The sequence below is a fragment of the Epinephelus fuscoguttatus genome, linkage group LG20 (genome assembly GCF_011397635.1).
Source record: "Epinephelus fuscoguttatus linkage group LG20, E.fuscoguttatus.final_Chr_v1".
Classification (NCBI taxonomy): domain Eukaryota; kingdom Metazoa; phylum Chordata; class Actinopteri; order Perciformes; family Serranidae; genus Epinephelus; species Epinephelus fuscoguttatus.
The window spans coordinates 9,192,582-9,314,477 of NC_064771.1; the positions used below are offsets into that span (position 1 = coordinate 9,192,582).

The 121,896-nt window shown below is 41.0% G+C and overlaps 4 protein-coding genes and 3 non-coding genes across 12 annotated transcripts; 2 read left to right on the forward strand and 5 right to left on the reverse strand.

Moving 5' to 3' along the window:
* Positions 1–24,558: 24,558 nt before the first annotated feature.
* spag9b (sperm associated antigen 9b) lies at positions 24,559–70,802 on the reverse strand. 6 transcript variants are annotated; one of them, XM_049563522.1, is made up of 30 exons: positions 69,901–70,802; positions 60,652–60,772; positions 57,334–57,404; positions 55,715–55,812; positions 46,999–47,146; positions 45,325–45,408; positions 43,961–44,423; positions 43,751–43,844; positions 42,912–43,036; positions 42,305–42,362; positions 40,307–40,459; positions 40,122–40,179; positions 39,383–39,516; positions 39,101–39,158; positions 37,768–37,949; positions 36,785–36,914; positions 36,550–36,639; positions 36,302–36,463; positions 36,007–36,178; positions 35,619–35,828; positions 32,631–32,787; positions 32,128–32,256; positions 31,957–32,037; positions 31,798–31,865; positions 31,337–31,485; positions 30,059–30,230; positions 29,841–29,954; positions 29,376–29,552; positions 28,698–28,829; positions 24,559–28,600 (listed from the first exon to the last, which is right to left on the reverse strand). In XM_049563522.1, the coding sequence occupies exons 1-30, from the start codon at positions 70,198–70,200 to the stop codon at positions 28,482–28,484; spliced, it is 4,209 nt and encodes a 1,402-aa protein (XP_049419479.1). In that variant the 5' UTR covers positions 70,201–70,802; the 3' UTR covers positions 24,559–28,481. The 6 variants fall into 6 exon arrangements, with proteins under 6 accessions (XP_049419479.1, XP_049419480.1, XP_049419481.1 ...); XM_049563523.1 differs by having other exon boundaries at positions 29,376–29,555; positions 37,768–37,947; positions 39,102–39,158; positions 39,383–39,513; positions 69,901–70,801; XM_049563524.1 differs by having other exon boundaries at positions 29,376–29,555; positions 37,768–37,947; positions 39,105–39,158; positions 69,901–70,800.
* A 751-nt stretch (positions 70,803–71,553) lies between these two features.
* Positions 71,554–84,744, reverse strand: daglb (diacylglycerol lipase, beta). Its single transcript, XM_049563528.1, has 15 exons — positions 83,986–84,744; positions 83,713–83,864; positions 82,557–82,731; positions 82,197–82,464; positions 81,914–82,036; positions 81,641–81,768; positions 80,344–80,470; positions 80,117–80,200; positions 77,399–77,476; positions 77,232–77,312; positions 75,986–76,113; positions 75,594–75,662; positions 75,099–75,171; positions 74,763–75,016; positions 71,554–72,753 (listed from the first exon to the last, which is right to left on the reverse strand). Exons 1-15 carry the CDS (start codon positions 84,078–84,080, stop codon positions 72,558–72,560), a joined length of 2,031 nt encoding a protein of 676 aa, XP_049419485.1. The 5' UTR covers positions 84,081–84,744; the 3' UTR covers positions 71,554–72,557.
* Positions 84,745–86,707: 1,963 nt separating this feature from the next.
* Positions 86,708–86,779, forward strand: trnaq-cug (transfer RNA glutamine (anticodon CUG)). Its single transcript has one exon. It is a non-coding gene; the product is annotated as a tRNA-Gln (tRNA).
* Positions 86,780–86,788: 9 nt separating this feature from the next.
* Positions 86,789–89,907, forward strand: mrpl58 (mitochondrial ribosomal protein L58). The gene is made up of 6 exons (XM_049563199.1): positions 86,789–87,110; positions 87,723–87,747; positions 87,849–87,908; positions 88,581–88,663; positions 88,918–89,087; positions 89,182–89,907. Exons 1-6 carry the CDS (start codon positions 86,949–86,951, stop codon positions 89,264–89,266), a joined length of 585 nt encoding a protein of 194 aa, XP_049419156.1. The 5' UTR covers positions 86,789–86,948; the 3' UTR covers positions 89,267–89,907.
* A 327-nt stretch (positions 89,908–90,234) lies between these two features.
* trnam-cau (transfer RNA methionine (anticodon CAU)) lies at positions 90,235–90,306 on the reverse strand. The gene has a single exon. It is a non-coding gene; the product is annotated as a tRNA-Met (tRNA).
* Positions 90,307–90,811: 505 nt separating this feature from the next.
* trnar-ucg (transfer RNA arginine (anticodon UCG)) lies at positions 90,812–90,884 on the reverse strand. The gene has a single exon. It is a non-coding gene; the product is annotated as a tRNA-Arg (tRNA).
* A 7,280-nt stretch (positions 90,885–98,164) lies between these two features.
* On the reverse strand, positions 98,165–116,508 carry LOC125880710 (cerebellar degeneration-related protein 2-like). Its single transcript, XM_049563415.1, has 6 exons — positions 116,088–116,508; positions 106,693–106,805; positions 105,104–105,252; positions 104,852–105,016; positions 104,525–104,732; positions 98,165–103,054 (listed from the first exon to the last, which is right to left on the reverse strand). The coding sequence occupies exons 1-6, from the start codon at positions 116,164–116,166 to the stop codon at positions 102,287–102,289; spliced, it is 1,482 nt and encodes a 493-aa protein (XP_049419372.1). The 5' UTR covers positions 116,167–116,508; the 3' UTR covers positions 98,165–102,286.
* Between the last annotated feature and the right edge of the window lie 5,388 nt (positions 116,509–121,896).

Consider the following 121,896-nt stretch of genomic DNA (forward strand, 5'->3'; position numbering starts at 1 on the left):
CCCTATGGGGTGGCTGGGTCCAACAAGCACTGGACACTCACCCAGGAGCCCGTTGTTTGTTTCCCATGGGAAACCAAAAATCATTTTAAGCTAAGCCATAATGTTTTTTTCCCCGTGCTTTTGTTGTGTTTTACCTATGCTGCAAGTATATTTTGAAAAAGGCTATGCATGTAACAAGCAGAAACTGTCCACTTCCTGTGAAAATGGAAGTGTATTTTGAAAAGACACACTACATGTAACAAGTATAAATTGACATGCCAACCTGTAACATCAACAGCAGACGCAGGAGGTTACGTCACATGTTATATGTAGATATGAAAGTCCACTGACTAAGCAGCCGTATTTGACGAATTGGGATAAGAATGCATTGGTTTAACAGAATTTTCCTGCTGAATACAGCTGCCTGCTGCTAAAAATAGTGTTGCGAGGTGTTGATGAGGGCAGACTTTGTGGACTGCAAAAACCACAGCGAGCTAAAATCGGAGGGGAACTGCAAAGTTGGGTGATAATTCTGTGTGGGTTATTCACTGCAAGCTGCACTCTTCCCATTAGACATAAGCTGTGTTCGAAACCGTCCACTCACTCACTCACTCACTATTCCCTATTCCCTATTTCGTGTTTACTATATAGTGCACTACATGGGTAACGACTGAACAAGATTTCGGACATTAACTGAAATTTTTTCTTCTTCTTCTCCTCTGGCAAAAGACGACCGCATTGCATTGTGGTATATGTGAGTAAAATGTAGGGTACATCGTTTGTTCACTCACATTTGCTGTGCATTGTGGGTATTTTATAGTCCACTATATAGTGAATGAAATTAACCGCAGAGAATTCGAACAACACTACAAAATGGCAAACACACTATATAGTGCACTATATCCGTGATAGGGAGTGATTTCGAATACAGCTCTGGTCATCTGATGCATTGTTAATGTAAAAAACATTGATTATTGCCGCTTTAAATAAAACTTTAAGTTGTGATCAAGGCACATTAAATAATGAGCAGCAAATTTTATAATTCTAAGTACAGAGCTGACTAAACTGTGTGAGTGAAAATAAATAAGTAAAATAAAAAGTAATGTGTAATTCACTTACATGTTGATAAAAAAAAGAAATGAAAACTCCTTTTCAGCTTTTTGAAGTTTCAAGAACCAACATAGATTACTAATGGCTTAGCTGAAAGCTGAAAGTAATACATCATGCAACTGTGTGGGAAAACTTGAAATCACTCCCCTAACATGCTTGGCAGGAAAGTGCACATGGGACGTAGCACACATTCATAAGAGGCTTACAGCCCGGAGCTCTCTGTACACTGCAGCCCCAGTATTGCTTAATATAAGGTGATTGGCCCATTGCCCGATCAGTTAAGTAAGGCATCACTGTGACTCAGCAGGCAAACATACAACTGAACCATCTGAATCTACTGTCTGAACTCTGCATGGATAATAATCTATCCTCAGCTTATTTACAGATTCAGATACACACCCATTCTCAGCTGCCTTCAGCCAGCCATACTAGAAAACATCATATTTTAAACACAGTTCTGCATTGTAGTATCTACACTATATAATACCTTATCTTACAGAAAACATCCATACAATCTTTCAAATATCTTCATCTGATAACACACACAGAAGATTCGTCTTGAAGTTGCATATTGTTTTCTTAACAGAATGTATTGTTTTTGACCTTGAGACTGCAGCTTAAAAGGGAACCAGGAGAAACTGCTGCTGTCACAGTTATCCTGATGTCACAGAGCTCACAGAGCACCTACAGGGCTCATCGCAATAGTGACAGAACTTCTGTCACACAAGTGACAGTGACAGAAAATGCATGCAGCTGGATGGATGTGATTAAAACAAATACACAGGGAGATACAGGCAACATACTGTACATGGATATTGTTTTCATCTCAGCTAATAATTGACAGCTCCGCCCCATTAGTTACCATTGCTACACCTGTCAAGTTTTAAGTTCTCACACTGCCGATAATGCCCTTTACAATGATTACAGAGGCAGATTTTACACATGAAGTTCTTCATCATTTTTCAAAGAATGGATCATTGATTTCAGACTGATTTTATTAGCTGGCTAGCTCATTATGCTAATAGAAGTCTCTTTTTAATGTTTTCAGCTGCCTCATATTAATACAAAACCCTGTTAAGAAGATATTGATATTGTAGTTAAAACTGAGCATAGAGCTGTATGTCCCAGGCAAAAAGTCAACATCCTTACCAGGTGATAATCCATGTAACAGACACGGAAATAAAAGACATTAGTCTCACTCTGCAGTTTAGAGCTAGTTGGTATTATTAGTATGATTAGAAAAATTAAAGATCAGACTGTTGTGTGTGTTTTAAACATTACCCTGTGCATTTGGCTGCCTATCGTATACACTTATTCATATTTTTTTTAAGTGTACTGAAAAGACACCACCTCAGTCCTGAGCATAACAGTTTAAATAAAGAATAGAAGTAGCCACTGTGATGTCATCCACTGATGTGTGGATTCCTATTTTGAAGTCTCACGCTGTCGCCATCTTGGATTTTTGAAGCCAGGAGTGTCTATATTTTAACGACAGCTAGCTGCTAGCTTGGTTAGCATGGTGCATTTACAGCAATGGTTAACTGCTCACAAAAAAACACAAATATGAGAAGTTTGCTTAGGGGGCTCTCTGACTGTAAGAACTTTCTGGTAGAAATCTAGTCATTTCAACCCAAACCATTATTTTCTCCAAACCCTAACCAAGAAATTCCTTTCTGGCTGGCAGAAAGCACTCAAGGCAAACATCCCCTAACAGTGTGAAAACCAGGCTTCAAACTATTAAAACAAAATGTACTTTGTCTTTCAGTAAATCCAAATGCTGAGTTTTAAGGTGACTGAAACAACACAACTAACTTAACTTTAATGAACTGGTCGTGACTTGTCAACGGACGGCACCAACCTGTCACTCAGAGCGGCTTCACCCTTATTTATGCATAACTTTAAGCTTCAATAGCTTTTTAATAGGTGAGTTTTATGAAAAAGTACCCCCTGTACAGTTATCATGAATGGGGAAATTAGCCCTAGAGACCCAAACTGTTTTTGTCTCAGGCTATAAACATGTTAATTTCTGCTCTAAATTTGGGCATTTTAACACGGGGGTCTATGAGGACTGATTCTGTTTTGGCATCACTCTTAGGTGGTCATTCAGGGCTCTTGACTGTGACCATTTTTTTGTGAGTGTTGGGCCAGTAATATACTTGCTGCAAACAACGCGACTGCATCATGGCTGCTGTGCGTGATCTGCGTTCGGAATCGCAGACGGAATCGCTGTCGGAACAATGGCGGAAACTTTTGAAGACAGGCAGACAGACCTGGTGCAGAATTACACACATCTCTGTTTCCACGCCGTTACATAGTAACATAGTTCTTTTTCTTCATCAAGCATATCTAGGGCATCCATATTTGTTTACAACACCCAGCATGCACTACCCAGTTTCCAGGTTATATTTCTGTTGTATGCCCCAAGCGGAGACTGCCAGTATTGTGCGTTTTGGCTGCGTTGTGCTGCAGCAAGTATATACACAGACACGGCACATTGTGTACGTGTACATTCGATCAAGCCGCAAGTCTGTTACGGCCCTTAGAGTTAAAATTTCACCTGGTCGCATTCATGCCACTGCATGATGCAGACTTAAGTCTCTACAGTGACAAACACAGTGATGGCTCACTCATATAAATATGTCTTATTATCTAACATCTGGCGTATCAGTTGGTCACATATTTTACCTGCACCGTCTCACTCCTTGCAGTTTGCATTACATCCATTAGACGATCAGCAGAATGTTACCAGCAGAAATACTGGGTATTTTTGCAGCTTCAGTATGAGAGATTTTGATTTTGTTTAGGCTATAACTTCTGGCCCATGTGCAGCACAACAGCCTTCAGTGTTAATTGGCTAATTCTTGTGATGTGTAACCAATCAGATCGTGCTGTGGGCGGGATATTGAGCAGGGCTACAGAGTGGAGACGGCAGACACTGACACATGGATGCATCAGGGACAAAGCACTGCATTTTCATTTAATTTATTTAATCAGCTATATTATATAGTTTTTTTGAATATTTAAATGCTCATAATACCGAAAAAAAGTGGGACCAAATCATCAGGAATCCAAACTTGCAGGCCTGCTGTGCCTACAACAGTTAAACTATTATTGGACAGTTGCTGTTTGGGGGAGGGGTTCAGCAATCAGTCAGGTTCTGAAGTTTTCCTGTAATCTATAGATCCTCTGACTGATTGATCAAATATCTACCACAATAGTCTCTGACCCAGAAAAGGAGATTTAATAAGGACGCAGAAAGTTGAAGCGCTGGGCAGGAGGATGGAGGGCAAAGAGCCAGGGAGGAAGACCAGGTACACACAGACACACACACTCCCAGTATTTGGACAGTATTTGGCTGGGAGAGTGTCTCCAGGCTCTGCAGGACTGAGGTAAAGGGAGAGCTTGTTTTCGTCTCAACTTCCAACACAGTAGTGCTCCCTGCAGGCCGCAGCTACACCTCAGTGTGAAAGCAAAGACCATAAAACCCCACACCATCCTCAGTGAGGCCTCGAAGGCACCGAAAACCAAACAAAGCAGGAAGTAGAGTGCAGATTTCACTTTTTCACCCTGAACCATAACTGCATCAAAACCAGGCGTAATGAAGGGCATCCGTTGCGGGTCGCTGCGCAGCCTCCGACCAGTCTGCTGTCTCCGCTGTGTGTATCTTTGACAGCGTACAGCGCCGTAGGACAGGTCAGAGAACAGCTCAACACGGTGACGGCATCCAGGGTTCAAATGAGTGGATACATTAGTGACTGTGCTGAACTCCAGTCAGCCTGGGGACCGGCAGTGTTCAGCACATCCATCGCCGTACCTCGACGGCTTCCTCGTGAGGACACACAGAACTGCATGTGATGTGATGCTACTGTGTGTGATAGGTTTATAGAGAAAAAAATAGAGGGATGATTGTGCTTGCCCTCTATGTGTGTGTTACATAACTCGGAGCGAAAAATTCTCCCCGAGGATTAGACTCAATAGAATGATATTCACGGTTTAATGTGGCTGAAAATGAAAGCTACAAGAGTGGGAGAGGCTCATTTTGGCTAATCAAAGGGACTTGGGCAGATGTAATATTTTGTGCTTCATGGTCATGTGGTGCATCATTAGATTACATTTGGTCACACTGCAGATGATGACTCAGGGAGAGCACCACAATAGCACTTTGTGCAGTTGACAGGTTGAGTGCAGCCCTTGTGCGTTCAAGTGTGTGCACCCGTGCGTGGATGAAAGTTGGAGAGTGGGGCAGAGCAAGAGCAGTGTGTGGGAGAGGCTGAACAGATATGTGTGTGTGTGTGTGTGTGTGTGTGTGTGTGTGTGTCTGCAGGTTGTGTGAGACCCCAGTGCATTTGGGAGGGCGGGGTGACTCATCTCACCCTCGGGCTCTGCTTCTCAAAATACTTTTCTTTCCCTTTCTCACCTTTTTCCCCCTGTCTGTTCATCCCATCAGCTCACTTCACATGACGTTAACACGAAAACAATCTAGAATTATCTTTCCGCCTCACAATGTCAAGTATGCATCTTTATTTATTTATTGAAGGAAGAAAGAGGAGGAGGAGGGGTGAGGGCTGAGGGCTGAGGATGACGGAGAGTAAGAGAGACGGGCAGACGGGCTGACAGACGAGCAGCAGCGAGGGCAGAGAATAGAGCAAATGCTAAGGCTCATTCATCCTGACAGTGTTCATAGCACCAGTCAGGGGATCCAAAAGACAGAAGGAGGACAGATTCCACCACTGACACACAGACAGTGTGCACTCGCTGACCGTCTTCACCTCCTCTTTGCAGGCAGCAGGGGACTTTTGCCTCTTGGTCATCTTACCCAGTATATGAAATGAGGATTGGTACTGAAATCTTCTGTCTCCAGCGGATAGCAGTGTGAAAGTTATTCAGTGTATGACTACCCTGTGCATTTTCACTTTGCTCTTTGTATCCTATCAACAAAACTTACAACTCAACACCATGCACAGTTTCTTTAAGCAGGATTATGCAGGATTTTCCTAAAAAAAACCAAAAAAAAACAGCAACAACATATAGACTCAAACAGTAGTAAATCCTCTGATTCACTGGTCAAATCATCAGTTAATGTATTTATCCCTCCCTCTGCCTTTATGTTCTTATTTTGCTGTGGTTGAGATGTTTATAGGTGTATAGCCCACAGTTGATTACTACATGCAGGTATGGTCAGGACTTTGTAAAAAAGTAGTGACCAGCTCTGAAAATCACAGACACAGTGGCAAAAAAATGCAAATATAGTGTGGTGATCCCATTAACTGTGTAAAATAATGGACGTTGCCACTATAATATCACACATTGGTTTGTAGACGCCTTTGAAACCTCGAGTTTGGCATTTTGGCGGTTGCCATCTTGGATTTTTGGAGCCAGAAGTGACCATATTTGGACGAGCAGGTGGAGATAACCCTAATGCTAGCTGCTAGCTTGGTTATTATGTTTTATTTACAGCTAAGGTTAACTGTGATAATGCTAATGCTAATATTTGCTTGTAAAAAACAGGCTTAAACCATTTAAACAAAATTTACTACTGGAAAAACTAAATATTGACTTCTTATTGACTTTCTTTTTGGGTGACCAAAACAGTTAACTTTCATGAGCTGAAAACACACTGAAATAACAATAGCTACATCTACGCCTATACTCTGTGAATCTAGGGTTACACCATGCTACGTTACCTAAAAACCACTGTGACTGTGATGGCCACGTATCACTCAAAGTGGCCACACCCTTAATTATGCATAACTTGAAGTCATACTAACATGTAAAAATCAATCAATTCTCGGGGACTCGCTCGTGAGAAACGTCCGTTTTTTCAGTGCGGTCACCCACTGTATGCCCGGGACCACAACCGTGAATATCCTCGAAAAACTTCCCAGCCTCTTAACTTCCCTTCCATCGTCCATCACAAAAATAATTGTTCATGTTGGCACATGTGACGTAACTCGCCGGCAGTCTGAGTTTACAAAGGCCAATTTTATTGGTCTTTTTGATCTCCTCATCAACAGCGGAAAATCCATATTCATTTCCGGCCCCATCCCCACGCTGGGCCGTGGATCAGAGCTTTTCAGTCGCCTTCTCTACCTTCACGCCCGGCTGGAATCTATGTGCGGCTCCCACAAGATTAACTTTATCCACAACTTCAGCTCCTTTTGGTCCCGCCCCTCTCTGTTTGTGCCAGACAGCCTCCATCTAAACAGGTCCGGTAGCTGCCTGCTTGCAACTAACATACAGCAAGCTGTAGCATCTCACCTGTCCCCTGGTGTGTGACTAACATCATCATCATCATCATCATCATCATCACCTCCTGACCTCCCCGTGCCCCTACCGCCGTCCACTCAATATGAACAAGCATCTTCAATTAGTGCTGGCTCCCTCTCGCAGAAGGATGTCCAAACCACTAGTTGCTGTTCCTCGTCTTCCTCTTTTTGTGAGCAAGCAGTTATTTCCAGTCTCACTAGCTCCCCCTCCAGGAATTCACGTTGTATTACATTCCCCATCCGCACCATTTTATCCTCTTGCAGGCCTGCTTTGCACCCGCTTAGATGAAATTCTATTAACCCAAATAATCTTATGAATATTAAATGCAACTCAGTGCAGCCTCTGCATCCCCCCTGTAATGTTAGCCCCTGACCTGCTAACCCCCCCACAATCTCTGCCTCTGCTGGAACATTTAATCCCTCACAATCTAGTGAAGTCAGGTCACTGCAGGAGTTTCGGTCTTGTGACAGGCTGAAATTTTTATACTTGAATGTTAGAAGTCTACTGGCGAAACTTGATTACATTAACGTGTTAATAATTGAGACTGCCCCAGACATATTTGTCATCACTGAATACTGGCTCTCTGGAAAAATCTCTGACTCTTACGTGGCCATTGATGGTTTTAATTTGTTTAGAGTAGACAGGAAGTCAAAAGGGGGTGGGGTAATTATCTATGTTAGAGAACATTTGGCTGCATGTATAGTCTTAACCTCTTCTATGCCCAAAAGCTTTGAATGTATTGTCCTGGATGTCTGTGTTGGGGGTGACATTTATATCAAAGTCAGTGGGATTTATCGTCCCCCCTCTGCTCCTAACTCGGTTCTAGATGAGTTAGGCAAATTACTGTCAGTATACATTTCTTCAGAGCTAATTGTCCGGGGTGATTTGAACTTGGATTAGCTGTCTATAAATTCATCTAAATTAAAAGATGTATGCCTGGAATTAAATTTATGCCAACTGACCTCCTCCCCCACAAGACCTAATAACATAGGTAACTCCAAATCTACTCTGATCAATCTTATTCTGACAAACAGACCCCTTAAATATCCACGGTCAAAGGTCAGACATCTAGAGGACGCATTATCAGGAAGTGAAATTTTAAAGATTTTAATGAGCAAGCATTTCTTTATGACTATATCATGCTGATTTACAAAGGGTTGGCCTAATTCCAGATTCTGAGCTGGCATTTAGGCATTTTTCACATGCAGATAAACATGCCCCCTATAAGAATTTTAGAATAAAAAGTCGATCTAATCCCTGGTTCACTACAGACATTACTGAAGCTCTTCAACTTAGAGACTTAGCCTGGTCGAAGGCCAGACTCTCGAACAACCCTTCAAACTGGCTTCATTTCAGGAGATTGCGCAATAATTGTACCAAAATGATAAGAAAGGCTGAATCTGACTACTATTTATCTTCCCTTACAACCACTCAAGACAATACTGCCAGCTTTTGGAATACTATTAATTCTCTAAAATCTAAGCCTAGCTCCACTCTCCCTGCGCAAATTATCAGTGAAAATGCCTGCATTTTAAACAAAACAGATATGTGTGATACCTTCAATCGGCACTTTATAGCCTCTGGACACCTATTTGACAGTTTGCCTAATAATATGGTTCCAGTTGACTTTGTTCCTGGTTCTGCATCTGGAAATGCACCAAATCTTTCGTCTCCTTCTGGCAGTTTTTCACTTAGTCGTATAAGCAATGCTGAAGTCTTGAATGCTCTTACACATCTAAATCATAAGAAATCAAAAGGTGAGGATGATCTTGACCCATATCTCCTGAGTCTGAGTGCCCGCATTATCGCTTCACCGTTAGCTCATATTTTTAACTGAACTTTCACCTCTGGGAAAATCCCAGCAGTGTGGAAAGCCACACAGGTTGTTCCATTACTTAAGGGTGGTAGCTCAAGTGACCTAAATAACTACTGTCCAATATCAAAGCTGTGCTGCTTGCCCAAAGTTTTAGAATCCTTTGTAAATGATCAGCTGCGGGTTTTCCTGGACTCACACAATATACTTCAACCACAACAATCAGGATTCAGGCCAGGTCACAGCACTGCCACAGCTACAACAATTGTTGTTAATAATATTATAAACAGCCTTGATATTCACCAGCACTGTGCAGCTCTTTTCATCGATCTGTCTAAGGCATTCGATACGGTGGACCATAATATTTTATTAGGCAAACTATCATCCATTGGCCTAGACAGTCTCTGTATCAGCTGGTTCTCTGACTATCTTTCAGGTAGAACACAAGCGATAGTTGCAGATTGTGCTAGATCCAGCTCTCTTTCTTTGGGCAAAGGTGTTCCACAAGGATCCATCTTGGGCCCACTTTTATTAAGTCTTTATATTAACAACATTTTACTCCTCTCACCACTTTGTGATGCTCATTTCTATGCGGACGACACAATTTTATACAGTTTTGGCCCCACTCTTAAAACAGCTGTTGCAAGCCTGCAATCTGCTTTTAACTGTTTTCAATTGTCTCTTATTTCCCACAAGCTTGTCCTGAATCCCAGTAAAACTAAAGCTATGTGGTTCACAAGGTCACAACTAAATGACTCCTGTCTCAGTATTCAGACCCTGTATGGTGAGTCAGTTGAAACTGTTGAGTCTTATAAATACTTAGGCATTTGGTTGGACACCAAGCTTTCTTTTCAAACCCATGTGGAACACCTTTCAAAGAAATTTAGAGTAAGAATTGTTTTTTTATACAGAAATAAGTCATGTTTCACCTCAACGAGCAGGAAGACCATCGTACAATCCACAATAATGTCTGTTTTTGATTTTGGTGATGTCATATCAGCCTCAGCTTCAACATTGAAACCTCTTAATGCAGTTTTTCACAGTGTTTTACGTTTTATCACTGGGGATCGGTATCTTACCCGCCACTGCATTTTATATGAAAAAGTGGGCTGGCCCTCTCTCAAAGTTCGCAGAGAACAGCACTGTCTTTTATTCATTTATAAAGCCTTGTGTGGAAAGCTTCCCTTACATTTAACCTCACTTTTAAAACTTTGTACCCCTGGTTATAAGACACGTTCACAGACACAGCTTAGACTTCACATCCCACGTATGAAAAGTGAACTAGGAAAGACTGCCTTCAGTTTTTATGCCCCTGACAGATGGAATAGACTCCAGGAGTCACTTAAATTAGATAATCTGGTGTCCATCGAGTCCTTCAAGGTGCTACTTGATGAGGCTTTATTTAGAGATCAGTCTTGCTCCTGTTATTTTTAGTCTTGTCTGTATCTACTATGTTTAGTTTTTTTCACTTTTACATTGTAAAGACTGTATTTTTTTGTATTCTGTACTCTCATGTTTATGTACCTTGTAATTTTGTAATTGTGTGTGACAACCCCAAGTGGGGTGGGGTTGTTTGGATCTGGATGTGTGCGTATGTGGTGTCTTGCTCGCCCTCTCTCCTTTCTGTTTCAGAGCATGATTGATCATGGGCCTCCGGTGTGTGCCTTAGTGGGCAGGGCTGCGGCTATGAACACCTGTGGAATCCGCCCGGCCTCGCTCTGGGCTGCTCATTCCCGGCTTGACCCTGCAGCTCACCTGTTGTCCCTTTTCATTTTAGCTTGCATCCAACACACACCCACAGCCATGCACCCGCAGTCACTGCTGACATTCCACATTACAGATATAGATTGTTGTGTTTTGTTAGCCTTAGTTTCTGTTGATTACGTTTGTTAAATAAATATCATTTGCAGTTACATTCCCTCTTGCGTTTGTTTGTCAGAGAATTGAGCCAGCTCTGACATGTGTGTGTTATGTATTGCATGCAGGGCGTCCTTGAAAAAGACAGCTCGCTCTCAATGGATCTCCCTGTTGAAATAAAGGTTAAATGAAATAAACGGGTGAATTATGTATAAATTTACCCCCTGTGCAGTTGTCATGGATGTTGAAGTAGATTCAACAAGGACGCGGGAAGTTTATGTGGTGGGCAGGAGGATGGCAAAGGGCCAAACAGGAAGGCCAGGTGCTCACACACACACACACACACACACACACACACACACACACACACACAGTATTTGGCTGAAAAGACTTGCTTGCAAGTGTACATACAAGCAGTGTAGGGAGGCAGAGCCAAGTTTAAAGTTTACAAACAGTAACCAACCATTCCTACATTGTGGACCTTTAATATGATAACATTAATATAATGCATTTAACCATGTTCTAAAATATTTACCATAGTCCCCTACATCATAATGGAGACCACCAGATACTGTGGGTCAGCAGTCTTCAACCAGCGGCTCACAGGCCACACCCGGTCCACCAAAGCTTTCCATCTGGCCTACAGAATACTAATTAATTCAGAAAATGAAAAAATGTTATTGAAATAATGTTATGATTTACCAACCCCCAAATATGTGCACTTGACCTGCAGGTACTAAAGACATTATAAATCCATCTGTCAGCTCATTATTAGCAGTAGTGATGCAACAGGTTCAGTAGGTTTGCTAGAAAAATATCAAATACCAAAAAGTGAAAAAGCAGAACCCCCAAAATTGTGTTGTACTGCTGTGCAATGACAATAAAGGCATTGAATTGAATTGAGTAAGTTATTAATAACTTACAGAAACTTTGCCTGCAGTCCACCTTCCACCCTCTGTCTTCCTCTCTCTTCCATATGAACACAAAACACTAAATGAATTCCCCATCTTTAATAAATGTGATGCAAATTTTTTCCCTACACACTCTTATTTAACAGGGTTTTTTTAACCACATGATCTTATTGAACATTTCATTGTATTTATTTATTTTTATTTAATTAATTGTATGATATTATAGTAGCCTAATAACTTAGCAAGATTCTTGACTTTGGACAGATCTGGTTGATGACCCCTGCTGTAGATATTCACCCTTAAGATTTCACCTGTTGTTCTAACAGGAGATTTTCCCAGTGTAAATTTATCAGTTAATGGCAAATATAACCTAAATCACATACAGGATAATAAAGCTGTTGCTCAGTGCAGTTACTAAATTTCTAAGTTGTGCATTGCTGAGGCATAAAACTGAAAACTCAAGTTATCTTTGGATAGCTTACAGCTCTCATTTTATGTCTGGAAGAATTATAACTTTTTGTACTATCTTTTTAGAAATCAAGTAAAGACATAAAGAAATGACAGCACAGGATAGCATCATGATAGCATGAAGAAAAGGTATCATTTCAAAAGTGAAGCTTAGATTAATAATAACAAACATGCCCACAGCAGGCAAAACTGTTTATGTCAGAGAGAGAGGCAGTGATGGGGGTCACCAAGAGACCTGTGGACACAAAAGGACTGACAGGGTTCAATGGCTGAGACTGAAAATGTGAACAATAAATGGCGATTCATCATTTGTAGTCTCATGACAGCTCAAAAAAGTTCCCTGATATCGGTTGTCAGAGCACATGTGGGAGACATGGAAACAAAAGTAGAGGAGGTTTTAATTTTGACCCTACACACCAACAACACAGCTGTATTTCACTTGTCTGATTAGGCTCTTATGAGGATGTGGGTGTGTACACGTGTGCCTGATTAGCATCTCCTAAACTTTGATGACATCATTTAAAAATGTCAGCACAGCCCTCTATGTTCAACCTGAGCAGTCAGACAGAACTTGTGCAGGGCCAAGCCTGTAATTATTGGGCTTTGCAGGATACATGCCTCATTTGTTAAATTAAAAAACTGCCATGAGCTTAGATTGAATTGTCTTTTGAATGGCTTCTAATGAAATTAATTATATCGTAATTCTTTTTCTAACAATTCTTAATTTTACCTCTCAATTTTCTGTCTTTTTTTCTGGCTTATTATCACATCTGTACAATTTCAGCAATTTGTAGTCACCAATGTTCTTTATTTCAATCCTTTGAAGCTTTAAAGGAAATTTTGTATTCACAGAATTCATTTGTTATTATTACATATAGCCAGAGGTGGAAAGAGTACTGGGATATTGTGTTCAAGCAAAAGTACTGTTACTTAGACGTTTTGGAGGCACTTAAATAAATTAAAAGTCAAAAGTGGCCACACTACAATGAACCAGAAAAGAGACAAAACTCAGACAATTAAACAAAATGACTGACAATAAATAAAAAGACTTGTGGACACTGCAGCAGGTGCAACAAGTTAGTAAGTACATTAGTAAGCCATGCTGTGTATAACCAATATTAACTTCACAGTGGCTGCAGCTACAAACACACAGTTTTTATACATTTTGTAGGGCACACACGCAGCACCATGTGGCTACACAACACAGTGGTTTTTAGTGTTCTCATCTTAAGAGTGAGTTGAAAGAGTTTGTTGTACTCGCCTCAGGTTCAACTTCTCTGCTCATTTACTCTCTAAGCAGAATATAACGATTCCCCCGAGCCTCTCTGGCCCAGTGTAACCAGTCCACTCAGTTTCTCTGTTCCACTATAATCAGTCCACTCAGCCTCTCTGTCACACTGCGCTCCTCAAATTGAAAAGTTTTGTGCTAAATGAGGCTCTGCAGTCACATCAGGAATTATTGTCACAAACAGCAAAAAGTCCTGACACACCTCAGTGAACGTTAAAGTTCCTCAGTGAATGCAGAAGTCCCAGCTGGAGGATCCACCACGAGCATTATAGCCAGACCAGTGTGCACACCTGGTGATGCATTCAAATTTTCATTAAATCAATTTAATGATGATTTGAATCAGTCAATAAAGGTAGATGCCATTTTTTAACTATGTCAAGCGACAATAAGGTTAACCCTAACCCATAGGGACATGATCCTTAACTTGTTTGCATTATTGTTCAATTTGGTACTGTTAACACTAAGCCAGTGAATGTAAACATTTAGAACAGTAGACTATCTCCTCCAGGGAATCACATGAGTGCGGAGCATCACCGCTGTGGAGCTCAGCCCTCCTGCAGCTGGAGAGAAATCAGCAGCTTCATCTCTGCTGCAGGTGCTGATTTATCACCTTTCTTCTGTTCCATTCTCACAAAGTTTATCTGGACTTTGTGATTTTTGTTTTTACTCTGCTACCAATGCCACTATAAAAATACTTGAGTAAAAGCTACTTTATCTTGTCATCTTTATAGTTTTTTTCTGGTAATTCCTTACACTTTCACTAAATATTTTAAAATTCATCCTACTTTGGAAACTCACCACTCTAATATGGTACCTCACTATCCATATTTTCTCTATTACGACTATTGCATTTTGGGATTGCTGCACACTTCTTTCTACTTAACTTAGAACTGTTGTCCTCATTTGTGGACACTTTTTTTGTGCCATCTGTTGGTTGCAAAAGCACAATACACTAACCCATGTAAAACAAAATGGCGGCCATCTCTGCCAAGTCAGTCTACAGCTGATCTCGGCACAAAGGTGAACAAGGTAAAAAAATCTGATCAAACAACTTGTTTATTATATGCTTAATATTTTGATGTGGAATACAAATTTGACCAATTTCAGCAACAGTTACAAGCTAAGATGCTGTTAATTGGAAAGTACTTATTTGAGGACATTAGGACTATTATCGCAGTATTTCACACAGGCCAATTAGGTGTCAAAGACTGTTCCTACAGAGAAAAAAGTACATTCCTAGCTTGAAGTAGACCAACAAACAAATCACAAGGCTTTTAGATATGTTGCTTTTTTTTTTTCCAATTTTGCTTTTGTACAGCCATGGTCAGGGATTAAATGAAGCATTTTGAATAGTTTTAGACTCGAATAGTGACCCCCAACCCTTAGAGCTACAAAGCACTGAATAAATATTGCACTGTTTGCAATTCTCTTTTTGCACAACAGTGTTCAGGCACTGATATAATCAGTTGTATTCTTTAGTATACACTTGTGACTAGTTCTTCTGTCACTTTCTTGATGAGAGCTGTGTCACTTTCGTATCTGTCTAATATGAAGCTAGAGCCAGGAGACAACAGCATAACATAAAGACTGGAAACAGAGAAACAGCTAGTCTGGCTCTTTCCAGAGATAACAAAACCTACATACCAGCACCTCTAATACTCTCTAAATAACATATAGGCTGCCTTGTTTGTTTAAACTGTACAAATATATATATATATATATATATATGTATGTATAAAATGATATATATACACACTTCCACTCTGTTTATTGCACTAAGCTAACCATCTCATTAGCAGTTTGCTGATAGGCCTCTGATGTGGCTGTGAGGCAATATGGTCTATGGATATCAGTAAGAAATGGAAATACAAAATAAATGTAACTGTAACAGTAAATGTGCTAAAACATGACCTACTTGAAATACATGCAGCTCGTGTTTAAGATGTAATTAATGGCTTAATGGTTAATAAAACATTTTAATACTTTGTAGATCAGTTATATTACATCTAGAGGAGTCACTGCTGGGTTGCCAGGTTGTGCAAAAATCCCTTTGCTACTATGTATCTTCCTCCAGCAGCATCATCCTTTGTCTTTTTATGCAGCTCTTAAATCCATCAGGACTCCTCCAATGGGCAGTTCCAGTACTTACCTTGTGGAAAAAAGCTGCAGGCCATCCAGACCAAAATCCATTTATTGACATCTTATTAACATTTACAGCTCTAGACTTACATGCTCAGCAGCTGGAAGGATCCAGGGAGATGAAATACAATATAAGTTTGCCTGTACAGGTTATTCATTTATTTTTATGAATTAAAAGACAATTCTGGAATGTATTGCTTAGTCCTTATTTTACAGTTTGACACCACTGTAGATTACTTTTTTGTGCTTTCAAAGCAATAGTTGATCATTTTGGGAACCATACTTATTTGGTTTCTTTGTGAGGATGAGACAGTTGATTCCACTCTCATATGTGTATGGTACATATAAAGTTACAGCTGGGGGCCAGTTAATTTAGTACGAAGGCTGGAAATATGGAAACAGCTAACCTAGTTAACTTCTAAAGATGTTTTAATACTTATTTTGTAGGGACAAAATAAACTTAAAATAAATGAACCACCATTCAAGGTGCCGTTAGCTGGATTTTGATATCGTTGGACAAAGCTAGGCTTGCTGTTTCCCCATTTCCAGTCTTTGTGCTAAGCTAAGCTAACCGGCTGCTGGTAGGGTTGCTAACTTCCTGAAATGGAAATAAGGAACAGTGGTGGGGGGGACTGTATGACTATGTATCTCCCACTGCATGTTGTTTGATATCACAAATTCCTTTGTGACTAATGGAGAAAATCCAGTGGCAGTCAGTGTAGTTGACCTTGTACACATTCCTACTCACGCATTCCAGTCATTGGTTCAAATTTTCTCATTCTCCTCTGTATTTCTGGACTCTTCCCTTTTGTTGCTGGCGGACTACGTTCATAGGTTGCCACTCAAGTGACAGCGTCGCTAGGACTGACAGTGGCTTCTCATTGGTCGTGAGTCAAAACCAAGGAGGGGCGCATTCTCTGAGCAATGGAGCATAACATAACATGACAGACAGGTGACGATGGTTTCCTTCTATCTCATACAAATCGTAGTCTGACCCATAATATTTCTCTGCCATAGATTTACACTGAATTGCTTTTCAAAAACATGGAACAAAGTGTGTCTTCTATTAGTTCAATAAGGATCACGTCTTTTAGTTTCAAATTATGGGCTGATTTGTTATTTTACAGGACAGTTGGCAACCCTAGTAAGGTTGGGACTTTACAAAAAGCAACCAGCTGCGAGGCCATAAGCAGCCAGGATCGAAGAGGAAGCTACAAAAATTGCAGATACAGCACCACATAGACTTTAAGACAGTAACAGTGATAGTAATAGATTATCTATTGTCAAAAACTATATTTGTCATATTTGTTATTATTAAATAAAGCTGGTACAATATCAAAATTCCACCTCATGATTATCGTGACCAGAAGAGTACCGCTTATCCTCTGGACCTTATCCCAGCTGACATTGGGCGAGGCGACCCTGGCTGGGTTGCCAGACTTTCACAGGGCTGACACATAGAGACAGACAGCCATCACATTCACATCTACGGCCAATTTAGAGTCACCAGTTAACCTATCTCCAACCTGCATGTCTTTGGACTGTGGGAGGAAGCTGGAGTACCCAGAGAAAACTCTGCACAGAAGGGCTCCCTCCTGGGATTGAACTAGTTACCCTCTTGCTTTGAGGCAACAGTGCTGACTACTACACACCGTGCCCATGTTAACAATTTATATTATTGCAATGTCTATAGAATTTTTAAAAAAAAAAAATGCAACAGTCAAGAGTTCATAGTCAAGAATTTGTTTATTGTGTGTTGTCTCTCTTTTTTAGCAAATGAATTATAGTCAAAATATGCAATGTATCTTCATATGAGGGTTCATATGATATTTTAGGAATAAGTGCCCCATGGATGATGTGTGGTCCTCAATGTAAGATTACGTAATCAACGTAAAGTTACATAGGTTAGGTTTAGGCAAGTATAGTTAGTGTGCTTAGGTGTAGGAAAAGATAGATGGTGAGGACGTACCTTAGAATGACTCAAAGATCACTCAAAGTTGACATGGTTCCAAATACGAGTCTCCTGGGGAAAGTCCTGTGTTTTGTGACCCATCCACCTCCAAAACCTGCCCCCTTATGGATCGCTCAGGACTGCTTCCTTCTTTTCTCCCGTCAGTGCATTGGTCACAATCCATGTCAAGAATACATGGGTTATGCACAATTACTGACGCATTAGTAGGTGGTATATGTACAAATATTGGTCCATTACTTTTGTAGGAAAACACATGAACAGTGCATGACAACAGCCTGAAATATAAGTGTGGGGAAGTGGAGAGTGTCTGTAACCATAATTATAAAAAATCATAAAAGCTTAATACACTTAATGGATAGTGAAAAGGCAACCAGATGGCACTGAGAAGGGAAACAAAGGGAGAACGGAAAGACATGGAAATTATTTAAGAGACGATGGATTATTTACACAGTATTATCATATGTGTATTATTAACGTGATATAAATATTTCCCTTTAAATCATGGTTGTCATCAATATGGGTTTGTTGCAACACCCCTAATATGACATTTTGTCATTTAAATTTTTACATGATTATGTTAAAAGGGAGTTTAGTAAAATGACTGCATCCTGCTATCACACAGGTCTAACATGACTAATATAAGCACTTACAACGCAGAAATATAACAGCTAAAGTTTAAAGCTTATACCAAACAAAATGCTGCAAAACACCATGACACGAAAGGATGAGAATAATAGATGTAAAAATGATACCAAGTAGTGGGGAGACTCTCTCCTTTGTCTTTGCCTCAGGCCCTCGGCTGATAAAAAACAAATGAGTGTGTATAATGAATGTCCCCATACATTATAAGCAGTGCTCAGTGTGTGTGTGTGTGTGTGTGTGTGTGTGTGTGAGTGTGTGTTTAGCCCTGACAAAGTAGATCAAAGTGTCGGGGTGACTGGAGGTGTGGAGCAGAAAATATGCACTCACACTTAGACTTCATTTGTTTAATATTGGAGGTTAATGAAAGCAAAAAGAACGAGGTGTGCTGCAGCTGGAGTTTGACGACTCTTGAAAGCTTCACATGCACTGTCAGCTCAGCTCTAAATGATCTAAGAGTCACACACACACAAAGGGAGAGAAAAAGCCTTTGGTGACAGAGATGATTGTCAAAGAACGGGAGTCCTCACATCATATCTGGAAAAAAAAACAGAAGGGCTGACAAAGAGGGTAGAGCAGAGTTCGAGAGGAGTGATGAGAAATGATGAGAAGACAGAAATAGATTGTGTGTGTGAATCGGAGGGGACTCCAGCTGTGTGTTTATCCTGCACCAGGGAAGACTGTGTCGAGCCAGCTGAGATGACAAAGCAGACGAGGGCTGTGACATGCGGTACAGATGACAGGCTGCACAAACACACACTCGCTCAAAAGGTTTGTGCTGTTCCTCTTCTGGAGTGTGTGTGCATTTGTGAGTTACCCATGATTCATGCTGAATAGATGCACAACAGCAGATTTGTATTGAGGAGAGGGTGAATATCTGCGAGCAGCGATTTCTACTATATGCCTTCTCCTGGTGAAAATGTGGCATTCAGCAAAGTCAGCATCCACCTCATTACACCCGTGTGACCTTCTGTGAATTATACAAGACCACACACACACTCTAAGCCTCATTTTACAGCATGTTCTTCGCAGGATTTTACCTCAGAGCAACTTTGTGTTACTGTAAACAGACATTTGCAGTGGTATTAGTAGGTTGGTTCACCTGGAGCATCCTAGGCAACAGTTACCACAACAGGGACAAGAGGTTATGGCTGTGATGGACCCTGGATAACCCCCCTTGTACAGCCCCGGAGTCACCATCTGGCTATCTTATATAACTGCAGAGTGGACTGTGAAATGGTACTGTCTGGTTATGCAAACTGGAAGAATGGATTTTTCTCATGTTAGCGGGGCTTTTATAAATGTCTCCGACCTTTTCTACACACAGTGGTATTAAGTGTCAAAAGGATGCAAGTTATTGTTAGAAATTTCAGAAAGCATAGCCTTGGTGTTTTCAGCAGTATTTACAGCCTTGAATTTTATAATGCGGGCAGCTGAGTCCCAAAGGTATGGAAGCTTTTATTCTGGAAAGTTTGGAAAATTAAGAGCCTGACCCTTTACAGTTGTTTGACAAAATAAACTTGAAGAATGACTATAACTTTTTAGAGATGACATAACTTCTTCTTTTGCAGTTTAACTTAGTCTGGTATGACCAGTATCTTACCTTAGCAAACATTGGATATAGCTGGGTAACTGTGTGGTGACAGTGGGCCTCATTCACAAACAGTGTGTACGCACAAATCTGTGCTTAAACTGGATTCATCAATATTTTCTTACCCGAATTTGTTCTTACTCTGCGAACAAATTTAGAACTGCCTCAGACCATGCGTACGCACAAATGAGGAAGGCCGAACTGACTTAGAAAATGCAAACATAACTTTTAACATAAAAAGAGATTTAATTAACATTTTTTAAAATAGGGACAGCATCATCACAGAAGTGTAGCGCCCAGCCTCTGGTTTCCTCCCAGGTTAACAACGTTAGCCCTGTTAGCAACAGCGCCGGAAGCAAGGGGGCCAGGGGGCCATTGGCCCCTCCCACTTTTACCCTCCTGCCACATTATTTTTAAGCTGAATCAAAGGTCCCTATATTACATTACTTATGGTAAAAAAGACTTTCACTCTTCACTTCCACTCATATGGTAGGTAAAATACAGAGAGAGGCCATAGAGAGAAAGATACAGCCTCCAGCAGGCACTCAATTGTGCGCACCTGTTACTGCCTCACCAGCCCGGTAAAGCCTTGAGCATCCTCGGCAGGCTTCGGGTAGACTCTCAGCCGCCTGGCTCTATCCAACAGCACCTAGCAGTAATCCCCACTAACCCTGGCACCGTATTGTAAGAACTCCCTAGTTATAAAAAATAGAAATAAATCAAAAAGCAAGCCAAATTGTAGGCCTATCTGGTTCGCAATCAAACATTTCTAGCGCTGGTGTGTTTTAGCTATTTTTTCTCAATGCCCCTCCGCGGCTCCGTAGTACACAAACATAAAACAAAAAATAAAGAATCTGAAATTAAACTCAATTTGTCTGACTTACATGTATCTCTTTCATATCATGAATGCATAGATCTATGCTTGTGATGTGATATGCAGCCTGCCTGACAACACAGGCTACAGAAGCCCTGGACCTGCTGCGCTCAGAGGTGGAGCGGCGTTTTGATCAGGAGGGACTCCGCGTAGCTGCAGGGCGAGAGCAGGCACTTCTTGAGGCGGCTCAGGGGAAACGAGAGCGGCGAAAAGAGCTTAGATCGGGCCCAAAAAATCCAGCTCGAGCCCGTGCACGTTATGTCTGGGACGGGATTTTAATTATGACAGGATTTTAATTATGATTTAAACCCGTCATTTTTCAATAAGTTGGCTGTTATAATTAAGAGTATTAAACCACAATTCTTGTTATTTGAATGACAGAAATAGGCTATAGGATCTTAATGAATGGCGCAACATGGAAGCATGATTATGTAATAAGACAGGTGTTTATTTCAGGATCCAGGTGGTGAAGGGCTGTGTGCACACAATGTTCCAACAGGGGACAGCCCTCCATTCTGAAACACCACCATTCTGAACCATCCACACTCCGAAATTGATTTTCAATCAAGTTTGAGAAATGTATTGCGGAGTTTTGCACAGCGGTGACCGGATCTTTGCTCTCAAACCACAAAAAAATGTGATGACACAACAGTCTCCTTCAGTACATTATTCTATGCTTTCTTTTGATTTTCACATTGGCTAGTCATCCTATTTAATTTGTCTTCTGATTAAATCGGAACCGTTGAAACAAGTTGTAGGAAGCCTCTGCAAGTAATTGGTTGCTGGCAGACACTGTGCTGCAATAAAATGGTTAATCAGCAGTGTTGTGCACTGTAGAGCTGATGCGCTGCTGGTTCTGCCGGCCTGAATAGAATATAATGTCTATAGCCTTACTGTTGTGTACAGCATTTATAGACTGAGCTGAGTAGTGATGCGCGGGTCGACCCGTAACCCGCGGGACCCGCAAATGGACCTGCGGGTCGGGCAGGTACTGATGCGTTGAGCAGGTGACAGTCCGCGGTCATTTTCAAAACACACTTGTGTCACGCACTCCAAAAGAAACTTGTTGAAACTTTAAACAGTAATTAATTGTACAAAACGGGGGAAACAAACGTTGACAAAAACAGTTCCATAATTCATATTAAATTCAAAAGATAACGAAAAACAGCTATATAAAAATATGTAAAAAAAAAAAAAAAAAAAAAAAAAAAAGAATATTGAATACCAAATTTTCATAACAAATACCTACCCATAGAAACGAATATTCGAATATCCAAATATTTGGGTACAGCCCTATCCATAAAGGGTTCAAAGTGTTCAGGTTTCATGCAAACACTGTTAAGAAATAAACTGTTTGCTTTTTTCCTCCCAAGATAAAGTTCGTGATTAAATACATTATCTGACTCTTTGTCTTCCTTCACCATCTTTTTAATGAGAGAGGACGAGCTGTAACTTGCTGGAAGATACTGCTGCTTTCACTAAAACACACTGTTGCCGCTGTTGCGCAAGCTCACACTCAACTCAGGCTGTACTTCAATCCCTGATCACTATGCACCTTTAACTAGTCCCTATTATTAACTGGACATTACACAGGTAGCCACGCCCACACGGTGACAAGCCCCAGATGCACAGCACTTTTTGCCCCCCCCCACCCCCCCACCCCCACCCCACACTTCTGAAATGAATCCGGCATACCTGCCTGTTAGCACTATAGCCGTTGTTTTTTTTTTCTAATTTTGTGTCACTCTTAAAAAAAAAAAAAAAAAAAAAAAAAAATCTCTTTGTTTTAACTTAAAAAGGTGAGTGTCTGGGCTACTTTAAAAGTTTAAGTTGACTGAATTTGAAAAGAAAAGTTGAATCATGACAAAATTAACTGAACTTGTCCTCCTAAACTCAGTCAACTTAAAATTTTAAGGTAGCCCAGACAAATTTCTCTAAGTCCAAACAGTTTCTTTAGCACCGTTAGCTGCTAGCTCAGCCATGTTATATCTAGATAACCCCAGATCCGTGAAAACTCCAGTTTCAAGTGATCATTTTAAACCAAACCATTATCTTTCCCTAACCCTAACCAGGTGCTTTTGATGCCTAAACCTAACCAGATCACTACAGTGTTCTCACACCATGAAACAGCAAGACAAGAACATTTTAAAGCTGCTCACCAAAGTTTTGCAAATCTAGGGTTACCATGTAGTCATGACCCTCAGCCACCTCCATGTGGAAAACTGTGTACAAACTGTCCCGCCCCACACTCAGAGTCATAGTTATGCTTTCCATGTCATATACGGCTCCTATGACATCATTAAAACAGCAAAACAAAAAGTAAACAAACTGCATTGTTGTTCATTGGTGACATACTCTTACAACCGCACCACAGTCACTAGGTACACTGTACTGTTCTGTATATCTATTACTTAACCTGCTACTCCACTATCATGACTGTGATCCATGACAGCCAGGTGTTCTCCTAAGAGCTTGGAAAGAGATTAAAGCTTCTCTATCTGTCTCTCAGCTTACTAAGCACCAGTTCAGCCTCATTCAACTGGCTGAAACTAAGGCCTTGAATAGAACAGTGGTGGACCAATCACAGGCAGGGGAGGGGTGCTTCTTCTGTCCTTCCAGTAAAGTCACTGGGACAACAGTATTACAGTGTGGTTCAAGCACGCCACCCAGTGTTGGTAAAGTGTGCAGGTTCTCTAAGGTGATGTGAACAGGAATGAGCAAGTATAGAACCCACTGTGCATGATGTAGAGATTTATTTTAACATTGGGTGGTATTGTGGGTGTGATAGACTATACCTGCACACAGTTTTCTTAATATGGTACGTGCTGTATAATATGAAACACCACATTAAAGGGACAGTTCACCCCAAAATAAAAAGTACAGAATTTTCCTCTTACTTGTAGTGCTGTTTGTCAGTCTAGATAGTTTTGGTGTGACTTGCCGAGTGTTGGAGATATCAGCCATAGAGATGTCTGCCTTCTCTCCAGCATAATTAAACTAGATGGCACTCGGCTTGTGGTGCTCAAAGCACCAAGAAAATACATTTGAAAAACTCAAAAGCAACGTTTCTTTACAGAAATCAAGTTTTTCAAATGTATTTCTACATTTTTTCTTCTTTCTGTTTAAACATCTTTCAAGTACCAAAGAAAACCCCAGACAGACCTTTAATTTCATAACAACAGAAAGGGGGAAAAATGGCATGGAATTTTCTTCTTGCTTGATCACAAGCGGCATGACAGCCTCAATATGGCAAAAACATTGTTTAAACACCTTCAGATTGGCTGTTAATGGGGGTTAGTCTCTTTAATTTTTATTTAACTGATGTTTAAAGAGAGAAAATAGAATTAAAAAATGCTTACCATGAAGCTGAGCCATGGAACAAAGTTTTACTACCTTACTTTGATGCTAAGAAAAAAGTTGTTTTAACCTATTTATGAAACCGAGTGAAGTAAGTCTGGTTTATTGAAGTAAGCCTGGTTTAACTGGTGTTATTTTTGTCTTAGGTTGTTCAGATATTGTTTGTTTACAGTGGCAATGCAAGGTCAAAGTCAAAGAGTGAGACGAACTTCAACAAAGCTTCGGCTCTAAATCTTTGAGTAGCTGTGAAGAATTTCTGATGAAGACAAATAAACATTACAAGCAGACAAAACTTGCCCACAAAAATTGCTTTAATTGACTGTTAAAAATAAGTAAGGCTAGAGATGCTGTCAAAGTACAGATGGTGTGCGTACTGCTAACTTGGAAGAGAGGAAGTCCCTGCCAAGTTAATGACACGAGTATGCAGATGAGAGGGATGACAGACCTGTGGAAGAGGGCGAGACGCTCCATCATGCTGTGGTGGGATGAAGTCGCTCGCTCATTGACTTTAGTTTGACTTTTATTTTCCTGCATTAGCTGAGAACTGATTGTGTCAGGGATTGTGGACAGGCTGCAGGGTTTCTATTTCAAAAATAAAAATAAAAACAGGCCTGAAACAAACCCCCTCTCACCTCTCCCCTCACAGACATAGTGCATAGCTGAGTAAGGTTACCACCTACAACACAAATTCATATCATTTCAACAGCAACAAGTGTTGTCAAAACAATAAACCCAAGCCATTTTCATGTTTCATACATATATAATCATATATATATATATATATATTCATATTCAATGTACAAAGATACATTCTGAATTGCAAAGGCTCAATCATTGTAAATAAATACTGAAATGGCTAAACTGCAATAATATTTGACTCCTCTCCTGGAGAGGAGACACACACACACACACACACACACACACACACACACACACACACACACACACACTCTGATACTGTTCAATACAAAGAGGACAAAACAAAGAACATACCAGTGCAGTGTACTGGTACACAGAGGCCAGAAATAGTCTTATATTACACCCAAACGAACATCTTGTGCACTGTACTCAGAGAGAGTACAGCCTAAAAGACAAACGTAAAAAAAAAAAAAAAAAGTTCAAAAATAAAACATAAAACAGGAGTTGCCATCAGGAGGGGATATCACTGAGTAGTTCAGATTAAGAGAAAGGGGACAGAGCAGTGCCGCAAAACCAAAATGTCAATGTTAGAATTCTGACCTCTAAATGTCTAAAGGGGCGGGGGGGGGATGTAATCCTCAGTGTGGCTGCTTGTTTTATCCTCTCATAGTAACAGCTCCGGCACATTCTCCTCTCTCACACCCTGAAAATATGTCAATTTCCAAATATGAAAGTCTAAAAATATATCTTATCTACACACCAGGACATCTGTTACAAACTCTTTCGTGTTATCTACATGGAGGCAGACTCAAACATGCTGCTCACTGTTAGACGAGACACTATTATTGTTTCAGCAGGTGGCTAACTATCTGTGTTTAATTCTTTATCCTTTGGTAGCAAGCGCAACATTCTTTCAAGAGAAAAATAAATACTTTGTCACACTTGAAAAGCCAAATAGCTTAGTCCTTTCAACCCTTGATACCTAAGGCATATTTTTATGTGTCTACTAGCGGGAGCTGGTAGGTAGACTGAGAGCTGACAGACGCTGACAGCGTCCTCACGTTATATTGGATTAAATACAAGTCTGGTCTACTAATCTTACAGCATTGCAACCAAAACTAACTTAAAGGACGGGCGGACTTACAGTATATGTAGTAGTAGATGTAACAGCAGCTGCTGCTTTTCAGTTAATAATTAAGGGTTTTGTAAATGGAATTTTTGTCAGTCCCTGGGTTATTCAGGCTCCAGTTTGTGCATCTAATGTTTTATCATTACATTCAAGTCACAGAGCTACGCATCCGATTGTCTGAAAACTAATTACAATCTCTGAACAAGACTAAGGACCCTCTCTAACACCCAGCGCAAAGCAGCACACAATGCAGCGCAACTGTCATTGCTAGTTTCCAACTGATTTTCACGGCCAGCACCCATGTTGCGTAAGTAGCTTGCACCAATCTGTGCGCCCATGGGGGTGTAGGGCATAAAATGAGGTGTGGTTAGGCGCGTTGTTGGCATATTGCTATTTTAAGGGAAGCAGAAAGTGATTGTGCTGCAGTTTGCGCAGTATTAAACTGCTGCTTAAAGGGCGCATTACTTAGAAAATAAGATGGGTGTTTATGACACGCGTACACTCTGCTTGTTGCACACAGGTACGCATAGATGGGTTGTGGGTGGGTAGAATAATTCATTATTAATGAAGAAAATATTAATGGCGTGTAAAATATGAACATAGCAGAGATCACAGCAGAGCTGTTGTCCGACTCCACATTAAGGGAGATGCTGTGTGCATTTACACATGAGGAGCAGCATAACTTCACTGATTATTTCAGAAGCTAAAAGTTTGGCTCTGTTTCCTCTGTCAAAATTTGCTGCAGTGACATTATGATGACAGCAGAAAACTGCTGCTTCTCCAATTTGCAGAATTTGCCATGGCACCTGGCTTTTAAAGGGAATTAAAGGTACAACTCCTTCACCCTTGATCCTTACTTTGCACCCAGACTTTGCTCTTTTTAACTAGCAGCAGTAGTTGGACATGTCCTAAATGCGCATGTGCCATGCACTGTAGGCCATGAGCTATAGATTGTTTAAATCTGGGCTCTTGCAGTCTACAGAGATGCTAGCAGCTCTGTGAGACTGAACTTGCTTTGTGCTGACGCCAGCATGCTAACATGATCACACTGATGATGTTTACCATCTTCATTTAGCATGTCAGCATGCTAACATTTGCTTAATAGCACCAAACACAGATGAGGTTGATGGGAATGTCCTTAGCTTTGCAGGTATTTTGTCACAAAACAAAGGTATTGGACAATAGGTTCTAACCCAATGACGGGGATAGATAATAACTCAGAGGATCACCAAAGTTAATCCACTTCATCCTGAGGGGGACATGAATTCTGCACCAAAAACCATGACAATCCATCCAATAGCTGTTGAGATATTTTAGTGTGGATCAAAGTGCTGGACTGAGCGAGACAAATTGCCATCCAAAGAGCCATGCTGCTAGCGTGACAACACTTAACGCTGTTCTGAAGGCATTTCAAGACTCGGAAATGGGTTAAAAATCTTTTTTATCATGCAGCAGATGGAATATTATTTCCATTCAGATGGTTAGAGGACTCTTTGAGGATTCTGGAAACATCTTCAAAACACTTTAAAGTGTAACTAAACAACCCTCTAGGTTTTATCAAAACATTGCTGGTTGAATTTATTTTTCAGATTATTGGATGCTTAGCTGTGTGACTGGAATGTAACGGTAAGGCACACATGAGAGGCATAAACTGGGGCTACCACTATTACGTATTAACAGTATTAAGATAAATACAGGGCTATTTTCTGCTCAAACAGGTACTAACTGCAAGAGGCTGATGTATTGCATTTGACTTAAACAAATCCTGACCTAGAGACAAGTGGCAATCAATTCAATTTGTCTTGCATACAATCAAAAGCCAAGTTCTCAAAGGACGAAAAACAAAAAACAACATGAAATCGGATTTGGGATTCATCGACAATCCCACATGATTTGCTCTGACACATGATTGCCCAAGTCTTACATTATTAGAGGGCAACAGGGGAGCTCACAGGTGATTATTTTCTGTTTGACCAACTGATTTAGCATCTAGTCGAGTCCAGCATGAGCACATGACAACTGAACTGAGTGAAGGTAACCTGGAAATGTCAGGAGGAAAGTTCATTGAATCTGCTGAGCAAATGTAACAAAAGTTCTGTATCCAATAACAGCTTTACCTCATATAATATTAGAAGAAAAAGAGGCATTATAACAGATTGAAATTCATAAAATAACATTTTTAAAAAAGGAACAAACAAGAGAAAACAACTAAAATAATAAAACATGCAGTTTATGTGAATCTGTTTGCACTGCTCCAGTTCAGTTCACCACTGAGGACACTCTCAGAGCAGTTTCTGCTTGTTTCACTCTTATTGTTCAGGTCTGAGGAAGAAAAAAGTGCTGATTAAACTCGTGCCTGTAGAGGGGAGTCGTCCACCTGAGCTCCTCCTCCCTGGCAGCGGGTTTGAGAGAAAAGGCAAACAGGCCTCAGGGGTCCGAGGTCACAGTTCAGTCCTCATTGGCGAGGATCTGCCAGACGATGAGGTGGCTGCGCTCGGCTTTAGCCAGAGAGGGCTCCAGTTTCATGGTAAGCTCCTCGCCCTCCTCTGCCTCACCATCCTCATCACCTAAACACACACAGAGAGACACCACATTTGTCTTTGGATCTCCAGCAGTGGTTACAGCGATGGTTTTAGTCATTACATGTAAACAAAGCACTCTCACCCATCCTAAAGTCGATGTAGCCTTCTCCTCCACTCATCACCAGCATGGACTTGGTTCCTTCCTGAGTTGCTGCATCTGTCGTCTTGTCACCTGCTGCCTCGACTCCACAGGACGCAGATGGAACTGCATGACCTGAAAGCACAGAGACACAAACTGTAAATAACACCAAACAAGTCCAGATTGTGTTTTTCTGGAACAGACCTTCTTATCTCTATACTGGATATGAAAGAGATCTCAGCTCCCTGACTTTAATTTGCACCCAATTATATGAGAAGCTCTGTAGGGTTAGCAAACTGTTCTTACACTTCATACTCAGCTGCTGGTTAAAAGCATATGGCAGCAGCACCTAAAAGGACAACTTTGACTTTTTTAGATAGAAAATAGTATTTAATAGTTAATGGGTGGCTCCCCCCCTTTTTTTTTCCTTCGACCTCCAAGCTCAAATCTTCCAAGCTAACACTTTCCTCACTCTCCATGCTTACACTGCCAGCAAACGCTGTGTGGAGGCTGAGGGAGAGGAGGGCACCAACGCTGTGACCTACATCACCGCTTTTAGCTTGTCTCAGTTGAGTGGGCATTTCCGTTTGAAAAACCAAGAAGAGAACGCAGATGGACCCGCCCTTTAGGAAATAACAGTTATCTTTAGAAATAAAAAGTCAAACAGGCTGCTTTGTTTACCTGGGACAGCGGTGAAGAACTTGACAGCGTCTCTGTGACCATGGAAACAGAGCTGAGCGTGAGCCATGGAGCAGTATGGAACAAATGTCCCTGCTGTCACTTTGTCACCGCTGTCGTCACCATAGACACGAACCACACTTCCTGGATGGTTACTTGTTGCCTTGGTTACCTTGTTGGCTGCTAATGGAATGGTGGAGGTGAGAGAGAGAACAGGAGAGGTACATTGAAGTGTTCAGTCAGTAAAATCTACCTTCAAGACAAAGTTTGTATGTAACATATGTGTTAGCCTTGTTGCACCAATCTTAAATCACAACTTGTGCAAACATAGGTTAAGTATTTAAGACATTTAGTGGACTACAAAATGTGGAATGCCTAAGTGTAATGAGGATCCGCAAGTATATGGGCAGCAGCAGGCGAAGTGTGTAGTGTGAATGTGTGTGTCCACCAGACGTAAAAATAACTCACTATCTGTCAGAGGGATGGAGATGATGACTCCATTTCCGGTGCCGATCCACAGGCGATTACATGACACCATGAGAGCTGTGATCCTTACAAATGAGAATCCCAGTTTCCCCGTACCTGAAGAAAACCCCCCCACAAATTTAGATTATTTAAAGTGTCAGAGCCTGACAGGTGTCTTATGTGTTTCATGAAGGAGATTTTGTAAGAAAGAGTGAACTGACCCAGCATCTTGCTGACGTAGGGCTCGATGTCGACGTCCTGAAGGTGCTGGAAGGTGTGAGCGTGGAACAGCCTGAGAGTGGAGTCCAGTCTGATGGACACCCAGATGCCATCACCATCCCAGGCCAGCTGACGTACCTGGCTGTCCTTACGAGGGTGGGCGTCAAATGACTTCTGCAGAGGACACAAAATAGTTTGTAAAAGCACATTTATACTTCTTTTACAAACAAAAATATAAATTTATTTTTCAAATGTTGTAACCATCACTGCTCACATACTTTCATGCATCCTTTATGTCCACACACACACACACATCCATAAGACATCCATAAAATAATTGGTCTTGCATGGACCACTTTTCCATTACTACTGTCCAACTCATATTTAATGTGTCCCTGTGCCTGGGCAAAGTGACATATAGATGTTTAAAATTCCTGACCAACTCACATAACCTCTCCTCAAAAAGTTCCACCATTTTTAAAAGGTCTTTGTCGTGTCCTTTGGTCGTGTCTTGCATTGGACCAGCTGGTTACACTGCCTCCACAATTTCCAGTGGTGGAACACAGTGTATGGACAGAAGCAAGCTCATGTTTTATTTTCTTCTGACAGATGTGTCTGGTCCCCCTCCTGTCATTCAGACAGATTTCCAGCCAGCCTGGTCCACATCAGTCAATCACAATTACACAAAAATATGTCATGGCGTCACTGACAGCACCTTTGTGCAGGGGACACAACAGCGACCATAAACCTATCTTAGTAAAGAGAAGCCCTGTTAAGGCATTTTCAAAAACTACAAAGATGGCTGCAGCTGATGTGGAACTGTCTGTTAAAGTACTATTTTCAAATTCTGATGGCAAAAATGGCAACACTTGTTCACACACACACACACACACACACACATACACACACACACACACATTGATGCTACACCATCACAGCTCATCTCTGCACGCTTGTTTCGTTGCTCTGATTGGTTGAGGGTCTATCTAATTGTGTCCAGACGCATTTTGATTTATCGCCATTGATAAGTTAGACACTGAAAAATTTACTAGGAGGTTCCAGATTAACTCACAATTGCAATTTGATCTGGAGATGTCAGGCTACGGAAAAAGAGAAGTTCAACAAAATCCTTTTCTTTAAAATTTAATCTACAAACCAGCAGTCAGGCAGATCATTCATATTTTTGAAATGCTACAGTGGTACATGCTGGTAGCTGACTGTAATGTGTGTGCAGAACTCTAAATAAAACAATATAAAAATAAGGTTAAGTCTTTGTATACCTCTATCTTCATGGCTTTGGGCTGCACCACATGGATCTTGTTCCTGTAGCCACACCACACCTTGTCATGTACAACAGTCATGCAGCGGATAGAGTGGTGCTGTCTCCCCAAGTCTAACAGGTGGTAGTTGGTCAGGTCCCACTGTCCGTCTGCCACAAACAAAGGAAGTGAAGATACACGGTTATATTTACAGATAAAACCTGCATCAGGTTGTTTCTATTAAAAGAAGTCGTTGGGGCGTCGGTGGCTTAGTGATAGAGCAGGCGCCCCATGTACAAGGCTGTTGCCGCAGCGGCCTGGATTCGAATCCAGCCTGTGGCCCTTTGCTGCATGTCATCCCCTCTCTCTCTCCCCCCTTCACACTTACCTGTCCTGTCCATTAAAGGCAAAATGGCCCAAAAAATATCTTTAAACAAAAAAAAAAAAAAAAGGAACTTGTTGAAAAGCTTGTGCTCGCTCACCTACTCCTCTGTGGAAAATGGCTAATGTGCCATCAGAAAGACCCACCAGGACACGCCCTTTCACATGCCTGTGGGACAGACACAAAACCAGCTGTTTAACATTTCAAAAAGTAGTAACATGAGAGAGAAACACACATTTGTCACTTGTAATGCACTTACACTATGCCAAGCACAGACTCCTTCAGCTTTATAGAGTGGAGACACTTCTTCCACTGAGCCACAGAGGAGTGCACGTACACACTAGAATCAGAAAAGTTTTCTCAGTCATCAGATCTCTTGAACTCTGCTCATGGACATAACTGTGCTGGGCAGCTGAAATGTAAATCTCACCATCCATTCTGTGCCCCGAGCCACATAGTGGGCAGAACGCTGCTCATTTTCTGAGCCTCCTCTCTCATCAGGTCCTGCTCCTCTGCGTTGGGGTTTGAACTCACACCATCTTTCAACAGATCACTCTCCCTGCTCATCAGACAGAATCACTTAGCATAATCAGAGAGGCTGCGTTTATATCATTTTCCTTACTTTATAACTATATGTGCTAGTTCTGTGTCTGACACAATATTTTAGAGCTTAAGTGATGGCGAGAGGCAAAACACACACTGCCAACCAGCAATGTAGCTCCAGAATTGAACATGAAAGTTTAATGTAATGCAGTAATTTACCATCACAGAAACACGTCCGCAGGTTTCATGAGCAAACAGTAACTGCTTTACAGTGATTTGACGTTGTTGCTCAGTGGGTTTGTTTATGGTCGTACTGATAAAACTGGCAGTTTCATTGGACAGGCTGAATTGTAACAACATTGGGTAGTGTAATTGGCCTCCTGGTGTTACCTCTGAGAGTAGTTGGCTGGAGCCTCCGCTGTCTGCTGAGCTCCCAGTGGATCGGTGAAGACGTGCTCGGTGTAAACTCCCCTCAGGCTCTCTCTTTGGTCAGCAGGCCCTCCGCTGGCCTCTGTCGCCTCGGTGGCTTCCTCTGCTGCCCTGGATTCTGTGGAGAAAACCATCTTTGAGCAAACTGGGCCAACTCATACGTGTAGGTAATATTCATGGTGTTATTTCAGCTTTGTTACTGTAGGTGCCAGATGGGTGGAATATACAGTATAGTCATGTACTGATAACAGAGTATGTCCTTCCCTCACTAAACTGCAGACTGTTGTGCATATCTCTTTCTTTAGAACTGACAGTTATCACATCACCATACTTTTCCTTATCCAGTTGACCACATGATCAATTGTGGGTGAAACAGCCTGTATGTATCAAGTATCTCAGAGTAGGAAATCCCCCCCCCCAACCTGCTAAAAATCTTCACAGTGACACATTTTGGGCCCTACTTTTAGGCCTAGAAGTAAAAGCAGTTTATCAACTCTCTCCTGTCAAACTGTCATGCTCTCAGCAACTGTTACATACAACTTTTAAACAGTATTGTCTGTCACAATCAAAAAAATTAAACTATGAGAGACGATGCTTTTACCAGTGGCTGTGTGAACACACCCCTATATAAGAAATGGCTGGTGGTGTCAGACAGCATTTGGACGAGACTGAGATTGCAAGAGCAGTTAACTGTTTAAAGATGATGAAAAGGTTCGGGCGGTAACTCGACAGTTTGACGGGTCTCCAAGTGTGCCGACTACGGAGACATTTCCCAGAAACTGGGAAATACAGCAAGAGACAAGGACAAGGTCATTTGCAAATGACATCACCTAGAGACCATTATCTCCTCCCCTTGTCTTGTCAAAAACTCGCAGGAGTACAGCTTGATTCTTGGAAACTGACTTCCTCCGTGCTACTTTAGTTCACTTATCCAGACAGTATGAGAGCCAAACCAACGGTCACAGGCCCTATTCTCACTGCAGAGCAGACCAGTACTCCTCACAGACGAGAGCAGGTTTACTGTTTCTACTAATGATTGGCATGTTAGAGTTTGGAGATGTCAGGGAGAGCAGTGTGCTGACTGCAACACTGTGGAAGTTGATGGGTACAGTGAAGGTCCTGTCACAGTTTGGGCTGGAGTGTTAATAGAAAGCATCCGTTTTTGTATGACTGTTCCTTAAAGGTCAAACTGTATTAATGTTATTATTTCTTGAATACTGTCTTTTATTTAACAAATGCAACCACACAATATGCTATTCTGGTAATCAACAATAATAATTAAATTATATCTGTTCCTTTAAGTTTTTTGAGTAGTGTCTTTTTTCAAACTGTTGTTTTTGTCACGAGTAGTTTCACGCAGAATGCAAATATTACACAGTGAAAAGCAGCTGGATGTGATCTCAGAATGAGTTGATTTTTGCTAAAGTAAAAAAGGGCAAGGGCGGCATGGTGGTGTGGTGGTTAGCACTCTCGCCTCACAGCAAGAGGGTTGCCGGTTCGATCCCGGGCGTGGGAGCCCTTCTGTGCGGAGTTTGCATGTTCTCCCCGTGTCAGCGTGGGTTCTCTCCGGGCACTCCGGCTTCCTCCCACAGTCCAATGCAGACATGCAGATTGGGGACTAGGTTAATTGGTAACTCTAAATTGTCCGTAGGTGTGAATGTGAGTGTGAATGGTTGTTTGTCTCTATGTGTCAGCCCTGCGATAGTCTGGCAACCTGTCCAGGGTGTACCCTGCCTCTCGCCCGATGTAGCTGGGATAGGCTCCAGCCCCCCCGCGACCCTCAAGAGGATGAAGCGGTTAGAAGATGAATGAATGAATAAAAAAGGGCATCAACCAGTTACATTTTGTTGAATGGACGTCCAAGGGCGTAGGTTTGCATATGGATGGTAGGGACATGTACCAACCAATATTTTGCGAGGACACCACCAAAATTTGAGCCAACTTGTTGGCATTATCCTCATTCTAACAAATCTGTGTACAAAAATACGGGACAAAAGGCAACTCACACTGATTCAGTAAGAGACAGTGCAGTTTTATCTTTTAAATTTGTGACAATCACATATTATGCCTGATCACAAGTGTTTTCAGTGTTTCAAGTGTTCACCGCTGCTTAAACTTTTGCCTTTTTTTTCTCAAAATATAACTTTGACTACTCAGTGAACATATGGGATATGTTTTGGATGTGCAGAAAGTTTTGAACATGAGCAGAAATGTTGCTGAAACACATATGCCCTGATATAGTCCAGGAGTTGAATTAATTAAATTGAATTATTTATGTGAATGGGTTACCTCACCCCACAAAAGACACAAAGGAAGACAGAAGAGTAAATCATGCCTCCATGTGCCTTGACTTTAAATGAGAAAAGCTGGTCTACAATTGAACAAATGTTTGACAGCAATACAAAATGCCTGAGAGTCTTTCTGCATTATGTTCCATGAGCCTATTTTTATATTTTGAATCATCTTAATTTTGTTTTTCTTTACATAAATAAAGACATTTCCACCATAAATAAGTGCATAAAACTTCACCAGAATGTGGGATATGAAGTGTCCGACGCTCAAAATTTCCAGAAGGAGGACACCTAGATCCCCCTATTTATTATGTGTTCCCACTAATGTTGAAATTAAACTACGTCCTTGGTCACAACATCGTGACAATGGCAGACTTTTTGCCACTGTCGCAAATTTGCATCACTGCCACTAAAAATAGTTTTGATGCAAAACATTTGCAGGTGACTATGTCTCATTTTCATGTTGTTAATCGTTACGGCCTCGGTGTATAAAGGTCTTAATGTATATGGCCCATTGGTAAAGATCGCTTTATGAGATTGTGATTTCACTCTCAGTGGGACTTCTAGAAGTGATTTTGAGAAATAAATTCTGACCCTGGTGACAGAGTGTGTGTGCTAATGCAAGTGGAAAAGGGATAAAACATTAAACATATCTGACCACTCTCTCCGTCTTCTCCCGAACTGACTGCTGTCTGTGGAATAGCTGCTGCCCCCTCAGCGTCGCAGCCAACGATGGTGATGCCTCCAAGCACACCATCGCCACCTGCTGAGCTGCTATTGGTCGATTGTGAGCCGCCATCCCCTGCTGGTCCTGTCTCGGAGTTTGGAGCTACTTCCTCACCAGCTGGGTAGTCTGTCTCTCTTGCACCTAAATAAAAACATACATAATAATCATTAAAAATAAAACATGATGTCCCTCGTAACTGGTGCAATTCCTATGTGAGACAGTGATGAGTATTTTGCACATAGATGTCAGTCATAAAATCCTCCCATCCTCTACATGGATTTTCCACGGCAGTCAGATGCGCATGTGTTCATCAGCTGACCTGGAACACTGGCGATGCAGAGGACGTGGGAGTTACACACGAAGAAGCTCTCCAGGATGTTTCCAGGCTGGTTGGCATCAATGACAACCACTTTAGTGGTGGACTGGGTGCTGGTACAGATCCAAACCAACGACGACATCTCATCGTGCTGCTTCAACTCCTTCTGCTGATCCTGCAACAACAAACAAAAGAAGTAGTTGGTAATTATTTATATGATTATCTCTATCAGCATATGTCCTCACAGGATGGGATGCCAGAAGAAGCAGAGCCTGTGTGTGTATGTGTGCTTGTGTACCTTGAGTTCTTGATCCAGTTTCTCCAGGCTGCTCTGAGATCCGATTTTCCTTTTAGGGCTCTCTGGTCCAGGCACGTCGCTGTAAAACACACTGGCTCCTACGATGGAGCCTCCGTCTCTGGTTTTACCTCCAGAGAGGTTCACACCAGCAGCACACCACAGCTGGAGCACAGATAGACAGAGTTACAGCAGTCAAATACAATGAGACACACAGGAGAATTATAAATGCACACCACAAGGTGCAATACCTTCATAGAAGCATCTTTCTCATCTAGTGGTCTGAGGAAGACAGGCACAGGTAGATTCTTCATCTTACTCTCTGTCTGACCACCGTTGGCCTGAAAAGGTACAAATAGCACCAGTGCATTACAGCTTCTCTCTGTTGGAGCTTACATCCCAACAGTTCAACCATCATCTGAAGAGGAACAGACAATCTGAAGTAATGATAACACAAGACAATAAGTGCTACCGCCATCTCCTTACTTTATATTTCTTAGGCAGACTCCAGCCATAAGCCTGCACTCTGCCATCCTCCTTCTGGACGTGGGCTTTGACCTGCTGGTACTGAGCCCTCTTCTGCTCCCGCCTGGACACCACGTTATCAGCTGCCACTCTGCGAGACAGAACACCAGCTCACTGACAAAGATGTCTACTCTTGGACTGTTAGGTTTTCTACTAAAATAAACTTTTTTAATAATCTTTTCAGACCAGATATATGCAGAGCACTGCCGGTTACACATTGTATCTAGTTATTGCCAATGCTCTAAACATTTCTAGATGTCATGTCAATTAAACATGTTTCACTGATGGGAGAGACCTTCTAAAGGTGCCTTGACTCCTGCAGTTCGTCCTGCATTTGGTGCAGTAAAATGAAGAATTGTTGTCTTTTAGTTCCTGTCCAGTTTGTGTTTACAATGACTTATCACAAACAAACCACAAGGTTTTAACATTACAATACACAGACTAAAAGGTTACTAATTTGTTGAAAAGTTCTGATGATATCATCCTACATCAACAGTGGCTGCATTACAGTAAAGTGATGTCATTTTCTGAACATATCAGACTGTTGTAGCTGTTCTATTATTTGCCTTTACCCACTGAGTCAAAAATATTGGAATATTTGATTTTCTTCATATTGCCCAGCCTTATCTGAAGTGTACCAGACAGTTTAGGTTTGAAAGCAGCCCAAAATAGTTCAGCAGTCTGATCCAAAACTATGGAAGCCATCAGATCTTGTTTTAGCAGCACACAGATACGTATGCTTGAGTGAAATAAAAAATTTCAGATTGTAATTTAAATCTTGACATACCTTTTAAGAGCTGTTGTGCCTGAGATAGTTTAAGAAGCCTGGTTTTGTTTTTTATCTATGCTTCTGAGTGAATGCACCAAAAAGGACCAATACTGCCTCAGCATACACACATAAGAGCGCATGTTTTCATTCAATTTCCCCTGACTGACTGACTTACTCCTCATTGAGGAAATCAAAGGCTTTGCTCTTGTCGCTGGGCAGCTGCTGCAGGGCGCTGCTCCTCTTCTTGACGGACGGCTGGATCTGAGAGGTGGGTGCATTGTACTTGACGTTCACTGGAGCCTCCGCCGCCGGCTTCTTGGCCGCCCCACCCGATGAGCTGAACAAACGGCTGAAACTGGAGGTGTAAGGGTGGGGAAGTGGGGAGGAACGAGAAAAAAGAAAAGCACACAGACAAACGTATAGAGGGGTGGACACAAGCGGCAGCTCCAGCGGCAGGAGTAAGGTTCAACATTTAAGGGTAAACAGGTTCCTTTCCCCATGCCAACACACCATGCCAGCTTTCATACAGGTAGCAATCAGGCATTACGTATGTTCCCATTGATCTGTCTCCTAAACAGCAAAGCACCAGAGCAGCTGTCCTCACAGAATGCTGGAGTGCAGGGTTATTATTGTGCACCAACTAGGATGTTAGTCAACAACACAGAGCAACACTGGACGGCAACACTTCAATTTCCCCCTAAGTCTACAGTGAGAGCACACGCTATTTATCACATTACACCCAACTGATGATAAGCATGTTCCACTGGATACTTTTAGATTTTATTAACTATAGGCCTGTAAGTTTAGAGATGAGAAATAGGTTCTGCTAAGTCTATCTTTATGAGCATATTTGCTTTGTTTTGACCAACACCACCCATAAACCTGCATTCCCTCCCTTCCCCACAGCAACTCTATCAACACACCTCCTGCACACAGACATCACAACACCAGGCACAATATAGAGGGACAAACAGAAACAGGGCAGGAAAGATGGTGGATTTATCAGATTTTGTTTCCTTTACAGACTCCGTCCAAATCCCATTGCCAAAAACCTGCCCAAAATAATGTCCTCGTTCACACCAAACCAAACACATTCCTTATCAAACTCAACAAAAGGAGAGCCGGGGTCAGATAATCCAAATCCAGTCTTTCAGATTTCGTTCCTCTGTGAGCAAACAAGTGCATTTTCTTAACCTCTAGAAAGCTTCCATCATGCTTCATGTTTATAACTTTCTTTAACGTTGAATAAAGAATTAAAGGCAGCTCAGATCTGGGATCAGAGCCACTGTTTCCTGGCTGGCTCTCCTCTGTCAAGAGTTATTGTCAAGATTAAAACATCAGAAGCCAGTCAAAGTAGACACCGTTAACATGTCAAAGATTTACCTACATCCTGGAGAAAACAACCACACAACATGGAATATAAAAGAAGCAAAATGGAACATAAATAACACAGTAGTCATACTGTGGTTGGTATTTGAGAGCTGAGGTGAAAAGAAAAGAGGCGCTTACAACTGCCAGAGGCTGGATTTCTTCTTCTCTGGAAGAGCCGGGTTCTCCTTTGAAGCCCTGTGTGTGAAACAATTCACTTTGAACCAAACTGAATCCTTACACAGGGTTTTACAGTCACTTCCTTCATTTCTACTTGAGACTTCAAACCACCCTCAGCCAGTTTTGTTTCTATATTATAGCTTTGTTTTTTCCCTTTGTGGCTGCTGTGTGTGCGTGTGCGTGTGTTACAGATTCCTCTACTTCATATGGTCCACGGCTTGCCTCTGTTCCTTTTGTCTCACCTGATCATCTCTGTCCATCTGACAGCCTCCTGCAGCTCCATCAGCCTCTCCTTATACTGGTTCCTCTCCATCAGAACTCTGGCCATCTCCACCCTGGTGAAGCGTTTCCTCTGTGCTGTGGGCACGTCACTCTGCTGGTACACCAACATCAACGTTTCCAAGTGTTATTGTTGGTGTTACTGTTGCAAAGTTAACCACATCACTTTCAGTTTTCTTTTGAGTCTAGAAGCTACCAACTACTTTGGTTGCTCCACCATTCTGTCATTTGCACTACTGGGGATAGTGACTTCAAAGATCTAACATTGATACTCTGGGGTAGGGATTTGGGGATAGCTACCAGGGAAAACCAAAGCACTACCCTCTTCCTGTTTTGGTTGCTTAATGGTTGACACACTTCCTTTGCGCTGTGAATGGAGCCAGCCAGTGGCAGACAGAGTTGCACAGTGAAAGCGAGGCTTATAGGGAACCAATCAGCCATTACACTGTGCAATCCACATTTACTTCAAAATAATGAAGCACAAAACTCATATTTACACCTTAAAATCAAATCTTCATTATCATGACTACAAAGTTTTTTTAATAGAACACTAAAGGCTTTATGCTGTGGATCAACTGGCACTGATATGGTCATATTGAAATATACTAAAACAGGGCAGGTAGCGTTCCTCAAGAACTTGTACTGCTCTAATCCACACAGGTGCATCACACACTCAGATCACAACAAATATCAAGGACTCACATCATCCTCATTGTCATTTTTGACCTTCTGTTTCGCATCCTCAAGCTCTGTTCGAAGCCTGCAAGCGAGCACACAATTTCTTTAGCAACCACGTTTACACAGTATACACACAAATGAATTATGTAGACTGGTGAGCAGTTGGGTTTGCATTAATGTGTTGTGAAGCTTAAATCCATCCAACTCACTTCTTGATTTCTTCCTCTAATTCTTTGTTCTTGTCCTCCAGTTTGGTCTTGGCCTGAGTGACGGCATTCAGCTCACCACGCAGAGCCTCCCGCTCACAGGACAGCTCATCCATTTGTGATATCAGGTCGTTTTTCACCACATTCAAAGCATTTCTGAAAACAAATACACAGCCGTGTTTATGTTGGCTCTAATGTGATATCTACATTAAACACAAGGTGGCAGCACTGTCCTGTTTTTAAAAATGTAACAGGAAGGGGGGCGTCAGTGGCTTAGTGGTAGAGCAGGCGCCCCATGTACAAGGCTGTTGCTGCAGCGGCCCAGGTTCGACTCCAGCCTGTGGCCCTTCGCTGCATGTCATCCCCCCTCTCTCCCCCCTTTCACACTTAACTGTCCTATCAAATAAAGGCTAAAAAATACCCCAAAAAAAAATCTTAAAAAAAAAAAAAGTAACAGGAAGGATAATTGTTTTCATGTATTCATGAGTGAACTAATTTTAACTTAGTATTTATATCCAATCTTTATAATTAAGTGCTACAGAGGAGCTTCATATTATTTCCCCATACTAAACTGTTCTTTTCTGATGTCTAAAACATTACAGTTCATTTTCCATTGTGTTTTATGGGCATTTTCGTGATGCATCTCTCAACTGAATCATGGTGATCCTTACTCCAAGCTTCACTCTGAGGATAATGTTATGGTAGGCTATTAGTTTGTTTTGCTTTATTTAAAAAAATATGAGGGGTTTCTCCAACAAAATATTGTCTTTCATATAACATTATCCCAGTAACATAATAGAACACTCAGATTACCATTCTGACATGTACAATGTCATCAATATATTTGAAGGAATGTCTGTGCCCTTGGCTGAGCAACATTCTTGTCCTGTATGTGTTTTTAACCTTGAGACATGCAACCTCAGTGACTTCGACATATTTACACAGGTCCTTTTTTTAACCTTTTTTGCCATTTTGCTTCATCTGAAGTACTCTGAAAGCACAGCTCAATAAGGGATGGTTCACATCAGCTTGTGAAGAGATGAGTGTCAGTAGCCAATATTTTCATGTGTTCTGTATAGGGCTGTATATAGGCTAGAATCTGGCCATATGATATACAACACAATACAGGGACTATGATTCAATATACTGCAATACTGTAAGCAAGGTGATGATTCCAAGTTTTTAAAATCTAATTCTAGGTCACAGTATAAAGAACACACCACTGTATGCATGAAATCTGAGTCAGAAAAAGGTGACTTTTTTATGCAATCAAAACACTAGGATGTGCATTTGTATTTATCACAGTCTTTGTTAGCACACTAGCGATGTGTTGTTACGTTGGGGTGAAAGAGTCAAACGGCTGAAGATAAATACCAACACTGCTATCTAGAGGTCACAGGCTGAACACATACAGTATCACAAAACATCATGATACTCAAGTGTATTGGTGTTTTCCTTACACCCCTACTTTTATACAGAACAAGGCACAGCTAACCAATGACTGACAACTCACTGAGGGGAAAATCTGACTTGTAGTAGCCTCTGTACGGTCTATGTCCACATGGCGTTATTTTCTGAGTGCCAGTGTCTCTTTTTTTTCAATTGTTCCCAATGAGGAGAGAGCATTTGCATCCCCATAAGGCTGCCTAGAAGTAAAGTGGTGCACCCAGCATCTTTTTTTCAGAGTGTTCCAGCTTTTTGTATGCAGCTGCCTTTAGCTGAAATTTTCAGAAAGGCACTGGTGATGTCACTGCTGCTCCTTTAGCTACTTTCTATCCCAAGTTGTACGATATGTCATTCAGAAACTATTACAACACAGCCCATTTGCGGGGGCGGATTGGCTGGACACCAAATGCTGCTGGTGATCAGTGTTGTGCTTTTACCATTGTACGCACCATAAGGTTGTTGTTAGCTGTGTAGCCAAAAGTCCTTTTTCAGTTTTCTGAATGCTTATACATACGAAGAGCAGAGATGGCTTTAAAAAAGTAAAAGAGTACTAACTTGGTCTCCAGCAGCTGGGCATTCTCATGGATAAGATGTTCCACTTCACGACCCATACCTGAAAATGACAACTAATTATGTAAATACAGACTGTTTCAACTCATCATGTGCTCCATCATAAAAGGAATAATAAGAATATTATTGCAAAATCGCATCAATAAAGAAGTGTTTATGTATATTCTACACACAAACATATTGTTCTCTCAATCTTACCTAGAAAGCTGTAGTCTGAGAGTCATGCAAGAGAGTCAGGAAGAAGTTTATAAGACTGTAGGTAAGGTAAATGGTCTCATTTAAACATCTCTAGTCTATAGTATTACTGCTCTTCACAACACAGCAGCACTATTCACTATTCTGCTCATCCTTAAGAGGGTCACAAAGGGGACCGGAAAACTACACAGAATCAAGAACACAAATTAAGTGAATAAAGAGCTGGTTACGAGATCTGCAGGGAATTCATTAATACACACCAGAAAACTCATCTGCGAGGACGAGAGAGCCCAACAGCCAAAGAAAAGACAATTCAGAGAATGCAACAACAAAGGAAATAGTTTGTAAAAGTAGAGATGATGATGAAAAAATAACATCGATTCAAGAGGCTTCTTACCCAGCAGGTCAGCTCCTTCATCCATGTCTCCTATCAGGTCGTTTCCTGCAGATGACAGCTCCTCAAACAAAGAGTCAGTGTTGCGGTCGAACGCTAGATTCTCAATGCCACCTTTAGTTGGTGTGCTGGATAGACAGATGAGGTAGGGGAAGATAATATGAGACAAGAATGGGAGAAAATGATGATTAGCATGATGAAAGGGACATGATGTTGCAGTATCATTATTAACACTTTGGTACAAATGGATGCAAATTGGAATTACACTGACTAACAACTGTTGGGCAGTCAATCTGAATCTACATGTTTTTCTTATTTTCAACAAACCCAATGAAAACACCAAAACACACAATGACACAGAGCTCCACTGCTGACCAAAACAATTTAAAAATGTGTTGGAGGTATCAGCCGACAGCTTTAGAGATGTCTGCCTTCTTTCCAATATAAGTGAACTAGATGGCACTCAGCTTGTGATGCTCAAAGGGCAGAAAAAATACATCTGAAAAACTCAACAGCAGTGTCTCTTTTCAGGAATCATGACCTGGTTACTCAAGATAATCCACAGACCTTGTGGTGAACAGTTTCATGTAGAAATTAAAGCTGCAAGCAGCGATTAATAGGCCTTCCCACCTTCCCACAAGTTGGTGAGATTCGTGTCTCTGACGCAGTTTGATCATCAGACATGTTTGAAACAAACTGACGATGTAACAAATTGTTGGTTTTGGTCTTTTTATGGGATTTGTAGAGAAGAAAAAACATATAGACTCATGCCCGCCTTATCCTTTAACATTTCCTGAAGTTTAGGGTAATGATGACTAAAAATCTAGTCATCAGTCCTGTACCTGGTTCCTTTGCAGCCATCGAGGTCCATGTCCAGCTCAGGAGTGGACTCAATGATGGCCTGCACCTCAGACTTCTCCAGGTCGTCTGCTCCATCTAATACAAGCAGCAGAGACAGAAAACAGAAGAATGAGCGAGTCAGTACACTCCCAGCAGGTAACAGATGTTAGCTACTACTTCTGTGTTGTTTTAACTGCACTGCAGACCATCACCTTTGAGGGGTGTAGAGACTTGACCATCATGTCCCAGCTGACCCTGCTGTCCTCCTTGTACTGCTGCAATGTTCTTACTGCTCTCTGGTTTTCCACTGTTGCAGTCCAGGTTCTTGTTGAGCCCGTCTGAAACTTCCTGCAGGGGCGTGTCCACAGACTCCATGGCGACATCAGAAGCAGCAGTAGACAGGGGTGTTGCAGACCCTCCACCTAGACTGGACACAGGACTCATTCCAGTGGATGCTCCATCATGAGGAGATAATGGTGTGGTGGACTGAGAGTTAGCGCTGTATGTAGATGTGGGGGTGTTTGATTTAGAGGTGCCACCCTGAGAGGACATGGGGGTGTTGGATTTGGAACCTCCGCTTTGTAAGGACGAAGAAGTTCCACTTTTGGAGACACTTCCCTGATTGGTTTGAGCACTGAACTTGGAGCCTCCGCGGTTCGAACCAGCCAATTCATCCTTGAGATGAAGGAAGATGAGATGTAGTAGAGAAACAGAGTCAGGGGATAACAAGAAAATCAAGATAAAACTAAAATCTTGTTATTTGTTTAACATTGTGAAGCTCCCACATTTTAAGCTATAAATGCAGGTAATGTGCAGCACATTCATGTATGCAAACCAAACACAGAACCAAACTGTGATCAAGCCAAACATATCAAAATCACTCCATTCTCCAAGTGAGGACAACACTGACCTTGACTGTAGTTTGGAAAAATACTCCTGTGTCAAAGTCCACTTACTTAGCTTTTTCTGAAGCTTTCAACCATGACTGAAGTTCCATACTGAGGTACTTTATGTATGCTGCCAACTTGGAATCAGCTATGACTGATTTGGGTTTTCTTATGTGTTTTCCAAAGTAGATTGAATGAGTTACAGTAAAGTGCATCAGGCTGTAGAAACTTTAACTAAATATCTGCCTCTATGTGATCCAGGAAATGTTGATTGGATTTCTTTGTATAATGCAGTTCTTAATGGTCTGTAACTGTTACATGTTGTTAGTCGTCATACTGAAATAACACCAAATCTGTCAAACACTGTGAACATTGCCATGCAACTCAAACCAACACAAACAGCAACCAACCAGGACACTCATCCATTATAACAAGCCAAACTATGCTGTGAAGGTCTACTATAAAAACAAAATGAGTTCTGCAGCTTTAAAATCACACAATTTGAAACCAGCTGAAGATACAAAAAGGCAACAGGTTGGCATCATGCAGTTTCATTTAGATATGAGGTAATGCCATTATGTTAGCATCATATTATTTAATCACACTGCAGCAAACTCTGCAACACGGCTACTAAACTTGATAAGTATAGATACGGTGGATGCCATGGTTACAGTGATTGACAGGTCTACCTGGTCCTCATCAGCCTCCTGATTGGGCAAATTCTCCTGCGAACTTTCACCCTCCACTCTGACTGGGGAGAACTGTTCCTCAAACTGAGGGATATTAAAGACCTTGCTCATTAATATTTCTGAATATCCATTCCTTAAAATAAATAAAAAATAAACCAAACCAAGGCCATGTGTTGTATACAGATTGTAAGGATGTTGCAAGAGCTCCAAGAAAGTAAATCAAAGCTGTGGGGAAAGCCTGAACTCCATAAGTGATCTGGGTAGTGAGCAGTATTTATGGCTGCTGTTGGTACACAAGGTGACCTGGTTGGCAAAAGCTTTCTTACATGAATGAAAATGAACTGGATTTACAGTACCAATTAATCACTCTAAGGTTCCATCAGCTCTCGACAGCCCTTTGCGCTATGCAGAATTTCTAACCCTGTATTGTTTTGATCTGTTAATGCCAGCAGCTTTGGTTCTATAAATAGCACAGCTGCCTGATGGAAACGAATCAATCGGGACAACAACAAAGCATCCATACGGGGTCACCTTGAAAACAGAAGAGGGGCAAGACTTTAATAACACGGGAGTATTTTAAGGTTTCACAGACATTGAATATGATACTGCTGGAGAACTGTTTCTTTCCCAAAAGTATTCCCTATTTTTGTGTCTGGTTCGTCTCTCTGAACACCGATGGGAGTGTTTTCTTTCAAATCTCTTGTGTGCATGCTGCCGTCACTCTACTGTTGCTACAGTAGCACTGAGCAGCCAATAGGGGGGAAGTTTCCCTCCACTGCTACTCTGCTGATAATGGCTCTTCCCCTAAACCACACTCTCCCTCTCTCTCTCTCTCACACACACACACACACACACACACACACACACACACACACCCCTTCATATGGTGGGAGGGGATGGGATCACTGACTGTAAATCTTTGGAAAATGTCAAGTCAGCGGAGAAAACACAAAGGCACTGCTGTCTATCTGCACTGGGGGTGTCTGGGAAGACTGTCTGTGTAAAAGTTGAGTGAGACAGATGTACTGCGACACCTATATTTTACTCCAGGACTCAAGGTGAGGTGCTCAGAGGGACTTAATGAATTATCAACCACCTTGGCTGGCAGTTATGAAACAATCCAACACAAGAACATGGGTCAAAATAAACACTGCCAAAACCCAAAACACTCCCCCCTTACACTTTCTATCTGACCCTGTACTAGTGTAATAACAGCAAATGAATACTTATTAGGGGCTCATTAATATTCATGATGGAGCCTTGCTTGCAGCATGGTTTCCAACAGCAACAATGTGAAGACACTCTGTCCTTTCCACCCTCCCTTGAGGTTAAAGGCAGGCCCCCGAATGGTACCACTTCCTCTGCTTGCTGGGCTCCCAGCCACCCCATTACACACACAGGCTGCTGCTAAAAATTCTGGACACACTGAACAATCCTTTCTCTCTGAATAGAAATGTACTCTTTCGTTGGTGTGTGCTGCCATTGAGTGTTTGCATTTTGTTTCCACAACCGCTTTTAAATGAGCAGGGGATGATGTCACTACTCCAATCCGTGGGAAGCGCTACCAGCCAACCTCAGACAGTAACTTTACAACTAAGGACGTCCTTCTTTTATATTCATCAAGTTCTCAAAGCAGGTCTGATTTATATGTGTGTGTTTAAGTGTATGTCATACCTTGAGGCTGGTGTTGGATCGTGGATGGCTAAGGTTGTTGAATCTCCATGGCTCAGAGGGGGTGTCAACGGGTTCCCTCTGGAGTTCAGGGGTCATACCATCAGTCCCAGGAAGCTGGAATATGCCCATGGAGATGGGACGCTCCTTTCTGGATACAGAGACAAAAGGAAGGATGATTCAAAAGGGAAAAAGAGCAATTCTGAAAGAAAGGAGTTGGCCTGCTGGTGAAGTCATTCTTACGTAATTAGAACACAGAGAAAACAAGATTAATGCAGGCAGTCTTAAGTCAGCCTTTTTCTTGACTTGAGGTTCCACTACAATCAAACATGTTGAATATCATTGTCAGTTTTTAGTCTTGGCTTAGCAAATACTGAAATTCAATGGAGGTGAACATTGCCAACAACTAACAGGTGTGCTCTATCCAACACCAAACAAGAAGTCTTGGTTCTCTTGGACTGTGGAAAAGCAGGAGAAACTGGTGGAGTGAGCAAGAGTCGGTGTTTGATTCAGTGTGAATCTGATCCACTTATTTTAGTGAGCAACCTTAATTTGTTGAAACTGTTCCCCTCTCATTCCCACAGTCTCATCCCACTAAAATGGTGCAGCTAACCAACGGAGGCTGGTAGTGAGTTGAGGCACCAAAATCCAAAATATAAAGTTGGACACAAATACAGTTTATCGTCATGAATTATACTGATACCAAACTAACATGAATACTTTCAACATATGATCCTTTTTATCTTGTGTTTTCTAGAGTTATTGGTTTTAGAGAACACGTAAGGAATTGTTAATGTCATGCTTCTGAAAGGGAGTTTGGCGTAATATTTTCCACCAGGAGCATGATGGGAAATAATCTCAAAAGGAATCTACTTGTCTTGAAAATAGTGACCCTACAAAATCCTAGGTCTTTGCAAAATCTTACACTGTGTGACATAAAACTCACAATGTCACTTTAGCTGCAAGAAGGTGTCAGACTTAAGTCTTTTCAAAGTCTTTAAGAGTCTAAAGCCATCCTACTAGCGGCTTTATGAGGGTGCACTCAGGCACAGCAGTGCTTTGAGGTACATGCTAATGTAGACAGGCTAGCATGCTGATGTTTAGCCACAGACTGTCTAAAAATAACTGAAAGTAGCCACCGTGGCATCACCCATTGGTTTGAAGCCTCAAGTTCAACGTTTTGGCCATTGCCATTTTGCATTTTTGAAGCTGGAAATCATCATATTTGGATGAGAGGGTGGAGCTGTGCAGAAGTGAGGGGTGGATCTGATCTGACGTTTTGCATACAGATTATTACTCAAAGCAGTCATGCTAAGCTAAGCTATAGAGACAAAAAAACGTTTCTTTGTATCAGACTGAAAACATGTTTGTTTCTGCTGTAAAGTTGGGCATTTAATATGGGGGTCTAAGGGGACTGTCTCACTTTTGAGCCAGCCTCAAGTGGTCATTCAAGGAACTGCAGTTTTTGGCACTTCATGTTGGCTTTAGTTTTCAGCCCCGAAGTTTGCAGCTTGTGTTTCTCAGGTAATATTAACTACGGTCACAATCTTACTTAAGCATGTTAGCACGCTAGCATGAGGGGGACATGGATGTGTGTACTAAATGTCCTAGCAATCCATCCAATAGTGGTGAGGACATCTGACTTAAAACCACAAATGTCAACTTCATAAAGGCGCTAGAGGAAAATCAAGTGATAACAATGTCAGTGGGATACATCATCTGGGAACCATGAATGTCAGCACAAATTTGTTGCCACTCCATCTTGGAGATACTGAGATACGTCACTGGTGATGTATGAACAAAGGATTCTTCCTCTGGGTACAATGGATATTCGTTCTGAACTCTGTGGCAATCCATCCAATAATTGTAAAGATATTTCTGTCTGGACCGAAGTGCTGGACTGTCCAACCCGCAGACCAACATTTCCATTGCTTCAGCTGCCAGTGTGCCTAAAAACTAGGGCCGTAATGGTACATGTATTTGTGTTGAACCGTTCGGTACGCGACTTTCGGTTCGGCACGACCTTGTACCGAATTATTGGGCGCAGGATATTATTTTATTTTATTTTGTTTTATTTTAATTCCATTTTTGCGAGCCGAACCATTTAAAATATCTAGTTCCCCGACGGACATAATTGAGTGACGGACCAAGGCCCGTAAATCTCCGCTTTCACTTCGTGCATGGTGTGGGTTAAAATGAAAAAGAAAGTGACAAACACATAAGCCGTGAGCCTGCTCCGCCTCAAGCCGGTCGTGGTGCACCATATGCCCGCCGCGAACCGTTCAGCACCGCGGACAGTTGGACTAATGGGCTGTCAAACCAATGACATGGACCCCATGGCAAGTGAGCCTGACGAACCTGAAGACCCACCCGCAAACCTTAAGTCCTCCGTTCGGGAACACTTTGGTTTCAGGGTAAAATACGAAGATGGAAATAAACAAGTGGACAAGACAAAAGTAGTGTGCCGACACTGCAGAACAGCGGTTGGGTATGTACTTGGAAACACGTCTAACATGCTAACATATCTAAAGCGACACCACCCGAGTTTGAACGTTAACCGGCATGACTAGAAAAAGCAATCTGATGCAAACTACGATATCGTCGTCATTTAAAAAGAAAGAGCGTTTCCCTGACCATCGCGCTAAAGAAATAACCAACGCCAAATTGTTTAAGCTGCACTTTAGATATAAGCATGTTTTGTTTACTGCACTTTAACAAAGTGGGAAAGCTAAGTAAGTTCCTAGTAAAACTGAATCTGAGCAGGCTTTAAAGCTGACCAGCTGCACTATACTTTTTATTTTAATTGAGTAAAACTGTTAAAGCAGAAATGTATATTTATATTTTTCATTCAAAAAATTTGTTAAAAAAACAGCAGGATTTTATTTTTCACTTTTATACTTCTATTTTCATTCAAACAATGTGAAAAAGCAGGATTTTATATATATTTGTTTCATTCAAAAATTTTGTAAAAACAGTTAACTGCTGTGGTGGTATGTTTTAATAAGGTTACCAATAAGTAAAAGATATTTAATAGTTGTCTATTTTTTTCATTACTGTACCGGAAAAAAAACGACCCGTGACTTGTGTACCGAGGTACGTAGCGAACCGTGATTTTTGTGTACCGTTACACCCCTACTAAAAACATAAAGAATTCCTTTGGTGGTAAAGAAGACCTTCAGCAATGAAAGACATCCTCACAACAGGTGAACATGTGATTTATACTGTGCAATAAAAAGTGCACAGTATGGGGTATATTCTATACTATATAAACCAGGCTGGAAAAGTTCTCATTAGTTTAAATGTTCTGACTCTCTCTCTCTCTCTCCATGCTGACAGAGAAAGTGACACTTGGTAGAAAATTATAGTGTGAAGAAGTGATGAACAAAGTTTGGTGCAACAGCTATTGTACTTCACTAAGCCTGAAGTCTCTTACATGATACATTACTAGTTCATCTTTTTCATCTTGCATTTTAATTTGTCTATTTTTCAGTGCAGTGGAAGCAGCTCGGCAAAATGTAATCAGTTAGACAAACTGAAACAAACTGTGTGACGAGTCTGAGTCAAGACTTCACAGAGAGGTGCGGTAGCAAAAGCTCCCTTAGGACAGTTTGTCACTGGAGTGGTGAGAAGACAAATAGAGCTGGTTGCCTCATTAACTCCATTACCTCCCACCTATTAGCTCAGGCAATAACACAGAGCCATTTGTATCCATCTTTATGGCTGGAGATGTATTTTGCCATGTGTGTTATTATAAGCTGAGCTTAGAGACACACAGAGGGAACGACACATGGGTACGAACAAATCTCTGTTACCATCTCCAGCTCTCACTAACCACCTCATTCTTGCATGGAGGTGTTCATGTCCAAACACCCATTTCACAACAGCTCCAGGAACACATTGAAATAAACACACTGCCCCGTCCACTGCATCAGACCAGGTACACTCCAGCAGCTATTCCCTCTCCAGTGGCTAGGTATGAAAAAACATACTGTACAGTCAAGCAGAACAATGGCTGCCACTGAAAAGAGCAGCCGGCAGGCAGCGATGAAAAGCAGCAGCAGCCCCAAAAACAATGGACACACCACCATATTGAGAGGATGAGGTCACATGCTGGCCACTGATGGTGACCAATGCTGCCTTTTGTTATTTGAACTGATGGGTGAGTGCAAATCACACGCTCGTCCATGAGTCCTCCACTGCTGCCTCATCTTGGAAAAGATGTGAATTAACTTGTGAGAATAATCATAAACAGAAATAAAATCAGGTGAAATGAAAACATCTCAAGGTGGCCTCCCAGATATGACTCTGTTATTTCTCCCCATCTCTCTCTCTCTTGACCTACTTTTACGGTGCAGTCTCACATTGTCAAACTATAACACACCCACATGGCAGCAACATTGCGACTGCATGGCTACAAGCTGGTTACAGAGATGCAGATAAGAAGAGATACATTAAAATAAGATAAATTAAGACAACACACATTGAGATAACATACACACACACATATATATACCTGCTGGCTCTGGGTAAGGAGGGTAAGGAAGGCAGGGCAGGTAAGCCGCCGGTAGAGACAGAGTAGTGAACCAGCAGCAGCACAGACAGAGAGACCAGTACAGCAGAGTTGATGACCACCGCTCCCCCTACAAAGCCAAAAACAAACAGCAGCATACACCCGGGGCTCATGGCCCCCCCAGATCATGGCCCAGTGCCTCGACAGGGACCAGGAGGTTGGGGGGCTCAGACGATGACGGCAGATGAGGCGGGGGTCACTGAAACACCAAATTCACCTTGGCACACCTCTGACTGGACATCAACCACTTTTTATCTACCGCTGAGGTCAAAGATGCTGTATCCTTCCAGCTGGGAAACAGCAGCAAAGCAGTGAGCTTTTTATACCGCAGCTCAAAGGCAGAACAATGTGCCAGCAGCAGTCACAGTAACAGTAATCCTGGTGGCTTCAGCAGCAGCGATTGATTAAAGCAGAGCAGCAGCAGACAGAGCAGAGCAGAGCAGTAGATCATCCCCAGAGAGCAGAGGGAGGCTGGCAGCAGCAGCTCCTCTCCTCCAGCGTCTTCCTCGAGCAGGTGATTTGGTTTTCCTCCTTCCTTCACCCCACCTATCCTCAGCCGAGATGCGACGCGGCTGCCGCTGTGCAGTCTAGAACACTCTGACGCTCTCCCTCTCTCACTCTGATGGCACCCACCACCCCTCCCTCTCCATCTCCCTCTCTCTTTTGGGTGCTGAGGCAGCTCGTTTCATATGCCTCTTCTCAGGCTGCAGCTTATTGGCTGCAAAACAGGGAGACTGACAAAAAAGTGTGTGCGTTCGGTGTGTGTGTGTGTGAGGGAGGGAGGTTGGCAGTGTGTCTGCATTAACTGGAGGGATTGTGAAGGACTAGGAAACACAGGGGGCTGCCTAAATGCACAGATAAGGTTTCATGTTTTATAGTTTTACAACAGTGAATCACTTAATGTAGTTAGTATGCACAAATGTCACACTGAAAACAAGTTTCTACAAATAAACCTCAAGCAGACACATATTGTCATATCAATAAGGGCACAACAATTTCCTCACAGGTGCAGCCAACTGGTTCTACAAGCCGCATAGTAAGATGAATGAAGATCAACCAACAGCTGCTGATGTTCAAATTTTTGGTGCCAGAGGAAAAGTCAAACAATAACTCAAGTTATTACAAGTTATTCTGGGGGAATGTGAATATTAGTTCCATTTCATGGCAATCCAAAGGTATTTCAGTCTGAATCATAAAATTCAACCTCAAGCTGGTGCTAGATGAGAAGTCAGAGGTTCATGACTGTCATTAGAGTACAACCTCTGTGCACATTAAACATCTATAAAAAAGCATGCCATACATTCAACAGTTGTCAAGGTACTTCAGTCTGGACTGACGTGGCTGACTGATCAAATGACAACATGGCCAACTCTAGAGCCATGCTACTAGTGTGGCTCAAAAACACATCATGAGGACAAATGTATAAAAATATATACATTGTTGAAAAGAATCAATCAGAGGAAGGAGACAATGAAATGCCCACAATACTAAAAACCCATCACAAAAATATAGCAGCTGTAAATCTGCCCCAAGCTCGTCTGGCACACATGATGTAGACTGTGGGTGTAAAGCTGTCATTGGCCCCTTATCTCAGATGTTTCTGTTTTCTAAATCCCAGTTTTAGTGCTTCTGGTGAAACAACAACAACAACCTCTGAGCTAGCAACCTACGTGCAAAATCATATTTTATGTGCCGTTTTCTTTTACAGGGATTTAGCCATTTTAATGCCAGAGCTCACCTCCCCATGAGCAAATGTTCCACTAAGGCAAGTTCCGTCCTGAAAGTATTTTTGCAAGAGCATTGTCGCTGCATCCTGGGCTTAGCACTGCCCAAAACAATTGTGATTGGTTCAAAGAAATACAACACACCCAGAGTGTTTTATCCCTTCATGCAGAATTATGTTGGGTTAAGCCAGAACTTTCCCCAGCACTGGCACAGAACAAGCTAAGTCTGGCTATGCGACACTAGCCTACAGCTAGCCGTAGACAATGAAGAATCTGCAGGGTCGACTGGCTGACATGGGAGACCCTGTGCATACAACTGTTGGCCTAGTGTTTACCACAGTGTAAAAGAAAAAGGCAATGACAAATAAAAACATGCAACATCTGGACTGGTGTTTACCCTTAGGCAAGTGAAGACTTTGAGACTAAGGGAAAGGTTTTAGGTCTGATAAGACCATGGAGCCCGTTGACCATTACACCTTACACTTCATTTGCCATAAACCAAACACTTTGGCAGAAACAAACCTTTGCCACTAGGACGCCTGGTGAGAGCAGCATCATGGAGGTGCTTCTCTGTGGCCTTGGAAGGTTTGTGAAGGTAGACGGCAAAATTAATTCATGAAAATACTGAAAAATCATGGAGGAAAAACTAAACAGGCAGGGAGAACACTTCTTTGCATAAACCACACATCAGCTAATACCTGTAACATTAACTTATTGACAGTTGAAATGACCATATTAACTGAGGAGGTGTACTGACTTCTTGGCCCCCTGCAGGAGGCGTAATCTGATCTGCAAGTGCACAGTCAATCATGCAGCTCATCATTCCATCGAAGGAGATTAATCTGACAAAAGCCAACCTAACTCTCTGACTTACACATCCGCATCATCCTTTATCTGTCCCACTGAATTCTACTTGAACTCCTTCCTGCAGTTTATAATAAGAGTCTCTCTACCATACCTTGTCTTCCCATTTCATGTCAAAATCCTCTCTTAACACTAATCTTTACCTACAAACACCCACCCACCTATATTTTGAACAGCTTCACAGTTGCTTTCGAGTTCTCTTTTGCCTGCATTCATTCTTTGCTCAATTTCTCTGCTCAGACACATTCCCTGACCCATTTCTACCTCTTGCCTGCAGGGAAGATATACATGTGTGGGAGTACAGTGGTTCAAACTGCTCCAATACAAGGTTGAGGACATGGAGAATCACTTATACACAGCAGAGAAGCACATAAAAACACACCTTGTCAAGTCTTGAAATCCAATTTCTACTGAGCTATAAAGTCTACTAATAACAGGGTGAGTTTAACGGCAGGGGATATTTGCACTTGAAATCAAGAGTGGTATTTATTTAATAAGGTTTACCTGCAGTAAATGTCAATATCGTAAAGCAGAATATCACTCTACACTTTAAATCAAGAAAATTCCTAAACCTCCATCAACCTGCCCACTGGGTTCCTGGTTCAATCCCAGGAGGGAGCCCTTCCGTACAGAGTTTGCATGTTCTTCCCGTATCAGCATGGGTTTTCTCCGGGTACTCCGGCTTCCTCCAACAGTCCAAAGACATGCAGGTTGGGTTAACTGGTGACTCTAAATTGGCCATAGGTGTGAATGTGAGTGTGAATGGTTGTTTGTCTCTATGTGTCAGCCCTGTGATAGTCTGGTGACCTGTCCAGGGTGTACCCTGCCTCTCGCCCAATGTCAGCTGGGACAGAGGATACAGTTACGAAAACGGATGGATGATGGTGACTACATTTCAATATGTTTTTATCAAGCGACAACCTCTGAGACTGAAAAATGAAGCTAACGTAGAGGTGCCAAAAACTGCAGCTCTTTGAATGGCCATTGGAAGCTGGCTCCACGTCTCAATCCTCACAGACCCCATTACATTTCATAAAAGCTTAAAATTATGCTTATTTAAGGGCGGCCTCGCTTGGGTGACAGGCTTTCTGTGCGGCGTCACTACAGTCTGAGTAAGCTCCACCCCTCACTCCTCCACAACTCCAACCTCTCACCCAAATATGGTCAATTCTGGCTCCAAAAAAACAAGATGGCAACAGCCGAAATGCAGACCTGAAGGCTTCGAAACAGGAGTCCATAAACCAATTGGATAACGTCTAGGTAGCTACGTCCATATACTACGTCCAAGTCCATACATTTTTTAAATACTTACCTAACAATCAGTAATGAAACTGTGTCAAACTCAAGTGTACTAAAGTGTTTAGTGTCTCTGAAAGAAAGTGTTTCCTAATGAGAGCAATAATAATGATCAAACTGCAGTTAAAAATCTGACAGGATACAATCTTCAAAGAAAGCAAAGCTGTAAGACCAGAGCTTCTGCTATGTGGGTGTCAATCTAACATTTTAGGTCCAAGTGTTTACAGGACTGACAAATGAGTGACAAATGGTTGGGTTGTCTCACCGTGTTCTGGGTGCTGTGCCTGCATCTGAGGGCTCTGCTGTTGCGACTGCATGTTGGTGTTTAGTTCGCTCCAGGTGCTCCATGTAGCTGTGGATCATCTGGAAGGTGCATAGTCACAGAGTCTTAGAATTAGCTAAAACATATTTTCTTGATGTACAGTCATTTTGCAATCTATATGGCACAGATTAGGTTGCAGTCATCATGTTGGTTTTTACATGTTTTATATGCTGGATTGAAATCCTTACTTGAATTATATTAGGCTCTTTAAGTTGCCTGTATTTCTAAGATGATTCAGACTACAGAAGATCTGATTCTAAATAGTCACAAGAACTTCTACATCTTCAAAAATGTTTTCAATGGTCCCTCACATATGAAGTACATTGTGTCCAGACACAGCTGTGACAGTCAGACTCACAACAAATGATGTAGATGAAGCAGCAGTGTGTAGGTGACAGCTTTTATTAGACTTCCATCTTCTCTATTCAACATTATTCAGATTAGCAGTTGGCTGCTGAAGCCTGAGAGGTTTTGGAGCATCTGTTAGTGATGCATAATGTATAACAGACCAAGGCGGACCAGTGGCTCAGCAGAAACAGAATTCATGTGTGGATACTTCATGTTTTAATCATCTTAAAGTATCCTACTCCATTCCACGTTGTAGAACCTTTGTTTTTCTATGACAAACAGGTCAGCTATAAAATTATCTATGTTCAACTTAACCTGTACTGTATTTAAAGGGTTTTTTTATGCAAAGAGGAATTTTTGGCACCTCAAAAATGGCAATAACTGAGACTAAAAATAGCAATTCAAATCCTCTATGAATGTCTTTCATAGCAATTCAAAAAATAACTGTTGGAACAAACCTATTATAAGCTTTAATGCAACATGTTTGACTTCCAGCAGCCAACTCCCTTCTCAGCAGCTATATTTTACACATGTAGCTGGGTCTTAAAAAGCTAGTTAAGCTGCATTGTTTTAACTGGGCCTTAACATTTCTCTGTGAAACTAGTGCTAATGTAATATAATTTCTAGTGAAACAAAAGCCGTTTCTTTTCTGGTGAGGATCTTAAAACACTGAATTACAACCGCAGTGTACTTTTTTGATCATTTCCTGCTTCCCACAACCCTCACCTAAACCAAAGCATTTTCAGTGGGTGAGAAAGTGTCTGACATGACAGTCCCCTGTTGTGTGCTGTGCTGCATGTGTGAAAGCACAACTCTGAAAAATGTCCATACCTGATTTTCAGGTATGACTGTCACATTGACAGACATTCATTTACTACCTTTCCTGTCCCAACCTCAAACCCAACCCCAAACTCCTCTCCTTGGGTCCATCTCTGTAGAGATCCTTTCCATAATGTTGTCAGACACAGAGTAATAACCAGTCAGTTGCAAAAGCGAGCACTTTTAGAGAACATAAATTGATGAGGCAAACATGCCCCGAGTGGTTATATTGCAGCCTGTTTCGCTGCTGCTGGCTGCAGCCCTCTCGCACAATACTGGACCAATTTCAAAAACTGTTGTTCCTGTTTGTCATTTGGACACAAAAATATTGGAAAAAAGAGTCCAGGTTGAAAAACACCACCAAACACACATATTTTTATCCAAGAGCAGCATACCTCTGTGTGTCTCTGGTGAAGGGTGTTATACTCCTTCTTGAGCTCTGCTTCTCTCTCCTCCAATCTGCTAACTGGATAAAAAAGAGAAATAATTACTCAAAGACATAAGATTAAACAAGCCATAGGATTACAGCAAAATGTACTCATGACAACAAGGAACTTTGTCTCAAAACAGCATTGTTCTACATGAATTACTAACTCAAAAATTTGTTGATATCATGGACCTAACTGTTCCATTGACAAATCATTTACCTCATTTTGTATCACTTAATTATGAGGTACTGAAAGTGGTAGTAGAGCAGTTGCTGTAATAACAATTTAGAGCCAGAAGAGGGCCACCATGCATCAACAAACCACTCTGAAGTTACATTAAGCAGAGAGCACTGACCATTAAATCACAGACTCAGTTCTGAAATCAAACTCAATGAACAATCATTATCATCATCATCATCATAAATGTTTCAACCCATATTGAAATATCACACACGCACACACAGCTGATGTGATTTTGACTACAATAATAATATAAACTTCTAAGTCAACGCTGAATGACAGCAGCTCTTTTGGTTTCTAATTACAGAGGTCTAAAAAGTTTCATTTGAATCATTATGTGAATTGTAATAATAAAGGTCCAAGTAACCGAAACATGAAGAATGGAAATTACATTGGAAAAAAGTTACAAGTTATAAAGTACACATTTCATGTTTACCATATAACCAAAGGAAAAAAGATAAAAGATAAACAACGCACACACTTATCTACAGAGCAACCATCAGTCTCAGTTGTGATCCACTGTCTGTGGCTCTAAGGTGACATCAGTTTGTAGTCAAAACAGCCCGACTGTCTCCATGTGTTTTCAGATGCCAGCCATACAAAAGGTGGAGAGTGGCACTAAAACGTCCTTTGCACATCCATAACATCAGACATGTAGTACAAGTCTGGAATAGTCTTTTGTCAGGTGTTAACAAAACTCAAGTACAAAAAAAAACACCTATGTGACCAATGAAGAGCAACAGTTGAGACAGCAGCTGCACAGAATGATGTAAACTGTGATTCAGTGTGGGTATGAGAGGGCTGATAGAGGAACTAGTGGTTACAGATTGGAGCAGAAATAACCCAGGTCGGATACAGAGGTGTGGAGAGTAAATGGAAATGACCCTGAAGGAAAGCCCCACATGAAAAGCTTGAATATGTCCTGTTGGAAGAACTTATCTTTTCATAATTGTCCAATTAAAAAATAAATAAATAAAATGTTTAAATTTAATCATTTGAAGTTAAGCAAATAGTCAGGGAGTGGCCACACTGATTCAACACTGAACAAACAGTCCTGCTGTCCCTTAGTCTAAGACTCATGTATACATTTAAGACCTAAATAGGTCTGCAACTAATGGCTATTTACGCTACTGATTAATCTGCCTTTTTTCAATTAATCAAAAAATCATTTGGTCTTTAACATGTCAGAAATCAGTGAAATAATCCTAACTTCCCAGAGCCCAAGGTGACATGCTTAAATGACTTATTTTGTCTGACCAACAGTCCAAAAGACAGTTTACTGCAATATATGTTCTCACATTTCCCATATGAGAAGCTGAAACCTGGGAAATCGTTGCATTTTTCACCATTTTCACTTCATAAATGACTGAAACAATGACTAAGTTATTAAAATATTTATTTTGTCTCATTGTTCTGTTAATTGTCTAATCATTTCAACTATTCCAAAATTTGAGTCCCTTTTCATCACCGCCTATCTTTTTTGAGTTGTATAATTTTATATTGTAAAAAAAAAAATGACATTATCAATAAAAATTACAGTGAAAATCACTTATAGTGATCATGTCTGTCTGGTTCAAACTGATAACTATACACAGATGATTATTCTAAGTTTTATTTTCTTTACTTCTCATGCAGGTTACCATCTAATTGACATTTATATATTAATTACATTAATGTAAAGTGATAAAACAGACAGCTTTGCTATTTACTGAATTTTACTGACTGCTTTAAAATACACTACAGCTGTTTAGTTACAGGGGTATTATGTGACTGGATGTTATCAATCCACCTGACGAGGGTGGAGTCAACCAAAGGTGTTTTCCCCATGCACTGTCAGTTTTCTGTCTCTGTAACAAGCAGCCATAGAATTCAAGACCACTGTATTTTTCACTGAGAGAAAATTATTTTCTTGTTCACGTCATGATTTCAGTGTCCATGCAGCACCAGCTGGACAGGTGTGACAGGTGGAAGGTTACTGTGAGGAAAAGTAACATGATGGGAGTTGAGTTTTTATTGTACCCTCATCAACGAACTACTGTATATACTGTCCATATGTTGATTACAATATGCAAACTGTTTAAACAGCATTTGTACAGGAATGATTCTGTCCAAAGCTTTATGATCAATATAACTGTGTATTTGTGTAACTGTGATCACTACAATATAAGCAGTTTCCAATATATTTTAAGACGTAATGAAATAAAAACATCAATAAACACAAAATTAAGTTAACACTGTTTGCAGTCATCAAAGTGTCTTTGGGTTTATAGAGTTAGACTGTGTGTGCTCCACTGACATGACCAAACCTAGATTAGTGATTTAACTCACACTGCTGCCAATTCCGTCCACAAACATAATTACAGACAAGTGAAACTCCCAAACAGAAAAAGGGAAGTGTCACATCGAAAGAAATAAAAGAAATTTGCTGAGAGCTCTCAAATTTTCCCTTTGCATGAATGTTACACTCCTGCGGTGGAACAAACGAGCAAGTCACACACCCTGTCAACAGTACAGTCATGCACACATCATGAGGGTTTTCTTTTGATGACCTGGAAAGATGACCACACTCATTAGACTTCAGGACTACTACGGTGTCCTTAACATGTAAAGGTCTTTAGTACCTAAGAAAATTCTCAGTTACTTTTTACAGTATTTAGTGGTTCTTTTTTATCTAGCAACACAGAATGCTACTAAAAGTTTTCCAGATAAAAATTACAGGCAGGTCAGAGCCTTAGCTCCCTAAAATCCTCCCGTCCTCCACAGTGAACCTTTCATGGTTTGGAATATGTGTGGACAATTCTATTACAGCTCATTTAGCAGACGTGGTGGGCAAACACACACAGAGTATGTTACAAATGGCCTTTATTCAGTATGCACATGGGAGTCAATCTGCCCTGCGGCTCATCAGAGCTAACAAACAGTCACAAGACCTGCAAACTGTCAATGCTGCTCACAGGGTATCTGGCCTGTGTGTGTGTGTGTGTGTGTGTGTGTTAGACTCCAATAATCGAGCCAGTACAGTAAAACCTGCGTCTGTGGACTTACTGTGATCTGCATAGTTTTTTGTTTTTAGCTCTAGCTGACGCGTGTTTGACTCCAGCATCACCACCCGACACTGGAGTTCCTTCTTCTCGCCCTCCTGGGAGTCTTCTAAGGCGATGTATTTCTGCAGATAAAGAGAGAAAATAGAGTCTTTATTAACAAAGCACTTGTAATCAACATGAGTACTATAAACTTCTGAAACTCCCCGTGAGGGACTGATAAGATGATTTGTTTATGGCAGCAATGGGAGACAGAAATGTCACGCGTGCATGTGGCAGTCCGCTCCTCTCAGCCAGTCTGACATCTGCTGAGCTCTGAATTACCTCATCACCAGCTATGACATCCAACCCTTTGAATGTGCATGAAATAGAGTCGAGGGTGAAATGGAAATGTTGGGGTCTAAATCCTGTGTGTGCATGTGTGTGATAAAGAGCTGCTTGTGCTAACAGTGCTGATACCAGTGGAAAACAGAGTATACAGCATCTGTCTTCTGTCCATTGTGAAAGTCATCTAACCTCTCTGCACAACAGGTGCACAGCGCCAGCTCCTGCTCCAAAGCAAAAAAAAAAAAAAAAAAAAAAAAACAGCTACAGCCTTTGTGTTTGTTTGTGTGTGTGTGTGTGTGTGTGTGTGTGTGTGTGTGTCTAACAGTTGATATCAATGCCAAGGTTGTTTTTTCAATCTTCACAGCAGCCGTTGTCACTAACCTCATTCCTCTCAGGGGATCTAGGAATCAAAACTGTGACTGTTTTTATATCAGGAGAGACTGGATAAACTAGCACACAGCACAGTGGGCTCACTCTAAAGACCAACATGCTCAATAAATTATAATGATGATAAAAAATAATATTCATAATCTGTTACTTTACCGATCCCATAAAGGCAAAGTGGTCAGGGTCAGAGACAGAACAGACACCTGGGGCTTCAAAGCAGCTTCTGAAACTGTCTCCAGCCACAAGCCAACCATTAAACCCAAATGTAATCCATTTAATGGTGGGTCGACCACTGCTCCCTGATGGCAATTTACACTGTTTGTTAATAGATTGGATTCGATGAAACTTTTAATGAGCTCTGACACAAAAGTGGGTCTCTGAAGGGACAAATAAAGAAAAAATGAAGAGAAACTAGAGCAAAGTAAATGCAGATATCAACACAACCTTACAACGCTGGTGACGCACACTAAAAAGATGTAGCCGGCTATTAGGGCTGCACAATATGCAAAAAAAAAAAAAAATCATACTGTGATAAATCTGACAGATACAGTGATGGCGAAATGAGTTGTGATGTTAGTAGGAATGGTAAATTTTGCATTTCATTTTTACTGAAAAACTATAAAAATTACAATGGGATTTTTGCTGTACGAAACAAGCATGTCCGCTTACGTCTGGAAAATGATTTCTGGCTACTCTGCAGCACCACCATGTTTCATTTACAATGGTATGTTGGGACACATTACACCTACATCAAATAATTTCAGCTCCTGCAATTTGAATGCTGCTCTTGGCCATATTGCCATTTTAATAACATTTGGATAAATTGTGCAGCTTATGGGCTGATGGCTACAGCCTGGAATTTTAAAAATAAGAATAACACATGACTTTGTTGCTCTCTTGCTTGGCTGGTTTTGTTATTGGAGGCCCATTTATTGATACCGCAGCTGATTACTGAGTCAGGTGTCTGATGACAGGCTAAGACTCTCCCATGCCTGTAAACATGCAGTCTTGTGATGTGGGTGCTCGCTGTGGATCAGGGACTAAAGTGGGGCCCTGGGCAGAGGGTGGGTGTCATATGCAAGGAGATAAGGATCACCTGAGCTCTCTGTTACAAACAGCCTCTTCTTTATATGCACATCACATTAACACTGGAGGTGTCTAACAAAGGTGTTTCTTCAAGATGTTTGTATGAACTCGCTCCAAACACAATTCAGTCATTGATGGGCTGTGATGTTTTTTTCTGCCTTTGGGGTCTCTAAGCTATTTCAGTGAAAAGCACTTGATTTGCCACTTATTACCTTTGTATGTGGTGTCTGGCAAATACAAAGCAGTGAACAGATTTTGCTTTACTGTCAAATTTGAGTTAGTTTGTATGAATGTGCACTTTTCCCCCTCACCCACATGGAGGTGAGGAAGTTATTGGGGCCTTGAGGTTGAGAAGCTTATGGAGGGCCCAGTGGGGTCTGGAAAGCCCAGGGAGCATCTTAAGAACTGAGCTATTGGTAGTAACACAGCATTTCCCATGTAAATCTACTAAGAGCATTAACATAGCATTGGGCTAGACTACAGACGGGAGGTTTCATAGTGGGGGGTGCCCCCTAATCTGCAGTGGCATATAACTACAACACAGACAAGCTAAACACTTACAATCTTCAGTTTGTGATCACTTCAAACTGCTGATGGGAAAACAATTTTGCCAGGTTCTCCTCAGATTCACACCAATTAGCCATGACACACACTGACAATACCCCTCTATGGTATCAACACATTTGTCAGAGCAACTCCAAACATCTTCCCCTCTCACACTGCTGCTCATCATATGACCCAGGAAGGAGGCTGCTGCATATGACAACGCTCCAGAGAATGAGTGTTCCAGCGTTTTAACGTGCACTCTTCCCCCTACGCTGCATGTATAATGCGCCCTTTGTCGACGACTGCCAACACACGCACAAACACATGTGGCTCCAGCACAAGTGCGTGCACAGCCACACAGACAGGGCTCCACTGTATGGGCACTCAATTGACAGAGAGTGAAATCAACTCCTTTTAGTGTTTTTGGCTGTGGGTTGCTACTGGGACATTTGATAAAACAGGGTTGTGTAAGGCCTTGGATATCAGACGCAATGAAGTGACAGAAGAACTGCTGCAGCGTATTTAGTAGGATAACTCCATTATAATTACATGGTTATCAAAAGGGATGTTACCAACCATGCAACCATTTTTGGTTAGAATAACAGAGCCTACTGCAAATCACAGTTTCTGCTATCAAGTGACTTCTAATGAGTGATTAGCCAGAGGCTGTGCATCTTAACACCACATTCATAGCTGCTGATAAACCGAATGGCTGTGTCTAGAGCCATGCTGGCAGCTCTGTGAGAAGGTACTTAGGCACAGTGTTGCTTTGAGACATGCTCACAATGACAATGCAACATGCTGATGTTTAGAAGGTATAATAAGTACCCTGTTTCCATCCCTTTTTAAGAGAGTTAGCACGCCATCATAAGCTTTCAAGTAAGGATGGGCATTTAAAGTAACTTCCCTCTTTGAGTACTCACAATAAACTATTTTACTAAATGTAAAAATAGGGTCCGAAATTAAAACCCGAAATTAAATTGTGGGTAGGGTTAAAAAAATTAAATTGTATGCCCCCGATATCAAAAATGGTATTGTATATTGATATATTTTTCTGGTATTGCATCATAGTTAGAAATTCCAGTATTGTGACAACACCACACTTGACAAGAGTACAACTCAGGGGGATTACCAAAGTCAGTATGATTCATCCTCTGGGGAGCATGTATGTATGTCTGTCTACAAATTTTCCTGGCAATCCATCCAACAGTTACTGAGATATTTCATGCTGGAACTGAGTCATAGAGTGACCTGACTCTGCCATCCCTAGAGCGACGCTGCTAGCACGGCTAAAAACAGGTCAGGTCAGATTACTTTATTTGTATCCATGGGTAGATGTGCCCGCAGTACACGAGGCATCCACACATTTTATAAACAACACACACAAATATGACAGAAGTGCAGTCAATTGCACTCATGCCTCTGTATTCTAATCCTTAGGTCACCATTTTGCTCAAATCATATGAGGCAACATGTCACCATATACCGATACTGTTGCTCTCAATAGGCTCCATGTTAACGATCCATGATGATCAATCAGCTGGCATTACATATAAGTAGGCTGTGGTCTTTTACAGGTCAGCAGACGACCCTGAGTGGACCAAAGAACTGAGGGAAGTGCTGTTTTTCCCCAAGAATTTCCTGCCTTGCCTTTTCCTCCCCTCTGGTGAGACTACTAAGAGGAGATATTCCTCAGGGCATGGAGCTGCAAAAAGCAGGACTTGGCTCATACAATGTGTTTGTTTGGTGAGATTAATCCACTGCTTTGCTTCCAGAGTGACTTGTTGCCCAATTAAGCAGCTTAGTAACTGAGTCTGTGCCATGCAACTCATTTGCCTCCATTGAGTAAGTAGTTGCTTTGTTGGGAGATGCTTTCAATTGAAACAGTCTGAGTGTGTTATGAATTTTCTTTCAGTTTAACCACGTGAAATACAACTGCTATAAATTAAGTCACTGCTGTGGGAGTGACTGATTTCTGCATATGTCAACTGCTATAAAACTGGACTGCAATGGACTGTAAAGGTGTACTTCCACAAAACAACTGACCATCATCTGTCTTGTTCTCTACCATCAGTAATATCCATATATCCAGTAATATAAATACAGTGCCATTTTGCTCATTTCTAGTACTGCCATTTTAAATTTTGCCAAATTACCTTTTACGTTATTTTTAATAAATGCCCCAATATCTGCGAGTTTTTTTCCAACAAATATCCTCCAGTGAACAATGTCAAGTTTCTGGCTGGAGCTAGAGTGACCAGAAGAACCAGGCAGTACTGGTCGATCAATGATAACGACCTCTCAGGAGTTCACTAAAAATACCACAGTAAGGAATGTTCGCACCAAAGATCTTCCCAATGTATACAAATCCAAATCATTATTTACAGAGACTTACAGGCATTAGTATGAACTGTGCACTTTGTGAAGAGCTCAGAGAAATGCTGCTGCATTTGTTTTGTTTTTGCCAAAACTGTGGCTTAAACTGTTGTGATTTATTGCTGATAATACCTACCCTCGATTTACATTATTTGAAAAGATGTACTGTGAGGATTCACTGAATGCGATAGCAATACTTGGTAGAAAAGCCCAGACACGCCAAACCAACTTCAGAAAAGAAGCTGTGACGAAAGCCCCCTGCGGCATCACCTCACGTTGCAGTGTCACGTCCAAAAAGTTGCACGTACACTATGAAGACTGCAACCAACTGTCAATCAGCATGTACATTGTGCGCTTACATGTGAGGAAGTAACTCCACACCAGCAGACGGCAGAAGTCTGTGATTGTCATACTAAGGGGAAACCAGAAGACCGTCTTGACGCTAGTTAGCCAGTTAGCACATAAACAGCACAATCCAGTCTCGTGGAGCTCAATGGCTAGAAAAGAATTATCTCACATAATTTAGGCAGGGGAAAGGGGAAAAAACGGCCAACTGACGCGAAAGTGGGGGAACGGTGCGGGACACACTGCAGCTACGAAGGTCATAGACGTTCACCCCAGCCAACAGTCGGCTTGGTGTGTCAGGGCTTTAAGTTTTACTTGATCAATTCCATCAACTTCTATCATATATTTCTAATGTTTTCATTTGATTATCAGTCGTCTTTCCATTCAATTGCCAAGCAAATTTTAGGTGAACTTTTTAAACGCTGCAAAGAAGAAATTCGAATTAGGCAGGTTTCCATCAACTGGTTTAGAACAAATAAACCAGGCTACACAAAGCATACATTTGTTAAAAGTTGGCAGTATAGGCTACACTTTACGCATGGCAGCAATCTACCAGTAAGAGTAGAAGAAGTGGAGGTTGCAAACCAGACACAAAACAAGTAAGCATGTAACCCGTCTATGAGAGAAAAATAGAGAGAGGTCTTCAGGAATTAGTTTTATTTGGCAATTGTTCTTTCGTGTCGGCTAGTATTGGCCATGTTTCATGCTGTCCAGAGATGAGGACAAATTCTGTGATTATGGGAATATCTGGAAGATGCTGACAGTGGAAACAACTCATCAGTCAAGTGAGTTAAAAGTTTGCTACATCTGAATTTCTTCAGCAGAGGTGTTTCCATATCACTCTTCTCGACAAAGACAAAAACCCACCTCAACAAAGCCCAACTGAGAAAGTTTTATCAAATTTTGCCATTTTCATACTGCTTTTTGATACGATATTTCAATTTGCAACCCAACACATACACAAGATTAGCAATTTTTGGTTATTGTGCTGTGTATTTGTTACATTTACTTCAATAAAGTTTATTTTCAAGGTCTGACTTTTATGAAATACCTATTTAAACAATTATCAAAATTAAATGCAAACAAACTCTTAATTCTTAGCAACGCTTTTTGGTCAGATTTTTAAATGTAGATTTATCGAAGCAGATATTTTCTAATCTAAGTCAGTATACTTGGGTATCAAAAAAGAATGGCTTTTGCAGCAGTAACACTGATATTAACAAATCTGGTGGAGCGAACAGCTCTGCTCATTAACCTCTTCACAGCACAGTCATGACCTCCTATAGCCATAAATGCCACATCCTGAATTGTGACTGTTCATTCAACTTCCCACACTGACATCCATAGAAGCTGACCCCTCCTATCAAGAGGATGTAGAGCCAAAGGACAAGACCTATGACATCATCTCAGCATGAGAACATTACAGATCATCGCACCAACATGCAAGCTAACAGGTCATCTGGCTGAGGGAACAGCTGCTTCTACTGGGGACGAGGTATTTTACACATAGTAGCGAGAGGGAACAAAACAAATGTAAAAGCCCATAGCATACCAATGGAAAATCCCATGTGTGCTGGGCTTTCTAAAAGCTTTAGCAACATGTTACAACATGACATAAATTATTAACGCACTGCTTTGTGACCTGTTGCGCTTGTCATTCAACATTTAACTGTCAAGTGAAATGTCAACAACTCTGAGAATACTGAGGAGTGGCAAAAACTGCACATGTACATAGCAGTGTGATTTCCTAATCAGAAACTCAGAGAACTTTGTACGCTATATTTAGAATATTTTCATCGCTTTACCTTGTGGTTAGACAGCAATTTCGTATGAGGAACTGAAGCCAATTAATCGCTTTCCTCAAAGCCAGGCTCCATTGAGAAAAACAATGACTTAACATCGCTGTACACAGGAGTTGCTGGTCTACTGCTGTCTCAATCAGTTGGTTTGTTTGTGTTATTGTGTGCCTTTGGCATTTAAAAAGGTTAGTTCAGATTCACCTAAGTCACACAAAACCACAAACAAACTACCTGATTGCAGCACTGGTAGATCAGCAGCTCCCGTGGTCAGCAAGCTAAAATTACTGTTTCTGTCAGTGGAGTCTGGTGGCTTTGAGGAGAGCATAGATGCAGAACTGAAGCAGTTAACGGCTTAAGGTGCAGTTTACGTTTTAGTCATTATTTTCTGGAAAAATAATAGTTTAGATTTATGTTGGGTGTTTTCTTATAAAGCCTATTAGGTAGTCCTTGAACTTCAAGTCTGGCACACAATATTGATCATGAGCTGTTAAGAACAAACCATGCATTCAAGGGTCCTACTGCATGAGCATGACATAATACAAGTCACATTCAAACAGCAGCTTGGTGACTTGTTTCAGCTGTAACCACATGATTTTTGTAACTGTGACTTAGCAGAAAGATATTCATCTGGCTGCAGCAGCCACTCAACAGAGTACTTTTAAATGTTAAGCATACAAATACTTAATAAACCAAACGTATTTAGCTGATTCTCTATTATTAAACAAATTGTTATAGTACAGGAACTACAGATTCCATCACCACCTGGACGGCAAGGACTAGAGTATGGCTCCATCCGAATGCAAATGTTTCATAAAGGTGAATATATACAACTGCAAGCAGTCGAACAAATGATTCTAGTCACTAAACTTCTTTCAAGGCATCTTTGTGGATGTCTTAACAGCTTTTTTTAAATGCTGTGGCCAATTTGTTTGGTATACCTTGGTCAAAGGGCAAAAAGGCTATTTCTCTGTGGCTTTTTTCATACAGTATGGTGTCACTCTGGTTTAGATTTGTCATCTCTTTAAAACTTTTATTTCTGTTCTTATTTATTTTATTACATAGCTTTTGATTTTATGATTCCAATAAACACATTATAGTTTTGGAAATGTTGTGCTCTACCTGTCCTCGTATTGCTGTGTGTCACAGATGTTTTGCAACTTATCTCATTATCACCTGTATGATCCAGACTCACTACAAGATTGTTACTGTGTGTGGACAACTTGTTGTGATCACTGACTTGAAGCTTTGATTGAGAAGGCAACTCATTGTATACCCACTCACACCCACCAATGGCAATGACAGTGGGAAGGGAAAGCACAAACACACACGTGTGTGTACAGGAGCAAATCTGAGCTTTAGGAGTTTGTGCTAACAGGCTACTTAAACTAAACAAACAGGCCTAATACTATGGATCCTACACCTTTCATCTCATCAGTGTGCCTGTTGCTACCATGGATTTAACACAAGCTTAATCTCCTTGCATTCAAGATTCAAGACATGGATGAACGCTGTAGAATAGTAGCTGCTCTTATAAGCATCACCCACATTTTCATGAAGTGCAGCAGAACAAAACTAGGACTGCCACTGACCTAATAACAATGTAAACACACACTTAAGTTTGGATGGTGACCTAGTGGGCTTGTGTAAATGTGTCACTGTCCAAACAGACTGCAGTGTGGTGGTGAAGGAATGAGGAGCATGGTGTGTCATTTGGGTTGAATCAAATGAGAGGACAGTCAGCCTGACATTAGTCATGAAGCTGAATGTGATCACTGAAGTCTGAAGCTGTCTTTACTGGAGGCAGCAAAAAGCAACCACCTTAGGAACAAATCATTGTTTGAATTGGAGATGAATGTTGAGGTATTGCAAGATCAACTACAGTGGTGGATCCAAAAGTGACTGGTATCCATGGTGGCATAAACTTGCAGCCAAAGTACAGTGTGTGCTTCAGATGTATTATTTGCGCTCCGGTAAATTATCAGACCTACTAGGGCTGTCTTTTTTGCATCTTTTTGAAACACAAGACTCGTTATTCAAAATCGGTATTCAGCTCATGAAGCTTTATTTTTTTTAAACAAGATTTCCAGCTGCTATTCCCTCAATTTTCCTCCGCCAAAAGGCCGTGGCAAGTATCAACAACCACTTTATAAAGTGATTCTCCATCAAAAAAAGCACTTTGTTGGGGTCTGCAAGTATGCCGAATTAAAGAGTGGGTTATTTACATTATATAAAGTAATAATTCGCGATTAATGAGAAGCTGATAAGCACCCCATAAGTGAATTGCCAGATTTCCGAATTAGGTTTGGCATTTAATCTTTCCATGCCAAGTACATAATACGAGGCTCTAATCTATAATCTGGTTTGTGAATTAGTTTGGCAGTACCCACCTCCTCTGTGTTTTTCCTCAGTGACTTCTCTCGTTCATACTGGGTGACGAGTTGCTCGTTGTCCTCCTTCAGCAGCTCCAGCTCCACTTCGTGCTCCTGGTTGACAGCGAACACCGAGTCCAAGTTCTCCAGCACGGCGACGACCAGCGGCATCAGCTCTTTCACTACGTCCTCGTCGTATCTTTCGATGAGCCGCTCAAACTCGCGGTATATCGAGCTGGCCAGACCTGAGACCCGCTCGGACATCATGGCAGAGTTGCCGGAGTCGTCCTGATACAGGACTACGTCGTCCAGCTCCATTTTCTTGCCTCCACTTGCACTTCTTTCCCAGCTAACGTTACTGAGCTAGCCGCAAGCTTCTGCTGGCCAGAGGCTGTCCGCCTTGCTACTTTCAACGCAACAAAACGGTGTCTCTAAAACATAGCTCGACTGTTGTGTACTGTACAGAAGAGACACTGTACTTCATAAACAACGTCTGTTGTCCTTAGTCGTCTAGACGGCTGACTTTAAAATCTTGCTAGCTCAGTAGCTAGCACTACTGAAAAGTCTTTACTTGGCTCCTGATTAGTTTCCCTGTCCAACAGATGAGCTCCTGCTGCCGCCTTCAAGTGCTGTCGGAATTATGGCAATTCACGCAGTTAAACGACATAGCAAAGTAGTAAACACTGAAAAAGACGTCGGATTGTAGTGCAAAGCAAGGAAAATATAAATAATATATACAATATAGATGTTTTAGTTTAACCTATCTCAGTAGTAGCCGGATATGCAGGATATGTATAATTCTGCAAAACGCCAAAGCCAAAAGTGTACACAAAAACATAAAAAGCAACACTATGTTGTGAAAAATATTAGAATGCTACAATAAAGCGAATGAGCGGCCACAAACGTAAAAATGAACACTATCAGCTCATTAGTTCATACTGTTAAAGCTAAAAGAATAATGTAATATGTCCTGTTGCTCATTTATAGTGGCTGCAATGTGACGTTTAAGGGGCGGAGAACAAACCATAACAACAACAACTGATTAAAAGAAATTCAAACTAATTACTTATAGCTTTATTTTTCTGTACAGACGTACGGATCATGTGCGTTTCTCATAATCTAATGGCCCACCTTTGTCACATTTAGGTACCTTGTAAATTCATTTCTGTGTCTGGTTTATTGCAGGTTATGCTTTCCTTCCTTTGATTCTAAAGCTGAAGCACAAAGTAATTTTGCGGGCCTGCCATGTGATTTCAAGTCAAAAGCAGAGACACACTGTTTGACTGAGCCAAATATGATATTGTACGGACTATGCTTACTGAAATTTAGCATCTCCCAGTTTGGAAATAGGAGCTTACGAGGATCACTCGAAGATGTCATGTGTTGTGACGGGACGTGACGCTTACGTCACATGCTAAACAAGGCTGATGAAGGATAGGGAGTGAAAACTGTAGCTAATCCTTGGTGATCTATTCATTGGAGACATTTCATAATTATTTACACCCCCTCCTATTGACTCCTATGGCCTGAGGCAAGAATTTAATCCTTTTTTTTTGTTAGCTTTATACATTTTCCCCTCAAAATTAGTTCACTTGCACTGAGTTCAACAGGTTGCTGAGTTTAGGAAGTGCTTGTATTCCTTCTATCATAAAAAAATAAAAGGATGATGAGTGTGCTTCACAAGATTTTTTATTTGCATCAAGGAGTCCAATTGGAAATGTGAAACAGTAATGCAGGCATCAGTTGAGTCAAACTTTAATATTATATATTACCTTGAAAAAAAGAAAGATGTGATATTCATGGCAAGTAAACAGGTTCCCACACATTGGATAAGTACAATCTTTTTACCTCTTACATCTATCTTTTTTTTTTGTTTTGCAGAACATCATGCGCTATTCAAACTGCATTGTAGAAAATGCTGAACTTAGTGTAAATACACTGCACTCATCACTCTTTTCCTTTAAAGCAATCCTGCTGACGTATTTTTCTGTAATGCATAGGCACTGTTCACCCTGATGTTTCAAGACATTAAACACAAGACAGACTAACTACAGTTACTACAATAAAGACCAAATGCTTCAGTGCACTTTTGGAGGTAAAAGTTACCCTTAAATCCTCACATCCCGGATCGGACTGCTCTTCAGTCGTCTCCACAGATAAGGAAGACAGCGTCTGACGCTTTCAGTGCGCAGAGGGCGAGGGCAGACTCTACCAGGCACACAGCACTCACACAAACATTAAATGTAGAACACAGTAAACCAGCAGCACTGTCAAATATTGTACACAATGCACATTCAAAGATCATGGCATAAAGTTGCTCATAGAGTAACTCAAGAGAGTTGAAATAAAACAAATGACTTGAATTAAATAGATAAAAGTGCAATTTAGCAAAGTACTTGTGGCCCTACTGGTAACTGATCATTCATGGAGCTCTCAGCAGGTAAATCTCTATGGTTTCATGTATTCCATCGCCACTACAATCCAGTTTCCAAATGTTTCCATTAAAAAAAGGGGGCTTTAGGATCAGGCCTGCAAACAAAATGCAAATGAGGAGCGTGATGCATTTGATCCTGGATCAGGTGTGGAGAAAATCAAACACACAAACAGAAGTGGGCTTAAAATACTGGAGAGTCTGGGAGCACAGACAGAAGGAGTCAAAGTCTTTATGACACATTTCAGATAGTATTGTGCTGGCTGTTGTTTGACGACGATGGGCAGAGGGAGTAGGGCTTGTCGCTGGTCAGACTTTTGAGTGCTCCGAGCAAAATGTCAGGCATGTGATCTGCAAGCATCCTGGGACTGATCAAAATACTCCTGAACGCCATTTCGTTGGACCAGTCTGCACGGTAGCGAACCTGGGAAAAACAGGATCTGAGGGAAAAAAGAGAGAGAGAAGAAATTTGGTGGCAAGTCCAGCTCAAAATTCTTACGTCAAAGAGTTTGAGGCCTCTTTATACCCAACACTGACACACATCTGTTGATATAGGTGTGCTAGCATTGTTCATGTGACTGTCAGCATCCAAACACATCAACAAAAAGTGTATATTAAAATGACATAAAAACTTGCAGATTAAACATTTAAAATATCTCACATACTGAAAGCTGTAATTGAAGTGGCGGTCAACATACTACAACTGAAAAAAGTTAAAATAGAAATGAAAGTGCTAAAAGAAGTGTGAGCGAATGAAGCGTGAAGTGATGAAAGGAGCTTGAAGATTGAAGTTGAGTTCAAGCAGTGAAAGGAGCAGCGTGAGTCACAGGTGGTAAATTGACCTGGAATTTTCAAGTGAAGTGAAAGTCCTGAAGAAAATAGTGATAGTTCAAGTGTATAAGTGTATTCAATAAGCACTGAGAGCAGTCAGAGTAAATTCTATATTAACAGGATGGATGGAAGTTGTGGAATTTAAAGAGCTGAAGAAGTTATTTGTTTGTTCAAAGGGTGAGACCTGAAGGGGTTTGAAGTGGCAGCATTATAAGCAGCTGATGCATCAGCTGATGAGAAAGAAATGAATGCAGTTAAAGTGTGTGTTGATATGTGAGTACTGGAAGAAGATTAATCATCATTTACTGTACTGATTGCTCTATCATAAATAGTGAAGCTTTCCCTACATTCTGTGTCTTATCATTGCCATGCAGCACATAAACACATATTCCTGTTTATCAGCCTGTAAATAGGATAAATCTGTAAGATATGGAAGTCCATATCCTCCAGTGTGATAAAATTTAAAAAAAAAATCATGTGAGTCATATTATTCTATTATTATATATCATTATAATTACATATTGGTATCTTGAAATTACTTAGTATGTCAAAATAATAAGTCAGTATCTCAATATAATGAGAAACTTTCTCATCATTTTGAGAAAATAACTTATTTTGAGATACTAACTCCTCATTTTGAGCAAGTTTCTCAATATTTTGAAAAAAGTTTTTCATTATTTTAAGAAAGTTTCTCATTATTTCTAGATACTAACTCATTATTTTGAAAAAGTTTCTCTTTATTTGGAGATACTAGCTCATTATTTTGAAAAAGTTTCTCAATATTTTGAAAAAGTTCTCATCATTTTGAAAACGTTTCTCATTATTTTAGGATACTAACTCATCATTTTGAGAAAGTTTGTCATCATTTTAATAAAGTTTCTCATTATTTTGAAAACGTTTCTAAATATTTCAAAACATTTTTATTATTTTGATATAATACCTCATTTGAAAAATTTTCTCATTATTTTAGGATACTAACTTAATATTTTGGGAGTTTGTCATTATTTTATGAAAGTTAGTCATTATTTCTAGATACTAACTCTTTATTTTGAAAAGGTTTCTAAATATTTTAAAATGTTTCTCTTTATTTTGAGATACTAACTCTTTATTTTGAGCAAGTTTCTCAATATTTTGAAAAAGTTTCTCATTGTTTTAGGATACTAACTCATTATTTTGAGAGAGTTTGTCATTATTTTAAGAAAGTTTCTCATTATTTCTACATACTAACTCATTATTTTGAAAAAGTTTCTAAATATTGTACAACATTTTTCATTATTTTGATATAATAACTCATCACTTTGAAAAGTTTCTCTTTATTTTGAGATACTAGCTCATTATTTGGAGATACTAACTCATTATTTTGAAAAAGTTTTTAAACATTTTAAAACATTTCTCTTTATTTTGAGATATTAGCTCATTATTAAGACACTAACGTAAAGTTTCTCATAATTTTGAGAAAGTTTCTTATCATTGATAGATTCTATGTCACTATTTTGGGATACTAACTCATTACTGTGAGAAAGTTTCTCATCATAACGACTGATTTTTTTTATTTTTCCATCACACTGGCAGAAATGGGCTTCCACAGTTATGAAGGGAATTCAGAGATTAGGCAAACCTCCTTGACGGCCCATCTTCTGTGATATGCAGAATGCGCCCGGGTAGGAAGAGAGGTAAGTGGGCAGCAGTGTGGGCAGGTGAGTCGTCTGATGCCAGGCTCTGATAGGATGATGAATTGCGAATGATCAGTGACTCCTCCCCTAACAGCGGGTGGTTGAGCTCCTCCTCCCTCCTGTTTTCCATCTCGGTCGGGAAGTCATCCGGGTCTCCTCCGAACAACTCGTACCAACATCCCTGCAGCAGGATGCGGTACTGAAACACAGACAGAGAATATTTTTAAAAGACTGACAGAGACTTAGGTGACTGATATGTAAGTGCTGTAAATGGTTCCTACCTTTGGCTTATTGCAATTTGAAACTATTTTAAGAATCCTTTTCTTGAGATCCTCCATATTGGGAATGCTCAATCTGTAAAGGAAAACAAATGATGAAAAGAAAGAGGGAATACTGTGAAGGAAAAACACTACTTAAAAAGAACACAGGGGAAAAGGAGCATGTGAGTTGCTCTCATTTTCTGCTTCTCTGTGACTGTAATAACAGGGCAGAGCCGAAAATAGAGTCTCCATCACGCAGGAGTCTATAATAGTCTGTGCACCACAGCACATTCATATTGGCCTTCTGAACACAAGAGTCGGCAGCGCTGCTATCACACAAACATATATTTGCCTGCAGTGTTCCACGGTTAATTATGTCTCAATCAACCAAACTGCTACAAGAGCCTAACCAGTATCAACGTACAATATTCATATTTCAAGAATTGTAACTTTGTTAAAAGGTACGTTCTACAAGCAAAGAAGTATATGGTGTAAAAAATAAGCTATGAGTTTTACCTGGGAACCAGATCCTTTCCCAGCACGACAGAGATCACAAAGTCTTTGGAGTAATCAGCTAAGGCTTTACTGTATATGGAGAAAATACAGAATGGAAAACATAGATTAGTCCAGTAAGTATAAAGATACATTAAACTCTATGTGAAAATTACATGTTTTAAGTCAGACCTGTAAAATCATAATTTTTATTCATCTCAAAAATGCATGTCTAGGAACAGAGGAAATTTTTAACTCCTGCAGTCACTTCCAACAACATGTATTTCTTCACTATGTATAATGTGCGTCTTAGCAGCATTTTGCATCTAAAGTAAGGATTGAACTTCAAAGCCAGGGGAGCAGCTCGGGTCAATCCACTGTCTGCTGTTTGCACATTACGGTCTCATCTTCCTTACCTCAGGAGTCCCCCTGGTGGAGAGAATGAGTAACACTGCAGGGTGGGGTAGGAGTTGCGCAAGAGGATAGCCAGCACTGACGCCGTGCCAGCACCCAGACTGTGACCAGTGATGACTAGTTTATACTCCTACAAAACACAGGAAGACAGAAACACACTGCATACTTACTATTCATGATCTATTACTTCTGAAAAGTTGATGTTATTTCCTGAAAATAAACAGTGACCACAAACAGCAGATAGAATGGATATTCTTAGTGGAAGGGTACTGTGTAGAAATCAGTGTTTTCAGCATCATGTTTTTCAACCATTTTATCCCTGTAGTAATCAAATTAATAACTTTAATTTAATAAAAGCCATACAGAGAGATAAGAGCAGTAAGATGACGTCACATAAAAACAAGTCTATAAAGCTGGGTGGGTTTTAAGAAGCGATTTTAAAAGAGGTCACTGAGTCTGCAAGCCTTATGTCTTTCAGCAGATCGTTCCAAAGCCGAGGGGCCCTGATGGCAAAAGCACAGTCACCTTTAGATTAAAGCCGCCACTTTGGAAAAGACAGAAGGGTTCTACCTGAGGATCTAAGGCTGCAAACTGGCTTATATTAGGGGTGGAATCACCAGAGGCTCCACAATACGATGTTATCACGATTTTTTTAGTCACAATACAATATTATTGGAATTTTAAACGTGTTGCGATATGCTGAGTATCGCGATAAAATATACAGCGATATATTGCAATTTGTTACCTGTTTTCAACTGCAAATAATTTCCCCAAAGGAAAAGTTTGCAGCAAAATGAAAATGTATGTAGTGGACTGAAAAAGCAATAAAATAGACAGAATAAAAGCAGAATTTAAAAAATCGATACTTGGCACTGTGGGACGATACGATTGAGGCACAAAAATATCGCGATACTATGCTGTATTGATTTTTCCCCCACCCCTAGCTTATATTAGGTCAACATTTCTGCTATGTAGCTCAAGGCCAGACCCGGAGGTGCTTTAAAAGTGATCAGTAAAATCTTAACATTAATTCTAAAAATGAACAGGGAGCAAACAGAAAGATGCCAGGGTTGGGGTGATGTGAAACCAGCTGTTCAAACCAGTGAGAAGCCCGGCTATAAACCTGTACCATATACACAATCTCATTCCTTCTGAACATGATTTGCCAGCTGGTATGTAACTGATAGGAAATGTGATAATGCTCTCTGTGGCTGAAATGTAGTTTCCAACCTCACTCCCACTTCTTACCGGTGCAATAGAGAAAGCCTGGTTCAGGATGCCGTCATTGACCAGCTTCCTGTAGATGTAATTCGCCGCCTGGCATATGCCCTGCAGGAGTCAAGGACAAAGCAGTTACATATTAAAAGCCTCAACTTCAAACAGGTAGAGTGTACTGTGTTTAAATGTCCACTCACCTTGTGGGCGTAGCAGGCTCCAGACACTCCATCGATAGGCAGGTTCTCACATGCAGCAGACAGGTCTGTCACGACGTCCTGCAGGAGACACTTGGTGAAATTAACTGGTAACTGCCTTTTATCAGACCTCATGTCAAAGGCAAAAGGCTGCGTGTAGAGTATTCTTCAGGAGCTCAATGAACTGCTGTAATCAGAATCTATATTGAAACAAATGCTTCAGACTTGTGTACGAACACAAGCTAAAAGATTCTAATATTTTTCAACCAAATCACCCCAATAAATCTTTCTTTCACTGTTTATATGAGTGTGGACATGTGCTGATGCTCTTATAGACACGCCGCACTGAACTTAGCACACTCAAGTCTTTCTTTTTTCTATCTGAGTGCTATTTTAACGTCTTTAGAGGAATGGTTACATGCCGTCAAATGCAGACCAACAATAGGCACCTAAATTTAACAGTTAGAAAGCCATCTGTACAAAAAGAGAAGTGAATCTGGACATTGACAGGAAGTGGGGGGGTAACAGCGAGCGTTACAGATGCACAGCAGTTGTACAAAAGACTGACAACAATACTGAGAACAACCACAGTTCTATTTCATGGAGGAGGTAAAATTAGGTAAAACTGAGGTAAAATTAACACAAGAAGACAGCAAATGCAAAAACATGAAAGATATAAAACAAATGATAATGAAGGACATGTAGGGAAAAAAAACAAGTTAGGGTAAAAACAATAAAAAACATAAAACCATATCAATAAAATAAACACAATAACAGCAATAAAAGAACAATAAAAATAATAAAAAATACAAGCAAGTCAGTACAACTTGAGATAAGTGTTGTCTTTTCCTGGTTTTAAAGACTTAAATACAGTAAAATTTTCTGAACTTACCAGACTGCTTACGCTGTTCTATTACTTGCCTGTATCCACTTAGTCATTATATCAACATTACTGAGGATTATTTATCAAAAATCTCATTGTGTCATTTTTTTTAAAGCACCAAGTCACTTGTTTTTAGCCTCGCTTTTAATTGAACTGTCTTTTATTTTATTAGTAGTAGTAGTAGTAGTGGTAGTGGTAGTAGAAGTATTTTAATCAATTTATTTTATTTTATTTTTTAATTGTGTATTTATTTATTTTTATTAATTCCTCTTAGCTGTTTTTTGTTTTTAATTGTGTGAAGCACTTTGTGTTGCATTATTTTTGTTTGAAAAGTGCTATATAAAGAAAGTTTGATTAATGGATTGATTGACTTGTGTCACAATATCAACATTGAGATATTAGGTAAAAATATTGTGAGATTTGATTTTCTCCGTATCGCCCAGCCCTAGTTCTGAGTGTCAGATTTTATGTACAGTGGATGGAAAAAGTCCACACACCCCTGTTAAAATGCCAGGTTTTTGTGATGAAAATGAGACCAAGATTAATCATGTGAAAACTTTTTTCACCTTTAATGTGACTTATAACCTGTACAATATATTCAAAAATCAAATAAATCTTTTAGTGTGGGAAAACTTATAATAACCTGGTTGCGTCAGTGTGCACACCCTTAAATTAATATATGGTTGAAGCACCTTTTGATTGTGCTACAGCAGAGTCTATCAGCATGCCACATCTTGCAATGTTTGCCTACTCTTCCTGGCAAAAGCGCTCCAACTCTGTCAAACTGTGAGGGCATCACCCCTCTTCTGGTCATCCTGCAGCTTTTCAAATGGATTAGGTCTGGGCTCTGGCTGGGCCATTGCAAAACTTTCATTTTCTTCATGCCTCACCATGTGTATGGTATTCTTTTGGTGGTGCAGAGTGTTGTTTTTGTAGCAGACATACCCTTTGGATTTACAGCCAAAATGTTCAGCCTTGGTTTCATCAGACCAAAAAATATTTTCAGAAATTCTTTTGGGAGATTTTATCTATTGTTTTGCAAAAAGGCCTCTGTCTTGCCACCCTACCCCATAGTCCAGACATATGAAAAACACTGGAGATTGTTATCACATGTAGTACACAGCCAGTACTTGCCAGAAACACCTGCAGCTACTTCAGTGTTGCTGTCGGCCTCTTGGCAGCCTCCATTTGTTAATGTCTGTCTTCACTGTGCTCCATGGTATATCTAATGCTGTGGCAATCGTTTGTACCCTTCTCCTGACTGATACCTTTCAACAATGAGATCCCACTGATGCATTGTAAGCTCTTTGCAAACCACGGCTTCTGCTGTAAAATGCAATTACATAACTGTTAGGAAAATCCCACAAAGACAGCTGAACTTTATTTGGGATTAATCCAAGTCACTTTAATTGATGGCAGGCGTGTACTGACTACTACTGAACATGAGTTTGAATTTATTAGTTTAAGGGTGTGTACACTTGTGCAACCAGGGTACTGTAAATTTTTAATTTTTTTTTTACATTTTCCCCTTAAAGGATTTGTATGTTTTTCAACTGAATTGATCAGGATATAAGTCACATTGAAGGTGAGGTAGACTTTTTATATTCACTGTATAGTACTAAGGTGGATGCATGAAGTTTTCTTTAAATGTTCATACGAACAGATTAAAACATAAGCAAAGGAGAACCCTGCCAACTGACAACGCATTTTTTTAAGGGTATACATAAAAAAAACACACACACACACACACAATATATAGGCAAACAAATAAAACAGTAAAGTATTTTCTATTATCTTCTATTCACAAATAAAAATGATTAGTTGGCGTCCCAACTCACCTTCAGTGACAGTGTTCCTCTGACAGCCACCAGAACAGCCTCTCTCTTATGATCCAGAGCCACATAAAAGGGAATCTCATAGATCTGCAACAAAGAGAATATGAATGACCACTTTAACTCACAGAGACAGTAAGACAGGTGCCGGCCTCTAAAAAAAAAAATCAAACCGAGGAAAACTTTGAACACAGAGGGGAACTCCTGACAGGAGCCAGTGGTGAAATTCCTACCTGGTTGTGGAAGCTGACATGGATGAAGTCTCTGTACTGCAACCCAGTGGTCTGCAGGATGGATGAAAAGTGACAGCCGAGGTGGTCTCCTCCGACAATGTCATACTCGGCTGCGCGACTTCTGCAGCTGATGTACACAAACACATTTTGATTTGAGTGAAATTGCGATCAAGTTGTTTTTCTCTGACTCTGAATTTAACTTGTAGGCGAGACAATCTGCTGTCACAAGAATATCTGGCTTTGGATGTCTCTGAAACAGTCTTCTCTTTGAGCAAATACTTAAATCCCCCTCCAATCAAAAATGTGTTCTCTTATATTTATACCCCTAAAATGTCTGACCTTGACAATACTAACTTGTATCTGCACAAAGTTTGTGACAGGAGAGGTGTTTTCACATTCCTCTACTGAAGGGAGCGATGTCTGTACACTCCCCTAAAATCGGCGATTCAAACATACCCTGGCAAGCTAGATTAGGTTACATCACTAATACAAAAACCAATTGCTGTCTAATGTGAGAAACGCACATTGACGGAAGAACAGACTTTAACGCTGGGGTCGCGGACAGTTTTTTAACTGTAATATATCATAATTCCCTCTCTAATATCTATTTTTTATTTCTGTGAAAACATCAACACATTTCACCTTCAAATAGCTGTATTAATTCAAGTTTCTCTACAAAAACTATATTTCACAAGATTACATTGAATACAACATAATAATATTAGAATTTACCTTCACTCCATTGTCATTTTTACTGAACAGAACTTGAATGCATCATATTGAAACTCAATGCAACCGCTGTTAGCTGTTAGCTGTTAGCTGAAGATACAGGCTGCTAGCAGCTAACAGCGAATGTTAACTAGCTCTCCTCCAGCTGCTATTAGTACAGATTTGTTGTTCACAATGTAGCATTATTAAAGAAACAAAAAGGTGTGTCTCCTGATGCATTGATAGTGAGTTTACTGAGTCATTTCGACCCGACAGCATCCCAGGGACGATCTATGTTTGTCCCAAAAAACAACAGGACAGTATTCGTCTGGAGCCCTGCTTTTTAGCCTGTGCAAAATTAATGTGACACAACAAAAACACATTGGCTATTGCCATCAGTGAATGTCATCTAATTCACTGATATGCTGAGGGCAGTTAACAAGGCGAATATCAGCTGATAACATCATACTGCGGATAAATCGATGCAGCATATTTCTACCTTTAGTCAGCAGCTGTTACCTAACCTGGCTGGTCTTGTCACTTGTCTGACAGGACCTATAGGCACATGTAAGTAAGGAGTACATCTTACCAGTCTCCACTGAGTTTGCAGGGCCCAGTCAAGAGGTTGGAGTAAATGTACAACGGCCAGCCATAAGCTGCTGCAGCAAACTGCATACAATGAGTTGCTTTCTCCAACTCTGTCTCCAAATCTTCTCCCTTTAAACAGTCAAGGATATACATGAAGAACATTTTTAAGATCAGCACTGTATTTTACAGACTTGCATAATGTAAACTGTTCAACAAATATTCCTGCCTCCTCTGATGTCTGCTGTACCTACAGGAGACAGAGTCCAGTACTTACGATGGGAGACGAGGGGCTGTGGTCGACTACGACGTCTGGGTCTCTACTTAGCTCCATCTTATCGTGCTCCTGGTGCAGCAGAGCCAAACCAGCTGCTATGTCACTAGGGACCAGATCTGTGTCCTGCAACACACACACATACACACCATACTAGAAGCATCCAACAATTGGTCTTGCTGCAGTATCACGCTACTAGTGATGTGTTCTGTATCTGACTTAATACAGTTTGCACACTGTCAGATGTAAAGGACAGCACAGACAGAAAAAAGAAGGTGTCCCTTACAGAGAAGAATTTACTGAAGAGCTGCGCAATGCTGGAGAACGCTGCTCGGTGGCTTTCGTCCTGCGGCAGGCAACAGCAGAGGAGCCGCAGCCTGTTTTCCCACACCTTGACGGCCAGGGTGCGAGCTGTGGAGAGGAACTGGGTGCTCTCATTGCTCTGCATGTCTCTCACTCCCAGTGGCTCACTGGCTTCAGGTGGCGGACGGGGGTTGCCAAGAGGGTCAAACACAAATATCACGCCCAACGCAGTGAACAGCAGGATGATCCAGCTGTGGTGACACAGAAAAAAAAATGCTGAATCAAAACACTTTTTCGACAAATCATAAAATGGTGATACTATGAACTCATAACACTAACCTACCTGGTAACCACCGCTGCGATGACAAGACCCACTGTGGCCGGATCGCAGCCTTTGCTGTCATCAGACACCCAGACTGCTCCCAGACAAGCCCACACCAGCTCAGGGATGTACAGGAGAGCTCGCAGGTACACCAGTGCAGGGATAGAGCGCCGTGGGCCAGAGTTTGTAATGGTACCTGAGAAACATAGATATCTGTGTAATCGACACAAGAAAATGTACCAGTGCTTTCCACCAGTTTCAAGTGGATGTTAAATGAGCTGCAATACAGAGGACGACCCTGATGTAGCAAAGGGTGACTTTGTCTCTCCACTATTTTAACAATCACCAGCTCTTGTTTGCTTGAAATAAACCCTAAATTCACCCAGTCTAATGTGAAATATGCTGCCGTTATCCATCCATCCATCCATCCATCCATCCATTTTCATCCCCTGACTCGGGGCCAGGTAGCGGGGTCAGCAGGCCGGGCAAAGCACCCCAGACAGCCCTCTCCCCAGGGGGGACCCCAAGGCGTTCCCAGGCCAGATGAGATATGTAATCCCTCCAGTATGTTCTGGGTCTGCCCCAGGGTCTCCTACCAGTGGGACGTGCCCAAAACACCTCCAATGGACATAAATTGACTTTGCTCAGTTCCAGCAGGGATTACATTGCAGTCAATTTAGCTTGAAACTAGACCAATTTCAAAAAGAGTTGTTGCCATTAGTCACGTAGACACGAAAACATAGTAAAATAGGGGCCAGGTTGTAAAATACAAAAGTTACCCTTCAAACCTCTTGCAAGTTTATAGCTATTTTAAATAAAGAATGTTACTTGTGTACATGATGTTGTGTGTGCACCAAAAAGTTACACTTTGAACTCTGTTTAACACAGTTTCCCACAAGTTTCTTCAACATTGTATTGTGTAAATTCCCAACATTGCATATTGCACAAGTACCTGTATTCTGACATTATTGCTATGAGGCAAAATGATGTAATCCTGTGACTTCCACCATATAAAACATTGTACATGTCTATTCATGTCTAGTAAGCGCACTTGAATTTGAAAGGATAGTTTGGATTTTTTTGAAGTGGGGTTGAACAGGGAACCCCATACAACCACACTTCAAAAAAATCTGAACTATCCATTTAAGGTAGGAGACCATATAAACCACAACTTTACCTTGGGCACTGACGTAGACAATAGCACACAGTGACAGGATGATGAGCGCCAGCACAACCAAAAGTCCAACCAGGTAACTGTGAAGAACTCCTTTCCCATTACAATCGAAATGACCCTTGTGATAAGTGAACAGGATCATGGTACCAATCCACCTAAATAGAAAATAGCAGCAGATAGTGACAATGCAATGTTATCATTATGCCTAACAGGTTGGATGTCAGGTAGCAAGAGTCCTCAGTGAATCACACTCATCCATGAACGTTAACAACATACCAAAGTATACGGAGGAACAGTTCAACGCAGCCGGGGAACACAAGGTCGTCACTGGCGATCCCCCACCGCCGTCCAAACACCACGAGGCCAGGCATTTTGCAGGTACACAAGCCCCAAGATCTCACTGATGGTTATCAACCTCTTCACCACTATACAGTGGACAGGATTCTATTGAACAATGAACACCTCCTCAAGTCATGCATGACTTGAAGCTACACAGGCTGGCACCGAGCTCTGCCCACCGTTCTTAAGTCCTAATGTAACTTTCCTTTGTTGCTCAATAGTCGAGGTGTTTTCTTATGATGTAAGCTAGCTACGTGCTAATGTCGAGATAAGTATCAGAGCGGATGTCTGTGTGTATCCGCTAAAGTTGCCCAATTTAATATTAGCTAACCCCCAAACTATGATTTTGATGTCATGTGCAGTTTTGCGTGTTGCGACCTGTCAACGCATAGCTTGAGACATTACATAAATTAATACTGCTAGTGCGGTTAGCAACAGCTTGCGTGACTAGCTTCTACTATTAGCTATCTACCGTTAGCTAAAAAATACTCTGAAGCTATTCCGAGGAAGTGATAGCTAATCCTCTACGACAAACACTGCCATTGTTTCACTAGTTAATATATCAACATATTGTTTTACGTTACCAATCCATCTCAACAAAGCTCAGAGGTTTAGGTCACGTAGCACATAGCTAAACGTTGAAGGCTGGTTTGTTTTGAAAACGAAAACAAGTAGTGTCCGTCCGCTGGTGGTGACCTATTGCAACATAGACCCCCGTAAAATAGTTCCGGTATTTTCTTCCTCATAATACAGAGGCCCCTCCGATTTATACACGACTTTTGTGTACTGTACACAATTTGCTACATTTCACTAAATGCCACTAAATCATTTCTCCTATCGCTGTCGAGTGCTTTTACTTGAGACACAGTCCATCCCCGCAGCAAACAATGTATTCAGTACATTCCTCATATTTAACTTGTAAAATACTCAATAATACGTATAACACCTATGCAAGGTATAACTCAAGTAAGCTGAAAGCCGTTCCTGTTTCATTTTTAGTACATTTGCATGCATGGTCTTATTTGAAGGTAAAACTGAAGTGTTTTCTCCAACAGTCAGAATCACTGTGACAAGTTTCAACACACTATTATTTTTATTTTATTTTATTCTATTTTTTATTTTATTTATTTTTGTATTTATTCTTTATTTTATTTTATTGAAAAATAAAGATGAAGCTGCAGATTAATGGAACTGGGACTTATTAGCTTGGAAACAAGAGGGAACCATAGCATGAAGCCTCACCAAATTTAAAGTAGATAACAATATCGCAGAAAAAAAAACATTTATACATGTTTTTTCCAAAGTCTTGTCCAGGCACTTGAGAAAAAGTGGCTAAAACAATGTACTGAATGTGTGATTATGAGTGAAAAACAAGTCAGCACAGACAGATATGTCTATTTTGGAACTTACTGTACAAAAAAAAACTCATCTAGAAAACTTGAATTGATAATAAAGACTGTTTCTCCCTTAAGACAACTAAGAAGCTATTTGTAAATCATTTATGTATATTTATAATAGTTTATGGTGCCAGTAACGTGTCCAAAATGGCACTTGGGTTCTGGAGTGTCATTGACTACAAGACCCATAAGCCATCGGACCAATTGCTGGCTATGGATCGGCTGTGAGGAACTCAGCTTCTTCTGGCTCAGATATCAGTCAAAAGGTAAGCCACCACTTTGATAGCAAGCTATTGGCAATATTTACAGAGACTGGAAACATTATGGGCAGTATGTGGAGAAATATGAATGTTTGAAACAATGCAACATGAGTTCGTGGATACCTATAGATGTAACAATGTGTTTGGATTAAAGAGTTTGCTGGATTTAGATCATCTGGATTTCTGGGAGTGCATGTAAACTACTTAAGCACCATGTTGTTGGCATATAATTGATCTGTGGATTGTCATAACTTATAATAGGTGAGTTATAACTTTTTGTTTGTTTGTTGTTTGTCTGACAGAAACATTTATTGACCCTGCCGAGAAAGTTGTATCTTGAAATGGCACTGCAAGGAGCGTAGCTTTTGAACAGTAGGTCCTGTGAGTAAATCACTTTAACACTGCAAATATAGCAGTTGTTTACATATGATAATCATCTAATAAAACCTTACTAGGACCCACAGACCGGAAGTCGGATTTTTAACTGCCACTCCTTTTTTGTACTTTTTTCTTTTGACTTTTATATTTCTTTTCTTTTTTTTTAAATTCAGGTTCAGTTGTATAAAGTGCCAACTAAAATGGAATAAAACATCCAGTTTTCTGGTGCTTCTTGGTATAAATCCCCGAAGTAAGGATATAGCTATGTGTATATGAGCTATAACAAATGTATTTGAAATGATTTTCCTGATAGCTCTAACCAAACTAATTGATAACTGGAAATGTTGCAATGTGTGTTATAATTCTTGTACCGGTTGCAGTCTTTGTCTTTGCACGTTAGCGAGCAAACTATATGGCCATTTTTATTCTGGTTATAGCTGTCATTACTATAAACTGTCATAGTCTGCTACACAACAAATTGTTGTATGCCATTGCTCTTTAAAAAGCACTTTAATGCAATCTAAGATCGCAGCAAAGTTGTTGTTCCGATTACCTTTGCATAGTTAATATCATATTCCATATATCAATATTCATATTCATGTCTGTTGGCTTGAGATTATATGTGGTTCCATGGTGTAATGGTTAGCACTCTGGACTCTGAATCCAGCGATCCGAGTTCAAATCTCGGTGGAACCTAATATTTTTATTCTTCGGCTAACATCTGCCACAGTGAGAAAGCGGAGTTAAAATACAGTGTGTTTAGGCAGCATGCGAGGCTACACTGCTCCGGTACACACACATACGATTCCAAATGTAGCTTGGCGACAACAGCAGTTCACTCCCATTGTAACGACGTCAATCCAAGATGGCGGCGCACATAGCACGACGTTCTTATTTACTTTGTAGTAGTGTAGGAGTAAAACTGTTTCCACAACATGTCAAACTAAGGGGTGTCGAGATAAGAGACATTAACAAAGTGTTACAGCTGAGTGTTGGATACGGGACCCGAGGGACAGACATCACACAAGTGAGTTACAACCAGGTTACTACACTAACAAATGCAGCCATCGTTTATGAACGTCACGTCAAACTCTCTTATTATAGCGGGATTAAACAGACCCCCAGTAAAAACATGAGTATTGTTATTATTTGTTTAAACATAAAAGACTTTGTGAAGCCATCTGATGAGTTGTGCTGACGTAGATGTGGAGTATGTAATTATACATACATATTAACCTCATTCAGGTATCACATTATTGTGCGGTCCAAACGAGACGCGCTCCCTGTATATTGTGCCACATTTTACATCCCAGCGACACCACAGATTTAAGGGGCAAAGAGGTTGAGTCTCAGGACAGAGGGGAGCACGAGCAACGGATAATTAGGGGATGAAAGGATAGCATGTGCTGACAGACAGCAGCAGCAGCACTGAGCTTTTCCCTTGACAAACCTCCAGATGTCACTGTTGCATTGTGGTCAGACGTGTGAATGGAGTTTGTTGTGACATCCTCTCCATGTAGCAGTCAAGAGATGATAACTGAGATGAGAACAAGTAATATTTAAAAAAAAAAAAAATCATAATGCTGATCATATCCTTGGTGCACAGTTAATCAGTATAATTATTTTATTATTTTTTCAGGACACACAAGTGCACATCCCAGTGGGTAAATATACAAATATATATTCACTTAAGCAGAATAACAAAGTATTTTCATTACAGATTTGTATTTTTCAGCAATATGTTTCTTCTCCTCCTGGCTCTTAGATCGTCTGAGAGTATCTTACAGCAGAAGCAGTGGTCCTGGTGGTCAGCACGTCAATAAAGGTTCTCAGAATTTAATTTCTTTATTTTAAAGGTCCTTTGTGTAATATTTAGGGGGATTTAGTGACATCTAGAGGTGAGGATTGCACATTTCAACCAGCTGAACTTCTCCAGGTTAGAATTCCTCCAGTGTTTTTTGTTCAGGAATTTTTTAAGAGTCGAATTACATTTAGAGGTATCCTCCTCTCCAAAACAAACAAACCAGGTGACTTAAACTAGTAAAAACACTCAATAAAGCAGTTAAACAATCAGACACTCTCGCCATGGACGGGCAACTAACTATGGTGGCCAACAAAAAAATGTGAATGGCCCTATCTAGAGCCAGTGTTCGGTTTTTCTGTTGTGGGCTACTGTAAAAACACATGCCAATCTCCTTGGAAGAGTGCCCATAGATAAATATGGTTCATGCTAAGGTAACAAAAACACAACAATTCTTTTTTTTTCAGGTGATTATACACTAAGGAAAACATACTGATTACATTATATTCCATTTCTGTCAATATATCACCCTAAATCCTACACAATGGACCTACAAATAATTCTTCTTAGTAGAAAAGACTACATATATGTGCTAAAGCGACAGGTGACTCCTGACAACTTGTACTAGGCCTTGACTCTTAAATTTGCTCTATCTGCACACTATATTCCTTTTTGTAATGTCTTCTCAATCCACAGTCAGCACAAAAGCAGAGGTCAGATTCCATGTGAAAACAGCAGACTGGATCCCAGAAGATGTTCGACAGAAAATCTTTGAAAAGGTTTGTTTTCAATTGCTGTGCAATCAGAATAAAATTGTTGATTACAGTCAAATACTTTTGTATGCAGTTGTGTTATTGTAGTTGTCAACAAAAAGAAATGTATATTAGATTTCCACTGAATTTTCTCTTATTATTTTTCTCCAAAGGATCATTGTGTTGTCAACAGAAAAGCCATACAATTAGTGTTTGAATGACTTCTGAATTTTGAATCTATATTTAGACCAACCGTACACATGATCTGCTTTGTGGCACAGAACAAAAACCGCATCAATAAGGCCGGGGAGCTGCTGGTGACCTCAGAGCTGAGCAGGAGTCAGCAAAGAAACCTCTCTGATTGTATACAGAAGATTTCTGCCATCATAGCTGAGGCCAGTGAGAAGCCATATGAACCAACAGCAGAAGACATAGCTCTTAGGGCAGCCAGGTACTTCTCAGTAAGCAGAGCACATTGTTTCCAATCCACATTGAGTATGAATGTGTCTTATATGTGTGTGTTTGATGTGAAATATCTTGTGCAGGTTAGAGAAGGGGAACAAGGAGCGACTCAAACAGAAGAAGATCCATTCAGTTACCAAGAAGAGCAGACGAGTGGATTTTGACTAATTGATAGACCTCTACCTCCCATGACTGTATTGTCAGTATTTCCATACTATTTAAATGTCCACTGTAAATTATTTGGTCTTTATATTTCTGCACAATAAAAGTGAGTAGCAACATTTTTCATACTGAATACCAGAAAATCATAAAGATCAGTGTGAGATGATTTAAACTACTCCGACTGTATACGGGTGATAAACAGCATTCTGTGACGCATCAGATTCTGTGATCTGCATAGGATTTTCTGCTGTATTTCCACTCCAAACATATTTATCACACTGTATTACATGAGTAGCTATTATTCAAAAATTGTGACCTTCAGATGTTAGAGGGGGAAAAGATAGAAGTGACAGCACAAACTTTAGTTTATAGGTCTGTCTGTTAAATAAATAAATATCAACAGGTCATATCACAATAATTGGCTGAAACTTAGGTCATTTTCATGAAGTTGATCCTCTTCTGGTGGAAGAAATATGACTTGGGTGTCATTAAATAAATTAATTAATTAATAAAATAAATATATACAGTAAATAATGATATCAATAGTAAATACATACATAAAAGCTGATTAAAAAAAATAAAGAAATGTCTTAATTTTATTAATACAATTTTTACACATAATTGATTTAGGACATTTATTTATTTTTGTTGTTAAAATAATTTGTATGTTGTTATTTAATGATTGTTTTTTATTTCAGCATTTGTTTATGCATTAATTTTCCATTTCTGTACTTTTTAAAGTAAATCTCTGTATTTATTTCAACATTTGAAGTCCTTTTGAAAGACAAAAAAAATCTCTAAGCATTAACAAGTAAATATATTTATAAATGAATACAGAAATAAATTACAATATTCCTGCCACAGAATACAGCAGTGTCTGAATGAAGGGAAAGCAAAGCTAAATTAAAACAGAAATGTCAATGATGTGATCACCTTCATATATAAAGTTGCCAATATGAACCGAAGAAAATGATTAGCAGAGGATGGTTTCGATCCATCGACCTCTGGGTTATGGGCCCAGCACGCTTCCGCTGCGCCACTCTGCTTCATACATACAACTTGGTGAGGTACATAATTATGTTTTCCATTTTTTGGTTATGCTTATTCTGTTTTGACTGTCTTCGCCGCCAAAGTATGTATTGTTGTTTCTGTAGCTAAGTGACTATTACGAGACTGATTATCATTTTTGCCATTACTGTGACTTTACGTTAACTTAAATGAAATGTTAGCTAACCTAGCTAAGTGCACTTTCACCTGTTGCTAACGTTAGCTAACTAGCTTGTTCTGTTGAGTTTCACGGCAGAGTTAATCCGAAATGTTGCATTGCTGTGTGACGGCTAGTTCGCTTAAACTGTCATAACCAACATTAGCATTAACGTTAGCTATCAGGAGTTATCTCCATTCATGCTAATCAATAATTCATGTGTGAGTGACAAGCAAGATATCACTTACATGCTTTAGCCGCTGAGCGTCGTTTAACCTATCGCGGATACAACGATTAAGTTATGATACAACCCTATTGTAACACAAGAAACTAATGTGAACAAAAGACGACCACGAAGGGACTCGAACCCTCAATCTTCTGATCCGAAGTCAGACGCCTTATCCATTAGGCCACGCGGTCAGATTGACAAAGGGGGAGCCACCTACTGTACAAATCCTTACATGTCTTCATTATATGTATCATTTATTTAGCCAAGGTAGTCCACGATAAAATCAATTTCATGAATACATGAATTTCCAGAGGAAAAAAGCTTTGCACACCTCAGTCACTGTTGGAAGCACTTTCAGATGAGATAGGGTCACTAACTTTAAACGGGGACCCATCTAGCAGAAACAGCTTTGGACAGCGCCCTACTACGACAGCCCTCAGCATGCACCTGTTAAAATACACGTCCGTGAACTCGAGCTGCAGCAGCTCAGTGGCAGAGACACAAAACAGACCACCACGCTCAAGAGGGAGAATGAGGCTGTAACAGCTGTGGTGGAGCAGTTACAGGAAATGCAGTTTCAGGCCTGTGATGGGTGGGGCTTCTCCCCAGCAGGCCAGGATTCACGTTGCTGAGGTGCAGCTTTGGGATACTTAAATAATACAAATAGACTAAAGATGCAGTCATAATTCGTATATGTTGACGAGACTGATATATATTCAGGGGCGTGGGTTTTATCAGACACCTAATGAGCAGACGACCACATCTGGTGCTGCAGCTGGCCCAGCTTTGACAACAGCTGCTGGCTCTGCTGCACTTCCTACCAGTGATGCTGCAGCCTCTGCCAGACAAGTGTCATCTAAACTAACCTTTGAAATGGCACTAAATACTGGTTGTTGAATGTGTCAGCCTTTTTCTAATACTGTTCACAATCCTTAAAGATAAACTAGGATCTGTTACAGTTTTTATGAATCTCATAGTTTCAGATTCAACTTAACTTTATCATCCCTTTAAAGGATATTCTTTTCTATCCACTGTGACATTTTATGATAAATAACACTGGTTTGCTTATTAGTAGCATGGAAGATGACCTGGCACAGACAAAAGGAATCCCACAGGCTAAATGCACAAGGAAGGCAGGGTAATGATGAGGGACAGGTGGAACTAAACAGGCCAGTAGGTAGCTTCTGGTGTGAATGCCTTACCACCTATTAAAGTTTATATTGTTCTGCCCCAAACACAGAGTAGTGATGGGATTTCTCATTCACTTGTGAGAGCCGGTTCTTTGGCTCTCGTTCACTTTGAAGAGCCAGTTCAAAGATGCAGTTTGTTCGTTCATTTGTTTTTTTTGTTGTTGTTGTTTTTTGCTGTGTGTGCGTGTGGGGGGTGTTAGTGGGTTCAATGACGAATCGTATTGCTGATTTATCGCATCACGTGAGCTGGATATTGTAACATGGACCCAGAATAGACTCGATATAAAATTTGGTGTAGCTATAGCAATGCCCTTTATAAACAACAAGCCTGTCAATACAAGCAAGTGCTAGCGGATAGTGGGTTAGCTTCCTACCGTTCGTTTCTAACCAAGGGGGGTCATCAACACAACGTGAATTAGGAACTGGCTCGTTCAGTCTAAAGAGCCGGTTCCCAAAAAGCAAAAACAGGAGACCCTGACAAGATCATGCAGAGCACTGCTCAGCAGCTGGTTGAGGTTTTCGCAGGTCTCACTGCCACCAACATGACAGTCTGCTTAAAGATCATGTCCTTTTATTCTCTTTACCGCTCTCACATACTTTGAACATAGATACAAAACTCTTCACCATACACCTCTGACTGCCTGGCATCTCTGGCACATGAGCTCCAGTTGCTCAAAAACCTCCAACGCAGTTCAACAAACAATATTCTCAGTCACACAGCAAACAACGCAACAGCAGTAGGGCTGTCTGTTTCCTGTGTGTGGCAGTTATCTGAGGGTCCAGCACGCAACTGAGAGTATGACTAGCCAACAAGCACCAGCTGTTCTAATCAACTCACCTGGCACTGGTCTCCTAAACCATCCCCACACATCTTTGTCCTGCTGTAGTTTATTCCTATGAAGCAGGATGTGACACAGCTCCAACAGGAAAGTGGTGTTCAACACTTGCAGGAAGTGTGGACAATTCAGGACTGCAGAGACTGGGCACAGCCAGCATCAAGGCATTATCTAATCTACTGCCCCAATACAGAAGCAATGCCTGAAGAGCTGTGGTCTATCTTTGGACTTTGTTTTGGAGTTTTCTGTTTGTCTTCCCTGTTTCATGTTATTCGTTCATGTTTAATCTGTTTCCTGTTTTATTTTGTAGATTCTCTCCTCATGTGTCATGGCTTACTTCCTGTCTTTGTGTGTTTCCCCACCTGTTTTCTGTCACACCTGTCTCGTTAGTCCTTCCCTGTTCCCCCAGTCTTCCCTTCACACCTGTTCTGTATTAGTCTTGTTTGCTCCACCCTTGGTGTCAGCCAATCTCTGTTTCCCTCCTTTTGCCTGTGTCTTCCTTCTCCAGCTGTGTCTCGTTGTTGTGATTAGATTTCTGTGTAGCCTATATATACCTGTGCGTTTCCCTTTGTCCTGGCCAGTTCGTCTGTGTTCCTCCTGGGTGCATTCTGTGGTCGTTCCTGCATTCTTGCCTGTGCCCCTCTTGGGTTCATCCTGTTGTTCATCCTGCATTCATCCCTGTGTTATTCCTGTGCTCATTCCTGTTCATCGTGTTTTGCCGGTTGGTTTTCAGGGGGTTTTTTTTGTTCTGCTTTCATTTTTGATTGACTTTTGATGACCTGCCTTGACTGGATGATTTCAATTGGCTACATTAAAACTTGCTTTCTGTTTTAAACTCAAACTGTCTGTTAGTCTGCATTTGGGTCCTCCCCTGAACTGCTCACGTGACAGTATGAACTAACCAAACATGGACCCAGCAGATCTAACTTTTGCAGTAAACCCATTCTTTGGAACCTGGGGTGTCCACAGAGCCTCTATCAGACTCCCAGGTCACACATAAAGAAGTCTTGGTTCTGTCCTCCCACTTCCCATAAGCTACAGTACCAGGTCACCAGCAACCAGCTCAAGTCCCTGGTCACTATAAACCAGCCCAAGTTCCAGTCCCAGATCAACAGCAATCCAGATTCTCTGGCATCGGGGGTCTCGCCAGACACCACTCCTGTTCCGGTGTCAGGGGTCCTGGCAGGCACCACTCCTGTTCCAGCATCGGGGGTCCTGGCTGGTGCCACTCCTGTTCCAGCATTGGGGGTCCTGGCAGACGTCACTCCTGTTCCATCTCGGAGAGTCCCAGCAGGCATTACACCCGTTCTGGCAGCCGCCGTGTGTGCATGCTTATTACAGATGGGGCTCAATCAATGGCTGTAGAAGTGAATGGTCTGGTAGCACATTGGTCCACTGTTGCACCTCATATGATGTCCTTGCACTGCATTGTGCATCAAATGGTGCTGTGCGCAAAAATAACCTGGGAGCTTAAAACGACAATGGACAGCGTGATGGCTACAATTAATTTCATTTGCTCAACATCAAGCCTCCAACATCGCTTATTCTGCAAGCTACTGTCAGACACGTCTGCTGAGCATCACAACCTGCTTTTGCACAATGATGTCAGGTGGATGTCCAAAGGCAAAACACTGGAGTGTTTGTGTGATCTAGGTTAGGAGATCACAACTTTCCTTTGCAAGCTAATGGCCAATGTCTGCTTTCTGAGTGTTATATTCAAACACCTGAATGACCTAAATATAGGACTACAAGGCAGAGACAAAACTGTAATTGAAATTCTGTAACAGATGAGCACATGTGCGACTGACTTGAGCACAGGCAGAAGGCTGCATTTTCCGATGCATTGCATCTCATCCCCGGCACAAATCATGGTTGTGATGACAGATTATATTGCAAGGTTTAAAGAGAACTTTGCTGGTCAATTGGATGGACTTCCTCTTCCCACAGAGGTGATTGGCTTAGTCAGAGACCCATTCACTGTTGCAACTAAAGGGGACTTATCTGCCAGAGCAAAGGAAGTGGTCCATTCCATTGACGAGAGGAAATTCTTACTCTAAGTTGTCAACATGCAGTCGTCCATAACCATGGCACAGGAGCTTCGCATGTTGGGAATAGAATGATTTTATGTGTTTTACTATCAGTTGTGTTTCACTATATAAGTTTTAGATATGTGAACAATGAGAATACTGAGATGATTTCAGCTGATCTGAATGTGTTTGCTTTGCAGAAGTGGAGAAGTACAGGAGAGGAAGAGACATGAAGTCTGAGGAGCACATATCGCAATGCTTAGATAATTAGTTTCATATATGGTAAAAAGAATAGAAAGTGATGTACAGATAGTAAGGTACAGCACGTGTAGGGAGTTGTGTTGTTCTCTTGTCTTTCAAAACAGGAACCACGCCCCCACCGCCAGCGGGAAGGAGTCAGATTAACACGAGGCAGGGGCGTGGTGTGGTGAAGGAGGAAGTGGAACTGCCAATGAGAAGAGGACAACGCCTTGCGTGCACAATGACACTCTGTTACGCTCAAATATACTGGGTCAGGGAAAGGACAGGAGGTCAGACTTCGTGAACTGACACACCTTTGTTGTTCGTCAGGGACGTGAAGTTGAGACCCAGAGCTCTGTAATTTTATTCCTTTACTGCTTAATAAACTACATTAACTGAGACCGAATATCTTCTCCTATTGCTTCATTAAAGAACACGCAGGACTGAGCTCACACATAGCACATTAGAGAGTAGGATGAGACTCTTAGTCCAACACGCATTAACAGGCCTGCAAAGTTTTGGAGAAATGTCAACATACATCAGTTCCCTAATGTTAAGAAAGTAGCAATCATCACGCTCAGTATGTTTTGATCAACATGCATATGTAAATCAAGCATTTCGCACAACATTGTTAAACACTGTTTTTCATTACCTTAATTTGTGTTGGTTTGCATACTGAAAACGTCTGGCCCAGCTAAATTTCTTGGTTTTAAAATCTGGACCAGTTGAATTTATAATTGAATAGCCCTGCTCTACAGGTTGGAGCCGAAGTAGAGTATTACATTGACTTCACTATTGCTGCCAGTAAACAGAAGGACTTACTGTAGATGGAGCCATCAAAAGTGGTGATGCGACACCATTGCAGAAGTAAGTGCAGGCTCACACCAACCACACTCCTCTGACCTGCAGAGGTGACACAGCTGCTACAAGACATCCATAAACAAGGAAAGGACATTTTTCGGATGAGGATGAAGGACTAGGACTAAGGACTTGACACCAGATGCTGCAAAAATAAGGCCAGGAGAATCATTAAAGAACTTAGACACCTAGATAACTTTTCCCTGTAGATATCTACTTTGATTATCATTGTCCCACAAGACAGGCAGAGACACAGATGAAGGACTGAAAGAGGTTTTCTAATGTCAATGGAATCACTTGAAAACAACTCCCCAGAAAAGTGGACAATACTAATACTGGACATATTCCAGGGTTCTAACAGTCATGGAAAACCTGGAAAAGTCATAGAATTTTTCCTGGCCTGGAAAAGTCATGGAATTAGTAAATCATTGAAAGTTGAAAAATGGGATTTTGCTGTGTGTAAAAAAATTCTAACAGTAATCTTCAATTGATAACCTTCCACATAATGTAACAAATACCCCTTTGTAGATACTCTTCTCCCATTGCCAGTAGACCAGAGCAGCTCTGCACCAGGTGAGTATGCCTTTTTTGTGTGTGTCTCCTTCAACGTCACAGACAGGCAACAGAGAACAGGTAAACAGTAGAGAGGTCCATGGAGGCCTATGAAAACTTTATGGTGGTTACTTCTTTTAATGTATCCCTTAGTTATTCAGTCTCTATTTCAAACTTGGTGCAAACTAATTTGGATTGATGTTTGAGCACTGCTTGGGTGGAGATGGACAGTATTTTAAGACGGCTTGTCATTGCATCTTGCCGCTAAAAGGGCTAAATTAGCACGTTCACCCTGGTGTTGTGTTCCCATCGGTGCAGATCAGAGCCAGAGGTGATAAATACCCACGTCTACTGCAGAGTCATTTGACCTGGGTGTGAATACCAGTTTAAACCTTTCAAATAAAATTAAAAGGCCAGATGTTAGTGGCTATTAGCAGTTTTTTGGAAAAGGGGCTATAAAGGTACATTATTTTATGTGGCTCTCAATGTAACATAGCTCACACTGACGTGACATTTCAGTCACCATCACTTATGTTTTCCATTTTCTCCCTTCATGTATGCTAGTTGAAATTATGGTGCGTTCGTTTTGTACTCAGAGGTCAGAAATTCCCAGTTCCCAGTTGGTTTAGTTTAAACTCGAAAGCACCCTAAGATCGGATTTCCAACTCGGAAACTCAGAGCAACCGCATCAACCCTGACTTACGAATTCAAGATGGCTGCCGGTCACATACATAGTGAGAAAACACTCTGCTAAAGTACTGTTTATAGCAATTTTATCTTATTTGTTTTAGGTCAGCCTCATCTGCGGCGTTCATCAGTTGGAGTGCATGATGTTTTTGAAGCTGTCTATACTCCGAAAGTGCAAGGGAAACAAAGGCTTTCTTGTGGGCGTCCATGTTTTTTGCAACTTGTCCACCGTTGTCAGCTAGAATGCAAAAACTGCTGTCAACTCAGAGGTGACGTCATTCCCACTTACGACCTCCGAGTACAAAACGAACGCACCATTATGTTTGAAAAGAGATTGAGACACAACACATGAGTGTAGGGGCTTCCCAATGTCCCTTGCCAGAAATCCATAGGCCCAGTATACAGCCAGTCCACAAGCTGGTTTAGGATAGGCTACAGATGTAGATATGGGCAACTTGTGATAGGAAAACAAAGACTTAATCAGTTTTAATATTTTCTCCTATTTTTATTTATTTATTATTATACATATAGTTTATAGTCTTTAACTCCACACTAAAAAGTCCCATACGTGGCTATATAACGTTAACTGTCACTGAAACTTTGATTCCTGTTTGTTTCGTACGGGGATTTACTCACAGGACCTGCAGGTCTTGCTGTTCTTTCTTGGCTGATAGTTACCTGGCTAGCTAGCAAGCAATGAGTGTTAGCTTAAATTACAGCATTAGCCTTATCATTTAATCTACAAATGCACATTATTTGGTAAATGCACAATAACTTAAATATATCTTGACATTTTTTGCGAGTAAAACATACATTCTCAAATAAGCTTAACAATTAACAAAAAAGCTAAAGCTCCGTCCCGCCAGGCTTACACATTATTGACTGTCTACTCATTTACAGCACGATAGCCACACTCATAACCTCACCTCAATAACATCTTAAAGTAGTAGAAAAATACTGTTGATTTTATTTCAGGAATTTAACCAAAAGCCCATTGAAAAAAAAACTGACTTTGAGTGGAGTAAACCGTTAGTGGGAAAATGCTAACTCGTTTTCATTTTACACAGTAAATACAACAACACGCGATATGCTTTATGCTTTATTAACAGGGTAAAGTAGGTTTTAGTTCAGTAATGACATGAGCTAATACCAGAGCAGACTTTAATGCCAATATCTTAACCAATAACTCACACATTTAAACTGGATAACAAAAGCAAAGTAAATTCTGACAATTTGTTAGTGACATTCACATATAGGCACTGAAAAAGTACAAAAAAAATTAAACAGTCACACACAAATAAATACACAGGTACAATTTCATATTAGCTATCCTAAATATGCAAAAGATGAGGCGTCAAACATTTTCAAGTGCAATAGGTAAGACATTACAGTACAGAAACCTCATGAGCCTTTTAAAATAATAACAGGCTCTGGTTTGGCATTGTTTTGTCTATGCTAACACCTGATCTTCCCTCTATATGCTCTAAAAGACAAGCATTGACCTCAAAAGCACCTCATACACCACCAACGTAACTGCAGCAAAAATCAATTAACCCCTATTTCATCAGGGGGGTTACAAGATTCCTTGCTGATTTCAGTACCGGTTTGCAGACAACCATCCATCCATCGCTCTTTTTACATACACATTAACCGCAAACACGAGTGTAGGGTCCCTCGGGTGTCAGCTATGCCACATGTGAAAGGTTTCAAGCTTGGTAATGTCTCCAATTTTGCTTAAGAATCGGATATAAAATTAGCTGTAATAACATTCATTATAACAAAGGTTTATACAGAGGAGGTTACCCAGAAAAAAGGCATATGTATTGTATACTGTGAAAAAGGTGCAATATGTTTGCAGGTTAGTTTTATAGTTTGGTAAGACTGCTAGGTGCTAGACAAAGCCCTGTTTTGAAGCTTTATACTGGTTACAATTCCACTACGGAGTGTGTCAGCTATAATTAAAGGAAAATCGTCTCAATGCTCATAAAAAAGCTCCTAAGAATTCTAATACCAGTTTTCACCACTAGACCATTTTCTTTAAAAAGGATCCACATCCCTATGTGTTTTTAATCTTCATGCTGTCTTCATTCAATGACAATCAAAAGCTTTGCCTCATCTTTCTGCTATTTTTCACTGTCTGGTCTGTTAGACAGAAATAAAACTGTTTCCCCCAAAACCAAAAATGCTTATACTGTATGTGGTGCAAAACCATTATTAGACATCTCAATGTTTTATAGTTTATATGCTGAGTGTCCATAATGCCCAGGAAATAGTGAAAATAACAATCTGCAGATTGTCTTTTGCAAGACAGCAGCTTTTTAGCATTTAGTGGGATCATCAGTCCTACACATTCAAAACACAACAGGTTTAACTATCCAAACTATAGCCTATACTGTAGATCACTCACTACTAAACGCTTCCTGTATCTCATTGACCTGTTTTATTGTTGCCCCAATGGGCTGATGTAGTCCAGTTGAAGACACACTTCAGTGCTCATAAGAAACCTGAAGTGACTTGAACACAGTGGGGAGAGAAGTTTCCAGTCTGGATTCCTTTTCTAAAGTTTTGGGTAGGATTTTGTACTTGAAATCCAACGGCATCTTGGCACTATAAATGTAAGCACAAGTGTTGCTGTAATCAACACTAGCTCAAAATTGTTTCATATTTGGGAAATGCACTTATTTGCTCTCTTGCTGGCAGTTTGATAAGAATATCGATACCATACCACTGTCTTTTCCAAATGGTAACCTGTACAAAATGAAGGTAATGTGGAATTACCAAAAATTGCAGTGCCACTAACGGCCACTTGAAGCTGGCTCCAAAAGCCAGTCAATCCCCATAGACTTTGTAACACAAGTAAACATGTTTACAGCCTGGTAAAAACAAAATGCGGTCAATAGCTAACTTCCCTCTTCATGACAACTGTACAGGGGCTGAATTTTTATATAACCTCTTTAAATTTTATTAAGGCTTAAAGTTATGCATAATTAAGGGTGTGGTCACTGTGAACTGACAGGCTGTCAGCAAGGTGTCTCCACAGTCAGATCCACCCCTCACTCTACAAATATGGTCACTCCTAGCAGAAAACCAAGTGACAAATCAGTGTTCTGAGCAAATTATTGATAACTTACAGTTTGTGCAACAGTCCACCTTCCACCTTCTCTTCACCTTTTTCTGTCTCTCTCTCCATCTCTCTCATTGTCAGATTTTTGACCAGTAAAAATCTGCTGGAACTTAAATCTTATAGTTAAATCTCTCTGGTCATAATGTCTTGTAAGAATATGTCCTCTGAGAAAATGTAGGCCTAACACCATGTCCTAACAGCAAGCGTCTCTCTCTGTTCACACTGAATCCTTTAAACATGCACTGCTATTACATCATGTAAACCACTGTACAGTACCTATCAGCTGTGTGCTTATGTAAACGTAGGATATCAAGTGTTCGCTTGAGATCATACTGAAGATATAACCATTTAAAAGATGAGTGAATACTTGCTGTCCTCCTACTTTGTACTTTTTAAACAGAAAACACGTTTTATATTGTGATACTTGAAATTACATACAATATAGCTAACAGCAGGAAGGTTGTTTTTAGTGATGGTCATTCAATGAAACCTTCCACGAAGCTCTGTGTTGTGGGTTTGCAGGTTTGCCAGTTGGGCAGGGCCATTTGGCTTTCTTACCAGGCTGGGTTAGGGCAGATTTTTAAAAAATTCCTAACCCACGCATCATTACAAGATGGCAACAGCCACAATCCTTGTCTTGTCTAACCCCAGATTCGCAAGTTCAAGTGATCATTTTAGCCTAAACCATTATCTTTTCCTAACCCCAACCAAGTGCTTTTGCACATAAGCAGAACCAGACCTTAAACACAGTGTTGTCAAACCATGAAACAGTGAGACAAGAATATTTTGAAGCACTTTGCCATTGGTTTGCAAATCTGGGGTTATCATCAAGCCACGACCCAAAATTATTATGTACCTTTATTAAGCAGGATAATGCGAAATGTGAGCTTTGATAAGATATTAATGGGTGAGTTATACAGTCTATAGTTTCTTTGCTAAACATGAAGCTGCAGCATGATTACCTACATAGCTAATGACTCAACACAGGAGTAAACAGCTAACATTATTCTGTCCAAAGCTAACGGTATCCACCTTTTAAAGCTTTCTAATTAACATGTTATATTTTGTTTAGTTAATCTGCTAGAAAACTAAGTAAAAACAGTTTGTGGTTTCTGTTCTCAGCCAAGAAATTCTTTGGCGCAGATCATAAAACTGTAACGTGTCAATGTTGATAGAGCCAGGCTAGCTGTTTCCCTGTCTAAGCTAGGCTAACCGGCTTCTGTAACTTTATGTTTACCATACGGACATCAAAGTGGTATCAATCTTTTTATCTAACTGCCAGGAAAAAAGCTATTCCTCAAACCTCTAGATAAAACCTGCGAGGCACCACAAACTTTAAAAAGCAGTAGGAAGGTCACACACTGAGGACGGTGCAGGAGGGCAGCAATGCCATCCACACTAAAGGCTTATTTAAATTTTTAACAGTGTTCATTTGTATAGTGATATATGATGGGGGAAGAACTATTAGCACCTCGACTTCATCCGAGACTGACAGCACTGTGGCCTGAGAGGAGCAATCTTTGTCTTTCTTAGTGTAATTAGCTTATAGCCTACAAATGTTAGTAGAGTCCATTATAATAACAGGTACAGCTCATGTTAATATTAGTTTTAGATTTCCACTCATGTTTTCATCAGAGATGCAAATTTCCAAGTGTTATTTTGTGAAGCTTTAACATTTAGTGCACTTGTGAGGCTCCTGTGAGGCATATTGCTGTTATTGTGTTATTGTGGTATATGCCTAAAGTAGTCAGGCAGTGAAGCCAGTATATATTTAGTAGGAACACTAAATAAAATAAAGGTAATCTCAATCTTAACAAATCCATCCATGTTTTATATATATGACTGAATTCTGCAAAGTTTTAAAACTGATCACATGCATATCAGATTCTTGTATACGCTGCAAGGTTTCGGTTCTGGATGAAACCGTGCACCCTAATTTGACCTAAACTGAACTGTACTTGAATTTAGTGATGTTCAAACTAGCACCTTCTATAAGAATGTTTAAGCCTCTGTTAACAAACTCTAGCACCTAACACTGAAATAACATACTATTGTCCTCTCTAAACCCAATCAGTACCACTAGTGTTTACTAGACTTGCCAGATTTGCCAGATTTGCTAGCCTTAGCCGCTTTGGTAGCTTTGATGTCCATCTTGGTCTTCTGGATACGAGAGAAGATCTCCTTAAAAAGGGCCTTGTACTCTGGAGTGTTCTGTCCCAGCCTCTTATCCACTTGCTCCACCTGCTTACTGATGCTCTCAATGGCCTCAGGGGTGGAGGGCGACTGGGTAGGGGTAGGAGGAGGTGCCGGGGTGGGGCCCATGGCACAGTCTTTCATGGACGGGTCTCTGGATACGGGTCTGGAAGTCTGGACCCCGGCGTGGCACAGACTCTCCTCGTGGCGCCTACACTTCCCTAACAACTCTTCATATTTCTCCAGTAAGGCGTGGTACTGCTCATCCACCTCCCTGAGGATGGACATCCCTCTTTTCCTCACGCTGTTGGCGTGGAGAGCGTAGCTTCCCCTCCTGCGGCCGGACGCATCGCGGGCCACGATGGCATTGAGCGCCGTGTCACTGCAGCTTTTCCTCACAGGGCTGGACTCAGGGAGAGCCTCCCCTCCCACACCTCCTCCGCCTTCAGTCTCCTCCCTCACGCCGCCACCTGTCTCCCCAACCTCAACTTCCAGGAAGGTGTCAGTCTCTGGGGTGCTGTTGAGGACAGTCTGGGTAATAGTCACACCATCATCCTCGCTGCTCAGCAGGAAAGTCCGAGCACGACGTAGCTGCTGCAGCTCCTGTAGCTCCACCTCCAACTCCCGTACCCTCGCCTGGCAGCTCTCAGCATCCTAAAAGCAAAGACAATCAACACTGTTCCTAAATATGATTGAAAAGATATTCTCGACAGAGCCAGGTCCATTTTGCTTTTGATAGTCTGATACCCATTAACCGAAAACTAACCAGCTAATTTTAAGGGACCAAAAAAAAAAAAAAAAAAGGAAAATGACACAAAATACAAGACATCTTTTCTTTTGGTCAAGCACTCCACCGACTCAGTGAGCTCCAGTGCTGCGTTTCAAAGCACCGTCCATTCAGAGGTGGTGAAATTTTAATGTTTTGTATGTAAATGTCTTGCCTTTTCTTTATTTTATGATGGCTTTGTTTACAGACAAACAGCTACCAGCCATGTTTGCATGTGGAAACATTATACCCACTGCCCACCCTTCGGTCTCCATTGGTTAGCTAACGTAAGCCTTGCATTCTACACTGCGCACCAGACAAGTCAGGTGGGAGCTTGCTAGCGGTGCCGCTCATTCGGAGATTACTGCTGGTAAGGCAGAAAGATGGTAGCCTACTTCAGGTTTCCCCAGCTAACACTGGTGCATAAGTGGCTTCATTTTGAGCTGCAAAACCCCTTTAGCATTGTTTAGTACGTTACCAACACTAGCTGTGCTGACACTGCTAACTGTGCCAACAGAGCTTGCAGCTCTATACTGAGCCACTTATGCGAGAAGTATACTTGCTGCAGACAACGCGTGCACGTACACATCATGGCTGCCACGCCGGTCGTTTGGCGCGTAGGCTGCTCACTTTGACGCGAGGTAATGTGAAGCCTGCGCAAGATGCAATATTGACATGAACACTAGAGGTGCTCGTGCGAAGTAGACCTCTAGAGACTATGAACGTGAGGTCGGGCCGCACATACCATCTCTGATGGTGGCGGAGACGACACCTTTTCCTCTGCCGAGATCTTAAAAGACATAAAATTATAATCTCCTCTTCATTCAGAGTATCCATGTTTGTGTATAGCCTACTACATCCAGAAATACAGTGTCACCGCCTTCTTCGCTTTTTGCGACCTCTGTGTCTGAGTGCTGTGGTGTGCCCCTAGCGGAGACCACCAGTATCAGGTGTTTTGGTTGCGTCGACGAACGACCGTGCTGCAGCAAGTATACACACAGGCGCAGCACACACTGTATACGTACGTTTGGCCACGCAGCCAGTATACTTGTGCCCTTACTCACCAGAGCGACCTGGGAGGAGGATGGGTGAAATGTTTCCACAGTAATGTTGTTGGTTCTGGACAGTGTTACTAGCAGAAATCGCCTAATGATTGGTGCAGCAAGTTAGCGCCCACCTGACATGGTCGATGCACAGTGCAGTAAACACGAGTAGCAAAACTAACCTACAGACCAGCATGTGTAACCAATCAAAAATATTCTCACTAGCTAATCAATTGCTGGTTAACCCTTGACATCTATATTACATACATAATACACTTAAAGCAGGAGAACCAAAATTGTTAAAAATCTACCTACCTGCACCCGTGTCTGCAGGCGGGAGAACTCTGCAAGAAGGAGGTTGCACTCTCTCTCCACCCCCTCCCTACGACCTCTCTCAGTACGGGCAGCCGCTCGTAGAGCCGATACCGCCTCCCTCAGATGCTGGTTCTCTTCTTCAAATGGTGGACGCTTTGTATCCACTGTAAAGCTCTCAGCCCTGCCCACTACAAACTCATCCTCATACCTGACAAAATGACAGACAAATACAGAGCTAGTTCTTTGCAGGCAGTGTTTTTCATTGTTGTAAAAATGACTGGCAACCTGCTCTCATCCTTTACAGACTGTGGAAAAAATAACAAGTACCTGGGTGCTGTGCAAAGCTCCCTCAGGCAAGGGAAGGAGTGAATGGTCTTGCGTCGTTCCCTCTTTTCCCTCCTGACTCGCAGCTGCTCCATGGAGCGAAGCTGCTCCACCTGCCCTGAGAGAGATTCCACCTGGTTCTGCAAAGTCTCAATGGTCCCTGTTAAACTGGTCCACAAGGAAGAGAAAATATTTGAGAAATAAAGAGGAGGGGGATGAAGGGATAGAGAAAAGAAAATGTCTAGTCCCACTTACCTCTCTATCTTTTGTTGTGAGCTCTTACTGTCCATCACTAGTGTGTGGTTGGTGCGTTCCAGCTCTCTGGCAGTACCGTCCAGCTGCTCGTACACTTTGGCATGCTGCTCGTTCATGTCCCGAAGGACCTCCAGCTGCTTTGTCAAGTACTGTGGGACGAAAAACATACCTGCTTGTTTGTACAAACACCTTTACGCTGTGTCCACAGACAGGAGCAACAATCTTAAGGCCCTGACACACCAAGCCAACAGTTGGCCGTCGGTGAACGTCTGTCGCTCTAGTTTTCCGGTTTCCCTTTTTGCGCTATTTCCTCTCACGCAGGCACAGAACGTCCGTCGGCCGTCAGATGTAGTCTTTGTAGTGTGTTCAAAGGCAACTGACACAGGGCAACGTGAAGCGACGTAGACAACGCAACAACTGGCTTTCGTCGCCGCTAGTTCTTTGATGTCGGTTTGGTGTGTCCGCACCTTTAGAGCTTCAGATCTCAACCAACAGCATGGGAGAGCATGTGTCATTGATGTGATTCATTTATGTAATTATTTATCATTTATCTATTTATTATCTATTTATTGATGGCTGATACGGTTTTTGCCGCGGGAGTCTAAAGTAAGTCTAAATACCTTGGTTTACCGGAATACTGTGATACCGCCAAAGCCTAGTCCTGGTGGCACCAACTGTAGTGGGAACTACCACAGATACCACAGTTCATATGTCTGTCTGTTTGTCTGTCTGTCTGTGGACAGATTTTGTCAGTGTGATAACATCGCAACCATGCAAGACGCAGTCATAAAACAGGTGTGTAGTTGAGATCAAGATGGAGGTCAAATTTAAAGATGGGTGTGGTCCAAGCAAGGGGGCTGAAAGTAGAGGGCTAGGAAGAAGTGAAGAGGCCACTGGCCCCTGACTTTACACCCCAGCCCACATCTGTTTTAAATCGTGGTTCACTGTATTGAGGCTGGAGTGATGCCATCACAAAATGGTCTTTTTTATTTATTTCCAGACCCTCTTCTCAATTTGACAGAACGATCTCAAATTAAGATCTATGTAGCTGTTTGCAGAGCCACTGATCATATCACATGATCTTCATCTGCAGATGGAATTTACCACTTATCACTTGCCACTTATCTTTTTCTCTTTTTCAACTGTCTCTAAGGTCAAAGGTAACTTTAGACTTTAAAATGTCCAAAATTGTACTTTGTCTGATTATAATCAAAGCAATATATAAATTATATTAGTGACCCGTTTTATTAAAAACAGTTTGCATTGTTTGTCATTCTTATTCCTTCACATACAACTCTATCAAATTCTAAAAAATATTACATATTGTATCACAACAACATGGATTAAAGTAAGGTAACTCATTTACAGCCTTAGTATTAAGGCACGTTCCTAAATATCTTTTCTATTACCTGTGCTTATTTTAATTTATTAATTTAATTAATAGATTAGGCTAATAAGGGAGAAATTTGTTCTTAGATTTGACAAAACAATGTCAAAACCAATCATTTTGAATATATTAAGGCCCTTCTCTGTGCTTCCCATCCTGCCTGAATCAGGTCAGACTCTTGACAGCACTCCATCAATTATACCTCAATCTCTTGCACTTGCTCTTCATTAGTGATGTACATCTGCTGCAGGGAATCCTCCAGCTCTTTGTTCCTCTCCAGCAGTGTCTTCCCCAGCTCTGCTGCCAAGTGGAGGTCTAGAAATTAGAGTGAAATTGAGAAACAAATGAACAAGTAAGACACGAGTGCAGACAGAGAGGTGTAGCTTGAGCTAGATGGATACAAAATGCAAAAGTTGAGGATAGGGAAAAAGAAGGCCAAGGAGAGGTGGGAAAGGTGGGATGGATAAAGACATAAGGAATATGAGTGTGTGAAAATGAAATGGTGGTAGAGCAAAGATAGGACAAAAAGGGGGAATTTAATCAGACTTCAGCCATACAATTTAGATTACCCACTGCCACAATTAATGGGGCGCAGTGTTCTATTTTAGGCGAGGTTATGGAACAGAATGATCAAAAGCTCCATCACATATTCTCAGCCTGTGCTGGACCAGTTCAATTATACAGAGAGGAGAGCAGCGAGACAGAAAGACAATCTTCTTCCTGCAGCATGTCCCCCTGCAGGTCTTTTTCTCTCCGCTGACTGAATATGAAGGTCAGAGATTGGTGCCAAGATTATTTGAAGAGGCACCTCTCCGCTGCGATTAGGACAGAAATAGGCTGAAATAACGCAGGAGACTTTGGCTGAGGCAGGGAATCATACGTTGTTGATCTTGGTCTAACAACTCTTGCTCTAAAGTCCACTACTCTACCATTATTTCACAACACTCCACTGTTTTTTTGTGATTTTTACTGCTATAGCACCTCCAAATTTAGCTGAGTCACTGTCATCGTTCTTTATTCAAACTGTGCCCTGACTCAGCGGTACAGATGGCCTACATTATAGGTCTGAGTCAGCAAGATGTGGTTTGCGACCTCTCAGGAAGACAGCAGAGGACTAAACTGAACAGCCATTGAAGTCATCTCTCATTCAGTCCTGGGACTGTCTGCAGTACTGAATAGTGATCACCAGGATGGATGCCAAGTCACAAGCCTCTCACAGCAACTGCTGACAAACTGTATATCACTGCAACACTTACCTGAAATGGAGAAGATAAACTGTGTACTCAACCAGTGTAATGTAAACAGGGTCGCTTATACACATAGTGAAAAATCCAGAGAATTATCATCCAGCCCTGAAATTCCTCTCAGCTTTATGGAAGGTTTTTAGCACCTTCCAGTTCAGTGTTTGCGTTTTACAACTGTACTGTTTTGGTTCAGTCTTACTGCTATTATAGCTTTGTTTCCTGTTGCAGCAGGCAGCTGTTTTCAGTGAAAAAGCTCTGATAAACCCACTGTATATGACCTGCTCTGCATCAGACAGATACAAGCAGCAACTAACTGGTGAACAAAAGAAGCCTTTAGCAGCTAACAAGATGGATCAGGAGTTGGTGGAGACCAAAAATGGAGCAAAAAGCAAATTGAAACCTAAACTTAGATTCACCAGGTGCCCTACAACACCAATCCAAATCTCAGTAAAAAATGGGAGGGGGAAGATGTACAAGGTTTTGTTTGTCTATGAAAAAAAAGGTGTTTTTTGAGGGTGAATATAGAGCTGATATGGCAACATTTTGGATCTGAATAACAAAGAGACGAGCCAAAAACAATACACAATGTGTTTACTTGACAAGTTCTGGTGTAAACACTGGCATCGCAGCATGGAGGCGTTCCCAAGCGCCTATTATTCAGGGTTTGGCGGCTGCACCCTGAGATAAATAGAGTTCAACTTTTGGAACGCAGCAGCACCCACCACATGTCATGTGATGAGGTTCAACCAATCACAGCCTACAGATATCTTTCCCTTCTTCCGTAAATATCAGTCTGTCGTAAATATGAAGAAGTTGATCATTTTAGTGCAGGGCTACCCAGAGCTTTACATCTTTGCCACAGACAATATTTTTGGTCTAATACACATTTACAAAACAACGCCTAGAGGAAGATCAGCTCTGCACTCGAGATTTCTGGTAAGTAGGCTATGATACAGTGCTGGTTATGGTCGCTTGAGGCGCAACCTGCCTCCATGCACTTGAAAGCTGGCACAGAGTAAGCACAACGAGTAGCATCCAGCATCTGACCTCTCGTTTTCCAAGCAGTTAAAGCAGCAGCATGTGCATGGCCCTTAAATCTTCAGGAAGATTTTAGTTTACGGATATATTGTTATCAGGATATGATGGCTGAAAAGTAACAAAAATCGTATGTCCAGAAACCTGTGGTACAGACTAATATACTGCATTATTATTGTAAAATTTCAAAACTGGTTTTAGCCTTAAAATTCCAGTATCAGACAGGTTCTATTTTTCAGTCCCTGCATGTTTTGCTCCTCTTCTACCTGGTGGTCCTGTCCTCACCTCCTTCAATTAGACTAATGAGCAGCAAGCTAAGCATGCAGTTGCCAACAGCTCCATATGGACTAATTCATACACTCCCCTCTGTGCTGATAGCTTAATGAATTCCTGCGGGGCCCTGGCGTCAGCAGCTCTGGTACCACTGAATAGATTCGTCCTGGATACTGCTGTGATTGAGGAGCCCACCCAGCCCTCTTTCTGCTGGGACGAGTTAACTAGAGAAGGTCTATAGGAACAGTCTACAACTCAAAGCATGGAATTAAATTCTTTCATGATAAATATGAGGAGGTGTCACTTGCAGTGAGGATCACAGAGGATTATCACCCAATTTACAGTTCCTCTTAGCTCTACAGAGAGTTTTAGCATCTTTTAGCTCGTCGTTTTGTTTTTACGGCCAGCATTTTTACTGCTTTGGTTTACCCTCCTCACTCCCCACTAATGGCCGAAACATGAATTCATGCAAGTTTAAAGTTTGTTTTTTAGCAAAAAAGTCAAAACTCTCCTAAAACACAGTAAGTGATGTCTGAAATACACTGAGAAAGCATTGTGTAGTTAGCGGTGACAGTGCTAGCTATGATAAAAAAATAAATAGTACAACTTACAAAATCATTTCTTCAACAGTACTTGGTTTTTCTTTTTGTTTATGTTGTTTATTGTGATCATCATGCACCAAAATACCAAGGAAAATTCCATGGCAGTATTCTATTCTGAAAATAACTGGGTAGACCATGCAACATCATGGTCAGTATAATGTCAGTCTAGTACGCATTCCTCTCATAATAAAATCAAAGAGTTATATAAGCTCTGACGAGCTCCTCCAGCCTTGGGCCAATCTGACAAATCTAAAACCAAATTCCACCAAGAAGACCAGACAACTCAAACACTGTGTTCCGGCTGCCAGAGAGGGCAAGGGAGCTCAGTGACAGGAGAACAGAAGAAGGGAGAGAGAGAAAGACCCAATCAATACAACTCTCTGAGCTAGCAAACAACTTAGCAAGTCGATACTCGCCACAGACAACTGTCTGTTTGCTCCACACAGACCTGAGGCCTGACCCACACAGGATGAAACCACTGACGCCCAGCATAATCACATCATGTATGACAAATACATTTCCTGCATGCTTCAGCAAACCAGTTGCAAGCATAAGGAGTGTGTTTGTAGGTTCAAAACACTTGATTGCACGTTTCTCACTGTAAACACCAGCTACTAAAAACCTAAAGACGTGTGTGCACGTGTACTGTAGACATTTTCGATAAAATACTAGTGATCTCTTCTACAGGCGGTGTTGTTTTGGTAGGTGTATATCTCCCATGAGATTTATTGGAATGTGGACTGGAAACCAAGATTTCTCCTCCTCTTGCCCTGTGTTACAGATGGGACTTTCTAACAGAAAAGGTTCTAGAAACATTCAGTGGCCAGAAATGAATTATTTAGTGCTATGGCCGACTGCTTTTCTGCTCATAAACTGCACTAATGCATGAAAATGCCAAAGCAGCAGTGTGTAGCAACATTTTTATGACCCACACTGGGACCTTTGCTCTTTAATACTCTGTATTTGGGTGGCATAAACACTTATTAAGCTGTAACAAGAACACTTAACAGCTGAGGAAGCCTCTCAGATGAAAGTCAAGCCAACAAGCCTTCAGTCCCAGCTGGTAGAGCCACGTATTTTCCTCTTGGACTGGGGCCAGTAGAGGCTTTGGCTAACGCACAATAGCCCAAACAAAGACGCATCCAAATTACATGTCTGCATCCCTCCTGTTTTTCTGCTTTAAGAGTTGAAATGTGAGCTTTAACTACAACATAAAATCTTTTACATTCCACAGGGGGACTCTGATTTCCAAGTTTGACATCTGCTAAACTTCCACACAAATGTAGAGCTTATTCTCAAATGACTTAAAGGAAGAGTATGACATTTTGGGACATGAGCTTCTTAACTACCTTGCCAGTTAAAGGATCCGTATACGACATTCAGAACATTAACATAGGAGAAAACAACTATTTGCTTGTAAAAATGTAGTGGAGTAATGATGTCCTGAGCAGAGAAGGAAGTCATTAGGGTTGGGTCGGTATGAGAAAAAAAAAAAAACAAAACGCATTAAGTTGGTAATACCGGATTTTCGCCACTTAGGGGCGCAATTGACTCATTTAAAATAAAAAACGACCTTAGGACAACAGAGTGACAGTAACACGTCGTTTCTTTTATTCCTTACAAATAAATTTTGCAGCTAACTCAATCAGTGCAAACAAGGGTTGCTTCCTTCGTCTGGCTCAAAGCCAAAGTGTTGCCATACTAGTGGCACATTCTTTGATTTCTTTGAGACTAAATTGTCCGCTATTATCAACTCCCCAGGCTACAGTAGAGGCCTCGGCGCATGTGCACTCGCACCCCCTGGCTCAGTCCCTGCCCCACCCCCACCCCCCTCTCTCTCCTGCTCGCTGTGCGCTTGGCGAAGAAGCAGACACACCGAGTTCCACCCGAGCATGCGGTCCGGTTGGTCTCAAAAAAAAATAAATTGTTTGTACAGATTGAACAAACAAAATGTAACATGTTAATGAGCTCTGGGAGTCCCAGGCAGGCAGATTGTGTAACCTTTGGAAGGTACCATGCTAACTGTTACCCCATGGATATTTCATGACAGTGGTTTCCAACTGGTCCAGCCACAGGGTCTAGATTCTCCTTAGTCATTAGTTTAAGGTCCACATAGTTTAATATATTCAGCATCACACTTACATTTGGCCATGTCATTAAACTAGTTTGCTGTCTCTGTTAAGTAGGTGTTCATTAGTAACTCACTCGACAACAGGAAACCACACTTCAAAATAAAAGCTCTGTGCAAGAGATTCACTGTCCTTAAAAATAAAGAATGTTTTTTACAAACTTGACATGTTTGTGATTCAAGTGCAGTCCATTCAGAGTGGACCTGAAACCCACTTTAGGACTGCAACCCATCAGTTGGGAACCACTGTATTAAGAGACCTGGATACAGCATTGACAGCAAGCCCCTGCTCATTCCTATCAAAGTTGCTCAGTGGCACATAAAGCGGAAAAAGCTCTATTTTCGGGGTATGAAATTACCCGGATGATCAGCGCTGCTTCCACACCATTAGGTCCATAGAGCAGGCACACTAGAGACATATGGCTGCCAAGCATGGCTGAGTGCGCCTGAGTGGCTGACTTACAGTTTAGTGCTTCGCTAACTTGAATGTGGATAAAATAAATAAATATCTCAAAGTTCTTTTGCATTGTGACGTTCAAAAAAATGTATCCACAGATTTATAGACATCTCTTTCTAAATGTAGGTCTATGGGAAAAAGTCTTTTTGAATGGTATCACGTGATGGATTACGGAAATTGCAGTACCACTGATTGGCCACTACAAAAATTGGCTTCAAAGCCCGGCACACTTCTAGGGGCCTGGTTTCCCCCTGCTCCCAGTCTTTATGCTAAGCTAAGCTAAGTGACTGTTGCCAGTAGCAATGCCCTACTCTCCATAGGATTGGCTGGTACTTGTTGCATCTTTTTTTGGGTTGGTTAGCTTTAGGTAAGAGGAGTGGGATTGGTTCATTGTAGAATATCAGTGTAAGCCAATCAGAGGCAGGGTAAGGCAGCGAAGGGCGAGTCATGCTGTTGCTATCCTGGGAAATCTGCTTGCCAGTATCTTCATTTTACCTGGTGTGATGCCATTAATAAACAACATGACATCAAATTTTACAGGATCACTCCACTTACAGTTGATGTATTGCATCTTTTGATTACGTTACAAGCACGGTCGATCTCCAGTTCACTCTCTACTTTTGGGGGATTTTTCTGATTTTTTTTCCTATTGACTTAGCTGTTCAGTTATATTGTTTAAATTTATTGTCTAAAGCTATAGAGCTTCATCCCCATTTCCCTTATAATAAGTAACTAATAGCATGTAGTGGTTCTTTCAAGTAAAATCCATGATAAACTATTAGGAAAATGACTAACCCGTGCAATAAATTCTTGTTACTTTATTTTGTTATTCTCAGTAATCTTCTGGAAATCCTGCAGTAAAATCCTTCACTATTTGTTGGTAATCCAATTACAACAAGCTGAGTATAAATATATTGGAATCAGCTTAAAAAACACCCAACAAGTTTTTAGCAAAAGGACATAAACTCCTACAAGGCAGCTTATATAGAGGGCTTAAGTAAACAGACCATGCCTACAAGGATGTGACAACCAGTTTTGGAGCTACACTATTTTATGGCTGCAGCTAACAATTAATTTCATTAATGATTAATCTGCCAGGTGTTTTCTTGCTTTACCTCATGTCTAAACCTTGGGAATAAATGCCCATCACAACTTCCCAGAGTCCAGTATGACATCTTAAAATGTGTTTGTTTTGTTCTACCAAAAGGCAACAACCCAAAGATATTCAAATGTGACAGAGAAAAGCTGATGAGCCTTTCACTGCTTCCTGCACAACAACAACTACAGTACTGTAACACAGTGACAGTGGCGTCTCTCTCTGAAGGATTCGTGGCATTCTGAAATGTCGCACAACAAAACATGAGCTCTGGCCGTCAGCACTTTGAAGCACAGTGCTGCTCTGAGAGGTCTGACATCCTCAGACGCACAGCTCTCTGCGTGGACTGTTTTACACCAGCCATTTTGACTGATCTTTTACTCTGTAATTCCCCAAATAAAGGCTGGTGAAGATCTACAGTGTTTTTATCCTGCTGTGACAAATTGTGTGTAGGATGTAACAAACCCATGACTTCATGATCGCAGGTACCTGTGTGCCTGTGTGTGCACACACTGTAGGTTTGTAGTCAAGTAAAAATAACTGAATCAGCACTACGTCATCTCTGGGAGCATACAGTTATAATTACTTGCCACGAGGACAAGTGAATGTGAGATGAAGAGAGACCGGAAATGAAGTAAGTGCTGCAGAGAACAGCGAGGAGTCTTTGTCTATGATGAGTCATATTATAGAAATGTTAAAACCGCAATCAGCAGGAAGGATCGCCAAATTTACTTATATATATTGAAATTGGTGGTAAATCGGCTAATAAATGTCTTTGCAGATGTTCAGTAAGTAGCAATATACAGTGTGACCTCATCTAAAATGTACTTTGCTGATAACTGAAGTGAAATATAAAGAGCCAGTCCTCATCTATATGGAAATTAACTGATACAATAAGTCCATCTGGCATAACATAATAGTGATTAGATACATTTTTTATCAATACTGAAATACATTTGGAAACCTCTTAAAGGTGTGATAGCTGTGATAGATTCACTCATGCTGTTTCCATAAAGAGCAGGTGACCTTGTAATGGAAAAATGACGGTTAATTAGCTGACTCTGAACTAGGTTAATTACACAGAGTCTGAACAGTGAACCCTCCTGCTGGTTTGTTTTTGCAAGATTTTTTTCTTTACGAAGTTATGATGAGGATTATATGGTAGATCCCGATATAAACACAGTAAGTTCATGGTTCTCTTTATCGGGAAAATCATGAATATCATGTCCAGCAGCACCCAAAAAGACGGCTGGACAACCAACAATAAAAGAGACTGTGCTAATATAGACTGCATAGCCACCAACCTAAAATCAAGCACCTGCATATTTCATACTGAAAGATACGATGCTGTTTCAAAAAGCTTAAAAGCCTGGCCACTGGGCCACTCACTAAAGCAACCATTCCCTAAAAAAAGATGTGTCCTGTCTGATGCCATACTTATTTCTTAACGTGATGTAAGGTAAAGTGATTCCACTATAGTTTTAAGCATATTTTGATGATAAGCTGCATGATACCATGAATAACAATTACTTTGGCAAGGATAATTGTGACATCAAAATTTCACATCGTCCAATGCCTACTCACACTATTTACATATATTCAAATACCAGGACCAAGATGTATGTAGCTGTGACAGATTCACACATACTGTTACTGTATAACACAGGTGACATTATCATGGAAAAACAGAGGTTACTTAACTGACTCTGAATTAGGTTAATTAGACAGAGACTGAAGAGCGAACCCTCCTGCTGGTTTGTTTTTGCCCAGTCATCACTACCTGCACAGTGTGCGCTGGATTAATTAATTGGTTGGTTGGTTTTCTCTTTGTTAATGGTTCCTCCTTCTTATGTGTGAGAATTTGCTGTTAATCCCCGTCTTAACATTACAGTATATTGTACATTCTTGGGTTTTGGAGTCTTGGTCAAACAATGCAAGACAGTATAACGTCACCTTGGGATCTAGGATATTGCGATGAGCATTTCATACATTTTTCTTATTTTTTGTAGACCTAATGAGTAACCTATTAATGGAGAAAGGATTTGACAAATGAATCAATAATGAAAACAATAGTTAGTGGCAGTTCTAACCAGCACAATGTCAACTTAGAGGAAAATGCAGACTGAGGCTGCCTCTACATCCTGCTGGTTATTAAAAGCTTATATTACATTAGTATTTAGACCCTTTAAACAACAATATACAGTTTTGGTGTATTTGTATATAATGGATGAGTATACATAAGGTGGATAAACCTTGACTCTAGTTTTCCAAGCAACAAAGGCAACCACAGACCCAATGTCATCATAATAACACTACTGCTTATCTTGTGTATTCAGACTAAATGATGAGTTAATGACTCTGAAATGATGAGTACACTTTGTTCTTTGCTCTGTGATATTATAAATTTTATAATGTTAAATTTCCAATAAATGACAGCCCTGGTTACAGCCTGTTACCATTGTCACCAGGGCTCTGTAACACAGTCTGATGCTGACAGTCTCCAGCAATAACAGGCCCTGCTTGGCATGCTGTCAATGTATTGTTGTCAAAGAAGCACAGCCCGCTCATTAGGAACTACTTCAATGTTGGTTCGATTGCACTGAAATAGAGGAAGTGCTTCTAAAAGACATCTCTGCCGTCTCTTTACATGACAGAGAGCCTTTGTTAAGTGGAGGCCAGCTGACCGGCCACACCGGCACAGGCGCCAGCAGCTGACGGTGGGGATGCTGCGGGCTGGGAGGATGGTTGTCTCCTTGTCTTACCCTGCTCCAGGTCCTGCTGGTCGTACCACGGCTCTTCCTCCTCGGTGACGAATTCCTCCATTGTCCCTGAGTTTAGCATGGGGGACGCCCTCCTCCTGAGCCAGGGGAAAGCGCAGAAACAAGCCGCTCTGTTGGAACAATGGAGCTCCGGCTCCTCCAGAAGGCAGCGCTCGCTCCTTCGAGCTGGAGCTGCGGGCAGCCTTCTCCCAGCCAGGCTCTCTACGTGTTTCCTCTCTCCTTTCTCTGCTCTGTGTTTCCTCGGTCACTCCCACCTCTCCCTCTCATCCCCCCACCGCCCGGCACCGACCCATCCCGGTCCTCAGTCCCGTTGCTGCTGCTGCTGCTGCAGAGGATCCTACAGACGTGGCAGCGATGTTGCAATAGCAGCACTTCCTCTCTGCCTGTTATCAGCAGCACACTCGCGGTGCCTTCAAGTGCTGCTCGTAAACAGCGGGTGTACAGTTTTGTTGCCATCTGGCGAGCTTTCGGCAAGTGCGCCCTCTAGATTTCTACATGTAAAACGGCATGACACCATGAATTTAGACCCATTCATTACAAAGACACATCTGATCAAAGCTAAGCATAATATCCTGAAGCTAAAATTTCAGTCAGCATCTAAACGCTTCATTACCTCATCGGATTTGGAGCTCAGACTCCAGAAGTCTGCAAAATTGTGAATACATTAGACATTTTTACAGATTTATTTAACAAAATAAATGTCACATTCACATATTGTTGTTAGTGTAAATAAAGGTAGCCTATAGTAGTATATAGTATGGTAGCTCCTGGCAGCACCACCTCCAACCCCATTGAACACAACTGGAAGTGTTCTCAAGTGGGAAGCCAGTGAGGGATCGCACACTTGTTGCAGCACAAGTTGCTTTTACTTGTGTCTGTACATCAAAATACAGTGGTCGAAAGTAACAAAGTAGCCCAAGTAAAGTAACTTATGTACAATTTCGATGTACTTTTAGGTTACTTGAGTAAGCTACTTTATACCCCAACTCTACACCATTTGAGAGGGAAATACTGTGCTATTTACTGCAATATTTTAAAGCTTTAGTCGTTAGTTACTTTGCAGATTCAGAATATCAGTGCAAAATATATTAAACAAATAAATTGTGACATGTTATTGCAGATTAAGCTGTATAAATAGTATGTCCTTTTATGAGTTTCTTTTACTTTTCCTGCTTCAGGAATTGGCCCACAGGGATAAATAAAGTTTTTTTTTTTTAATCGAACTGAATTCAAATCAGCCCAGCTTTTACCAGCTTAAACATTAAAGTGCTGCATACATTAATGTATCATGTAATCCAGTGATAAGTATATATTATTCTGAAATTAGTCATGATTGCTTTTACTTTTGGTACCTTAACACTTAAGTTAACTTCATTACTTTTACTCGCAACAGAATATTTCCACACTGTCCGTGATTTTTCTATTCTTACTTAGGCCTAAGCGGAACATCAGAGTACCTTTTCCTCTGCTGTCAAAAAGTGTATAACATAACCAAAACAGAGGCTGTGTAATCAGTACGAGACATGTCCTTATAATAAAGCATGTGTATGTGTTGCAGTGATGCTGGGTGGGGGTGATGGTTTGTATAAGGGTAGAAGGGTGGATGTACTACTGCTGGAACAATTCTTAAAATCACAGTATGCAGTTCATCGTATGGTTCGTCTGGATATGAATTATTCCTGCTGTCTACATGAGTGAATCTGAAGGGAGGGTGCATTTGTAATATCACCACTCTATTACTAAGCGGTTTGTCTGAGTAGAATCAGAAGCAATCAGCTGGGGCTGGTGATGATGGGATGTTTAATATTTTTTATAATACAAATCAGAAAAAAGTTACAATGATGTGTTACCCGAGCTCAGTTTGATGCTCTGTTTTGTAGCTTACTGACAGAAAAGGAAAATACAGTTTTTGTCTTGACAATTATAATACACTTTATTCTTGTTTAGAGTGTATACAATCCACCAAATGCAAGAATAAGGCTAGGAGAATTATTAAGAATCCCAACCAAACAGAGAAGGGCTTTTTCTCCCTGTTGAGGTTGGGAAGAAGTTACCGATACCAAAACACACAGTACTAAATGTTTGTCTTTACATAACCCTGTGTCATTCCACAAAACAAGCCAAAATTATGAAATGCTGAATTCATTCATTCATCTTCTAACCACTTCATCCTCTTGAGGGTCGCGGGGGGGCTGGAGCCTATCCCAGCTACATCAGGCGAGAGGCAGGGTACACCCTGGACAGGTCGCCAGACTATCACAGGGCTGACACATAGAGACAAACAACCATTCACACTCACATTCACACCTACGGACAATTTAGAGTTACCAATTAACCTAGTCCCCAATCTGCATGTCTTTGGACTGTGGGAGGAAGCCGGAGTGCCCGAAGAGAACCCACGCTGACACGGGGAGAACATGCAAACTCCGCACAGAAGGGCTCCCACGCCTGGGATCGAACCAGCAACCCTCTTGCTGTGAGGCGAGAGTGCTAACCACCACACCACCGTGCCGCCCTGTATAACAATTTCGTTTGAGTAAAATCTTCTAAAACAGGATTGCAAATCTGATCAGGCATTTGATGCCAGCTTTCAGCACCTCACAGTTATTCATAATCGGTAGACATAATTCTGTCAGTACCAAAAAAGTATTGCTGATTGTAGTTCTACTTTGGGGTAACTGCTGCGAAATGGTTCAGTTCACTTCTGCTACATGTAGTGTTGTGTTATTTTCACCACTAGAGGGCATGGTCGAGTCTTATACATGCCACAGTAACAACAGAGATCTCTTTCAGCTCTAAGGATTGAATTAATACAGTAATTCTTAATCATGCATCACTCCCTTTACATTCCACAGGAATTCCCTTTGTTGTCTCACAGCTGCATCCAATGTTAATTATGATTTAATAAATAATTATTATAATAGGGAACATTTAAGTGCTCATCAGAATTGTCATATATTCAAAGTTTGGGTTCTTCTGGCTTCTAAGTAGCCTCAGTGTGGATGCATTGCATCCACCTTTTGTGATGTCTGATGGGATGTGTAGCATTTGTAGTATGGTGTTAAATGTTTGTATTTTTGTATTTACATGTATTTATGTGAAATTGTGTACATCCTGGGATGCATGGCAAATATCACATTTTTTTCTGACAATGAAGTGAAATCAAATCAAATCTCTCACTGGGTTCGAATAAACAAAATTCAAATAAATGTTATTGACGCATATTACAATGTGACTAGCTGTACTGCTCTGTTTTATGTGTCCTCAGCATGCTCTGTGAGAAAATACTGAATTAATACATTTCCCCCAATGAGAGCCATTTTTGTGCCATAATTCTATGGGAGGGGGTTCATGAAATTGTCTTCAGCAATTAATTAAAGAGGGTTGGCATGGAGACATGTTTTCAAGGCTATTAATACAGGAAGATCAGCTTGTGCAAGCGAAAAAAGTGCATGGAACTTTGCAGTAATTATAATACATATTTTGAGTGGTCCCCCTCAATGTGTATATTATAAATACTGCAAAGTTCCATTCTAGATTTTATTCTAAAATCTTCTAAAATTCAATTTTAGAAGTTGAGTTATGCAGAGAAATATGTTTATAGCTTTGTCTTTCAGTATTGGTATTCCCTACCTTTTTCCCAACCTCAACAGGAAGAAAGGGCCATTATCCAGGTGACTGGGGTCCTTAATAATTCCCCTTGCCTTATTCTTGCAGTGCCTGGTGTGTAGTCCATATAAATCAATAATTCAAACTGCTTTTAGCTGTTACATTTCTAAAGAACAAATCCCTCCAGTATTAAAGGCACGATCATGGCCCTGGAGTGGAAAACAATTTTGTTGTCCTAAATGATAGAAAAGTATAAAGTGTGTGTCATGACTTTACATATAGTGATTTATCTATCCTTTGTGGTGACATGATTAATATATGAATATATTTTCAATCCACTGACATCACTCACTCACACGTCCATGTAGATATCTATAGCCTGGATTAGACACTGAAGCCACAGATGGCAGCCCACACTCAGACTGGAGCTCCAGTCAGAGGAACCATTTCTACACTTTTTGCGACATAACAGTCTGTTGCATGCTCTCTGAGGATTGTGGTTGAATAATTTAATACACACATACTGAAATAGTTGCTTATCAATACCAGCTGTTGTTGTTATGAGTGGAATGGGATGGTTTTAGGGTGCAGCAGGGGTGGGTCTGACCTGTGATTTCAGTGATTATTGTGACGTATGGAAGAATGCAACAAGATATGTAATACACCATCTGTGACAAACGTTACAGAAATGAATTTATTTTTGTGTCATTATATCACCTTCCACAGTTAAATCGTGTCGTTAAACCAACACACACACACACATGCACGGTAACATTGCCTAACTGTGGTTACACTGCACTGGAGAAAAACAGTTAGACGAAATGTTTATAAAGACAGAACTGATTGAAAGCAGACATCTTGCAGCAGAAGTCAGAGCAGCTTTGTCAGAGCTGAGAGCAGAGGGAAAATGTCCACTTCAGCAATCCAAGTAGTTGTTTTGAATGATGAAAGCGATGTGGGTTATGTACCCTCCATAAACATAGCGTCAGCGTGAGTTAATGTGAGTTAATGGATGGGCTATTTGCAGATAATGGCAAGACTGTGATGAAACACAGGGAAAAGAACTATTGTGTGAGGAATATGGGCCATTTTCGACCACCATATGGGATTATTATAGCATAATCACGCTGGTAATACTGAGATCAATCTCCCTCTATTCTTTCTTCTCTCTCAAACACACACACACATACACTCTCTCACACACAATTCTCCGCACTCCACACAGTTCTCACTTTTTTGACAGTTATAAGACCATCAAGCCCTCCACACCCATAAAACAGCAGTTAGGTTATGATGACATCATTCCAGTTCACATCAAGGACAACAGAAAACACACTGAGGTTAAAAAAAAAAAAAGCCATGCCTTTATTTTCTCATCACCCCACTTAATATATTGCACATAAAGAAAAAACACTTAAAGAGAAATAAACAAATTAAAAAAAAGGTAAAGCAGGAAGCACTTTATTGGTATGGTGTTATGAAGCTGGTATGTGGCTGATACAGTCAATTTATTTACTTCACTGGTAAATTACTACTACGGATCAGCTTATTTTACTCAGAAAATCAGAACAGAATGGTGCAGACATTCATCAGGGTTGCACAATGTTATTCAGTCCTGCAACACTAAATTACGCAGTCTTTACTGAGATGGTGAAAATACAATGCATGTGTTTCTTTTAATAGCAAAAGGTCCTTTTTCTCTGGAAAGTATGATCATCGTCAGTGATTTTGTCAATTTTATGTTTCAGGAAGTTGTGGGTCATCCAGTCATGACTTGAATACACTTAAGTAGTTAGCTAAAAGGGCTGAAGCTTTGTGTCATCAGCATAGTAATACAATTAGTGTCTGGCTGTTTTGCGGAAACAAGCAAAACTACAGTGGGTAAAGAATTGAGCCCTGGGGGACTCCACACATGCTGTCAATGTAATGTTCCACAGAAATCAATGTCTATGCCAGCCCTCACTAATATGCATCCAGTAGTTGTTGAGGCATTCATTTTGAACCAAAAATATCGATCTCATGGTGCCCATCCCCTGTTAGCTATGGCAGTCGCTGTCCAGGGTTGCCGTTACCATGTTGTCCTTAACCATGGGCAGATTAGGAGACAATGGGCCCCTGGGCACAAGCACACAGAAGGCCCCACCACCTCTCCTACATATGAGCAGGATACTCAAGACTTTGT

Excerpts from the sequence above, each read along its gene's own strand:
- spag9b (XM_049563522.1), bottom strand. The coding sequence starts at position 70,200 with ATGGAGCTGGACGACGTAGTCCTGTATCAGGACGACTCCGGCAACTCT. Across the intron at positions 40,180-40,306 it reads TTAGAGGAAGAAATCAAGAA|GCTTCGAACAGAGCTTGAGG; the intron begins GTGAGTTGGATG and ends GCTCGCTTGCAG. Across the intron at positions 32,257-32,630 it reads CCAGCCAACTACTCTCAGAG|GGAGAGTGATCTGTTGAAAG; the intron begins GTAACACCAGGA and ends TCTGATGAGCAG.
- mrpl58 (XM_049563199.1), top strand. The coding sequence starts at position 86,949 with ATGGCGGCGCACATAGCACGACGTTCTTATTTACTTTGTAGTAGTGTA. Across the intron at positions 87,111-87,722 it reads GAGGGACAGACATCACACAA|GACACACAAGTGCACATCCC; the intron begins GTGAGTTACAAC and ends TTATTTTTTCAG. Across the intron at positions 88,664-88,917 it reads GACAGAAAATCTTTGAAAAG|AACAAAAACCGCATCAATAA; the intron begins GTTTGTTTTCAA and ends TTTGTGGCACAG.
- daglb (XM_049563528.1), bottom strand. The coding sequence starts at position 84,080 with ATGCCTGGCCTCGTGGTGTTTGGACGGCGGTGGGGGATCGCCAGTGAC. Across the intron at positions 83,865-83,985 it reads CTGTTCCTCCGTATACTTTG|GTGGATTGGTACCATGATCC; the intron begins GTATGTTGTTAA and ends TTTTCTATTTAG. Across the intron at positions 81,769-81,913 it reads ACAGCCCCTCGTCTCCCATC|GGAGAAGATTTGGAGACAGA; the intron begins GTAAGTACTGGA and ends GACTGTTTAAAG.
- LOC125880710 (XM_049563415.1), bottom strand. The coding sequence starts at position 116,166 with ATGCTAAACTCAGGGACAATGGAGGAATTCGTCACCGAGGAGGAAGAG. Across the intron at positions 105,253-106,692 it reads AGCAAGTGCAAGAGATTGAG|TACTTGACAAAGCAGCTGGA; the intron begins GTATAATTGATG and ends TTCGTCCCACAG. Across the intron at positions 103,055-104,524 it reads GCCTGCAGACACGGGTGCAG|GATGCTGAGAGCTGCCAGGC; the intron begins GTAGGTAGATTT and ends CTTTGCTTTTAG.